At 44.7% G+C, this 143,220-nt stretch overlaps 1 protein-coding gene across 2 annotated transcripts; it reads right to left on the bottom strand.

Moving 5' to 3' along the window:
• Nucleotides 1-28,189: 28,189 nt before the first annotated feature.
• On the bottom strand, nt 28,190-103,807 carry HAPLN1 (hyaluronan and proteoglycan link protein 1). Of its 2 annotated transcripts, none has more exons than XM_062212444.1 (5): nt 103,440-103,807; nt 57,007-57,132; nt 40,143-40,514; nt 33,940-34,242; nt 28,190-32,044 (listed from the first exon to the last, which is right to left on the bottom strand). In XM_062212444.1, the coding sequence occupies exons 2-5, from the start codon at nt 57,104-57,106 to the stop codon at nt 31,755-31,757; spliced, it is 1,065 nt and encodes a 354-aa protein (XP_062068428.1). In that variant the 5' UTR covers nt 57,107-57,132; nt 103,440-103,807; the 3' UTR covers nt 28,190-31,754. The 2 variants fall into 2 exon arrangements, with proteins under 2 accessions (XP_062068428.1, XP_062068429.1); XM_062212445.1 differs by having other exon boundaries at nt 40,143-40,511.
• Between the last annotated feature and the right edge of the window lie 39,413 nt (nt 103,808-143,220).

The following is a 143,220-nucleotide window of genomic DNA, read 5'->3' as shown; positions in this document are numbered from 1 at the left end:
GCTGAGGCTGCGCTGTGGTCTGAATGTTTGTGTCTCTGAAGATTCATACAGTGAAGTGATAGTGTTAAGAGGTGGGGGTCTTTGGGGAGTGATTACGTCATGAGGGCTCGCGCTTCAGAAATGGATGAGTGCCCTCCTGAAAGATGCCCCAGGGAACTGGTGTGGCCTTGTGCCAACGTGAGGCTACAGCAACAAGGCTTCCTCTCTGAAGTAGAGAGCCCTTCCAGCCACCAGATATGTTGGCATCTCGATCTTGGACTTCGCAGACTGCAGAATCATGAGCGACTGATTCCTGTTGTTTATGCATGACTCAGACAAAGGCATTTTGTAATTGCATCCCAAATGGATGAAGACATAAATTGATACCAAGAGCAGGGTGATGGTGGAATAAATACTTAAGAATGTAAATGCAGCCTTGGAACTGGGTAATGGGTGGATGATGGAAAGATTTGGAGATGCGTGCTACAAGCAGTGTAGCACATTTGTGTAGCACATTTGTAGCACATTTGGAGATGTGCTACAAACAGTGCACAATGCTGTGTGAGGAGAACACCGAAGGCAATCCTGACAAGGGCACTGAGGAGCAGGAGGGCTGGAAGAAAGCTCCCAGCTTCCTGGGGACACCTGAGAGGGATGGACAGAATTCTGGTAGAAATGTGGATGGCGAAGTCTATGCACCAAGTCTCAGATGGAAATAGGGAGCATCTTATTGGTACCTGGTGGAGAGAGGACCCTTGCTATGAAGTGAAAAGCACTTAAATGAATGTTGTTTGTGCACCAGTGCTTGGAGGAAGGCACAAGAAATATCTAAGCAAGTGTTGGGGTGTGATGTGGCTTTTCTTGACTGAATAGTACAAAGTACAAGAGAGAGGAATGAATTCAAGATGGGTTTTATACTCAAAAAAGAACATAGCTACAGATTTAGAAAGATCTCAGCTTGACCGTGTTGTAAAGAATGAAAAACCCTGTTTGGGAGAGAAGACCAAGTGTATGGTCCAGCCGCCTTTGCCAACACAGTTGGTGTGGACAGATGAAAGTCGGATCCCTGTTCCTCAAGAACGTGCAGAAACGACCCTGAAAGGATCTTGTGCCTGCCACTCTCACCAGGGACTCAGAGTGCCAAGACCTGGGGGGAGTGATTGATGTCAAAAAGAGGGGCCTTGGCACTTGGCTGTGCTGCGTTGCCTCAAGTCTCTGCTCCACTTATTCTGGCACAGCACTGCTTGGCCTCCCTGCTGTGGCTTACGCTGGACCAAATACAACTCAGGCCGCTCTTCTAGAAGGCACAGGTGGCAAGCCTTGGCTACACCTGTACAGCATCATCTCCATGGATGTATGGAGTACATAGGCCATGAGGGCATGGCTCTGTCTACCTGGATTTCAAAGGCTATCCTGCTGGGATTTGGGGCACAGGTGGAGAATTGCCGTGGGGTGAGGCTACCACAGACACCTTCATGGAGGCAGTGCTTACTGGAGCCCTGAGGGTGGAGCCATCCTCAGAACCCAAGATCAAAAACACCACCAGGGTGTAACTCCAGCCTGGGAGAGCTGTAGGCTTGAAACTCGAACTGGTACCATGTGTGGCTCGGGCTGTACCCAGCAAAGCCATAGGAGTGGAGCCACCCAGAGGTCCCAACCTCTGCCTCAGTGTGTCCGAAAGCAGAATACGGATCAAGGAAGATTGTTCTCCGGCCTTAAGATTTAATGTTTGCCTTGTTGGATTTTGCTTAAGACCCATTACCTATTTCTTCTTTTTGAAATAGGAATGTATTGGCCCAGTATTGTGGTGTGGTAGGTAAAGCCACTGTCTGCAATGCTGGCATCCCATATGCATGCCAATTCAAGACTCAGTTGCTCCACTTCTGATCTGGCTTCCTGCCAACCTGCGAAAAACTGTGGAGGATGGCCCAAGTGCTTGGCCCCCTGCTACCCATGTGGGAGACCTGGAAGAAGCTCCTGGCTCCAGTCTTCCACCTGGCTCAGCCCTTGCTGTTGCAGCCATTTGGGAAGTGAACCAGTGGATGGAAGACCTCTCTCTCCCTCTCCCTCTCCCTCTCCCTCTCCCTCTCCCTCTCCCTCTCCCTCTCCTTCTCTATCTGTAAACCTGGCTTTCAAGTAAATAAATAAATCTTCAAAAAATGAATGAAATGGGAATGTCTGCCCTGTTCCTGCCTCGGCAGTGTACCTTAGGAGCATGTGGGTTGTTTGATTTCCAAGGCTTGTCTCCAGACAAGGTCCAGTGTGTATAAAGACCAATCTGTGACACTGACATGTTGAGAGGAAAAAGGCTGATTGTCATGGCTGACCGGCAAAGGAAACAGGAGCCATGGCTTAAATCTGGTGTCCTGATAAGAGACCTGGGAACAGATGTATGGGTTCAGTAGGAAAACCTGGTGTACAGAAGTTCTAATTGGAGGTCCTTGAACCAGGTAAACTATGGTAAAGTTCAGTAGGTGGGGCTGCAACACTGGATTCCGTTGGTCAACACACTCTTCCTTATGAACAGGCTCCAGTGTCGATGTTCTGGGGTCTTTGGTTCTGCAGGTTAGGAGCGTCCCCTTTTTCTGTACATGTCCAGGTGGCATGAGTTCCAGGATTTTGGCTTTGTGTTTCCTCTATGCCTGCACCTAAAATTTAAATAACACCACTAAGAAAATGGAAACTTTAAAAATATGGTATTGGGGTGGATATTCAGCCCAGTGGTTAAGACCAATTAAGACGTACATGTCCCATGTCTGATAACTGATCTGCTCCTTTCTTTAGCTTCCTGCTAATGCACACTCTGAAAGGCAGCCACGATGCCTCAATAATTGGGTCCCATGCAAGATGCTCGAATTGAGTTCCTGGTCCTGACTTTGGTCCAGCTCAGCCCTGGTTGTTGTTGGCATTTGGAGGATGAACCAGTAGATGGAAGTTCTGTCTCTCGCTCTCTCTCTGCCTCTAAAGCAGATAAATAAAACATAAGCAAAGCAAAGCAAAACAAAACAAAACACAAAAACATGATCAGACCCATTGTTGAATGTCAGGTGGGAAAGTCACAAGAGGTTCTACTGGTTGGGGTCATCAAGAGGAGACTGCAGAGGGAGCCGTCAGCCACCCGGCACCCAGTGAAGGGGATTGGGTCATTGAATCAATGAATTGCACCTGAGCCTCAGCCCATCTGCCTTAGATGATATTTAGATCAATCTCTGGGCTTTGCTCTTTAGAACTGATTCTGGAACAGGTTAAAAGTGTGCGAGCTGTTGTGATGAAATCAATGTCATTCAGTTTGGGGCTCAGAAAAGGATAAAGACCAGGGCTTTGCTGTGCAGTGAGGCCTTAGACCCTGCCTCGGAGTCAAGATCTCTCCTCCTAGTGTTGTCCCCACTCACCCACCAAGTGAGGAGGAGGCTCTCCCCGAAATGCCTCATCTGCCTTAGCCCAAGACCTGAGAAAGGGAACTCAACCGTCCTTCCTAAGAGACCAGGATAGGTCACCCCAATGCTGCCTCTTTGACAGGTGGGTTGTTTTGAGCTGGCTGTATTGAGAAACTGTGAGCACAGAAGTTCTGAAAAGTTGCCCTTTTGTAAGAGAAATTGATATCTATAAAGGAAACCCCTGTTTATAAGGACCCCTCTCTCCCTCTCCCTCTCTCCCTTTCTCCCTCCTTCTCTCTCTCCTTCTCTCTTATCCCCTCCCTCTCTCCCTGTCTCCTTCCATCCCTCTTTCCCTCCCTCCCTCCCTCTTTCCCCTCTCTCCCTCTCTCTTCCCCCTCCCTCTCTCTCTCTCCCCCTCCCTATTGTTTAATTGTTAGTTTAGATTTTAACGGTCCCCAAAGTCCGCGTTGAGGGTTTGGTCCCTGTTGTGCTCTGAGTAGGATGCGTTGCCCAAAAACTGATGCAGCTGTTTAAACTCTGATGGCATAATATTGACGGTCGATGGATGACAGGTGGAGGTGGGGCTTGGCGGGTAGAGCTGGTGGGAGGCCTTTCAGACACTGGGGTCGTACCCTCTAGGGTTGTTCTTACACAAGGTTGATCTTTTCTTGAGTTTAGGTTCGGCCTAAGTTCTCCCTCCCTCGCCTTCCTGGCTCACCAGGTGTTTGGGCTCTGCTCCTGCCATGAGCAGACTCCACAGACCCGGGACTGTGGGGCACCCGGTACTGAGCTGGAATCTCCCAACTGTAGGATGCAACAAAGCTTTCCTTCCTCAGAGAAGCTGCCATCCAGTGTTTGAGTTAAAGAAACCAAAAGCAAACTGACGAATTCCCTGAAGCCTATTGTTACTGGTACTAAGAAGGTGGAAACTTAACCCTATTACCGTGTTAGGAGGTAGGGCCCCTGGCAGGTGATTGGTTTGGGTCACTGGGGTGGAGCCCCCTGGTGGTTTATAAGCGATCATGTAGCGCGGAAGCTGGGTTCTCCCTCTTGTCCTGGCCAACTCCGGACGCCATCACCAGAGGCCGCACCAGTGGGGCCTGCCGGATCTTGGACGTGAACCGCACAAACCGTGAGCTCCATAGGCCTTTTCTCTTTATACATTTTGTTTTCTCTGGTATTTTGTGGTAGCAATGTAATGCTGACCAACACAGCTGGTTTTTGCAATTAAAGATAAAGACGTTGGTGAAAAGCCCAGACGAAAGGGGGCAGAGGAGAGAGGACTGAGAAAGAGAGGAGGGTTTGGGGGGGAAAGGGCCAGAGCCGTGGCAGGTTGGGAAGGAAATGGATGTGGCAGAAGTGAGATTATACGGAACCTTGGCCTAGGGAAGAATCTGTGCTTCTCTGAACTTCCTTTGGGTTTCTGGGCTCTGTGTTCTTTGCCTTAGTGGTAACAAAATCACTTTCTGGCTCCAGACTGCAGGCCCGAGTTCCGTCAGCTCCACAGCTGAAGTCTATGATGCCCCCAGGTCTTGAGGGCTCGGGACGGCCCCCTTTCATCTTTGCCGTCCCCAGCTGTTCCTCCTTGAGGAAGCCAACACTTTGGGTCCGTTGGTTTTAGCTGCAAACTTGAGTCAAACTTGCACCTGTCTCTTGGAACGGTTGTGAGCATTAAGTGAGGCACATGTAGGTAAAGTCCTCGGCTGGGTCTTCAGCACAGTGGGAGAGCTAGTAGATGGGGAAGCTTTGCTGTTGATTGGTGGCTCCATGGCAAAAATCTAGCAGTAGCCTTGGCAGTCTCTGGGGAAAATTACCTGTCCCAGGAAACTCAATGGGACCAGGAAAGACCTGTGGGGCTCGCGGAGTTAGTGATGAGATCAGAGCAGTGGTTGCTGTTGTCGGCACGCTGTGTGGTGTTTAGTTCTAACTGCTAACATGTCATTTCCCCAATATAGTGGTTTCTTAGGTTCAGCCTCTCAGAGAATGTTCACGTTTTTCTGCATCTCGTTTGCTTTCTCTTTTTCTTGTTTGCTTGCTTCTGCTCCATCCTAGTACTATTCACAGACATGAAGGATTGCAATGGCCCTGTGAATTTGAATTTAAGTGGCAACAATACCCTGAACATCCCCCAGCTCCTTCTCGAGGTCTTAACTTCTTTCCTCCTGCCCTACTCAGACCTTTCTCCCGACAACAGCTTGCTGCTCAGAATCTCCGTTCTTCCAACTTCAGAGGCGGCTCACTGAAGTCGTTGGGGAAACAGAACCAACTGTCTCCTCATCAGCTTCCTTTGGTTGTTGGCCAAGTGCACCTGAAAATTCAAACAAGTAAGCGGAATACTAGGGCCAGAGTGATCCAAGGGGATGCCACGTGTGTTTCCTATGCATTTCTTTCCAGTTCTCCTCTGCTTGCCATGTTATGGGGTCTTTTCATTTGACACCATTTCTGAAGGTCCAACGTGCAGTCTGAGAATTCTAGCACAAAAGTTACTGCCTGGAATGAATGTGTGCGTTTCAAATGCAAGGGAACCTTCAAAACTATTTTAAAGGTGTGTGTGTTCATGTGCACAAACATATTTTCTGGGAGAAGCATCGTATCTTGCGGCATAACCCCAAAGGCCGCGCACTCCAAAGGTATTTCTACTTTGTAAGACTTCCGTGGATGATATCAACCTTTAATTCCACTGTTTTTTTTTTTTTTTCCTGCTGCTCCTATTGCACTTGTATTATCTCTGCCTCTAAGGAGTTTTTATCAGTGTTATGCCTAAATGTCTCTGGCAGCAGCTGCGTGTCATATATGGGTGTGTGTGTGTTTTCATACACACCAATCCAGAGAAAAGGTACTTTGGGTACCAGTTGTCAAAATGACCCAAGGTTGTGGGAGATGGAAAGGCAGATGGTGAGCAGACAGAGACTGTGAGAGCTGAGGAGCCCAGAGCTGAACACTAGAAATGCGAGTGAAAGTGTAGGTGGGAGGCAGGAGGACCATTCCCTGAGAGGTAGAAAGGACTTGAACCTGTCAGAGGAGGAGGAAGCCAAATTTGCTGTAGATAGCATTCAATTCCACGATCATTGTAAGAGGCATCAGGAATACTGACCCTTAACCATTTCTTTTGCTAATTGAAACTGGGTGGTTTCAGCTTGTTTTATCAGGAAGTATCTTGCATTTTGTGAAGGGCATTGTACGGGGCTGACAGGCTGTAGGCCGTGCCATTATGTTCTATTGAAACGCTGTATTCACCGGTGAACATCAACTATAAAATGACTGTTTATGAAAGGGGGTCTTCCATGTGATTGATTTGCATTGTAATAGGTTGCATGGTAGTGGATGTTTAATTCTGGACTCTTCTCCAGTGGCTTGGCAAATAGGACTACATGGAATGCATGATACGGATAAACACAGTACGCATGGCAGAGCCCGAACCCATGGCTGTAAGACTAAACACTGCAGTTGTGTGTGTGTGTAACAGCTCTTCATGAAAGAACCAGATGTGTGCCTTTTGCCTAGGGCATTTGGAGGCAGTTCACTTGTCAAATAAATTGACTAAATGGATTTTTAATATACTACATATATCAAAACCTGAGGATAATGTTGCAAATATCTGCAAATTGGTTAATGGAACAAACCACATGTGGCTGTTAACAGGGCCAGTTTAGAATCATTGTTTTAATTTGCAGGACTCAAGTATTTTTAAGGAGGTCCTGAGATAATAAAATTGAATTAAATCTAGTAGTAGAGTAACCACGAAAATATTCTTGCTCTGAAAATGGGTTTTACCTAAGCCTTTTTCCATGATTAAAAAAAATTTACAACCTGGTTGTTTTGCTTTGGTTTTACTCCTAATATCTACTAGCTCTCTTCCTTGGGCATAATTATTGTTTTTCCATTGTTCCCACTGATGACTTCATTAAGCATGTAGCTGATGCATAGGCTTAAATAAAAATGAAGACAATTAAAAACCAGACTCCTTCAGGCAGGAGCAGATGTGGTCAGGTTTTACAGGATATCCCCAGGAATAGGGGCTGTTAGAAATGCAGGTGGGCTTTCAAGGGGACATCAATCTGGAAGTTGCTTTACTCCAAAACCTGCAGCAGTCTACAGGAAATGCCAGCTCGTGGGGCCACAGAGAAAAGCCCCTGCAGGAATCCTTCAGGGTACACCATGTGTGTGAACCCCTCAGTGTTGGGCTTTCGCAGGGCTCTGGGTGGACTGGATACAGACTTTTACAAGAAAACTGAACTCTGTTAGTAACGTGTCAAGAGATCTCTGCCTAGTTAGTGTGCACGCATTAGTCCTATGGCCAAGATGCGTTGTGTTCGATGAAGGCAAGCCACAGATGGGGAGAAGCAGACCATGGAGACTCCGTGGTCAGGACAGAAGCAAACCTGGGTGTAACTTTGTCCAAGCTTATCTCCTTGAAAAATCGGGGTTGTGTAAAATCTGAGGTTGCAGGATTTCAGTGGGTTTGGGTACTTTTAGGGGTAGACTGTAGATTTTGGCTTGGGTAGTAGGTTAAAGAAATTAACCACTGGAGGTGGTCTTTGTCCTAAAAGGGCAAATATCTGCTTTGGCTCAGGTATGGTCTGAGTGTCCCACAAGGCTCCCTGTGTTAAAGTTTAATCCCAATTGTGAGGTATTAAGTGTGTTGTTTGGAAGTAGGGGCTTTGAGAAATGTTAGATAACAATTGGATCCTATGATTTTGTTAACAGAGGGAGAGATTACACATACTTCACACACACATGTGTATAAACACTCACTCTTGCACGCACGCTCACTCACACACTCCCTCTGGCCAGATGATGCTCCACATTACCTTGGGACCTTGCCAGCAAGATGGTCATCAGGAGGTGGGGCCCTAAACCTTGAAATTCCTGAACCATGAGCCAACATAAACCACCATTTTTGAACGACCCTGTCTTAAGTTACAGTAAGAAAATAGATTAATACAGTGTCTGTAGGGAAATAACTTGTGAAATGGTTTGGGGAGGAAGGTAAGAGTTCGGAGACAGCTACCTAAAATCCTGTAGTAGTTGTGCCCTCAGAATAAACAGGAACTTGGGGAGAAGCGCAGCCAAGTAGAGGAGCAAGGGCGTGTGGCTGGAGAGCAGGTGCCAGAGATGTTTCAGAATAGCTTGATTAAAACTCACTCTCAAGGTCACTGCCATGGGCTCTCCATCCGGCTCACCTGGGTCAGTGCTGGCTGCTGTGTACTCCAAGGCTTTGTGAAATTGCCTGGATAGAAACAGAGATCCTCCATTCACTGGTTCATTCTCAGAGAGCTCACAGCAGTCAGGGTTGGAGCAGGCCAAAGGCAGGGCTGGGAATTCCATTCGGGTCTCTGACATTTTAGTGGGAGGGGCCCAGGTACTTGGACCATCATCTGCTGCCTCCCCGGGTGTGCATTAGTGGGAAGCTGGATAGGAAGTGGGGTAGCTGGCACTTGTCCAGAGATCTCTGATACAGGATGCAAGTGTCCCAAGTGGCGACTTTACCACTGCACCAAACACTTGACCCCATTGTCCATTCTTAACCCATTTAAGTACTTTTATACTATTAAGATTTTAGTCACAATTATTACATGCATCTGAGCTCTTCACAGGAATCAAAGTGATTATTAGAAGCTGTTTGCATCTTCACTTTGCTTTTTGAGTAATCTGCCTGAAGTCTTAGGTAGACATGGTCATTTAAAGGATTTTTACTCATTATACCCAGTTAACTTTTTTTTTTTATAAATCTTTTTTTCTTTTTTTTACAGGCGGAGTGGATAGTGAGAGAGAGAGAGAGACAGAGAGAAAGGTCTTCCTTTTTGCCGTTGGTTCACCCTCCGATGGCCGCTGCGGACGGCGCATCGCGCTGATCCGAAGCCAGGAGCCAGGTGCTTCTCCTGATCTCCCATGCGGGTGCAGGACCCAAGGACTTGGGCCATCCTCCACTGCCTTCCCGGGCCATAGCAGAGAGCTGGCCTGGAAGAGGGGCAACCGGGATAGAATCCGGCGCCCCAACCGGGACTAGAACCTGGTGTGCCGGCGCCGCAAGGCGGAGGATTAGCCTGTTAAGCCATGGCACCGGCCCCCCAGTTAACTTTTGACACTGGTGCCCTACTTTGGCTGCATTAAATTAATCAGTGACATTTGTTGCCATCAATTTCCCCAGTTAGTGTAATCTCTACAGAGGTTTCTTATGTAAGTGTGAAATCACAATTTATGCTTTTATCTAGTGATTATTTACATAGAAAGAGTTACACTTTGCTATAGATAAACTTGGTTACATAAAATTATAACATTATACACTTGGCTATATCACCATCCTCCCCTATCAAGAGAGGGAGAGAAGAGAAGGGGGTGGGAGGGTGGGTGGGTAGGAGAGAAGTGGAGAGGGAGTGGGAGAGAGGGAGAGAGATCTTCCATCTGCTGGCTCATTGCCCAGGTGGCCACATCTGGTGCGTCTGGGCCAAGCTGAAGCCAGAAGCTTGGACCTCTAGAAGGTTCTCCCCAATGAGTGCCAGGGACCATGGGACTTGGGCCATTATTTGTAGCTTTCTCAGGCACAGTAGCAGTGAGCTGAGTTGGAAGTGGGGCAGGTGGGGCTCAGTTTGGAAAGTTGATGTTGCTACACCACAACACCAGCCCCAGATGCATTCATCTCCGTGTGTATCAGGTTTTTTTTTTTTTTTTAAATGTTTCCCTTTCAGAGTAATCTTGAGTTACTTCTGCGTGTTTTTCTTTTACTTTTAGATTTAATCCCTTTGCTTTGGCATTTCCTTCAGTGGCCACCCTATAATATCAAGAAGTTGCTAAAAAAAACCCAAAGTCTTAGACTGAAATTTCAGATAGTATCCCTACTCAGAGTTTATATGTGTGAACGATTGTTTTTAAGACTGAAAATACTTACTTCTTGGTTGACTAATACTATTTCTTTAAGGAAGTTTCACCCCATGGAGCTACTTGCATAAATGCATGGTGTTAGATTTTTGTTTGAAGAGAAGGCATAAAAAATAGCTTTTAAAAATCTGTGGAAAGAATGAAATCCTGTCTTTTGCAACAAAATACATGCAACTGGAAACCATTATGCTTAGTAAAATAAGTAAGTCCCAAAAAGACAAATATGCTTTCCCTGATCTGTGTTAACAAATATGTAGAGTCCAAAAAATGTAATGTATATGAGCAAGATTGATATTTTGAGATTTGATGATGGTTCACAGCCCTTGTCTATACTCTTGAAGTGTTTTTTTTTTTTTCTTGGTTGAATTCTTAGTGGAAGGTTAATGTTAGGATTATAAGATAAATTGGAGGTATGTCATTGTAAAAATGGAAAGAAAAAGCAAGGAAGGAGAGGGAGAGTGGGAGCGTGGGCAGGACAGAGGGTAGGGTGGGGAGGGTGACTGTGCTCCTCAATCTGTATGTATAAGGTACATGAAATAAATCAGATTTCTAATGTTGAAGGCTGAGGTGCACGAGACTGGAAAGCCAGTCCTTGGACTTAGAAAAGGAGCTGGAAGGGAGTGAACTTGGGGAGGTGGGCAGTCATTAAGGGCCTCACTGCCTGGGGCTGGTTCTGCTGGGTTGAGTTGGGCAGGCTGGGTGCTGGGCTCCAGGGGCCTCCAGGAAGGATGACTAGGGGCTGCCTGACTACCAGCGCTCTGCAGAGAAATTCATGGGCTGCGGTTTTTAACTTATGGGTGGGGCCTGGTCAGAGGGTCAGGATTAGGTTAAAGTAACTTGGTGTGAGTGCCAGGGGGCTGTCTGTGCCGAGAGAAGGGGGTGTGTGTGTTTTCTGGATCTGCTCCGTGGCTGAGTGAGGGGGAACCGTGTGAGGGCTAGATGGAGCCTTCGGTCAGGGTGGCCGTGGCAGGTGGCCCAGCCCAGGCAATTAGCACGAAGGAAAAGAATCAGGGTAAGCTAGGACAGTTCTGCTTTGGGGTGTACGGTCTCCAAACCTGAATGTAGGGCTTCATGGAGATAGACATGCGCTGCTGTAGATGTGGAGCGTGATTGACAGCAAGCTGAAATGGGAGAGCCACCCAAGGATCTGTCAGCAGACGCGTGGATGAGCAGACTGGGGTGGTCACATGACAGGATGCTGTTCAATATGAAATGAAGGGAATCCTGAGCAGCGCTACTACCTGGGTGAATCTCCAGGACACAGAGCTACCCGAGATAAGCCAGCCTGCGGGTTCTTGTCACCTTCCACATTCCAGTGCCAATGCAAAGTGGCAGCAAGTGCGCCTAGTGGGAGGTGTTAGGTCAGGACCTGTGGCTGGATTGATACCACGGCAGCCAGGGCTTTGGGAAGTGAATTTGCCCGCTTCCACGCCTCTGCCCTGTGCCCCCTGGAGGATGGAGCGTTCAAGGCTCCATCTCTGGCTTCTAGCACAGACAGGGAGCGCGCTGGGGCTGTCATCTCTCACTTCCCCATCTCCAGAGCTGTGACAATAAATTTCTGTCCCCTAGACAGGACCTCACGTGGGCATTCTGTTTTAGCAGCACGAGAGACGAAGGCAGCCAGTTACAAAAAGGCAAGTACTGTAGGGTTCCTCTTAGACGCGGTTCTCATAGTCCTCAAGCCATGGGCACAGAAAGCAGGACGGTGGCCACCAGGATCCGGGTTGGGGCAGGGTGCTTTGTGGGGAGTTACTGGGTAAGGATGTTGTGTTTACAGATAGAGCTGGATGGTGACGGTGACACAACCGTGTGGATGTACTGAGTCCCGTACATGGCTCAGATGGTGAATTTTATGTTACGTATATCTTACCACAATTAAAAAAAAAAAACTTTAAAAATCTTAAACTGTATGGTTCTATTTATACAGCATTCTCAAAATGACAAAATTATAGGGTAGACAGGCTAGTGGTTGCCAGAGATGTGGGATGGCAGGAGGGGGGTGGAGGGAGGCCACAAAGGAACGACTGTTGTGTACCCTGATTTGTGGTTACCTAGATCTACACACAGGCCTATATGAAAATTCCACGTTTTCTACTGTGCTGTGAATTGTGAGATGCCAACATGGGTGGAAACTGGATGAAGGGTGTATGGATCCTCTCTATGCTTCGTAACGTCTCAGGTTTGCCATTTGAAATGGCCTTACCATTTCAAAATGAAAAATGTCAGGGAAAAAATACAAGGAGAAAAGTACAAGAATTAATAGAAATGCCCCTGAACCACGTCCATGACTATGCAACGGAGGTGCTAGCTCCCCCTGCTGGTGGAAGTGTTAGCTGCTGCAAACGCCCCTCGGAGCTCCTCACTGGGAGTCTCTGCAGAGACTTGTCCCTGGAGCCCCCCCACCCCTCCAGATGGCTCGGGGTGGGGACACACAGACCTAGCCACCTTCCCTCCATCTGGAAAACCCTGAAGACGGATCCTGGCTCTAGGGTCGCTGTAGGGTTGGCTGAAGCGCCTGCTGCCAAGGCTATGCATCCAGGTACCCCCTCTACCCCAGCCCCCTTCTCTGGCTCCCTCACAAATGCGGTGAAATGGGGTAAAATTCCACCCTGGAGAACAGGGAGGTGGTGCAGAGGACTGAGTGCAGATCTGTGGGCTTTGTTTAGAGGCTGAGACACAGGGAGACAGGTGTGCATAGGTGTTGGGTGGCCAAGCAGGTCTGCCTTACCTGTCATGGCTTGGCACCTGTGTTGGCTTTAACATTCAGCTGGTTGCCTTCCTGCCGAGTAGCGGCTGCCAGGATCTTTTTACTTTGCTGAAGCTTCCTGGCCGTGCAATTCTGCTGTGTGATTTAGGCTTCGCTGAAGACATGGTCAAGGCCAAAGTGCGGTGGAAATCATTTGCTCTGCTCTTGGGTGGTTTGTTCTGGCAAGGGCCGTTGGGAGATGCTGGGTTTTCTGCAGCTTGGTCACGGTTCCTAGTCGCTCATTTTCGCGGGGATGGAGAGACAGCTGCCGTTGGTAGCCCTGGTTTGCTGCTCCCTGAGTCGCCGCTGCCGCAGTGGCCTTGGCGACGGCACATAGGAGCTCACGCGCTCCTGGACTGACGTTGGATTTGATTGAACTTGTAAAGAAAATCCAGACCAAATGTAGTCTGTTTTTTGTTTGTTTGTTTGTTTTTTTTTTTAGTTTTTAAATTTTAATTTGTAATTCTGAACAGATTCAATGTGATTTGTGGATAAAATTCCAAGAGCATACTGCCCTTCTTCCCACCCTCTCTCTCTCTCAACCTCCTTCCTTTTCCCTTTCTTTTTCTTTAAGTTTTTGAGATAGCATTTTAAATTTACATTGCAGTAAAAAAATTTAATACTTCACCAAATAAGTTTAACAAGTGAAAAGCAAAAAGACCCTGGTTTAGTGGGAATATAGACGATGGCTATAAGCAAAAATTGATTGGAAAATGACCATTTCACCCATGTACATTAAGTTTTAATATTATCACAGATCATTAGAACTATAATAGTATAACATTCTCAACTACTGATTTGACAAATTGTAAAACAAAGTTTTGCAAAAGTTATGTTTGCAGCAATACTGATACACACAGACCTTTTGTTTTTTTGTTTTTTAAATTTTAGCTCCCACATCAAAGGGAGAACATGAGGTATTTGTCTTTCTGGGTGCACCTTATTTCACTCAACATGATATCCTACAGTTGCTTCTGTTAATACATATATTTTTAAGCATGGGAAGAAATTGTAGGAGCCTCTCTTTTGTTTTAAAAAAAATATTAATTTGATAGAGTGACATGGAAAGCGTGAGAAACATAGATCTTCCACCTCCTGGTCCAAATGGCCACAATACTAGGGCTGGACCAGGCTGGTGACAGGGACTAGGAACTCCATCCAGGTCTCCCACATGAGCGGCAGAGCTCCATACAATTGGGTCATCAGCTGCAATTCTAGATGGATCAGCAGGAAGCTAGCTTAGAAATGGAGCAGCAAGAACTTGAATCAAGCATGCTGATACGGGATGCTGGTGTGGTAAGTAATACTTAGCCCATGGCTCCACAATGCCAGCCCCTGTAGGAGCTCTTTGTAAAAGTCTGTCTTTTTAAAAATTTGTAAAAAAAGATTTACTTATTTATTTGAAAGCAAGAGAGAGACAGATCTTCCATCTGCTGATTCACTTCCCAAATGTCCACAATGGCCAGGGCTGGGCCAGGCCAAAGCCAGGAGTTTATTTCCGGTCTCCCACATAGGGGCAGGGGCCCAAGGGCCTGGGACATCTTGTTTTGCCTGTGCATCAGTGGGGGAGCTGGATTGGAAATGGAGCAGCTGAGACTTGAACAGTTATCCATATGGGATGCCAGTGTCACAGGTGATGGCTTTATTGGCAATAATGCCACAAACACTGGCCCCTAAAGCCTTTTTTTAAAATTTTTGAACAAAATTTTACTGAAAAATGTGTGTAGTTCTTTTTTTAGAAAACATTTATTTAATGAGAATAAATTTCATGAGTGCCTCTTTAGGAATAGTGATCCTTCCCACCATCCCCACCCTCCCACCCTCCCTCCCTCCCCACTTCCTCTTCCCTCTGTATTGTATTTTTTAAGGTCTCGGGTAGACATCATTTGCAGCCGATAACTGGCTCCCTCATCTCTCAGTCTTCCTTGTTGGCTGATGGTTAATAAATTTCGTTTTCTGTCTTTAAGTAACTGTGCAGGCCAAGTGAGGGGCTGGCATGGGGGAGAAGGGTAATGTATAAGCACTGGCTTGTGAGGTAGATGGGCATGAGTGACTTGGGGTGGGGCACAAAACCCTCATGGCGGGGGGGACTGAGAACCTGCTATCCACCAGGAACCACCCAGGACAGCCCACTTCGCAGTTCGATGTGTGGTTAAAGTATGCCGATAAAATGAATATCCAGCCAACCCAGAAAAGCCTAGTTTATCGTCGTGTGTCAGAGCCCAGAGAGATGCAGTTCCCAGCTGTCAATCATAAATGCTGATGGCGAGTGTCACATCACCAGGCAATGCCTCGGATGCTTTAGGAAGAAGGGTGCTGCTTGCTCTGCCCACTGGCCTGCCCCTCCTTTGCACTGTGCCGCAATGAACTTGGCTTTACTCTCGGAGCTCTCTGAAGTATAATTCACTACTCTGTAGGTGAAAAGGAATTGAGGGAGGCCAGTCACTGCAGGTGTCGGGCTAGACACTGGTCATTGTGGTTCTCGGGCAGCTTCAATTCTGTGCCGAGTCAGCATCCGAACCATTCCTGGACACAGATGGAGACGTGAAGAAGTGTCTGGTCTCCTGCCCTCCTCTCTGCCGTCCACGGGGCATTTCCCTTCTGCCTGCTCACTGCGAGCAACCTCCTGCAGGGGGCGTCTAGCTCCCTGAGCCTCCGGTTCAGCGGACGGCGCTCAGAGGGTTGCGCAGCTCAGCTTTGTCCGATGGCCTCCGCAGGGGTGGCTGCGTCTGCCCTAGAGCAGCTGGGAGAGAGGAAGCCCTTGGCTGTGAGTGGACAAGGTCAGCATTTGGGAGGAATGGCACGGATTATTGCTTTAAAATCTATACACATCATACCCCACACACTGTTCCTTGTGGGTGTGGGGACAGAAAATCAAGAGAGAACCCCTGGGATACCCAACATTGACTTCCTGGACCGATCAGAAAACACAAGAGGTCTGTTCTTTGGTTACTTTGATTTTATTTTTTAAAAAGATTTATTTCTTTGAAAGGCAGAGTTACAGAGAGGTAGAGGCAGAGAGAGCCATCCGCTGGTTCATTGCCCAAATGGCTGCAACAGCTGGAGCTTTGCCAATCCGAAGCCAGGAGCCAGAAGCTTCTTCCAGGTCTCCCACATGGGTACAAGGGTCCAAGGACTTGGGCCATTTTCCGCTGCTTTCCCAGGCCATAGCAGAGAACTGGATGGGAAGTGGAGCAGCCGGGACTCGATCAGGTGCCCATATGAGATGCTGGTACTGTAAGCAGTGGCTTTACCTGCTATGCCACAGTGCTGGTCTCTGGTTTGCATTTTTTTTTTAAAGATGTATTTATTTGAAAGTCAGAGTTACACAGAGAGAGGCGAGGCAGAGAGAAACAGGTCTTCCATCTGCTGGTTCACTCTCCAGTTGGGCACAGTGGCCGGAGCTGCACTGATCATAAACCAGGAGCCAGGAGCTTCTTCCAGGTCTCCCATGTGGGTGCAGGGGCCCAAGGACCTGGGCCATCTTCTACTGCTTTCCCAGGCCATAGCTGAGAGCTGGATCCGAAGTAAAGCAGCCAGGACTAGAACTGGCGCCCATACAGATGCCAACATTGCAGGCGGCAGCTTTACCCACTGGGCCACAGCGCTGGCCACCTGGTTTGCTTTTAAAATGCATAGGTCCCTTCAGGTTCCAGGCTCTCCTCAGGCAGGATAACTATTTTTCCTTGAGGGCTGGTGTCACGACACAGCAAGTTAGGCTGCTGCCTGTGATGCCAGCATCCCATATGGGAGTCCTGGCTGCTCCAATTCTGATCCAGCTCCCTGCTAATGTATGTGGGAAAGCAGTGGAACATGGCCCACGTGCTGGGGCCCCTGCACCCATGTGGGAGACCCGGATGGTGTTCCTGGCTTTGGCCACTACGACCATCTGGGGAGTAAGCCAGGGGATGGAAGATCTCTCTCTCTCTCCCTCTCTCTCTCTCTTTGCCTTTCAAATAAAAAACTCTTTAAAGTTTTTCCTTACAGGATTTGCTTTCCACGGGAGACTTCATGAGAAGGAGACACTTAATTACTTCAAGATAAAGAGACTGAGTGGAATTCTGCAAATTTGTCAGCCATCTGGCTGGATCGTAAACTCCCCAGGGATCTTGAACATATTTGCAACTGAAAGGAATCTGAACTTGAACGACTTTTAAATCGGGACATAAAATGTGGCCACCCAGGCTGTGCGGATACCTCTTTGGCAAGGGGTCTATTTCGAGCCTGTGCTGAATGACATTTTCTTTTCCTCCAAGAGAACTGCAAGAATGCAAACACTTGTTAGTAATTAGAGGAAAAATCTCCACCTCTTGCTCTCAAAGTTAAATCATACCTGTAAAATATAACTTAAAACGAATTCAAAAAGCCTTCTCTGAGATTAGCTGGAAAAGGGAAGAAAAAAACACCACAAAATTTCATTTCCAATACTTTTTCTATTGCCAGTGTGCAGGAAAAAATATCAGTAATTGAGTTCTGTTAGGGAAGCCCCTACAAAGGAAACCAAGGCCTTTTATAAAGGTAGAGTCTGCAAAGGAACAGCCCTGACCTTTGTTAGTGGGGCTGTTTCCATTGAGGTGTGAAGACCCCAGCTGAGCCATGGAGCTGCCGCTCAAGGAAGAAGCTGCTGGGAGCAGGGTGTGCTCCCGGCTGCAGGAACCTTTAAGGAGGGGGAAGACAGTGTTTACCTTGGTCTCAGACTTGTTGTGTCCTGTGTCAGATGTCGTGTGTCAGAATTCACGATGCACGGAGGCCGCCACAAAACACACCCAACACCAGAGTTAAGAGAAAGGTTTATTGTCGGGTGGGGGAAACCCTGACCGGCCGGCAGGGGTGGGTGAGAGAGGGATCAGGAGAGACAGAGCACGTGTGCTGGAGGCAGGTCCTGTTACACGTTTAGAGGCAGGGGGGGCACGGCAGGGATGTAGGAGCACCATAAGGGTTGGGTGGAGCTGACACCTGTGGTTGGGCCATGCGGTTAAGGACTGAAGCTTACTGTGCAAGGTGGCTGTGGGGGCCAGAGCCTTAAGATGGTGTCCCGGGCATAGATGGCACAGACAAGACTGTGCCATTTCACTAGCAATGCAGCCCATGCCAGAACATGGGTGACCTTCAGTCTGCTGGAGTTTTGCAAATCCTAATTTTAGTTGTTGTGCAAAACATGAATAAGCCCCCTCCCTGCCTGAATTACCCAAATTGCTTTTATTTCTACCAAAGGACTACAGTCTTTGCCAACACAGGCTCCAGGCTGTGTTCCAGAATTATGAAAGATACCACAAACTTTGCAAGCATGTCATCAATAGTGAAGAATTTTGAGTTAGAGACTCTAATTCTGAATCAATGGAGAAAAGCTGTCACTCACTTTAAAAGATGTGCTAAGCTGGGAAGAAAATATTTTCGGTTCAAATTGTCTTTGGTCTTGTATTTTAGGCAATTTTAACTTGTCTAGTCACCGCCAAGAATTTCCAAAGAAACATGCATTATATAAAATCCTCATTGTATTTGGCTTTGCAACTTAGTAAATAGAAAACATGTTTGTGAAGGATTTTTGTAATCAGGGTCTTTTGTAGAAGTGTGTTGCCAGGGACAGAATCAGTGTGCCTGGTGTAGGCATATGGGTACCATGTAACAAAGCCTCAAAATTTGACCACTGGTAAGAATGGTTGCGGTCTTGAGTTGTGCTTTGTCAGACTGAACAGGGGGTAACTTGTGCTGTGCAGAGAACGGTGCACAGTCACTGCCATGCAGTCATCGCAAGCTTCCAGGCTTGACTATACAGCATCACGGATCTTGTGTGATGACAAAGGAAACGCCAAATGGTGAAGCTAATCCTGATAATGGTGGTGATGGTGAGTGCTGGTGGAAGAATTTTTACTGAACACTTAAAAGGTACCAGGCACTCGTGCAAACGTGTGCACACACCCAGTTAATAAGCAAAACTTAAAACCCCCACGGTGAAGTGGCGTGATGGGACTGGTTTTCTTCTGAACCTCTAGCGTTCATCCTGCAGAGAAGCAAGAGGTAAGGGTTTGTTGAGGTAGATTCGTTCTGAGAGGAGGAGTATGGTGGGGGCAAGAGGCACAGAGTCGCCACACAGACCCTGGGAGTCCGGTGAAAGCGGGCCAGAGGCAAGCAGCCCGCAGACTCATTTATTTCAATTGGTACAGCAGCTTAAATAGCCAAGGCAGCCAATCGGGTCAAGGGGCTGTTTATGCCCTAACCAATCACAGCCTGTAGCCAGGCAGTATCTGAAGCCATCCAATCACAGCCTGTTGCTAGGCAGACTCCGCTGCCATGTGGTTTCCCAAGCCATCCAATCACAGCCGGTTGCCAGGCAGTTTCCCAGGGGGTTTCAAAGCTACTCCTGAGTAACTGCCACTGGCTTGCCAGTGGCCATCGTGGCATGGCCTTCGCATTCCACCACAAGGGTTGACTAAAATACACAGGTGCTCCCTGGAGAAGAGCAGCCTTGCTGGAGCCCCTGTGGGGTGACTGGCACAGACAGGAGCATACCCATCTGCCTCTGGTGGCAAGGACCATGGCTGTGGCCGCCTGGCAGTGTAACTTAGCTCCACGGTGAGCTGAGCATCCATTCTACTGAGCATCCACCTTGCAATACCAAGTGCAGGCTGACTGGTCTTAAAGCAAGTGCTTTCACCAATCTTGGGGATCAAGTGAAAAGTGTGGTATTGTCACTTGGAGCAGCTGGCTGACCTCGATTGCTTTTTTCAGATGACCGAGCAATAAATGGTAGTTCAGAGAGACAAAAGTAGAGACCATAAAGCAAAATACTTAGTAAAGTACATTCCGAGGGAGGGCTGGGCCAGCTGAGAGTACCGGCTGCCCATTATTCCTGCTTCGCGGCTTTTATCCCCGAAGTATGAGGGACATGGGCAGGTGATGTGGCCAAGACGCACGTGACTGGCATTTATGATTGACAGCTGGGAGTCGCATGCCTTTGCCTGTCAGCACATGAGGCTATGAGCTAGACTTCTCTCGTTTGGCTGAGCTCCAGTTTAGCAGGATACTTCAACCACAAGTTAAACTGCTAAGTGGGCTGTCTTGGGTGGCTCCCCACAGAGGGCAAGATCCTTGGTTTCTCCCCTGGGGGGGCGGGATCTTGCAGCTCTTTCCCCAAGTTGTTCATGCCTAACTATCTGCCTGACACTACGTGGTGAGTTATTCCCATACCTGGAGGGGAAAAGCCCTGGCAGTGAGCAGTTGGAGAAGTGGAGTAAAGTGATTTTATCTGAAACACTAGTACCATTCTTGAAGCGCTGAACATGGCTTGGGATTCCCTGAGTGACATTCATCTATGGTGGATTCACAGCGGTAAATCCCGAGCAAATTCTCCCAATTCTTGGGAAATTCTGTCTCTAACAACAAGGCACCAACAGTGTGGCTTGTTGCATTGTTAATTTTTGCATAATGTACTGTGCTGTGGAAACATCAGAAGGAAAAAAGGCAATTCCCATGAATATCTGAATACATTCCCGTCCTGCTATATTCTTTAATTGATTGCTCAGGAAGGCTTAAAGGCAACACGGATTTTTAATTGTCACTTTGTGTTATTTACATGAGAAGTTGGTTTCAGAGCCTCAGATGCTGTATATTTGTTGAATCTGGAGTTTCTGAAGTCTTCTTTATAGAAAGAGACATTAAATATTTATATCCCTTTAAACATTTAAAGGAGAAAGCTTTAATTATATTCTCAGTGTTTGATTTATCCTTGCATTATTCCAGCAAGATTGGAGGGAATTTCTTACATGCCAGAAGTGACTCGGGCTGGTGCCGCGGCTCACTAAGCTAATCCTTTGCCCGTGGCGCCAGTACTCCCGGTTTTAGTTCTGGTTGCTCCTCTTCCAGGCCAGCTCTCTGCTGTGGCCCGGGAAGGCAGTGGAGGATGACCCAAGAGCTTGGGCCCTGCACCTGCATGGGAGACCAGGAGGAGGCACCTGGCTCCTGGCTTCGGATCGGTGCAGTGCGCCAGCTGTGGCGGCCATTTGGCGGGGGTGAACCAAAGGAAGGAAGACCTTTCTCTCTCTCTCACTAACTCTGCCTGCTCAAAAAAAAAAAAAAAAAAAAAAAAAGGGACTCAGGCAGGTGGGTGCTGCGGTGCAGTGGGTTAAGCCGTCACTTGGAGACTCCTGCCTCCCATACCGGAATGCCAGGGATCGCATCCCTCCTCTGCCAGGGATTGCATCCCTCCTCTGCCTTCGGCTCGTCTTCCTGCTCCTGCACGTTGGCGGGTGGGGGCAGTGGTAGTCAATGATGGCCCAAGTAGTGGGTTCCTGACACGCGTTCGGAGTCCCAGAGAGAGTTTGTGGCTCCCGGCTTTGGCTTGGGGCCATATCGGGGAGGGAATCCGTGGAAGGAAGATTGCTGTCTGTCTTTCTGCTTTTCAGATAAATACATCTTAACAAACATTGTGAAGTAACGGCTTAGTAATAACACGAGGACGTTTCTGTAGACAGGTGTTCAGAGATAGCTTCCCCCATGGAATTCCGTGAGCCCTGGGCAGTAGTATCTAGTTATGTTGTTATGCTGTATACGGAGTGTTCCCAAGCATTCCGGCTATACCCTACATGGTGCTCCTGCCATGAAGTCTCAAAACTCCGGGGCTGTACTTTATTCTCTGGCTCTTTGTAGCCGGTTTTCAATGAACTTGGCACACTTCATCAGTTTATGCTGTACTTAATGTAACAACACTTAGCTGTCGTCGTATTACATGCGCCTTTCTTACCATGGCTTACACATTGCTAATCTGAAAATCTGAAATCTAAGCTGTTCCCATATCTGAAACTTTCTGAGCACGGACATGACACCTTGGATGGGAAATTCCACATCTGTGCTAGGGTGACAAGTTGTTGTCAAAATGCGGATGCACCAAAAATATTGTATACAATACCTTTAGGCTCTGTGTACAAGGTGTATGCAAAACACACATGAATTTCATGTTTGGACTGTGTCCCATCCCCAAGACATCTCACTGTGTGTATGAAAATATCCCCAAATCGGAAAAAAATACAAATCTCTATACTTCTGGTGCCAAGTATTTCAGATAAGGAATATGCACCCCATAATAGTTACCCTTTTTCATCCAAATAATTGATTTTCATCTTTTTCTTGATTCAGAGTTTCTTTCCCAGTGGGGAAGATACAAAATCGAGTCCCCACCTCGCTTGCCCAAAGCATGTTACTGCAGAACCTCCAAGGCTTCTGGTTGGCCGTCAGGGTAGGAAGGGGCGGGCCTGTCTCGTGTTGCCAGTACAGGTCCTAGACCTGTGCACTTTTGCTTTCTCCAAGAGCCTCAGAACTAAGGAACCCAGAGGGGCTGCGGGAAGTCCTTTGAGTCTCCCTCCTAGTGGGTTTCAAGTTCGTTCATTAGTGAATTGCATGATCGTATCTCTCGCCTGCACCGAGGTGAGCTGTAGCAGACATAACAGCTGTGCCTACAGGTCCGTTAGGAACATCACCACATCTTGTGATGCAGCTTATACACTCGTGTTTTCTACAGCTGACTTAATTAAGCACATGATTAGAATCTAAGGATGATCTAACTTTTTTAAAACCCATCACGTATGTATTCACAGACATGTTTTAAAGCAAAATTGAGCAAGATATTTTTCTTGGTTATTTGAATTTTGTAAGTGTTTATTTACTTATTTTATCCCATATAGGAGCTGGGTTGATTCCCGGATGCTCCATTTCTGATCCAGCTCTCTGCGGTGACCTGGGAAAGCAGTAAAGGATTGCCTAAGTTCTTGGGCCCCTGCACCCACGTGGGATATCTGGAGGAGGCTCCTGATTCTTGGCTTTGGATTGGCACAGCTCTGGCTGCTGCAGCCGATGGGGGAGTGAACCAGGAGATTGAAGACCTCTCTCTGCCTCTCCTTGTCTCTGTGTAATTCTGACATTTAAATAAATTTAAAAAAATACTATTTTTTTAGACCCATTGGGGGGCAGGGAATTTTCCTCCCGGAAGGACATCTTTGACTTTTGTCACATAAAGCTGATGAGGATGAGGCCGGTGCCGCAGCTCACTTGGCTAATCTTCCACCTGCGGCGCCAGCACCCCGGGTTCTAGTCCCGGTTGGGGCACCAGGTCTGTCCCGGTTGCCCCTCTTCCAGTCCAGCTCTCTGCTATGGCCTGGGAAGGCAGTGGAGGATGGCCCAAGTGCTTGGGCCCTGCACCTGCATGGGTAGACCAGGAGGAAGCACCTGGCTCCTGCCTTTGGATCAGTGCAGCGTGCTGGCTGTAGTGGCCATTGGGGGGGCGAACCAACAGAAAAAGGAAAACCTTTCTCTCTGTCTCTAACTCTGCCTGTCAAAAAAAAAAAAAAAAAAAAAAAAGCTGTTGAGGGTGAACTTGTCTCCTTAAATGAGTACTGGGAGGTCCTAAGGAACTCTAAGTTTCAAGGAAATCCAGTGTAGAAGCCACTGTTCTGGGATGTACACCTGTTACTGTACTGGAAAATACTGTCTCTTCTTAATTCCCTTTCCATCATTTTTTAAAAAGATTTTACTCATTTCAGAGATAGATAGAGAGAGAGAACTTCCATCCACTGGTTCACTCTCCAAATGGCCTCAATGGCCAGAGCTGTGCTGATCTGAAGCCAGGAGCCAGGAGCTGCTTCTTGGTCGCCCATGTGGATGCAGGGGTCCAAGCCTCTGGGCCATCTTCTACTCCTTTCCCAGGCCATAGTGGAGAGCTAGATTGGAAGTTGAGCTGCCAGGACTTGAACTAGGGTCCATACGGGATGCCGGCACTGCAGGTGGCGGCTTTTACCCGTTACGTCACAGCATCAGCCCCTGGATATTTGGATTATGAGTGGTCTTCTTTATTTGTTTTTTGTGCTTATCTAAAATTTTTAGCATTTTTACTGTGGATATGTTAATTTATTAATGATAGGAAAATATTTGCTAGGGCTGGCATTGTGGCTTCACTTTTTTTTTAAAAATGATTTATTTCATTTCATTTGAAAGTCAGAGTTACACAGGAAGAGGAGAGGGAGAGGGAGAAGGAAAGGGAGAGAGAGGTCTTCAATTCACTGGTTCACTCTCCAATTGGCCGCAACAGCTGGAATTGCTCTGATCTGGAGCCAGGAGCTTCTTCCTGGTCTCTCATGCAGGTGCAGGGGACCAAGCACTTAGGCCATCCTCCACTGCTTTCCCAGGGCATAGCAGAGAGCTGGACTGGAAGTGGAGCAGCCAGGATTTGAATCAGCACCCATGTGGGATGCCAGCACTACAGGCAGTGGCTTTACCCAGTACACCACAGTGCCGGCCCCAGCTGCTCCACTTCTGATCCAGGTCTCTGCTATGGCCTGAGAAAGCAGTGGAAGATGGCCCAAGCCCCTGAGCCCCTGCCACCCAATAGGAAATCCAGAGGGAGCTCCTGGCTCCTGGCTTCGGATTGGCGCAGCCCTGGCCATTGCGGCCATTTGGGGAGTGATCCAGAGGATGGAAGACTTTGTCTGCCTCTGCCTCTGCCTCTCTGTACTCTTTCAAGTATATAAATAAATCTTAAAAAATATTTGTTTTCAAACTATATCAATAGCACTATGTGAGAATTGAGGTAAGAGTCAAGGATTATTAAAACATTAGTATGTCTATGCTTTTGGAAACAGTTTTATCAGCCAAGAGTACATGCCAACTAAGCATTTAATGGTTTGATGTTCATGATTTGAATAGAAGCATGTGTTGCTTACGCATGGGATGTGTTCTGAGGAATGTGTCAGGTGATTTCTTACTGTGAAAACTCCGCAGAGTGTACTTAGAGAAACTCTGATGGCTGTAACATCACTAGGTGGTGTGATTACACAGGACTACCATGGTTTATGGATTCCGTCATTGATCAACACATCATCATTGGGTGCATGAGTGCACTAAAAACAACATATTTCAGGGCAGATACCATCGTGAATGGTAGTGTCATACTGTGAAATGGTGCCGTTTATTAAAAAGACCACCTTGTAGTGTTGATGCTATGAACCCGATTATTCAGATGAGAAAACTGAGGCTTGTTTCTTGATTTGTCCCACAAACTCCACAGACAGACTATAATAGAATAACAGCCCATACTTAGTGCTCTTTGCATGCCCAGAGCTGTTCCATGTTTTTACATGACATCAAGTCTAGCACAGGTGGCAAGGGGGAAAGTCTTTGGATCTTCTTCACTTAACCCTTTGCTTTGCCATTCTGAAGCTACATGGCCCTGGGAAAGTCATTTAACTTCACCAGGTCTTCAGGTCCCCATTTGAACCATAAAGGTAATAATAGCCATCTTTACAGGGTTCTGTGGGATACAGAAGGACTATACGTCAAATACTTGGCACAATGTGGTATATAGTGTGAGCTATTACCAGAACTCTTTCAATTGTATAACCCTATGAGGAAGACATGAATGATATCATGCAAATGAATAGCTTTGCTTTTAGATAGTGAAACCATGGCCATAGACAATAGGAGGCAGAGCTGGACTTGAACTGTGGCCTGGAGGCTCTTCTCTATGGACTTGGAACCTGGCTATCCGGCTGTGTCTGCAGATGATGAACCATCGTTATCTTTCATGTGATGAGCAAATTACTGATAAACGTGGAAAGCATGATGCCATAAAATAAATATCACGCTTTTGGAAAACAACAGGACCTTAACTGCTTCCGTATGTGCCGTTAAGAGTTTGAAAAAGTTGGCAGCTGTCAACGGATTCTACTGAATCGTACGTGCTCCCTGAGCACGAGGGGGGAAGGCTTTCTTCTCTCGGGCGTTCTCTCCATCTTCCCCAACCCCAGTGCTCTGCCTCGCTGGCGTTCTGTTGATTTCTCCATCTGAGGTCCCACAGTTGGGATGTAAAGCATTCTTTTTCTCTGAGCTCTAATTGAAATCTCAGAAGCCGTTGACCTCAATGTAGAGTTTGAATTCTTGTCCCCAAAATATTTCTGTGTAACTATTTTATAGCCTTGATGATGGTGCTTTAGATGGGACAGAAGCTGAGGGGGGACTAATGTATAAACAGTTTGAGGAGTGACAATGATGGGGCAGGCAGATGGATAACTTATTGAATACCTAGCTACTAATATGGGAATGTTCTGGGTTGAATAAGAGGAATAGATGATGATTCAAGAATTGTATCTGGGATTTTTGTTAAACAATCATATTTTGGCTGGTCTTGTCACAAAGTGACTGTGAGATAAAACATGAATCCGCTTTGCTATAGTACCTGTTATATTTACACATATCCCATAACATGCTGTAAGCCTCAAATACACATAATACAATTTATATAGACAAAGAATATTTTAATTTCAATCCAGTTGAAGCCGGTTCTGTGCTTCTTATTCTCATTGTTGGTTATAAATATTAAACTAACCATGTATCCATGGGAGGACTTTCGGTTTTCCCCTAAACATCTCCTCAATCCTGGCTGCTTATTAGAACCAGTGGCAGGGGCTTGTTTAAAAAAATCCTGATATCCAGGTTGTAGCCTTGGTTCTAACTGTAGGGTAGCGCATGCTGGTGGGGGGGGCTCCGGCCTCAGTGTCTGACTTCAGCTGCCAGGTGATTCCCAGGTGCCTGGCACGACTGTTTGACCAGCACACTGGCTGCTCACCTGCACCCTATGGAAAATTGGCTTTGATACAATATCCTTTCTATCAGAGTGGAATTCGCTTCTCGCCCCCTGGAACCTTGCCTCTCATCACAGGAGCAGGCATCTTTGGCCGAGGAAGGACGTTCAGTTTGGCAAAATTAGGGCACAGGAGGAAAGACAAGGGACTACTTAGCTTCCTCCTGGGCTTTCGGCAGCCAGCTCATAGGCACCAGTTTGTCGGAGTAATGCAAGCAAATGCAAGAGTCTCATCCTCTTCGAAGAAGGGCTTCCCATAGTCCCTGAAATGCTTGCTTGCTTCTTATCCTCTGCTTTCTGCACATAAATTTTGGCCAGCAGAATTTTCATTGATGAAAATTCTAAGGCAGAAGCATTTAAGAAACTTAACACACTCATTCACATACCCACACCCACGTAAAGAAAAAAAATCCCATAGCTATCTCATGCAAGATAAAGAGCTGGCAATTTGGCTCTTTGCCCAGAAAGAAAAATAGAAATACACAGCATTCTTAGAACTCTGTTGCCTTCCAAGAATCTTTTATTGGTTGAAAAAGCCAATCATTCCATTGTTGGGTAGTGGGGAATCGGCTTGCTCTGCAGCCTGACGATGCTCACTGAATTAACCAAACTTGGGCTGTTGTTGAAAACCAACTAAAGCAAAGATCCATCTATTGATAGCTGAGGCATGAGATACTGGACGGCCCCAGTGGACAGGAGAGCAGCAAAGATGAACTGAGAAGGGAATTTGCTTCACATCACGGAAGGCTCAGAATCATACCCTGAGCTGGCTGGCATTGTTCGAGAGAAGTGGCTGTGCAAGTGACGGAAATGTACTGGCTTGAAAGCAGCATTCAGAAAACAAGCTTTGTTTGATGCTTACTGGAGACAAACATGTGCAGTGCACTTCCCCTAGCCGGGGGAGGGGGGCTGGTGGTCTGCTGTCAACTACCTGAAAATTCCATTTACGGAGAAGCAAAGCCTGCAGAGCCACTGGAAGAGTAGCCGAGGTCCTAGACATGGAGGTAGGAGAGGAAGTGCCTTTCCTGTCCATTTCTTAATGTATCTATCACACTCCCTAACAATCCTCAGCATTTTTAACCCTCGTTGCACGTGGCCATCATGGACACAGCCCATGCTGCTCAAGAAGTTTTAGCATTCAGCCTGGTCACTTGGTAGGGAGGTTTTTCAGTATTGTAAGGTCCTTCTGTTTCAGTACCAAGCAGGTTTTGTATGTTACCAGGCTGTAATCTTATGCATAATTGCTAGTAAAACAAAGCTATCCTTTGACTAAGAATTGAAACACTGAATGATGATGGTTTACTTTGGTATCACGACTGGTATGTTTGCTCCCTCAAGGCTGTTCAGTCTTCCAAAACAGTATTGGAACGATTTTAAAGTATACTCTTCTGTTTGAATGTCAACAACCCTAAGTCATGGAAGTCAGTTTCACTGAAGTCACAGAATAAGTATTAGCTCCTAACACCCAGCTATCTGTGTTTATACATTGGGAAAATTACGAAGTTATTTTTCACATAGCAAATTCAGAGTAGGGATGGAAACAGTAGAAAATATTTTCTTACTCTTGGTATGTAAAGTGCAAGGGTAAAGGACTTTATTGTGAAAATAAAAAATTTAATACAGAGAAGTGAAGTCACAAAGGATCTTGGAGTATATTAATCTAGTCCATGCACCAGAGATTTCTGGCTTGGTTCAACAGGCGAGCACAATAAATTATGCTTTGAATAACAGACAAACAGAACAAGTCAATAGATTCTAGATAGTACCATTAGATTCTGAATGGTACCATTAGCAGTGCCATAGATGTGCTTTTTTTCTTTAACTTGGCCGAATTCTGAGAAATAGCTGCTGCCTACAGTGGAAACTCAATTGTGTCGGACAAGGAAGGATAAAATGCCTTTTTTTTTTTTTGCAATTAATGTAATTTACTAAGAGAAGTCACTAAGAATTTACAACTCAGAAAAACCAAAAGATACTGCAGTGAGACAAAATTAACCTTTAATGTTTACCACCAGTTCGTTGTATCTTACAGAAAATGAAAACATTTTTGTCATACAGATTGGTTCTTCTCCTCAAATCTGTACTCAGTATCATTAAATTCCTGTAATGCTGATTTTTTACTCAAGTAGCTTAGAGACTTCTGTATTTTTTCATTGCACACCACTGCTGTGTCTGGTAGTAGTGTACTACAACAGTTACCTTCTCAGCAAAGCATGTAAGCCATTCCCTCATCTTTGTCGATGCAGTCTGCACCAAAAATTGGCGACTGGTTTCTTTCAACCCTCTCCTACTTAGCGGTCAGTTACTCCATGAGACCACCATATTCTTTGGAGTATTGAAGTCAAGAGACCCAGTATGGCTGCCTGCAACCAAATGGGAATCTCCATTGAATCTACTTCTAATTGCCAAAATATAAGCGACAATACGATGGCATCAGATAAGCCTTTGACAGGTTCCGGCCCCCTTTCTATGAGACAGTTGATTTTTACAAATACTGTTGTTGGCTAAAAATCACTGTGATAAAAATGTGGCAGCAGTCACTCAAAGATGGTTCCAGTGTTCATGTAATCAACTCGCTTCCATGTCTACTGTCTTTGTGTGTAAAATGCTTGTCTGTTGGGGTTTTCTGATGTAAGTGAAATGTGCAGATACACTTTATCCCCCATATGGGTCACAAGGGCTAATTATGGATAGGATGATGTAAACAAGATTTCCTAAGCCAATTTCTCATCTCACTTCTCGGATATTCTTGGCACCAGTGTAAGGAGTGATTTCTGAATCTGCCAGTGTCGCACCCACTTTGTGTTAGAAAGGTTAGCTCCGTACAAGCCCTCTTTCAGACGTTGTCATTGAGGGAATGGAGTAGGAAAACAGACATTTAATGAGAAAACAGCAAAATGAGAATATTTAAAAAGACCCCTTATTCAGTCGGGAGTCCAAAAGGTATGAGGATTCTGATTCCTTTAGTTGAATCAGAAGATAAAAATTCTTGCTCACCAGTATTCATTCTGTAGAGATTTTTTTTAACAAGAATGAAAATCTGGTGTGCAATTGGTATAGATTTTAATCTGCTAACAGTCACTCCAGGAATTTTGATGAGCACCAATTCCCATACTAATAAGTATTCAAAGGTTAAGAAGTACTAGCATGCTAAGCATTATAAAGATAAAATTCTGTGATAACTGAAAATTATCTACTTGCCTCCATAGAAATTTCTTCTCACATTTTTCTTGTAATAGGTAATGAACGTTCCAGTAGAGCTCCCTCCAGTGAGCACACCTCAGTATCTGAGGCGTCAGAGTCGCCATTTTGGAGATAGTCTTCTTTTTAAAATAATACACTCATCTTATTCTAGGTCATTCGGGAAGTTACAATTATTCCGGCAATGTTGGAAGTCAACCTCACAATGTCTTTGGACTTAGAGTGTTGTACTATTTCATATCCAACCAAGCTTTAACAATGTGCATGCATACACTGTTGTCTTTTAATAAGAAAGCATCTGAAGCCTTCCAGATCAGCTTTGATGAAGGAAAGGACCTACTTTTATTTACAATAGTTTGTCTAGATAACATACAAATATCTATACGGTTTCATGGCCTTCCAATTGTTCTATACCTTCCACACACATAACTACATTGATGGAGTAAATGGATTAGAATTATGACAGCTTTAATGCAACCACAATCAATTCAAGAAACAGATTTATTTACTCATGTTTATGGGAGGAAAATCTACATAAAACATTCAGGAAAGCACACCAGCTAGGTCATACTTGGATTATTAGACTAAATCCCATTTATTAGAACTCATTGCGAAACAATGGGAAACCATGAAATGCAATCTGAATACAAATATTGGTCCCTGTGTGTCTGTGTGTGGGGGGGTCTCAACAGTCATAAAAATGTAGGAAAACAGAGCTTTATTTAGATTGGAGCTGCTAATGTGGAAAGTTGTTTTTCTGAAGCTAGATTTACCCTTTCATTGAAAGCCCTGAAGATTTTAGTGTAAACTCTTGGATGCTAGCTTCAGCATCCAAGACGTCTTTCTTTTTGGGAGAAGGTTAACAACTACACTGCTGATACGTTTTCCCAAGTTCAGGCACCAGTTGGGCTTTCTAGTGTATTTACAAATAGGAACAGCAAGAATTTTGAAACCTGGATCTTTGTTGGTTAGGCAAGAATAGAGTTATTCATTCATTTGTTTTGTAATTTAGAGCTTTTCCACGTAGCGTAAATAAGAAAAAAAACATTAAATAGTTTAAAGTTATTTTTATAGGACAATAACATTTCATAGGCTAACATGAAGTGAAGCTGCTACATTTTACAACTTTTCTGTCCAGCAGTTTCTCTATAACTGCCCTGAGTAGATGCTAAATGCTGCTTAGCAAACGGCCCTTAGAATTTAAATATAACTCTGTAAAGCTACTCAAAAGTTGAAACAATTCTCAGACGTGTGTGATTTAATTAGAACTAGGAGTGTCTCACTGATGAAACATTACCTGCTTATGGACGTCTCACACTTCCTGTACGTGGGATTAGTAAGGGGTTCTAACTGTGCTTGTCACTAGGGACTGAAGTCCATATGGATTTTCTTTTGTTTGGGTCAAAAAAGGCAGGATTTAAGAGTAAAATACTCGTGGAAACTTGGCAATAGGAACTTTTAGAAAAGTATAGATTGTTCCCCTGTGGAACAGTTGCGTGCAATTTCTCAAGACTGTTGATGTAAAGAAGCCCGTATTTCAAATCTGTTGCTCTAACTGGTTTACTGTAGTGCATTTCAAAACCGTAGAAATGTGTAAAATTTGTGCTTGTGGGAGCTGCTTCTCTGAGTAGCTTTACTTGCCTTGATTTGATTCTAGCAATTCTCAAGCTATTGCATGCCCCGTCCAGGAGAGGGTATTCTGTAGGGATGACGTAGCTTAAAAGGTTCGGCTCTAACGCCGCCTTATGTAGCATTTCCCTTAAAATTATATTAATTTATAATATATATCGAATGATAGCTTTACAAAAACAAATCAATGAATTGGTCTTTATGAAAATGACTCTTTACAGTAAGTAAAAAAAGGGTTATCACAGTTTTGGTAACTTGCATGAGTTCATATTGAAAAGAACCTTTCCCATGTTCTTCATGACTTGAACACGGGGCACCCTCAGTTGTAGGCTCGGAAGCAGTAGACACCATACAGCTTATGCTTTTTGTCTGGGAACCCCACGAAGCGCACGGCCGCCTCGGTAGGGCTGCAGCGCCTCCGGGGCCGAGAGATGGGGTAGCGCACGCTGCCATCGGCCAGCCAGCCGGCGTCGCAGCGGTCATACCCCAGCAGCTTCCAGGCGGCGAAGATCTGGCCCACTTTGGCGATCTGAGCACCGTCGTTGAGACAGGCTTGCACTGCCTCGTCGTAGGTCAGTTTGGTGGGGTGGATCAGGTAGTAAAAGCGGCCTGCGGACAGGAGGAGAGGGGGTCACTGGGCCGTCTGCCACACCGAGGAGGAGGACGCGAGACACACAAGCCCTTCTCCATGACACGGGCGGCAAGGAGCAGCACCCTTAAAGTTGTCGGAACGAGGGGCTGGCAATTAACTGGAGTCCCTAGGGCGTTCCCCGGTACATCGAGTTTTTCCCTTGCCCCCTAATATGTGGGCAGGCGTGGCCTTTGAAGGCTTTAGCGAGACGAGGGCAATGCCAGATGCGGTTTCTGTCGGCTAATTAGTGACTAAAAAGCCCTTCTGTGGCCTAGAGAAGACAGAATTCGCCCGTGAAAGCAAGAGCTATTGAAATTCTAGCCATAGCAGACTGGATCCCAGCACAAGTTTCTGGAGAGGCAGAATTTGAATGTGAAAGGATCAAAAAAAATTTCCTGCTATAAAAGTCCATTTAAGAAAAAAATCAAAAGCCCTCAAGTCCTTTTCAGCACAGGTATCAATAAGACATTATTCTCTGTCAAAGACTAGGGCGCGAAAATGCATAAAGTACAGGAAGTCACTTGCTGCGAATCCGACGGACTCGGCATGAGAATCCAGCCCGCCTGTGCTCACTAGCAGCAATGAATTTGTTGATTGTTTGCCACTTTGATCTGCTGGAGCCCTGATGCCTCACCATTTGTTGAATGCACAGGAAAGACAGGTTCGTCACAACCCCTTCCTGGACAGCGCTAATGACTGGGTTCCTTCCGTATGTGTTAAACACATGTAGAAACCCAAACCAGCTGAGTGACATCATACATACCACTCGTGATTTTCTCAGTCATCCCAGGTGCAGGTTTAAGAGAACCAGATCTCCTCTCTGACTACACACTGGGATGTGCCATCCTCTGCCTCTCCTTACGCACAGGTAATTCAAGTACAAATGAATGCTTGCCCCTTCTCTCTGGACTGAGATGTGATAACAGCCGAGGGTCAAGGGCCCTGGAACAGTGGCTGAGGGTTAGTCTGTCTTGGTTCTAGATGTCGGCAAACTGCAGCTCTGGAACCTAGCGTGGGTGTTAGCGAGATGGCCTTGAGCCCAGCCATCTGCCGGATGCCGACACCCATAACGGTGTAGAGCAGTAGAGACAGACCCTAGGGCCAGCAAAGCCTGAAACTATTTACAGTGAACGTTTGTTGACCCCGACCCTGTTCCATTTTCCCCCCAAACATGTTGGTTGGGATTGAAAAGATAAAATGATGGGACCAGGGCTTGCTTCATGGGTGTGTGACCTGTGTGTTATACAAGGTCCCACACTTTTCTACTCATTTTTGAGCAGAAAAGCCCCCTTTCCATCCTTTTCTTCTTTCCATTTTCTTCCTATTGTTGGCAGAGAGACAAAGAGGGAGAGACAGACTGGGGGTACACAAAGACTGGCCATCTGCTGGTTCACTCCCCACATGCTTGCAACAGCCAGGGCTAAGCCAGGCTACAGTCGGGTGCCATGAACTCAATTCCCATCTCCTGTGTGCCTGACAAAGGCCCAACTACTAGAGCCAACCCACTACCGCCTGCGGTGGGCAGCCCCAGGAAGCTGGAATTAAGAGCAGAACCAGGCCTCTCATATGGGGAGCAGGTATCTTAACCACTAGGCCACAGGCCCGCCCTTTTGTCATGGGGCAAATGACGAATCTGGCCCTGCGTGGAGAAGAGCTGGGAGCTGCAAGAAAGCAACAAGGCACCAGGCTGATGTAACGTTTGCCTCTGCCTGGACTTCCAGTGCTGGAATAATTTCTTAGATCTTTTCAAACGACAGCCAAGCTTCCAAGGCTTTTTTGGTCTTTATGCAAATAAGACCAAACGCGCAGTGCCATGTTACAGCTCAGATGGCAGTGTAGAGTGGGAAGGAAGGCGGGGTGGTGGACGTCTTACCGTTGAAGTTGGATGTGAAACAGAACACATCGTATCTGCTTTTGTCTTTATCCCAGAACCCGTAGTTCCTGACGCCGGGCACTGTGTTCTGGCCCCCACAGGGCTCCCTGGGCTTGGTGATGGGGTACTGCACCGAGCCGTCGCTCAGCCAGCCGGCGTTGCACCAGTCCAGCCCGCCCCGCCAGGCGTCGTAGAGCTGGTCAAAGGAGGCGATGACAGCGTCCTGCTCCAGGCAGGCCTGCTGCGCCTCGTGGAAGTTGAGGTTGTAGCGCCCCAGGCGTGGGAAGTAGGGGAATACCACACCTGTCCAGGGGAGAAGGCAAGCGGTCAGCACAGCTCCGAGCCAAGCCTAGCTGATGCCAGCAGACGAGGGGGCGATGTTTGGTCAACTTGGAACAGCTGCTCAGCTCTAAGCACCCTTCCCCATAATTAGCCCAGCGGTTTGATGACTTCAGAGTCCAAGCATCGTTAAAATTCTTCTTTCTGAAAATGAATGTTTGTCTGGAGGTGTTCGCTTCTCAACGGCTCTCCCTGAGAACTTACCTTGCTGCTTAATCTGAAACCGGATTGCGACTGAGCCCTTTCCACTTGGGAAAAGCGCAGTGTGGCCCCAGGGGCGTGGACATCAAGGATTGAGATTCTCAGCATTTCTGTAGTAATCATTCGTATGTGGTTTGTTTTATGTAGCCTTACACCTGCGCTCCTAAAAACTGGCAGATTAACTTTCACCCGGTGCCCTTTTTCTTTGGGGAAAGTCTTAATTCCTTCACATACCTAATCACAAGAACCAGACAGTTCTGGAAAGTGATGCATCCCTGCATCAATAGCACCATGGTTATTTATCCGTCTCAACTTCAAAAAAATTTTAAAGGCAGCATGACATAGAGGGAGACAGGGAGACGGAAATCTTCCACCCAGCGGTTCACTCCCCAAATGGCTGCAGTAGCTGAGACTGGGCCAGGCCAAAGCCAGGAGCCTGCAACTCCTACTGGGTCTCTCCCATGGGTGGCGGGGGCCCAAGTACATGCACTGCCTGCCCAGGATCTGCATTAGTAGGGAGCTGGATTGGAAGTGGAGCAGTTGACTCTCGAGACAGTGGTCACATGGGATGCTAGCATCAGAGGTGACAGCTGAATCCATTATGTCACAACGCCAGCCCCATCTGTTCTAACTTTTAATGCAGTTCTTAATCTTACCTTGTTTTTCACCCTGGTATAGTGCAACTAAAATAAGAGCCCTTGCTTAAAAATATATCCATTACTACTCTGGAGCTTCCATATATATATACTGCAAACTGAAATTAAGGTTTTCAAAAACATTCTTAGCACAAATAGGAAAAAAATGCTTCCCTGAACTTTCCTAACTTAATCAGCTACTAAGACATTTGTTAATTGATTATCACTGAAGAATTAACTTGTAGTGGGCAGAATTCCTTGGTAAATGTGGACAGAGCAACTTGGCAGGTGCCTTTGGGAAGATGCCATGACTTTCCAAAGCACCATTTCTGGTCGTTACAGCTTTTGGCCAAACAACCGCTTTCTCACCATGCTCTGTGCAAGTTCTTGAAAGGATGGGGGTTTGCAGATTAAAAAGCTAAGTTGTGCCACCTGCTCCACTTTGAGAAAGACCACTGTTTCTGACCCATAATGAACAGGACAAAGTTTCAAGTGAATTTTCCAGGGCTTGTTGTGGAGTTTTCGTGTCCTCTTAAAAATACTATAGCAGCTTACACACAAAAGCTTGTCCCACTGACATAGTAAACTTGGTGGGTTACATCCCAGGTGCTGTTTTATGGGCCTATAGACCCTTTACCGACAGACAATTCACTCAGAGCGTCACCTGTGCACAGGAAATATGTTCTTTGATGCATTGTCTTGGAAGACTCTAGACAAGGAAATAGCAGTAGACTCGGGTCAGCTGCATACCCTGGAAGCCTCGTTACGGCACGTTTGTCCCCCAGGGCTGTCCAGCTGGCACTGTCTGCTACAGGCAGCGAGCCAAGAAGGCTTCCTGAGCTCCTCCTGCCTTCTCAGGTTCTTGGCCGAGGGATCTGTGAGCTGAACCAGAGCCAGATAGCGGGAGGAAACGAGTCGGTTGCCACCGGCTCCTGCTGTGGTGAGGGGTGGGCATGCCTGCAGAGGGTTCTGTCTGAGAAGGGCTCTGTCCAGGCTCCCCGGGAGGAAGCCAGCCAGCAAGATTCTGCAGTGTTGCAGACCTCGTGTGCCCTTGTGCCTTGTACCCTCTCGCAGCATCCCTGAGGATGTAATGGACGAGAGCTCTATGGTTCATCCAGTAGCCATTCCTTTGCAGCTGGACCTCAACTGAAATCTCAAAGGGCCTCCAACTGATGCATGATATAAGCCATTCAGGATGAGTTCCATTTCCCAAATGGTTCAAGGTGATAGCTGCAGAGACTGTAGGCTGTTCTAATTAATAATCTGGACAATTTTCAGGTTTCAGTTCCATGTGGTATAATTTGGCGAATGCTTGTGAGCATTAAGCATCGAATTTTCTTTAGTAATTTGTCCTTCAACAGTCACTGATTGTTACTGAAACAGGATTTCGTTTCAAATCCAGGATAATCTATTTTTAGTTGCTTTTAAACACTCATACAGTAATTAAAGTCAAAGCAAAATCTTACGTTAAAATTTTAGTAATTTTCAATTGCAAAAATAAATGGTCAACTTACTATCATATCAACTCAAGGACTTCTTTAAATTTTAATTAATGCTGACGATGCGGCAAAGAACGTATTTCAAGAAACTCAAGTTCAACTTCTGTGCCTCACTCACCGAAGTTTAAAAAGCTGCACTGTATTGTGCATACCTGGTGCACACATTTCAACAATCAGGTGTTTTTCAAGCAGGGACTTCTGGAACTGCAAGCTTGTCAGTACTTTACCTATTTTACTTCCATCTAGTTAAGATTTCAACATTGCATTACAGGAACCTCCTCAGCTCTGTTGAAAAACTGATTTTTTACAATTGCATTATGGAGCAAATTGTTGCCAAATTTTATCCAGTATTAAAAAAATACCATAAACAATGAAATCCTGATTTTTGCAACAAGATGAATGTAACTGGAGACCATAAGATTAGTGAAATATGCCAGATTCCAAAAGACAAATATCATATTTTCTCTGAGTTGTGGTAGCTAACATAGAGTATAAAATATTTATTGTATGTGAATGAAACTGACATCTTGGGATGTTGTTTATAGCCCTTGTCTATATTTCTGCTGAACAGTGGTCTTTTGAGTTGTGGAACTCTTCATAGTCTTAGACTTAATATTCCACTAAATAAATTAAAACTGCATTATCACAAAAACTGCAAAAAGGAAGGGAGGAAGGTGGGGTGGTGGGAGGAGGGAAGTATCTTTTTCTTAGAATTCTATCTACCAACTACATGACAACTGTTCTCTTTGTAAAAAATTATAAAAATAAATATTCATAGGTAGAAAAGAAGGGCTTAGGATTATTTTCCATGTAATATCTGATTGATTTATCCTACATAGTTATAAATCAAAATACAACCAAGGCTCTTGCCTTTTCCCTAAAGGGTTGGTATGTGTCACAAGTGGATAGATGAGGGTGGCACATCACCTGGAAAATAATACCAAGGGGTATGGAGAGAGAGGTCAGCTGAGATATTTGGAGGACGTGTTATTTAAGGTTTGTATCATATAGCCCATTCATTTTATTTGTTGGCAAATGAATACCAATTTGTTACACTTTTCCAGAGTTTTTAAAGCCTGGTATACACAAAAGCTAATTTCAGTAACACCATAAAGTACATATTTCTAGTAACAAAAAGGCAGAAACCCTGTAGCACAAGTAATTTTGCCTTCCTTAATGCCTTTGAAGCTGTGCATTTATCTCATTTTTCTATTTCTGAAAATACTGAGATGGTTTTTATGTATCTGGCCCCATCTTAACCAGCATCAAAGTAGTACAATATAAGAGTTACAGCATAATTTTTCCCTAAAGATTGATTTGAGAAGAGTGCAAGAGAGATCTTCAGTCTGTTGGTTCATTCCCCAAATGGTAGCAATAGCTGGTGTTGGGCCAGGCCAGGACGAAGCCAGGGGCTGCATCTGGGTCTCCATGGGTGGCAGAGGCCCAAGGACTTTGGCCATCCTCTGCTGCTTTCCCAGGCTCATTAGCAGGGAGCTGGACAGGAAGTGGAGCAGCTCTTTAATCCTTAGAGTGCTTTCCCCCCCATTGCCTGCACACTTTTTGTATTTGAGAAGGTAAATGCTTGTGTGGAAAATTTGTTTGTAACTTTGGCACTAGACTCCCTACAAGAGATCATGTTTAGCAGGTACAGACACATTTGCAAATATTTACAAAACAACATGTGATTAGAGCTATCCTGGAAGTCTGTACAAGATGCTATAAGAATATCACAGTTGTGAAGGGGGGTATTGAACAGCTCTCATGGGCACACTGGTTCAGTATGACCAAAGGACAGGTGCCAAATAGTCCAAGTAACTTGGGGGCCTTTCACTTCTGAAGCTGTAAGCTGCTAAATGCTGTGCCTTTCTACAATTTCTACTCCCATCAACCCCATCAGAACTCCCTCCTGTGATCATAGTGGAGAAAAGCTTAGACTTCATCCATGGCCCTTGGTTATCACTGTGCAGGTCTAGCCACAATACCTTTTCCTTAAGTCTCAATGAAGGCAAGGTCACTGAAAAATGAGCAGAACAAGTAGTGCATATGATTATAGCAATCTGTACTCCTAGGTTACTGAATTCTGCATCATTTTGTTAAGAGTCTTAAATGAAAACAGTCTTGGAATTCTTTGTAGCTCCTGGCACCAGAGCAGCAGCTGTAGATATTGACCAACTGAATCAGTGTCTTGGAGCACACTCACTCGGCTCCTGTGCATTTCCTGTGATGGGGGAGTGGAACCTAAGCCTGGCGACCATGGTGATTCAGGATGTTAGGACACAGTTTCTTCCTACAGTTCCCTTTAGCACTTCTAACCATGCCCTGGAAGAAGCCTTGACTTGACTTCATGGTGCCTTACCCTCCACCACATGCAAAATCTGATCTTCAAACCATGGAAGAGCAGAACTGACACGCAAAGCCAGAACACCATGCAGTGGCATCCAGTGAGAATTTAGAAATCCGATTTTTCATTGTAGAATCTGTCCTGGGAGGTGAGGGGAGCTTCTGGGAAACACACACCGAAAGTCTGGTCGGATGTATGTCAGGAAGCAAAGTGCTCAATCAGTGCAGCCAACATTCATTGCTCTGCATAAAGTTAACGCCAATGTTCATGGAAAACAAGATGTATGGAGATGCATGATAAACTAAGGAGAGGTTTTTCCCGACAGGGCTGGGAAGTGTCCAGTCACTGGATTGGGTGATGCCTATGAAATCATTTGGTTTTGCCCCAAGATAACCAGAGGGGGACCCAAAATCCAATACATCTTTAGCGGGCTAATGTTTAAGTTGACCCTGTGAATGATGCTATAAATATCCAAATGTCCCTTGCAGAAAAAGTGTTCCCCTCCCCTTCTAAAGGGTGAGTGCTGGAGAGAGGCGAGGTGAGGGTGGGTGAGGACATTTTCAATTCATACAGCTTTATGCACAAATTGTTTTTGAACCTGCTGAAGAAATGCCGTACTTAAGAAACGAAATTCCCCCCAAAATGCCTTGACCATTTGGTATCCAAAGTACAAGGCACTCTGGGCCATTGGGGAAAAAGTACTCCTTTATAAGAATTTTTAAACGAATTTAGAGTTTACTTTTTAAAGTTTTTGCAGAAATTCTACGGAACACAATTACGTATATCTTAGTTAGCAGATGTCTTTTATAATACTAGCCATTGCTTTGAAACAGATAATTTTAGAAACGTAATAGAGAATCCAATCTGAATTTCTCCATAACCATATAATGGGATTTAAATTTTGAATAGCATAAGGCAGTTTCTGAAAATGACTAATTCAGTTCCAAGGCCTGTGCCTCCTAGTTGCAAATAGTTTCAATTTTGGGCAAGAGCATTGTGTGCACCTTGCAAATATGCAAGCTGGAATCACAGCGCTGACTGCAGAATACAAAAGAATCAAACGGGCTGTGGTGGTGTTCTGGTTGTCCTATCATTGCCATGGCAACCACTAGATATTCTTCATCACGAGAAAGAAAGAGCCATGATTAATGATCACGTCCAAGTTCAATACGACTAACAGATACCTACCTTGTAAGTCTAACGCTACCACAGCAGTGTCGTCTTCCAGCCCTTCAATCACCTCACACTTGTATCTCCCATAATCCTCCAGGGTGAGGTCGGTGATGACAAGGGACGCGTCGTTCTCGCTGCCGCCCTTCAGGAACACTCTGCCCTGGTAGCCTCCGTAGGTTTTCTTGTGGTATCCCATGGAAACAAAGACATCCACTTCCCTGAGGTAATCTGAAGTTAGCTTGGTCCACTTGATTCGGATTTTGTGGATTCCTGAGCCAAACGCTGTGGGGTCTCGGTAGAATTTGCACGGCAGGGTAACATTGCCACCACGGTGTGAGAACACCTTGGCCTGCTCTGCTTCCACCAGGAGACGGGGGCCGTTTTCTGCTATAATTAAAGACAGAAGAATCGTGAGGGAGCTTCGGGAGGTACTTTGTACAATGAAATGTGCTATGCTTATAGGCCATCTGGCCAAGGATAGCTTTGGATGATGGTTTACTCCACTTAGACTGGGTTGGGTCATGTAGAAAGTCTTCCCCGGTACCTAGAAGGCATACATACATAGTGTGCTCATGTCTTCCAAAGCACTGGGGGAAAATGGTGTGCACTGTAGTCACTAAAAACATTGGATACAAAATCTATTGCTACTCAAAGGTCAGTGATGTTGGCATAGATTCTGTGTCTTCCATTTTTGTGGTTATGTTGTCCTTTTATATTTGATGTCAAAAATGTAGGAACAATACCAGGAGACATGGTAGAATTCTATGAGTATTTCATCCAGATAAACCAAAAAAGTTCCAGGGTCCAGTGTGCCCTGCTGAGCCTTCTAATACGGTAAATCTTTACTACAGTTCTATAAAGAACGGGGTTTACTTTCTCTGCACTGTCCTGGCCAAAGAACTCAGGTTATCCTGTCTACACCCTTACCTGTAGTAGCCTATTCTGGAGTATTTCAAGTAACATACGTTTTATTCTCAGACACAGGCTAAACAATACAGGGATATTGTTAGTGAGTGCCTTTGAAAAATTCCAGAAGAAATACATTCCTCAAAACCTGAATGCTAAAAATGTCACCAAAACTGATTGACCCCTCCCTCCTGTCTTTACTTCCTTAAATATCCCTCCAATCCCTCTTCTTTTTCTACAAGGTCTCACCTGCAGTTATCTTATGCTTCCACCTTGTTTTGCCTCCCCCGCCCTCCCCTTTTGAGCTCCTCCCTCTTCCAAGGACTTCAGGGCCTGCCCAAGAGCAGGACAAGGATCCAAGTCTGCCCAGTCAGCAGGGTAGCAGTTTTCTAGAGAGCCAGCTCTTATTTCCAGGTCTTGGCTTGCTCTGGGATTTCCCCTGGTTAGCCCATGGTGCTTTTGACCTTGACGCATGCTCTCAAGGATGGGATATAAGAAATGGCCATGTGTACCTTCCTGTCCAAGCACAGCTTTCAAGAGCTGCAGGCGCTACATTTCTTGAGGCTCAGTGGCCCTCCTGCCTTAGTGAAAGGTATTGGAGAGTTGGCCATGAAACAGTCCAGGCACAGTAAGCCCTGGGCAGAGCACCCGCCCACCTTGAGGCAAATTCCTGTACTCGGTGATGTAACGGCATGTGTAAGATTCTGACTTCAACATAAAAGTGTCCAGAAAAGACCCAGTATGTCTATTTTGATCATGCAGCAATCAGAATTAATATTTAAAAGTGGGCATATCATTTCTGACAGTCCTCATTTTCCAAAACTGAAAGGCTTCACCATGTCATTCACGCCTTCAGTTTCAACAGATAATTAAAGCGGAGGAAACAGCTTCACTTAGCATCTACTCAACTCCAGCTCCATAAGCATTTCCTTTACAGTCCATTCTCTATTTCCCTGTTTAGACTTAGGGAAGCTCAGGAGATAAAAGCTCAACCCACCCCACTCTATCCTACGTACCATTGGCCTTCTACGACAGTCCAAGGGACTGAGCGCGAGTTCTACCTGCACACTGGCAGTGTCATCTGGGAGGAAGAGAAGGTGGCAGGTGTGACCACAGACCCAGGATGCCAGAGGGGGGAGGGGGTCTCTTGGCAGCTGAGCTTAAGCTGGTGTGGATTGACTTTAGATTGGATACGGAGCTATAAGGAGTCTGTTTCATGGTTCTTTCAAGTTGTTTAAAGTCAAAATCGATACCCACATGCACTAGGAAAGAGTATTACAGAACAGGGTTCTGATGTACAGACCTGGTTAACCTCATCTCAAATTACTAATGCTGTAGCCACTGGCAAGGTGTGCAGCCTCAAAGATCCACTTTCCTTCTATGTGAATTAGGGGTAGCTATTCCTACCACACAGAGCTGACCTAATGTACATAGAGCCCTTGGAACAGTGGCTGACCAAATAATGCCCGAGTGTCCTAGCTGCTCACTGTTGATACCACGCCGATTTTGCCCGGTATTTGAGTATGATATGGGCCAATATTGAGCCCAATTTTTGTACACACTAACCTTTATAGTCCCACTTCTCAAGTTTGGAACCATGTGCAGTAAAACACATAAAACACCATCTGTGTTACAGAGGAGACTTGGGCCGCTTGCTGTAATCAAAAGCTGTTTCACAAGGGGTACAAAGTCTATTTTATAAAGAGCTCAAGCAGACAGCTAAACTCCCAAGGACCTAAGATTGCTAATGTTTCCCCCTGTGCTTAAGTGCAAATCGAGTTGTATTTTCCAAGTGCAGGCCTCTCTTTCTCACTTCTACTCCAGCATTCTGACTACAGGATGAACTACATGGAATAATATAAAAAACTGAGCAACACCAATCCCTTGACTTCACACAAAATAGTTTTCCTAATTCCTTTCTTGGTGGTGGTAGTGGGACGAAGGGTTCTTGTTGAAGCAATAGAACTCCAGGGAGGATGTAAAACATCGAGTGACTAAGGCCCATTTCTGCATCTCACAACAGATGGACCTGGGTTTGACTGCCAGCTCCAGACCCGGACTCCAGCTTCCTGCTACTGTGCACCTTGGAAGGCAGCAGTAATGGCTCACATTGGTCCCTGCCGCCCGTATGTCAGACCTGGACTGAGTTCCTGGCTCCCGACGTCAAGCGCTGGCCTGGCACGGGCGTGGAGAAATGGACGAATAGATGAGAGCTAGCTAGCAGTCAGTCTCCCTTTCCACCCACCCCCTCCCCCCCTTAAATAAAGACTGTCATCAGGCTCCATGCCAGAGGCTGTCATTGCAAACATCAGACAGGAAGCACACTGAGCTGGAGAGGAAAGGGAGGACAAAGATGGTGGGAAGGGGAACCTGGAGCCATGCTGCCCACCTCTGCAGTCTTGCTAACAAGTCTTGAATCGGATCATTGCCCTTAAAATCCTGCATCAGCTTAAAATTAAACCCAAGTTAATAAAAACACCCTGGTCACCAGCCTCCGTACTTTTTTTCATGGAAGAATAAAACTAGGTAGCACCCTGAGTGCTTATGCTCCCTTTTCTTTCAGTGCACAACGGTGAACACAGACCCTTGCGTGTCTTGTTGAAGACCTGGCCAACTGTGTCCTGAAGTGAGGCCGTATGTCCAGGATGCATGGCTCAGGGGACCGAGTTTGCAGAACGTGCAGTTTGTAAGTAGGCAAACTCCCTGTTTGCATCTGTGCAGGTCCCTGACAGGGGCTCGCACGATTCGATGCCCTCCAGAGCCCAGAGTTGTCTCCAGGGGAAACAGCAGGGCCTGCTGGGAGCCCTGACGGCCCTCGCTGAACCTCTTGATGATATCTGCTGTGAGGTCCCGAGGACATCATTCACTTTCACCACACAACGAGAGTGATGTCCGAACTGACCCTTGCTGTGTAACTTAGACAAAGTATTTTAAATAGGAAGAGACAGTTTCAGAAAAACAATTTAAAAATATGGTATTGGACCATTGCTTATTGTTTCAGTTTTTTTTTTTTTTTTAAGGTTTTATGTTTGAAAGGCAGAGAAACAGGGAGAGAGAACTTCCACCTGCCAGAGTTGGGCCAGGCTAGTGTCACTCACTACTTTCAGCATCACCACTTGTTCAACCATCACCCCTCCCTCTTTCCAAAATTTTTTCAGCTTCCCCAACAGTAAACTAATAATTTCTTTCCAACATTCAAAACTGAGAGGCATAAACCTAATTGTCAGCTCCACGATCAATCATTTGGAAAACACTGACAAGGTTTTAAAAACATTTCCTGTTTCTGCGGCATCCGCCATCACTCTGGTAGGTTTGGATGTGCAGGACTAACACTTTGGAAGACGCTGTTTTTTCCTTATGGTAGCCAAAGCCTGCAGGGGGAAAAGGAACCAGGATGATTCTGGAAGCTTTTGCCGTGCTTACCACTGTCTGCGGACATCGATCACAGTCGTGGTTGCATGGTTTATGCAGCATCAGTACTGTACCTTTTGGCAATAAGCATGTACACCTGAAATACACCGGTGAAGAGAAGGCCTGTGCTCCCCCCGTGGCAGCGGACAGCACCGGAGCCTGCTCTACACCATATTAGAGCTGTTAACGGAGAATACTTTTTCAAAATATGAGACACAGGATTTAAGTAGAATTCATAATTTGGATGTTTTGTCTCATCGTACCTGACACATTACATTTGACTGGGATATACAATTTGGGAAAAACGTAAGTGCCTTATTCACTGAACTTTGCTATTTTCTTTCACACTGAATGAATTTAATTGTTCTTCCAACTGCGCACCCCGAGTCGGGTCACGTCCAGCCTTGGGTCATGTTTCTGATGGGTCTACTTGGTTTGCATCTAAAACCTTTCCAAGTGCCCTCCCCTTCACTGCTCTTTCATAGGGCTCGCTGCTTCCCATTGGTCAGCAAAGCTGGTGCTTGCTTCTCCAGCAGGTCTAGGATGCAAAGGATTTTGAATCTTTTCGCCAGCAGGGCGGACCCGAGAGCACAGATGGGAAACTAGCTAGTCCTTGCCTTGGGCACTCAGGTACTTGAAGCTGGAATCTTGAACTTGTGCCTGGCCCCTCTCTGCTCTCAGGAGGAGGTCAGACTTTGACCTGGAGGTATGTGAGCACCTGCGCTTCTCGCTGTTTGTGTTAACTCAGGAGTCCGGTCTGCTATAAACCGTGCCTGAGAGGTGAGGTGCAAAGGGGAAGGTGCAGGAGATGCTCACCAAGTTCTCAACCTTAATTTTATCATTCTTGGATCATGCAAATGTGTCAGCTATATGCAAACTAAACAAAAATATGAAAGTAAGTAAAAAAACAGAATGGATTGGCCAGCGCCATGGTTCACTAGGCTAATCCTCTGCCTGCGGCACCGGCACACCGGGTTCTAGACCCAGTTGGGGCGCCGGTTCTGTCCCAGTTGCTCCTCTTCCAGTCCAGCTCTCTGCTGTGGCCCGAGAAGGCAATGGAGGATGGCCCAGGTGCTTGGGCCCTGCACCCACAGGGAGACCAGGAGGAAGCTCCTGGCTCCTGGCTTCGGATCGGTGCAGCGTGCTGGCCTTAGTGGCCATTTGTGGGGAGAACCAATGGAAAAGGAAGACCTTTCTGTCTCTCTCTCACTATCCAACTCTGCCTGTCAAAAACAACAAACAACAACAACAAAAAAACCAGAATGGATTGGCAACTGTGGGCCACGTTATTGTCCAAGTTTCATTCTAAAAATAGGGTAAATACTATTGTTTCAGACCCTGATGGGGGCAGGATTTTTTCCTCCCTGAAGGACATCTTTGACCTTTGTCATATAAAGCTGATGAGGGTGAACTTCTCTCCTTAAACAAGTACTGGGAGGTCCTACGGACTCTAAGGGTCGACAGAATCCAGTGTAGAAGCCACTATTCTAGGATACACACCTGTTACTGTACTGGAAAACAGTTTCTTCTTTTAAAAAAAAAAAGACAAAGGGGATAAAGATTTTACTTAATTCAGAGATAGAGTTACAGAGAGGCAGAGACAGAGAGAGAGGTCTTCCATCTGCTGATTCACTCCCTGGACGGTCACATCAGTTGGAGCTGGGCCAATCTGAAGCCAGGATCTTCTTCTGGATCTCCCACGTTGGTGCAGGAGCCCAAGCACTTGGGCTGTCTTCTGCTTTCCCAGGCCATAGTAGTGAGCTGGATCAGAAGTGGAGCAGCCGGGACTTGAACCAGCACCTACATGGGATGCCGGCGCTGCAGGCACCAACTTAGCCTACCATGCCACAGCACTGGCCCCCCCTTAATTTTTTTCATCAAGAAAACACCAAGTGTGAGGGAGTTGAATTCTGTTCTGCTGATGAAGTACTTTAGGGACTGTTGCCTTCCCACATTAACGATCATTTCACTAGTTTTCTCAGTAGTTAGTGGGTAGTGGTTAACAAACAGACTAGGGGCTAACACTGTGGTGTAGTGGGTAAAGCCATCACCTGCAGTGCCAGCATCCCATATAGGCGTTGGTTCAAATCCCAGCTGCTCTACTTCTGATCCAGCTCTCTGCTGTGGCCTGAGAATAAAGTTAAAGATGGCCCAAGACTGTGGGCCCTTGCACCCACGTGGGAGACCCAGAGAAACCTCCTGGCTCGGGATGGGTGCAGATCCAACCATTGTAGCCCTTTGGGGGAGTGAACCAACAGATGGAAGATATTCATTCTCTCTCTCTGCTCTTCTGCAACTCTGCCTTTCAAATAAATAAATCTTAAAAAAAAATAAGAATGGACTACGCCTCTTGTGATATGTCACCTAAACTTCCTGTGCCTTGGTTTCCTCATCAGTAAAAAGTTAGGCAAGCCACCTTTTCGGGGTTCTTGCGTGGCTTGGATAAGGTAATGTATGTTTAGAATTTAGCCTAGTGCCCGGCCTACAGCAAGTGCCCAGGCAATGGTGACTCTTAATCACAAGCAGTTACTGAATGTCTTAGGCCACGTGGGAAAACTCTTCCATCTTCTGTGTTCCAAAGACAGTGCCTAGAGACTTCTGGCTCTTGAGGAATTCACCTGTCCACCACCCTGGATGACCCTCCCAATCTGGTGGAGTTTTGAAGGGCATTAGTTCACTCCCCAAAACTACTCTGCTATATGCAAACTGCACAAAAATATGAAAGTAAGTAAAAAAAAAAACAATGGATTGGCAACTGTGGGCCACATTATTGTCCAAGTTTCATTCTAAAAATAAGGGTAATTACTATTTTTTCAGACCCTGATGGGGGCGGGAATTTTTAGTGCAGAGTCGTTCTGGACTACCCTTGAGAAGCCTTAGACAAAGTTCTGTCATTGTCTGCCCCTCATCTGTCTGCCCCGCCCTCCCCCCTCCCCACTTCAGACTCCCCCCCCCCCCCCAGTCTCCCTGTGGGTCTCAGCTGATCTGCACCTGGAATAGGCATGGAAGGTGTGTGTTGCCCGCTGACACCTCACCTTACTGCGCCTCATCCTACCATTAAAAATCACCATGGTATGGGGCCAGCACTGTGGCAGAGAAAGTAAAGCTGCCGCCTCCAGTGCTGGCATCCCATACGGATGCCGGTTCGAGTCCCGGCTGCTCCTCCTCCAATTCAGCTCTCAGCTATGGCCTGGGAAAGCAGAAGATGTCCAAGTCCTTGGGCCCCTACACCCATGTGGGAGACCTGGAGGAAGCTCTTGGCTCCTGGCTTCAGATCTGTCCAGCTCCAGCCTTTTGGGGAGTGAACCAATGGCTATAAGACTTTGCCTCTCTCTCATTCTTTGCCTTTCAAATAAACAAATCTTAAAAAATAGGCAACACTCAGGTAAGGTACAGAGAGCTGCCCATGGAGGGACTCGGTGAAGAAAAAAAAAAAAAAACAAACAAAAAAATCACCATGGTGGTTTTGGGAAAACTTCTTTTCAGACCTAAGAGCAAACTTCTTTTCAAAGTGACCGATTTCTTCTGGAACATAGTGAGATACATGGACTGGAATAGGATGGGGCCATTTTTACCCAGTTCCTCACGCAAAAGGCACCAAGAGCAGGCTTAGCCAGGGGCTGTCTGGTCCCTTGTGGGTCAGGAGCTGAAGAGCAACTGCCTAAGTGCGAATGCAGATTTAGGTCCTGTGAGGGGCTTGCCTGGGCCAAGCTATGCAGCACCCCCCCCCCCCCCCCCGGTCTGCACAGGCTGCTGTTTGCCGGGTGTAGGAGCAGTTCCACACCTTAATATGAATTATTTCCCCCCGTCCTGATTCAGTTAATTCAACAACTAGAGATGATCGTAGTACTTTTGTCAACGTAGAACTGTCTACTCTGGTTAATAATGTTCAAAATTTAAATATGTTAAAGATTTATAAAGGATTACGTTCTACCTTCTTATTTTAGACTGAGAAAAAAAGTACTGTAGATTTAGGAATGCAAAAGAAAAGAAAATTAGAACATTCACAAAATATGTTGAATGACTTAAGATAAACATGCTTTCGAGGTTTGTTTCAAAGGTTATAAAGAACCAAAACATTAGCATGAGCCATTCTTCATTCCACTGTAATTATTTGTACTCCTTCCTTACCAAAAATAGGCCTTGGGGCTGGCGCTGTGGCAGAGTGGGTTAAGCCACCACCTGTGAGGCCAGCATCCCATATGGGTGCTGGTTTGAGTCTGAGCTGCTCCATGGCTGATCTAGCTCTATGCTAATGTGCCTGGGAAAGCAGTGGAGGATGGCCCAAGTGCTTGGGCCCCTGCCCCCACCCAGGAGTACCAGAGGAAGTTCCTGGCTTGGGTCTGGCCCAGCCCTAGCTGTCGTGGCCATTTAGGGAGTGAGCCAATGGATGGAAGATCTCTTTCTCCCTCTCTCTCTGTAACTGTGCATTTCAAATAAATAGAAATAGATGTTTTTAAAAAGAGGCCTTAAGGTGCTAAAGGAATGGAGCCCAAATCTCACGTCCAGGCAGTGAAGCGTAAGCTGAAGACATCTGTAAGGTGCTGAAGTGACTCTGTGGGTTGTAGCACTGCTAAGGCCAACATCTGCACCGACCGGTAGGACCTCCAGCCCCCACGCTCAGGCAGGAGCACCTGGTGCTGCAGGTTGGTTAAGCCGCTGCTTGGGATGGCCAGATCCCATGTGGGAGTGCTGGTTCAAGTCCCAGCTTTTTGGTTTCTGGTAAAGCTTCCTGCTAATGTGTCTGGGCAGCAATAGACAATGGCTCAAGTACTTAAGTCCCTGCCACCAGCATGGGAGATGGAGTTCCTGGCTACTGGCTTAGGTCTGGCCCAGCCCTGGCTGTTGCAGCCATTTGGGGAATGGACCGTAGATGGAAAATCTGTCCCTCTGCCTTTCAGATGAACGAATAAACAAATCTTAAGAAAAAAAAAAAAAAACAAAAACACAGTGTCAATCCTGGAAGCCAATGGTAATTTAAAAAATCTTTAGATTTCTGATTGTTTATCCAATAACTGAAACTATAGCTTATAAGGAGTCACATGTTAGGTTTAACGCTAGAACAAAAGGCCAGGCAACCACACATGCCCCGGCTGGGCACGGAGAGGGAAGCGAAGGGAGGGGCACCGCTGTGAGCACATGGGCGGCCTCACCCCTGTGGGCACACGCACCTGTTCTAAAAGGGTAGCAGGCACAGATTGCCATGCATGCTGCCCTGTGGGAACATTGGTCAAAAAGCAGCAGGTCTTTGGATTTTGCAAAAGAATCTAGAAGTGAAACTTTCAATGCAAAAACCTCCTACCTTGAAATGCTTGCAATTTATTTAAGGAAAAGTGGGAAAAAATTCCCGCACATCAGTGATCAGGCTTCAGGCTCTGGGGGGTAAGTGTGTGATCTTGGTATCCCCCTGCCTGTTGGGGCTGCGGGCCTCCAAGCAGTCCACAGCCACCTCCTTCCGCCTACCTGCCTGAGCCCGTCAGCCTCCCTCGGGTCTGAAAACACCACCTGCCTCCTGGCTGTTCTCACTCAGCACTGTTGTCCCCTGAAAAAAATGCTTTATTATCTACAAGGAATCTTCACAAAGTTTGTGGAAATTGTACACTGTCTTTGAATTCCATTTTCCACAAACATTTGGAAATAGCCTCAAATATGTTCATTATCTTATTCCATTATGTGTGGGAGGGCTGCTAATTATTTGTAACACAAGAGATTAGTTTAAGAATCTTGATTTAGGGGCACAATTGGGTGTAGATACATTGTTTGCAGTCTATAAACTTACATTATGCATCTTTAGAAACAAAGTATTCTGTGTACATGGAAACACCTGAATGCAGCTTTAACCATTTAATTGGCTTTTAAATATTTTAAGCTAATTAAGGACTTTTGTTGATGGGCTGGTGCTGTGGCACAGCAGGTAAAGTTGCCGCCACCTGTTCTGTCGGCATCCTATTTGGATGCAGGTTCAAGACCTGGCTGCTTCACTTCCCATCCAGCTCTCTGCTATGGCCTGAGAAAGCAGAAGATGGCCCAAGTGCTTGGGTCCCTGCACCTGTGTGGGATGACCTGGAAGAAGCTCCTGGCTTCAGATTGGCCCAGCTATGGCTTTTGCGGCCATTTGGGGAATGAACAAGTGGAGGGAAGACCTCTCTCTCTCTCTCTCTCTCTGCCTCTCTGTAAGCCTGTTTTTCAAATACATGAATCTTTAAAAAAATTACAAAGCAAAATGATGTAAAAAATCATATGCAGATTCTTAGAATAAAATGAATAATTTATCATATTTTTCAAAATAAAAATTGTCCATAACACGTAACAGCAGGGAAGAAAACTTCAAAATTTACTTCCTATATTGAAAAACAACAAAACAACACAGGCTTTCTATTTCAATTTTTTTAAACTGGTCATGTTATTAGTCATAAATAAGCCTGAAATCACTGATAAATAGTCATAACAAATTTACATTATACTATAATTTACAAGGAAACACACCTATTTTTAATTTTCCTTCCTTTGTTTTCCACCACTGGATAATTTGGATCTAAACAAGCAGGCAATTTCCAGTGCTTTCCAGGAACAAGCCAAAGCTGGCATCATCCCAGATCGAATCATCTAGAAGTAGAAACTTCCGTATTTCAAATTTTGTACATTCAATGATCTCTTTCAGTGCAAAATTCTACCAACATGTTTAAAAAGTCAGAGCTAGTGCTATTTATCACGCACTGTAGTTGGACGAGTGAAGCCAAGAGCGCATGTATTTCGTCCAACTCGATTTCCACAGTGCCTGTGCGTAGCAAGTGCTCAACGTATTTGCTGAATCCACGAGCTATCTGGAGATGTATGTATACAGTATAATTATTTTTGCATATGGTGGTATATGCTCCTGTTTTTCTTCCTTTACTCATTTCCTATGCACTTTAAAACTGGACTAGTTACTTATTTACAGGCTGAGTGACGGAGGGAGTGTCCATCCACTGGGTCACTCGCCTAGTGCCCCCAACAGCCTGACTTGGGCTGGGTTTTCAGACACAGGAGGCAAGGACCCGTGTACTCACTCTACCACCTGCTGAGAGAAAAGCTGGATTGGAGGGGCAGGTGGGACTCCATCCCAGGCTCCTGTCCTGGGATGAAAGTATCCCAAATGGTGGCTTAACCCACTGTGCCACAATGCCCACCTTGTCATTTGGTATGCTAGCATGGTGCTAACTTCATACCCTATACTAAATTGATAAATCTTTAATCTTCTGATACTGGTAACACTGCCAATTTTGATAATTCCACGGTCAACTCTAACATCTTATACCCATAATCTTCTAAACAAAATCACTAACTTTCGTAAATACTTATCTAAATGTGACTGGTAAGACCTTTCAGGATATTTTCCTTATTATTTGTGGATTTTGCCTTTTTAGGGTAACATGCTCTACCTCTAAAACACAAACATGAAACCGATTTAACTTTTCATAATAGACTCCGAGTTCAAATAGGGTTTATATGGGGGAGAGCAATTCCCGCTCGGTAACACTTACCCCGTTGTCTGAGCAGACTTTGGCTGTGCCTACGGTTTGTGATCATACATTATTAAGTGTACCCCACCCTTTGCATCCGCTCTGCAGATATTACGTAAGGAATAGGATAGCAGTGCTGTGACCGACTGCACATCCAATACCCTGCCGAGTGCATGCACACCCTGGGAGCATTGACGCATCCAGCCCCTGCAGAGTGTGGATCGGCATTCAGAGAGGCAGCCAGGCTGGGGCCAAGCAGAATTTGCTTCCCAGAGTCAAGATCTGCTTGTTTATCTGCTGCTTCTCATCCCACAACCCAGAAAGATTCCCCTGAAATGTGGAAAGAGTGGACTAGAACTTGAGCAGGAAAAATAATGAGGTCTTAGTCCTGGGTTTATTCAGCAAACAGACCTTGATTACCCACTGTGGGCCAGGACCTGGGTTCCTTCTTGGGCTCGATGGCCTTGTCTCTGCCAGGGGACACTGCTCCAGATGACCTACACTGGAGCTCTCCTAAGTTCTTCTGGGAACTTGGCGTGTGCCAATAGACGGCAGGAGAGCATCATCTAGCTCACTCAGCCCTCCCCCGTGTCTCCCCCTAAATTACCCTTTCAAATAAATCTTAAACTGTTTGATCTTGTCTGAAAGGTGACAGTAAATTTTAGTTATTAAATAGAAGGGGACAATTTTTCATTTGTAGGATATCTTCTTGTGGGGGTGGGCAATAGGGCACAGAGGGTTAAGCCACGCCTTGAGACACTTGGATCTTTTCTCCTCGGAGTGCCAGTTTGAGTCTTGGATACTTGCTTCTGATCCAGCTCCTGGCCAATGCACCCGAGAGGGCGTAGACCATGGCTCAAGTACTTGGGGCCCTGCCACCCATGTGGGCACCTGGATGGAGTTTCTGGATCTGGTTATTGTGGCCATGTGGAGGGTGAACCAGCTGGATCTGCCCTCTCCTTGTTCCTCTTCCCCCTCCCATCTCCCTGTCACTCTGCCTTTCAAATGTATGATTTTTTTCTAAAAATGTTTTTTCGCTTTTTTTTTTAAAGTTTATTATTTATTTGAAAGAGTTACACAGAGAAGGAGAGGCAGAGAGAGAGAAAGAGAGGGGAGAGAGGTCTTCCATCTGCTGGTTCACTCCCCAAATGGCCACAATGGCCAGAGCTGTGCTGATCCAAAGCCAGGAGCCAGGAGTTTCTTCTGGGTCTCCCATGCTGGGTACAGGGGCCCAAGGGCTTGGGCCATCTTCTGTTCTCCCAGGCCATAGCAGAGAGTGGGATTGGACTCGAACTGGCACTCACATGGGATGGCAGCACTGCAGGTGGCATTTTTACCCACTATGCCACAGTGCCGGCCCCTCTCATTTTTCTTTACAGAAATGTCAAGTAGCTTATCTGTAGTCACACAGTGAATTTATTCAGAGAAACATTACTTCAGTTTGGAAAGTTTCGGTTACTCTAAGTGAAAGTGATCAGATGATCTTTAATACCATTGAAAATATCTTAACACAATTAAGGAGGGCCCAGGAGGCAATTTCTATGTACCTTATTAGAACTGGAGGAATGATCTGGTTCACTTAACACATTTTGAAATGCATGAACTTTTTTCACCAGTATTTGTAGTCACTTTTAATTTAAAAGTCAAGAGTATACTGTGGGGCTGGCATTGTGGTATAGTAGGTTAAGCCTCCACCTGCAGCACTGGCATCCCATATGGGTGCCAGTTCGAATCCTGGCTGCTCCACTTCTGATCCAGCTCTCTGTTAATGAGCCTAGGAAAACAACAGATGATGGCCCAGGTAATTGGGCCCCTGCACCCATCTGGGACACCCAGGGGAAGCTCTGTGCCAGGCTTTGTCCTGGCTTGGCCCTAGCCATGTGTGGCCATTTGGGGAATGAACCAGCAGATGGAAAATTCTCTTTTTCTCCCTCTCCTTCTCTGTAACTCTTTCAAATAAAAAACATTTTTTTATACAAAAGCATATTGAATGTCAGGCCCTGTATTAAGCATTTCTATATATTATCTCATTTAATCCTCAGAAAGCTCTATGAACAGTGATTGGGCCCAGTTTACAGGTAACTCCGATTTGTAGAGATTTAGTTAATTTCCCCACCTCTGAGCTAGTAAGTAGCACTAGAGAAAAACTGGAGCTTGGCATCAGAAGACCCGTGCCCGACGCAGGAGACGCGGACCCTCGGGGTTGTGAGAAGGCCGCACGGGTACTTGGTCAGCATCATAACCATGAATAGGCAGAGAAATGGTCAAAAGTTTCTATGCTGTCTGCAAATGTCTTTGAAAATTCTCATTTTCTAAAGAACATTCCTCATTTCTGAAATCCTGCTGCTTGTTTAAAGTCTACACAAAAATGTTCGGGCCTGATAAGTGCTTTAAATACTGTCTTCGGCAACTGGGTGCTCCATACAAAGCCCTCCCTAGTGGTGCCAAGTTTCAGGGGATTTGAGTCATTTCACGGGGAGCATAATCCACTGTCGAGAGCATTCGAGAGATGGCACCACGGAGGGTGGAGGCAAACACCCAACCTCACACCTCCACCATTCACCTCCGGCAGCTTCTGTGGACAACCCTGACTTTCTTGTGCAACCAGATTAACTCAACAGAAACTTACAGGGAATACATTTATGCAGTGCAATGTCACTCACGGTCTGTCTCCATGAGAAAGGTGTCGCGTTGTAAGAAACCACCAGAAGAGGGCTTGACGCGGGAACTGCTTTGCACAGTGGTCAAATGGACCTATTTCCCTTTTTTTTTGTAAAGCCAGGCCAACATTTTTTCATGCTTGGATTTGCATTGACTGTCCCCTAAGCAAACTGGGAGGAGGGGTCAGCAAGGACCCAAGCGACCCCACACAGGAGGCTCAGACGCACTGGGAGCCTCTGCCAGGAAGCCCGCTGGCCACGCGAGCACCAACGGCCGCACTCTGCTGCGACTCAGGCCTGGGATGAGGGCAGACACAGGAGAGAGGACACCCAGGTTCTCAGCCACGTGCGTTCTGAACCATTTTCTACCATGGAGAGAGGCTCCCACTGCTTTTCAATGCTATTCAGGAACTTGAGTCTCAGACCAGAAGGTCAACTATCACTCTACAGTCTTGCAAAATTGTTGAGGGGTATTAGCTCTCTAAATTCCTTCTGGCCATGTTTGTTAAATAAAAGTATTTAATAGGAGAAAATAACCACTGAATGGTTCAAGTAAGTCACGAGGGGACCTCTGCTTTACCAGTTCTCTGCTGTGCTACATGGTGTAGTTCTGCACAGAAAACTGAAATTAGTGCCGCCACCTGGAGGTGGTTTCCCTGATGCACTCAGGAATTTGAAAACTCCATCTGAATGCTATCACCAAGGGAAAAAAAATGGGAAAAAAATGAGAATAGGCATTTGGCGTAATCGAATAAATCCCGAGTTGCAGATGTAACATCATAATCCCATGACCAAATCCCATCTCAGTATTAATATCTACACACCAGCTCTAGGCCTGTAGCTCTATTACTTGAAAGCGCTGTGCCTCTCTTCAAAGCAAGCCTACACTTTCGAAGAATATGAATTTACAATTAAAATGAAGTGCACTATCAAGGTACTTAAAGAAGTTGGACAATCTAAGCTCACTGCAGTGGATCCAAGACTCATTCTCGCCCCTTGCAGGGAAGCCCTCTGCCCGCATCTGCAGAGTAGATGGGGCAGGATTTTCCTCGCTGACATGGCTTGAATTGGACTTAGCAGAGTAATTCCTGTTTTCACAATATCACTCCCCTGCATCTGTGTGCTAATGATGCCCACAGCCCAAGTTCATTTTACACTGGACTGAACACTGGTATTGTGCCCAATGACCAGGTGTTACCATTTTGGCTGAACTGAATGTTGTGCCTAGAAGGTAAAAGAAAGCAATTGCTCATTAGAAATCTCTAAATATCAGCTTTGAGAAGCAGCTTTGCTTCTTCTAAATACATTAAAGCAGCAGCTGAGTCAGCAGCTTACAAGTACTATTTATGATTATGTAATTTTTTTCCTGGTTCAGCAGTGAAAAAAAAAAAATAAAGCTGTTGGGAGCAAAAGAAATTGAAAGATGTACCTAAAATAGCTAGCCAGACACATTGAAAATTCCCTTTCAGTAGTCATAGTACATACAGGACACTTTGAGCTAGTTTTACACTATAATTTGCCTTTCGTAAGTCAGACTCCAACAGCAAATGCTGTTTTCTGAGACTACACTTTTGACCTTGAAGATAGAACTTTGTGTTTTATGTCTCTTGCAAACTTAACCATGCCTCTGGTCCCCAAACTGAGTTCATCCCAAAGTACTATCATCCCATGGTTATTAAATTCTGTACTTTTCATCTGAATCATTCAGCAAACAAGGCCAAGAGGACAAGACACAGCTCCCTGAGAACTGTCTTTTCTTGTTGCATAAGTCTCCCGGCTGTCTCCATGCAGGGTGTCCCTCTGAAGCCGGGGTGCAGGAAACAGCTGCATTGCACTGCAGCTCCGATCTGGCTACTGCACTCGGCTCGGGACTCAGCTGAGCCGGAATAGGCAGGTGCAAGACAGCTTCCTCTGTGGGAACTAGAGTTTCACCAGAAGAGATCCTAGCAGGGTAAGTTACTTTTCCTGGACCATCCTCGTTTGATTTTTCACTCTAGTTGCATCATGAATGATTATTAAGTTATTCTACCAAAATGACCTCAACATTCAAAGTTTCACTTCCTATTTTTTCCCTCCGTCTTGCATTTAAATGAACACTGTGCCTTCCATTCTACTCAAAGACAGCAACTGCACTAGAAAAAAAAAAAATCCTTGAACTTGGCTGTATCGATTCACTGCAGTCAGACACCCCTAAGACTTTCCACTTTCATCGTCCCCAAGCCTGAAGCCGACGGTCACGCAATGGCATTCACAAGTCAGGGAGCAGGTTCACCACTGAGCAGAAGGGCAAAGAAAAAGTCAATGCAGCAGCATCCCAACGAAGAAACACTAACCTAGCATCTCACCTCTGAGACACATGCAGTGAACTTGACTTTCCCAAGAGAGGCCGTGTTCTCTTACCTTGGATGTGAATCACTCTGTCATGGCCCAGGGTGTAGTTGTCCGACTGATGATCAGCCCAGCAGATGGAAATCAGCACCAGAAACAGTAAACTCTTCATCCTCGGAGCCCCAAGAATCTTCCTCACTGGGAGAGCATCACAGAGAGAGGCGTGTGAGACCTGCAGCCCTCGGGAGTGTTGCACTGCACAACTTATTACCGCCTCATCATCAGAGAATGGTCTGTAAAAATATTTAACCCGATCTGTCCAGAAAGTTACTGTAGCTGTCTGCGAGAGATGAGGACGGCAGCTTTCTACAATTCCGGTTCCCCTTCTGTAGCCAGAGTCCAAACAGTGTTTAACTCTATCTTTGCAGAACTGAAGACCCGAAAATTTAAAGCACTGTGGTCTCACTAATACAGAGTGGCAGCAAGTTCCAAAGAGAGGTGGCCAGGACATGGCTTCACTTAAACTCTGACTTCAAGTTAATAAAAGAGCAGTTTGCTATTTCTAGTTAGAAATACTTATCACCCAAATTCGGAACTGAATCTTATACCAGGGCAAATAAAGAACCTTTGCATGAACGCTGACATCATTTATTTTACATGTGGCTTCTCTAAGCAGGCATGTGTTTGCACACGCACGCACACACACACACACACACTCAGCTAAGCCAAAGCAGCCGGTTGTCGGACCCACTTACCATCTTACACACTGCGTGGCTTGGTGAGTAGTTGAACATTAGGGACAAACCAGGTTAGACTTGTGCGTGCAGCCTCTGCAGTCATGCTGATTGATTTTTCATTCATTGTCACCCAGAATGCTGACACACCAGCCCTGCGTGCCAGGTAGGGTCTCTGCAGTCAGCAGCGCCCTGGCTGCAGGGGCTGCGCTTGCCAGCCTCACAGGGCAATTACCAAATGCAGAGCTGCGACCCAGGGACAAGGAGGAGCGGCTCCGGTCCCCAGGGAAGGAGGCAGAGGCATCCCTTGCTTGTCCTTGACTGCAGGCCAGCTTGGGAGGACACAGCTCTACCCCAAAAACTTGGTCGTTTGCTGCATCTCCCTGGCAGGAACCCGAGCGTGGCACCTCATGGAAGCCAAGGCGCTTCTCCCGGGCACACGGCAGCCTTACCAGCACCGGCTATTTTTAAAACTGAAGTTGCACAGGGCTGCCTTCTCACACTCATTTGTCTTTTCCAGGAAAGCCTGACCCCCTGCAGTGCTGATTGCTGAGCACCCAGTGTTCCTGGAGGTTCTCCCAGGCAGGAAGCCTCTGCACCAATGTTCCCCAAGTCTTTCCTGGGACAAAAGCACCCTTCAGCAAGTTCCCCTTGGAAACCTGCATTGCTGTGCTGCTTCGGGCTTTAACCTTTATATACATAAAGACTTATTTTGTTTATTTGCAAGGCAGAATTACAGAGAGGAGAAGCAGGGAGAAAGGGATCTTTGATTTTCTGGTTCGCTCCCCAAGTGGCCTCTGGCTTCCTTGTGGTCTTCCACATGGGTGCAGGGCCCACGCCCGTGGGCCTTCTGCCGCTTTTCCAGGCACATTAGCTGGATGCGAAGCGGAGAGCGAGGACTTTAACTGGCGCTCATAAGCGACACGGGCACTACAGATACTGATTGAACCCACTGCACCACAGTGCTGGCCCCAGGGCTGCAGCTTTTCATATCGGCTTTTCTACCTTTTTGTTTTCTTCAATATGTCACAGAAAGATAATGGTGGGTTAGCAAATTGTGAAACTGAGATGTCCAGGAACCAGGAGTGTGACCTCCACAGTTCTGCTGGATTCACTAATCCTATTTTCACAAGTTTACCTTCTTGTTTCTCTGAGATTTTTTTTTTAAATGATTAGTATTTTGTAGTCCTGGTCATTTGCTCCTAGGATTACAGTTAACTCATATTACCTATTTTTGGCCCAGAACTTGGCTTGGGGTGAACACATCTAAGGAAGGTGACCTTCCAGAATTTGGAATATAGCCTAGCTAATTGCATGAATACACAAACATGGAAAAATAGAGAAACAGCTACAGAGATGTGACATGCTCTGTTTGCCAGGAATTGGAGAGGAGGCAGAATGCTGAGAATGAAGATTATAATGACCTGACATAGAGGCAGGTGACATTCTAGATGGATGGCCAAGATGAGCAATGGCAGAGAACGCACTGGGTTAACTTTCATGTTACTGTGGCCATCTAGGGAGTTGGGCTCACACGTACACACACACACAAGCAGAAGGTTGTGTAGTGCAGATACAGGGAGTTGTATAGACACCCACATAGGTGTCACACATACATACACACACATACAGTTATAGAGTTGTGTATTTTACTGTAGCAGTCTCCTTGACCATCACTCTTTTTACCTATGTTGCACACATACCTGAGTAACCCTTTAACTCCATATCATAGCATTCAAAATTACACCACCAAGGTATAATTCCAAAGGTATCAACTGTCCAACAGCTCAGATTTAAAATGCACATGTCTTGAGTGTGGATGCATCGGAGGGGTTGATAATGACAATGGCAGCCATTCCATCAAGCCGAAGGCCTGGCAGGTGCCGAGTGTTTGGCCCACCTGCAGTTCACGCCAGGGTATGATTTGCCTTCAGGCAAGAGCAGAATCTGCTTTAAGTTGCACTTATTTCTCCGATAAATTTGTTATTTGTTTTGTTACCTTTAATTCAGTTTCTTTACCATAAAACTTTGAGTTGAGGAGAACATTTATGTCTACATAAATGAGAAGCCAGCACTTCTTTCTTAAACATGACTGTGCCAGGCCATTGATAATACCATCCCAGTGCCATGAACACAGACAGCCTTGGTGGTGCCCATGTATGCACACGTATAGACACGTACACAACAGGTCTTCAAACTCTTCAAGGAAAATGCATATTATAAAAAAACTACATATTCATTTAAAAAGTTGCACCAACATCTTTTAGTTTCATTTACCATACTTTTCAAAGGTCCCTTATATCTGTATAAGTCAAGGCTTTTGCAGACCCGAGTGGCACATGAATAGAACCTAGAGAGGTATCTGAATGCCTCCGCGTATCACACACTGGACTTAATGCAGTCCAGGCAGTGCGAATGAGGTCGCTAAGATCTTTACCTAAGCTCTAAGATTGTGCCCACAGTGGGGCACAATGCAGAATGGCTGGAAATGCGCCCCCTTGTGGGGACCCTGCATACTGCAACTGGCCATTGTGCAACAGCATTGGCTGCCCAGCCTTGGCTGCTCTCACCATGGGGCCCCTCACCTGTGGCCGTGGTCAGCCTACTGCTGCCTCGACCTTGACATGGCCCTTTTTGGCAGACTGAGAAACTGGGAAAAGCTGAGACCAGAAGGAAGAACATGAAAGTTCTACTCCAGGTCTCCTGGCAAACACACCAAGTCTCATTCCTCACCTACAAACAAGGAATAATGACACATTCTCCCGAGTTGGGAGCTGTTCTTGAAAAAGGATTAAAAACTACACAGACTAAGGCACTGCTACTAACTTGGTACAGTGTCCCTCATTGGTAAAGAGTGGCCAATGGGACAGAATGGAGCAGAAAACATCAGGCTGCACCTGCTTCCAGTTAACAGAAGAAGAAAAGGGTGCTCAAAATTAAGGATAGGGCCAATACAACAAATAAGTAGCAGTAGAGGAGTATTACACGGTAAATACTTGGCACACAGTCTCCGGGTTTCACGAAATAAAATGGCACAACCAAATGAATAACCAAATGAATACCCAACGACAATTCTCAGATCCAAGAGTGGCTCCTCTGAGAACAGAAGCATTGAACAGGTGGACATCAGGATTTCCTTGCAAAGGTCAAGAGCAAGATGGAGGAAGAGGAGCCAGTAGCAGAAACGGAAGCAAGGCATCCACGGATTCCAGTTCTGAAACTGTAAGCAACATATTCCAACACAGGGGAGCAATCCAAGGACTCACATCTCAGCTGAACGTTTATTGCACTTGTCAGTGCCTACAGCTTCTGCTCGACTGAGGTCCAAGTACACTTAGCCACTTAGATACAAACTGCTCAGATTTAGAGCAAATCACTTAAAAATGACTGCTTTTTCAATGTCCCTTAATTGGAGTCGTTTCCACAACTGGCTCGTGGTTTCCTTCCTAACTAAAGCTCTCAGAAGTCTCTGTGTTCACACAGCACATACCCCTGACTCACGAACACCAGAGGGTGAACCTAGGATGTCTGTGCCTCTCAGGAACTCGTATTTGGGAATTCTGTAATCATTTTTCTTGTACTTTCCTATTTCCATCTCCCCCTCCCCCCGAATTTCTATCCTCTTTCCATCTTTTGTCATGTTTTCGTTTTAGTGCCATTTTCCATTCATCACCTCCACTTCTTACTTCATATCTCCTCTTGTCTTTTCCTGACATTTTGTTCTATTCACTACATCATTTGAGATGATTATCATCCAGACAGGGAATAAAAGAAAGATTTCTAGCTATATGGGGAGAAACAGTAACACCAAATCAGGGCTATTTTAGGGAGAAGAGGATATAGTGTTATGCATACAGTGAAGGAAAGGCAAAGCTGCAAGATTTGAACAAGTCAACTGCTTCCGGGTCAAGTTTTTATCAGCCAGTGGAGATAGTGGATGTCAAAGGTCAAAGTCTTCCACCAGTTGTTATACTTTTTTTTTCTTTTTCCTAACTAGGGATATCAGGCCCTCAAATGCACTGATACTGCATTTTAAGACTATTCTACTTCCAAGGAGTCTAACACGTGCGCGAGCCGGGGGCTCGCACGAAAGCCGCTACCCACCCAACCCATCTTGAAACACGGGCCAAGAGTATGCTACTCAGCAAAAAAATAGTTGAGGGTTTTGTAAGGGATGGCATCAGCAATGCTTGTTTAGGGAGCAAGTCAGTTCATTGCTATTTTGGTGGCTCTTTGCTGGCTCTTTCTTGGAGAACATGGACAGGGTTTGGGACAAATTCAGCAATAATTCACTCCTCCAAAGTGCATTTGCTTCTGCTGCTCAGTGGCCCAACTAAAATGGCTGGATTTGAAATATGGCCTTGATTTCTCCAAAACCAGCGTTTTGAATGGCTTCTGTAATGGTTTTGTTTACTGGTTTTCTAAGACAAAAAACTCACATCTGAGTAAATATACAAGTTGTATCTGGCGTTTCTAATGTTCGTCTCCAGCTTTTTATTGCAGATCTATGATAGGTAGTAGTACACATACTAGGAATCATCAACAGAAAACGCATGAGAAAACTATGCATGAATTTCAGTATTTTTTGCAAAAATAAACACCTTTTAATTCTACCTCCCTTGAATACTTGACAATTTGATGTATGTTGGTGGATGCTAATAAGCACAGGAAACATGCTTTCTTATTGGTGAGCAACTAGAAGTCTGGAGCTGCTAAACACATGGATGAGCGAAGCGCACAGCATGGATCTGATGCACAGGTAATGAACTACGTGAAAACCTTTGTCTAAAGTAAGTCTTGTTTTTTTTTTTTTTTTAAGCATTTATTTGAAGGCAGAGTGAAAGAGGGGGATGGAGAGAGAGAGAGACAGAAAGACATTGATTCTCCATCAGCTGATTCACTCCCCAAATGCCCACAATGGGCCAAAGTCAGGAGCTCAGAACTCCATCCAGGTCTCCCATATGGGTGGCAGGAGCCCAAAGACTTTAGCCATCATCTGTTTCTTTCCTCACACTATTAGCAGGGAGCTGGATTGGAAACAGAGCAGCTGAGACTTGAACTGGTGCTTTGATATGGGATGTCAGTATCATAAGTGTCAGTTTAACTAGCTGTGCCACGTGAGTCCCTGCAGTGAGTCTAAAAAGTTTGGAACAGGGGCTGGTTCTTGTAGCTGCCGACCATCTTCCCATTGGATCCCTGCTAACACACCTAGAAAGCAGCAGAAGATGCCATAAGTACTTGTGGCCTTGCTACCCACGTGGGAGACCTGGATAGGATGCTGGGGTCCAGGATTTGGCCTGTCCCAGGCTGTTGTAGCCATGTGAGGAGTGAACCAGCCGATGCAAATTCTCTCTCCCCATCTCTCCCACTCCGCTTCACTTTGCTTTCAAATAAATAGTGGATAATGTTTAAAGGTTGACATTTCATTCAGTTTATTTATATCCAACATCCTCAGTCGGAATTGTACCCTCTAGCCCAGTCTGTCTTGTACTAGGGGGTAGGATTTACAGATGTAAACAGCATTGGATATTTACTTCACAGCTTATGTGGGTCTTTTCCTCACTATGAAGGGAGTCGGGAGAGTCACCTCTCCAAACTGCAGCGTGTTCTTTCAAGTGGGATTCCTTCCAAATGGAATACTAACATTGGACAGCTGATTACCAAAACCCACCCACATGAAAGGAAGGAAAGAATAACGTAGAGTGGACTTGGACTGTCACTGCGTGTTGTGACTGACATATCATGCATCTCGTCACACGTGGGATGGCATGTTTGACATGTCATCATGCAGTCATCACATGTGGGATGGCATGACTGCACAGAAGCGCCAGCTCGCTCGGACACAGAAATCTGACCTTCTTTTCCCCTACCCATTTACATGGGCCGTCAGCAAGCGTCTCCCCCCAGGTCCTGCACAGGAAGTGATCAAACTCCAGCCCTGGCATCTAAGAAGTTGCTGCAGTAGCTTCCGCAGAGGTGGGTGAGCTCCTGCTGAACACTGGCAGGTGTTGTACTGCCCAGACATTTTCAGCTATAGGAGACTGAGGTTTTCACAGGGTCCTGTCTTCCAGAACTAATAGCCCACTTCTCAACCAGAGGGTAGTTAGTAAGGAAACTTCAAACACAGAAACTAAGCTGCTGACATTGAAGGGAAATAAACATATCATCCCCTTTATTGGGGGAAACATTGTAATTTTACATATCCAAAATCAATTTTCCCATAGAACATTAAAAACTAGATAGCAACCAATATGATTATTACCTTAACAGGCTGTTAAAAATACACCGGTCATAGATTGCAGAGGAAATCATGTTTTATTTCCCACAAATGATCAAAAATCAAATCACTCATGAACAATTCTTGACAGATGATGCAATCTGTCAGAGCAGAAATTAGCCTCGCTCCCACTTCTCAGGCTGACTACTAATTTCTTTGTAGTTTATTATGCTAAATGCTGACATGAGCTCTTGGCATTGTAACCACCACCAAGCCCACGTGCAGGAGCCAAGTTTGACTAAAATGAAAATTTCACTTACATTTTCTTTGTTTCTGAAATAATTTCCTCAAGCAAACAAGAAAAGCAAGTGCATGTGTTAGCATTATTCTAAAACCAAAAACTCTTAACAAGTGTGTGAGCATATAGTATAGACAGTCTGCTCGTTACAAGGCTCTCTTGCGTGGAAGCAACAGCATGTCACACTCACACACTCTCAACTCCATAATCAAACACACCAGCATCACCAGTGACCAAGCACCATACTGAATAGCAACTAGACTTGAAATGTTTTTCTTAACGCCTAACATCAAGTAAGTGATTGTTATCAGCAGTAATAGTAAATGATTCTTGAACACAGAGAAGGAATTTGGCACTGAGAACTCTTCAAAGGCAGATATGACTTATCCATAGTGATTTGCACTATATATAGATGTATATTTATTCACATATATACACATACATATAAATGTGTATTTTGTACACACACACAAACTTGCACGGTGAGGTCTTAAACAGTTTAGAAGGTCTTTTTTGGGGGCTGGTGGTACGGTGTGGTGGGCACTGGTTCAAGTCCTTGCTGTTCTACTTTCGATCTACTCTCTGCTATGGCCTGGGAAAGCTGAAGATGGCCCGATTCCTTGGGCCCCTGCACCTGCATGGGAGACCCAGAAGCAGCTCCTGGCTTCAGATTGGTGCAACTCCAGCCATTGTGGCCATTTGGGGAGTGAACCAGTGGATGGAAGACCTCTCCCTCCCCCTCTCTCTCTCCTTCTGCCTCTCTGTAACTCTGCCTTTCAATAAATAAATAAATCTTTACAAAACAAAGTCTCATTTGACTAATAAACAGTCTATGATTTTTGTTTCTGAAACACTCTAAAGGAATGTTCTAGGAATTATGAAGAGTTTGGATTGTCATCTCATTGTTTCCTAGCCATCATATACAGCCCTCAGTAAGAACAGGAGAAAATAAGTCATCTTTCATTTTAAATTACTCTTTTACCTCATTTTAAAAGCATGGAAAGAACTCATGTTATTTGTAAATGTGAATAAAATTACAAGCTTTAGGACAGGTTTCAAGTAACATAAAATGAGCTTAAAATGCACCCAACTAAATGAATGCAATTTCTTTAGTTGAAGGTTTTATAATTGAAACAAAAGGCTTTAAAAATGAAATTTTAGAAGTAGGGTTTATATGGATAGAAAATTGATCCTAACATCACAACTAAATTACTTTTGAAAGTGTTTCTAATTGAGCTAGCAAAACAATATTTTAAAACTCCATTTCACTTAAAATTTTAACAGCTCTTTAAAAGTCGAAGATTTCAACAGCTGTCAGTTAAACATTACTTTACCACTGGCTCTAAAAATACAGTTGCAAATCATCTACTAGATAGTCTTGGTGCCACTGCAGAGGGGAAGCCACAGGCTTCCTACACAGCACAAAATCCAAGACAAAGCTCACCACTACACTGCACAGGTAATGCAAACCAGAATAAGCAATCCCTATACTTTAGAGGGTGATCAGGTTCTGAGAGGGTATAGAATGATTTAAATATAGGTCAACTCTGATTTTTTATAATATACAACTAGGTTTTATGATGAATGATTTACTGAGGTATCTGATCATCCTAAGACATTATGAAAACAAACATCAATGTATTAAAGTAAATATCTTTAGCAGAAGGAACTTCTCTCTCCTCTCCAGTTCATAGTGTCCCCACGGTTTCTGTGTAACTTTTTTTAAAGATTTATTTATTTATTTGCAAGTCAGAGTTACACAGAGAAGAAGCAGAGATAGAGAAAGAGGTCTTCCATTCAATGGTTCACTCCCCAGTTGGCCGCAACGGCGCCGATCCGAAGCCAGGAACCAGGAGCTTCTTCAGGGTCTCCCACATGGGTGCAGGGGCCCAAAGACTTGGACCATCCTCCACTGCTTTTGCAGGCCAAAGCAGAGAGCTGGATTGGAAATGGAGCAGCCAGCCAGGTCTCGAACCGGCACCCATATGGGATGCCGGCACTTCAGGCTAGGGCATTAACCCACTGCATCACAGCGCTGGCCCCTCTGAGTCACTTTTGAAGACATCTTCAAAGACTCTAAAGCAGGTTTACTGTTGGTCTACATCCTATACCAAACAGAACCTCAGCACAATTCACTTCCCTATTTATGAGTCACAAAGCCTTTTCTAGCCCCAAAGGCAGTGTCTGCGCAGCACAAAAGGGAAAAATGCAATGTACTCTACTTGGCAAATACTGACAAGTAAGCCCATGAAGTTTTCAAATTGGTTTTGTGATGCAAGATCAAAATCCAAGAATTCATCTTAATAAATTCTTACACTGTAATGATCTCTGGTCTTTAAACTTTTAAAACTAAGTAATTCTAACTTACAACATTTTTACATAAGGAACCTATTCATTCCGAAATCAAAATCATTCAACCAATTTCTTTTTGGGAACTAAGCATAGTGAGAACCAAATACTTTAGATTCCAAAAAGTTTCCATAATTAAAATTTTCTTTTATAAAGAACAGTGACATCTGACACCTTTATAAACACAGTAAGCTCACCACTGAGTCACAGCTGAATAACCACATGTGATGACAATGCACACACATGTGAGTGTATTATCCCAAGAGGTAGACACACCCAGATCTCCAAGCTTTTTCCACGTCCTGGATCCTACAAAATTACCAGTCCATCGCTAGATCCGCATGCTCACATGCTACCAAATTCCGACAAAGTTACCAATATATGTTTCCCAAAGTTCTATTTCACATTCGACCATGGATTTGTGAAATACTATGGAGCCACTACGAGACGACTCAAACTCATACAGGAGTTTAGTAAAGTTGCAGGATGTAAAATCAACACACAAAAATCAACAGCCTCTGTATACACAGACAATGCCAGGGCTGAGAAAGAACTTCCAAGATCAATCCCATTCACAATAACTACAAAAAAAATTAAATACCTTGGAATAAATTTAACCAACGATGACAAAGATCTCTACGATGACGATTATAAAAAACTAAGTAAAGAAATAGAAGATACAAAAAATGGAAAACTCTTCATGGATTGGAAGAATCAGTATCATCAAAATGTCCATTCTTCCAAAAGCAATTTACAGATTCAATGTGATACCAATCAAAATACCAAAGACATTCTTATCTTCTCAGATCTAGAAAAAATGCTGAAATTCATATGTAAACACAGGAGACCCTGAACAGCTAAAGTAATCTCATACAACAAAAATAAAGTCAGAGGCATCACAACACCAGATTACAAGACATACTACAGGGTAGTCATCACCCAAACAGTCTGGTACTGGTACAAAAACAAATGGACAGGCCAATGGAACAGAATAGAAATGCCAGAAATCCATGCATCTACAACCAACTTATCTTTGACAAAGGAGATAAAAATCAAGCCCTGGAGCAAGGACAGTCTCTTCAACGCATGGGGCTGGGAAAAGTGGATCTGCACATGCAGAAGCATGAAGCAAGACCCATTACGCTAAACCTTACACGTTATGCACAAATCCACTCAAAATGGATTAAAGATCTAAATCTATGATCCAATACCATCAAATTATTAAAGAACATTGGGGGGCTGGCGCCGCACTTCACTAGGCTAATCCTCCGCTTGCGGTGCTGGCCACACCGGGTTCTAGTCCCGGTTGGGGCGCCGGATTCTGTCCCAGTTGCTCCTCTTCCAGGCCAGCTCTCTGCTGTGGCCAGGGAGTGCAGTGGAGGATGGCCCAAGTGCTTGGGCCCTGCACCCGCATGGGATACTAGGAGAAGCACCTGGCTCCTGGCTTCAGATCAGCGTGGTGCGCTGGCTGCAGTGCACCGGCCGCGGAGGCCATTGGAGGGTGAACCAATGGCAAAGGAAGACCTTTCTCTCCCTCTCTCTCTCACTGTCCACTCTGCCTGTCAGAAAAAAAACAAAACAAAACAAAAAAACAAAAAACAAACCATTGGGGAAACCTTACAAGACCCTGGGATAGACAAAAAGTTCTTGGAAAAAACCTCAGAGGCACAGACAATCAAAGCCAAAGTTGACAAATGGGATTATATCAAATTGAGAAGCTTCTGTGCTGCAAAAAAAAGCACTCAGCAAAGTGAAGAAGCAACCAACAGAATGGGAAAAAATACCTGCAAACTATGGAACTGATAAAGGATTAATATCCAGAATCTATCCAGAGCTCAAGAAACTCCACAACAACAAAACAATCCAGTTGAGAAATGGACAGAGGACTTCAACGGCATTTTTCAAAGGATGACATTCAAATGGCCAACGGACACATGAAAGAATGCTCAGGATCACTAGCCATCATGGAAACTACAGTGAGGTTTCACCTCATTCCAGTCAGAATTACTCTCATACAGAAATCAAAAATAATAAATATTGGCATGTATGTGGGGAAAAGGTACCCTAATCCACTGTTGGTGGTAATGTCAACTGGTGCAGCCATTGTGGAAGACAGCATGGAGATTCCTCTGAGATCTGAAAATAGATCTACCGATGACCCAGCCATTCCCACTCCTGGGAATTACCCAGTGGATACGAAATCAGCATCTGAAAGATTCATCTGTACCCCCATGTTTATTGCACTCAATTCACAATAGTTAAGATATGGAATCAACCCACATGCCCATCAACTCATGATGAATAATGAAATTGTGATACACACACACACACACACTATGGAGTATTATCAGACAAAAATGGAAGGAAATCCTGTTCTTTGCAACAAAATGGATGCCACTGGAAACCATGATATTAGTGAAATGAGCTAACACCAAAAATGTCAAATACCATTTCCCCTGATCCATGGTAGCTAACAGAGTACAAAAATTGTAATGTATATTAGCAAAATTGACATTTTGAGAATTGATTATTGTTTACAGCCCTTGTTGCTACTGTTGTAGAACAGTATTTTTTTCCCCTACTTTTTAAAAAATTTCTTAGTGTAGTGTCAGTCTTATGATTATAAAATAAGCTGCAAGTCTGTCATTGTGAAAAATTAGAAGAATAAGGAAGGAAGGAGGGAGGGAGGGTAGGGTGGGAAGTATCACAATGCTCCTAAATCTGTATATATGAAATACATGAGATTTGCTCACCTTATGTAAATGAAATGTGTTAAAAAATAAAAGTACTAAATAAGAAAAAAATTTAGAAAATTAAAAATATGTGCTGTTGGTAGGCAGTTGTTGCAAAAGCAAATTCCCTATCGCTGAGAAGCAAGCAGAAAATAAGAGAACCCGGAGGAGGAGGAGAAAAAGTCATGTCTCTTCCCAGTGCTAATGGGACTCAAGGAAGGGACCAGCAGAGCGGCTGTTGGAAATGGGAGAGATGCCTTGAAGGTTAGATGTTGCACTGGAGCACAACCCACCAGATGGGTTAAATCAACAATTCGGGCAGATCCAGGAGGGGAACTCGAGCCATACTATCTCTGGGGATCCTTAATACATACAGGGCCATATGAAGATTTCATTCAAATAATGATCTATTACACAACCATTTTATGCCAGGCAAGTTGAAATAAGGCTTAGCTTTGAATCCAGAAGCAGCCACTCTCAAGAGAGGTTACAAAACAGTGTAACAGGACAGGATGGAGGGTTAGCCAATTAGAGCAACAGGAAGGGCTCTCTGGTGTGCAAGGGGAATGGCACCTCCTACAGTTGTGCACAGCAGGAGCCTTGGCAGGGACCTTAGTCTCTCAGGGGACAGGAACAGTTTCCAAAGAAACTGCTGAACTAGACCTGGAGGTCAGGAAAGGAGAGAGAGAAGAAGGAAGTGGGTATTGCAGCCTACGACACTGTCATGGCAGTGAAAGAGCTTGGCCTGCGTGAGCGACTGCAGGGAGCTCAGAGGGCCTGGAGACGGCTGAGCCCATACACTGGCATGGTGAGGCTGGGCAGACATCCAAGGGCAGGGCACTCAGCTCTGGCACCTCAGGCTCCTTTGAGCTTCCCCTGATGGTGGTGGGGACCCTAAACTAAGTGTCACCACCACTGTAGGCTTCTTGACTTATCCTTACATCTCTCTCTCACAAGACGACTCTGCAAACGTGACTGTGCTCAAGCATAGCACAGAGAGGCACTTTCTTTATCATGTCAGATTCACTCTGTTCATGGAGGAAGATGCGGGTCTGACGTGTTTTAAAAAGATTTATTTATTTGAAAGGCAGAGTTAGAGAGAGGCTGAGAGAGACAGAGACAGAGAGAGAGGGAGGGAGGGATGGAGGGAAGGAGGGAGGGAGGGGGAGAGAGAATGTTTTTTATCCACTGGTTCTCTCCCCAAATGGCCACAATAGATGGGGCTGCACCAGTCAGAGGCCAGGAGCTTCTTCCTGGTCTACCTGGGCCATCTTCTACTGCCTTCCCAGGCCATAGCAGAGAGCTGGATCAGAAGAGGAGCAGCCGGGTCTCGAACAGGCACCCATATGAGATACTGGCACTGCAGGCTGTGGCTTTACCCGCTACACCACAGCGCTGGCCCTGAAGACACACTTTTTAAAAAAAAGATTGTTGCATATGGTGAGAGGCAGGGATAAACTCAAGTTTGGTCAAAGGCTTCAATTTAATACAGGAGACTATGAAATTTCAGGAAGAAACTGGGAGAAACATTTCATGACACTAGTGTCGTTGATGAGTTTTTGGCTAAGACCCCCAAAGCACAGTAAACAAAAACAAAACTAGACAAATAGGATTATATCAGAGTCAGAAGCTTCAGCCAAGCAAAGGAAACCAACAGAATAGGGAAAATATTTTTAAGCTATGAAAGCAACAGAGGATTAACATCCAGAATATATCAGCAACTCACACAACTCAAAAAGAAAACAACCAATCCAGTAAAGAAATGTGCAAAGGATCTTTACAGCTGTCAAAAGAAGAACAAATACATGAAAAAATGTTCAACATCAGTAGCCATCAGGGAAATGCAAATCAAAATCGGAATCAAATATCACCTCACCACTCAAAATGACTATTATTCAAAAGACAGTAACCACAGATATAGAATTATAGTTGGACAGGAAGAAGATTTCCTGGCGCACAATAGGTTTACTGTTCCTCAATCTAATATACCATGTAGTTCAAAAAAGCTGGGAGAAAAGATCGATTCTGAATGTTTTCACTGCAGAGGAATGATTAATATTTGAGGATGTACACATTTTTATCCGATTTGAACATTACTCAGTCTCAGTGTATACATTTATGGAAACATCACCTAACACCCTAGAAATATATACAATTTTCTGTTTCAATTTCATAAACATAGCTATTCACAAATTCAATGATCAGTGCAATCATACAATACACAGAGACGTCAATGAGTCTTCCTACTAGGTTATATAAAAAGACCTGCTGTGGTGCAGTGGGTAAAGCCGCCGCCTGCAGTGCCTGCATCCATGTGGGTGGCTGGTTTGAGTCCCAGCTGCTCTACTTCCGATCCAGCTCTCTGCTATGGCCTGGGAAAGCAGTCGAAGATGACCCAAGTCCCTGGGCCCCTGCACCCAGCTGCTGGCTCCTGGCCTCGGATCAGCTCAACTCTGGCCGTTGAGGGCGTTTGGGGGAGTGAACCAGTGGATAAAGGACCTCTCTCTGGCTCTACCTTTCTCTGTAACTCTTTCAAATAAATAAAATAAATCTTTTTTTTTTTTTAAAAGACAACAAGTACATACTTTCATGTGGTTGCACCAATGTATTATGGCATTTGACAGGAGAATCTTGTCATTACCGACATGTAACTACTAGAATGGGTGCTTGGGGAAGGCAGAAATTGTGATGACCACACACTCTGGCTGCACAGTAAGAGCTCCGTGGTGCCAGCGGTGGCTCTGCACTGCCCACTACAGGAAGGATGGCAGTCCCCAGAGCTACATGGTATACAACCTGAACAACCAACGCCGTTGCCTACTAGCCATTGGCTGTACCACAAACACATAGCTTACTGATTACCACATTCTATTCAAATGTGGAAAACAATCTTAACTTTCAAACTATCCATGAAACACCTAGAACTGTCTAGCTCAATGCCAATGTCACAGAAGTATAAACTCCCCGAGGCAAATGAACACATTTCATTAGTCTTATCCCAGGCATCCGGTGAGTGTTCAGTGAATGAATAAAGCATTTTGGCATTTCTGTAGTGTAAGCACAGCTGGATCTGAGGGCAAACTAGAATCAGTAACAGTTGTTTCTAGATTCACTCAGTCATTGCTTGTTTTGTGGTTATTGGTAGGGTCCTTTGTTAAAATATGGAGAGGCAGAGGCAGGGGGACATTTGTGGGTGTGCACATACGCACACGCGCACACAGCACTCCCAATCACTGGTTCACTCTGCAAGCGCTCACACCAAAATGGGTCAGGGCCAAAGCCAGGAGCCAGGAACTCAATCCAGGTCCCTCATATGGGTGACAGGAGCCTGGTTACTCGAGTCTTGATTGCTGCCTCCCAAGGTGTGCATTAATAAGAACCTGGGGCCAGGAGCCAGGAGCCAGGAATTGACCTAGGAATTCTGGTGTGGCATGGGGCACTGTAACTGCTAGGCTAAACTGCTGCTCCCTGGAATGATCCTTTGTGGCCTGCCAATATCAGGACCTCAGTCTGCCATGGGCCAATCTTCCAAGGTTTGCTGCCTATCTGAGGACACCGCTCTGTACATCATAGACAAGGACCATTTGGGGCATATGATAACCTACACTTTCCTGCAAGTATTCCCACACAAGTTCACCTGTAGGAGGAAATAATGCACTGTAACTTGAACAGCATTTCCATGGGCTCCTGCCGCCGACCACCACTTCCTCGCACCTATTGCCCATCAACCGCCTCATCCTGCCAATGTCAACTAAAAATATATCCAGTTCATTTCAAACTCAATCATCCCCCACATTCCCACACTCTAGATGCTCACCCCCTGCCTGCCATTCTGAAGACAGCAGGTGCACTTGAGAAAGCTCTTGGAATCTACACTGCTGGCCAAGGGGCAGGAGCAGATTCTAAGGCAGGTGGGCTGCAAAGTGACAAGAAGCAAAACAAGGTCATTTAAACTTCAGGGAGTTCAAGAGCAGGATAAAGTCTATTTCCTTCACATCTGGAAGGGTGTGTTGTTTTGTTCATTCCTAAATTTCAAGGGAAGAATTCCATTTTAAAAATGCCCTTAATAATAAGAAAAAAAGAAGTAATAGGTGAAATTGGCTGTTTGAAAGTAAGGTGACAGGGAATTTGGACTAGAAAACAAAAGAAATTGTATGGTAAAATTACGAAACGTGTACAACAAAACTGGTACAAAAGAGAGCAACTATTGCAAAAACAACACACGAGGAAAAGACAAAAAACAAATGATCTCATCTGAATAATTAACATCAATGCTGCTCTAGTCAAAATCAATTTTTAAAAACTGCACAAAATGGCCAATCTGCTCTCAGATGGCAGTGCATGGCCTAAGGATACATCTGCTGTTCCTGTCCCAGCGAAGAATAACACAGCCCTCAGTCAGGGACCTCTAGACTACAATTTGCATTTTCTAGTGATCTTTTAGGAAGCCCTTTTCAAAACAACCTCTCAGCAGGGGCGCACATTTCTGTTTAGCCATATGCATAATCAGAATAAATAGTTATTTGCTGGCAACTATCCAAAAGATTCATTCAACACTGTTTTAGGAGCAAGTCTATGAAATGCAATCCACGTCCCCAAATCTCTCTCGAGATATGGAATCCAAACCAGAAACGACATCTGAATCTCAGTGGTCTGCATGTTGTGTGATGGTAATAGGATTAGAAACTAGAATGCAACTATTTGATCACAGACATGTCTACCTTGTGTTATTTCTCCTTGCATTTTAAGCATGTAGGCTGTACACATATCTAATGATTATTTTGCAAGATATATCTGTCTACTGTAGTGTTTCGGCATAGCCTATTCCTTTATGTAACAGAAAAAAGGTAGAAAGCATCAAGAAGAAATATCTTTGCTCTGTGATATTCTGTGATAGAATATTTAAATTCTGAAAACGAATATTCCAGGTCTTGTTCTTCTACTGAAACAAAGACTATTTGGACCTCTTTGGTTTTTCTTGAGGTACAGATATTTGATAGACAAGAATGTCTTAAGTGACAAAGACGACCAAATGAGACGACATACATTTGATTTCCTATTTGCCCATTCCTTCGTGTCTATCTTTTATCTTTAGATACTCCGGTGTCTGGGACAGTCCAGCAATTCAAGCATGTACTGCCAGACCCTCTCCTCCACCTGCTTTCCCTCTCCCATTGAAACCAACCCTTCCTTTATCTTTAGTCTTCTGAGCACGTTTTCTCTAGTACTGGTTTTTGATTTAAAGGTTTATCTTCTACAGTGAAGTTTATGCAGCGGCAGAAGTACTTTGACTGAGGGGTCATTCCAATGATCACCGAATCCCACGTCCCCCCTGCCCGTCTCTTAGGATGCACCAGGCTACACTTGTCCCCACACAGCAGCACAGTTCCTGCCTTTCTCTATTTAGTTCTCTTCACAGATGGAGCTTTTCAATGCCCACAAAAGATCTGGCTTAAGCTCACTGGCACCATTCCGGCTTGAAGAAGTTCTCATTCTCCATTGCAAAGTGAGGCTGGTTCAAAACGCGAGCGCACTTGCCAAACCAAATTCTCTCCAAGAATTAAGTACACACGAAAAGCAAATGGATGTTGACCTCTTTTGTCGGCGGCCCCGATGGTGGATAATTTCTTGGGCAAACGTTTGTCAAATGCAGCTTGAGGTCTATTTTTTTCCTTTACTTTGGAGAGTGGGTATTTGAGGAAAGCTTATTTTAGTGGGAAACGCCGTTACAGACGGATGAGTCCAACACATTCAGGAGTCGTGCATTAGGGCAACGGTGAACACAAGAAGGAAACCCCTTCCTTGACCCTCTGCATATTTACAAGGAGAAAAAGCTGCCAGTACTTCCATTCACGAAGCAGAGAAAACTAAGCTGAAGGCCATCAAAGTACGATTTTGCCACTCAGCGCCCACTGGCACAGATCTGATGAAGCCGAGTAGCACCATGGTGGGGGGGGGGGGGACTGAAATCCAAGGGTCAGTGTCAGACTTACGTACAATTCTTAGTACAGGGATTATATGTACCCAGCACCCAAATGCTATGTAGAATGATCTTGTCTGGGGGATATGCAAAGTCTGCAATACTCAGAGTTTTGCCCTGTTTAGATTTGCTGTGTCGTGGCCAATCATTCCAGTTTCAGGGCCTTTGTTTGTAGGAGGTTGGTTCTCTCATCACAAAGCTAAATGGACTCTGGTTCCTACTTGGGACGGGAGGGCTGGGGCTCAGGGGATTTTGCCAAGATCCGGTTGAACATCGTGAGCACCTCACTGGATTCTGTGTTCATTGTCAGAGGATTGCACACACACAGCCCGTGCAGTGATGGAAATCAATGTAAGGGGCATTGGAGGGAAGAGCCCTCACATTGCCAGCTTGTCTGCCGTCCTGGACTGAACACCTGCACAGGCACTTTTCAGGGCAAAAAAAGCCTCACAACAGAAATACAGTTTTTGTTTTTTTTTTTTTTTCCCACCACCCAGACAAGAGCAAGAGGAGAAAAGGAGTCTGTAAGAAGGGAATGGAGTGCTCATAAAACCAACTTCAACGACTCTGGCATCCTGCCTGGGGCAGGCTGGAGTGAGGTGATCATAGCCACACAGCACAGCAGGTGGATTTCAGACCTGCCAGTGAAGTCCAATGTGCAGACCAGGCTAGGAGTGGCCAGTTCTTCTCAGAAACTGAGACTTTTTGTATTTACTACATGTCCACAGATATTTTAAATGTGTTATATGATGAATTTAAAAAGTACCATCTGTATAGTTACCTATTTATCTCTAAAAGTAAACAGATCAAGTGGTACACACACACACACACACGTTAAACTCTGCTGATTCTAAGCCAAATACAAAGATACACCAAAGAGTTCATGGAAAAAATAGAATTCAAAGATAGTATTTCTTTGAGGCAAAAAAAAAATAACTGACAAAATTCAGTCAGGTTTTTCATGATACACATTGTCAGGAGTTTCTTAAAGACTCCTCGTATGCCTGGATTTCAAAAATTTTGTACCAAAATGAACATCTTTTAATTCAATCTTTTTCCAAAACTTTTCAAATACACTCACATGTGCACTACATACATTTAAATCTTTTTCACATTGGACTTTAAGAATTTTCTTCTTCTTAAAATCAGAGATAGGAATTCTTTATGAATAAACAAAAATGCTAAGTTGCCATCCATTCTCTCGTAGCCTCAACGCTAACAGCTAATGTCACCTTACATCTATGGTATTATTAGCTCACTGATTTCTTCAAAGAGTTTCAAAGACCACCCAGGAGTTTCATGTAGTTGAGGCAGCCATCTTGAGCTTACCCCAACAGCCAGAGTGCTGGGTGCATGTCTCCCATCAGTTACCGCCCTGTCATATCGGTGCTTCATCCAACATGAAGGATCATCTTAGATTCTGACAATACTCTGATCTTTGCTTTTTGCCCCTATAAGAACCAGAGCAAAAAATAAAAAAGTCAGGAATCTTCAATACCTTTTTCAGAAATTGTTTCATAATCTGAGGCTTAGAAACTTCAGGAAAACATGAGCCACCCAAGGAGATCAGAAAAGCCCAAGTCACAGATGGAGAGAGAACTCTGAATGCCGTAACGGTTTCTGAGTACGGAGAAAGTGAGAAACAGTTTTCAGAGCGGGGCATCTGAACCACGGAATTCTCATTAGCTGTTTGGCCATGGGAAAAACATCTGTAAATGATAACAAAAAGGTTTTGCGAAGAAAAGAATTCTTGAGGAACATGTTGGAATCCAGAGTAACAAAGAGTTGAGGTAATTTGTATGTAGAGCCATATTAATGTTATTTTTAGAGCTTTCATTGGAATATCTTTGGGTTTATTAATACTCGGTGTTAAATATTGAAACAGTTACATGGTGTTCTTTTCAAAAGAGGGCTATTTTTATCTTCTATATTATCAAATTGGGGGTCTGATTTTTTTCTCCTGCTCATGAGATTATTTGATGTAATCTGCGTATTGATACAGAAGTTGAAAGACATTTATGTAATTTTCACTAGACCTGCAGGCATGTTCATACAATTAATTACTACATTACTACATACAGTCCTTTAATACTATCCTATTAAAATAAGTTATATTTTTATTATCACAAGTTTTACATGTATATATATATATATATATATATGCAATTTTAAGAGAAGCTAGGAAAATGAAAAAACTAAAAATATTAAAATGAAATGATCCAGGATTTTGGCTTCTCATCAAGATGGAATAATAAAGTCAGAATTTAACTTCCTAATACAACTAAAAAGGCAAATTGACAAAATCAAGGAAAAAAACACCTCAAGGTATTGGCCATTAGGCAAAGAAGGAGAGTAGCTTTAATGAACAAGACACAACGAGATGAGGAAGATGGCAGAATAGGGAGGGAGGTTACTGCTCTCAAGAGGGGAAGATAGTTTTGAAAAAAGTGGAAAGAGCGCAGTCTCAGGGAAGAGTCTGGTAGAAAATGGCAGAGAAAACTCCATGCAATTTAGAGGGACACTGCAGACCTACATGGGGGGATGTGCACAATCCAGGACCCCAGCGGCCAAAAACCTCAGCACTGGCTTTGGAGAGTGAGGTGAGACTAGACGGCAGCAGCCCAAGCCACTGGTGATAAGGCTGCTGGAAGAGCCTGGCGTAAGTATGACTTGGAGCTCTTCTAGGGGATAGTGCACCTGCCAACCTAGAGGGAAAAAAAAAACGGAGGGGTATCTTTCTCTTTCCTTGATCACCCGGCACCAGTGTCCTATAGCAAGCTAGCCAAGAGAAGGCAGGAGCCATTTTGGACATATGTAACAGTATCCATGCACCCAGAAACCAGCCAAGTGGAGACACTGAAGTCTGGCTGGGTGCTTGTGACTGTGGGAGCTTTGTGTGCTGTGACTGTGCAAACACTATGGCTGTTTGTGAGGGTGCATGGTGTGGCTGGGTCTCTGGGCAGTCACTGTGGGCAGCTCCACACCTCCCTGATTCCCTGGTGAGGGTCACTGCTGTGGGATCTGTGCACAGATCCTTTGTGTAGTTCTTGTGGCAGTGTGAATATCATACCCACTGGGACTAGTGCCCAGGCATTGGTCTCCTTGGAGGAGAGGAAGTGAACATGAGACTATGCCAACAGAGCAGATTAATCCTCTCTGATTTAACAAAAAATGCCATCTTACTTGTTCAAATGATCAGTTTAAGTTCATAATTGATCAGAAAGATAGGATTAAGTGTCAAAGGGATCACATAAATAAGACCAGTGTCTGCTAATAATAATTGATAGAATTAAAAAGGAGAGAATTACGCAACATGGGAAGTGGGATACACAGCAGACACATAGAATGGCAAATTCCCTAAATAGCACTCTGGCCTCAGAATCAGCTCTTAAGACATTTGATCTGGCTGAAAATCCCATGAGAGTTTCTCAGGCATGCAAAGCCAAGACACTGTGGCAAAAAATGACCTAAATGAAAGATCTCTGTGAGATCCCAGTGGAAAGAACAGGCCATCAAAGGAGGAGGTTCCTTTCTCTGAAGGGAGAACTTCCACTTTGACTATGGCCTTGTCTAAATAAGGTCGGAGTTGGTGAACTCAAGAGGCTTCTATAGCCTTGGAAGCTCATGACAAGAGCCTAGGGTGATTACTGACACCATAAACAAGAGTGTCAATTGTTAAGTCAACAACAGGAGTCATTGCGCACTTCCTCCCCATGTAGGATCTCTGTCCTTAATGTGTTGTACTATGCGAATTAACAGTAAAACTAGTATTCAAACAGTATTCTATACTTTGTGTGGATGCAATCTGTTGAAATCTTTACTTAATATATACTAAGTTAATTTTCTGTATATAAAGATAATTGAAAATGAATCTCGAAGAGTGGGATGGAGAGGGAGTAAGACATGGGATGGTTTGTGGCTTGGAGGGTGGCTATGGGGGGAAAAAACTGCTATAATCCAAAAGTTGTATTTTTGAAATTTATATTTATTGTATTTCTTTAAAAAAAAATTCACCAAGCCTAATTTCGGTGTCACCTTGGCATCCCCCTCACCCTGGAGCAGTTAACAGAGCTCCCTGGCCACACCTGGCACACACCTCTGGGTGTTCACTGAAAGAGTAGACACTCCACTAAGCCACAGAGGCGCAGGCCAAAGACCAAAGCCATCACAGGGAAACAGATAAACTAAGTATCTCCACAAATGCCCAAAAATAACTCAAGAAACAAGAATAAGGAAGACAACATGATGCCCTAAAGGAACACAACACTTCAATACTAGAATGTGAAGAAGAAGAGATTGAGGAATGCTGGAAACAGACTTCAAAACACTGATCATAGGATTACTTAGAAGTGATCAGAAGCAAATCCTGGAATTAACAAAATCCACATATGACATGAATGAACATTTTCCCCATGAAATTGAGATTTTAGAGAAATCAAAATGAAATATTGAAAATGAAGATTAGATGAAATAAAAATGTGATGGAAAGCCACAACAACAGACTCAGTGAGGCAGAAGAAAGAATATCAGAGTTAGAAGACAAATCTCTGGGAATTTTACAGTCAGACCAAAAAAGAGAAGACATTAGAGAACTAGAAACAGTGTTGGAGATTATATGGGATACTATGGAACAACTCAGCATACCGGTCTTAGGAGTTCCTGAAGGTATGAAATAGAAAATGGATTAGAAGGCCTTTTTAGTGAAATAACTACAGAAAACTTTCCTAATTTAGAGAAAGGATGTCCAAGTACAGGAAGCACTTACAAAAGATGCTTGAGGATGTGCTACACACCAACACTATGAAGGCAGGTGAAGGCAGAAAATCTCCCAGTAAAAACAGAAAGGAAATCCAAAGTAGACAATAGGAATATTTAGTTCCTTAATTTTCAAAATATCTTGTTATTGGGAATCCAGCCAGATATTAAAGCAATCTGGTTTTTTTCCTTCTCTTATTATATACCATTCATATGATTACAGTTTTAAGTCTTAGTTCTTATGTATTTAGGCAGAAGATTGTATTCGTTATTTTAAATGAATTTTTTTTCCTATCTTTGAAGCTCAGTCCATAAATTTGTTTCCACAAAAGAAAATACTTGGGTTTGCATTACTTGAATACTTGAAAACTGAAATTGATAAGATATATTAGGTAATCAATTAGGTTTTTATTTCTGGATAAAATTAGAAATGAAATAAAGATTTGCACTACTTAAAGGATGAAAATAATGATAGTGCTTATAAGCACTGTGAACCCTCTTGTGTTTGAGGCATTAAAGATTCAAGTGTTACTACATTTTTCTCTTGAAATCCTGCTCTTCTATTTCATGCATTTACTCCTAATACTGATGTTGCAGAACAGCAGGGTTAAAGTGTGATTATATCTGTGTTCATTATGAATCTCATAGCTTTTTTAGTTAGGAAATAACAGTCCCAAAAACAATCTCACTTTTTGGATAACATTTTACCCAGCAATGGTATTTTAGATACCTTTAATCATTTTAATAAAATGTCTGTAAAAATTAAAATATTGCATATTGCATTTGAACTAGTTAGTGAAGAGTAAGGGGAAAAAAAACTAGCTTATTGAGACTGTGGATGTTCCCTTAAATTTCAAAAAAATTTTTTCTATGATTTATTTATTTACTTGTAAGTCAGAGTTACACAGAGATAGGACAGCCGGGGGGTTGGAGAGAGAGAGAGAGAGAGAGAGAGAGAGGTCTTCCATCTGCTGGTTCACTCCCCAGATGGCTACAATGGTTGGAGCTGTGCCGATCTGAAGCCAGGAGCCAGAAGCTTCCTTCGGCTCTCCCATGTGAGCGCAGGGGCTCAAGGACTTGGGCCATCTTCCACTACTTTCCTAGGCCATAGCAGAGAGCTGGATTGGAAGTGGAGCAGCCAGGACTCGAACCGGCACCCATATGGGATGCTGGAAGTGCAGGAGGTGGCTTTACCTGCTACACCACAGCGCAGGCTCCAAATTTCAAATTTTAATAAAGGAACTTTCAGAGATAGGTTGCGATGCAACAGTATCCATTCAGCTAGCTCCTGTGACATGGAAAGGAACCCCGGGAGCAGTGGAGGACTGTGAGGGCAGTTATTTACCATGGTTGTGGTTGTGCTGTGCTTGTACTTACATGCAGGTACTGACACACTGACATTCTTGTTGCCCAGTAATCTGGAGTAGTGTCCTTCATGTATCTGTACTAAAATAACTATACATTAATGGAACCTATAAGGAAACTTTCTGACTGTATTGTATTTGGGAGCCTTTGTACAGCTAGGTAAAGTTTCCATTATATAAAGTATTTGGATTTAAGGGCCAACACTGTGGCACAGTAGGTTAATCCTCCACCTGCACAGGCATCCTATTTGGGAGCTGGTTCTGGGACTGGCTGCTCCTCTTCGATCCAGCTCTCTATGGCCGGGGAAAGCAGTGGAAGATGGCCCAAGTGCTTGGGCCCTGCACCCATGTGGAAGCCAGAAGAAGCTCCTGGCTCCTGGCTTCGGACAGGTGCAGCTCCGACCGTTGCAGCCATCTGGGGAGTGAACCAATGGAACGAAGACCTCTCTCTGTCGCTCCCTCTCACTGTAGCTCTACCTCTCAAATAAAATCTTTAAAAAGAAAATTTACTAAAGGAAGAAAACATGACATTATTCATCTGCTTAAATGATAACTTGCTTATTGAGTTTCAGAAGAACAATATGAGATGAGTAATTGTCACTGCTATGATGTGAAATTGGCAAGCTGTAGCATAACGTTTAAACCCATGCTTCTCAAATGTGAACCATAGTAGTCTAATGCTGCTTTGTATATCCTGCAGGTGCCACAAATAGTCTCAGCACTGAGCATGTATTGACGCCTCTCAAATGAATGCAACGTCCATGTGGGTGTTTTGATAAGCCTCAGAAAGTATCTGAGTATCTGCAAATTTGTTAATCTGTTTGATAATGGAGATACTTCCTGTTCATTTTCTGCTGTTGTTTCATATTTTCATGTTTAAATTTGAATTTTCACATTTTTACTACTGTTAATTTAAGTAAAATGTATTCAATGGTTAAAATGGAGTTGTCAGTGAAGAAACTTAAACAGCCTCATTCATGTAACTGCTTGAGTAAAAACTACATTTTGTGTTCTATATTCATATGCTTTTAATGACCTGCACCTCTGTTTAAATTTAAGTGATGATGTCCAGGCTTTGTTCCTGTTTAATAAGGCTCCTTGCCATTGAGGAGATGAAGGAATGTATCTTTTTGAAGAGATTTACATTCTGTAAAAATTGGTTGAAACAAGCAAAGACACAATGAGGCAAGGCATGAGCCTGTGTCAGCCTGTGGAAGGCTTCTATACTGTGCAGAAGGGGGAATCAGCGAGAGCCTGCAGGGCAACTTGATCTGAGGAGATGCGGCCAGGGTTCCTGGAAATCCGAGGATGCCAGCATCATAGGAAGATCTTCCGAAGCAGCTCCACACAGTGTCAAGAGAAAAGGAACACCTAACTGGGTACAGCTCTGGCCCACCTAACAGACTTACAAGAATGACCTGAAAGAACCAAGTCCTCTCTGCTTCTAGCGTACCTCTCAGCAATGCACAACAATAGTTGTGGGAAGAAAACGTATTTGGTAATAAACAGGCTCCAATTAAAGTTACGGCATCTGCTACAAGGCGTGCAAAGAGAGAGGGGAAGACAGAGAGAAGGGGAGCGAGAGAATGAGAGAGGGAGGGAAAGAGAGGGAGGTAGAGAGAGAAAGGGAGGTAGGGAAAGGGAGGGGGAGAGCAGAGAGGAGGTAGGGAGGGAGAGGAAGGAGAGGCAGAGGAGCGAGGGAGGGAGAGAGGGAAGAGAGAGAAGGGAGGAGGGGGGGAGAGGGAGGAGGGGGAGGGGTAGAAGAGGGGGAGGGAGGGGTAGGGAGGAGAGGGAGGGAGGGGGAGAGAGGAGGGAGGGGGAGAGAGGAGGGGGAGAGAGAGGAGGGGGAGAGAGAGAGGAGGGGGAGAGGAGGGAGGAGGGGGAGAGGAGGGAGGAGGGAAAGGAAGGAAGGGAGGGGAGGGAGAGAGGGGAGAGAGGGGAGGGAGAGGGGAAGAGAGACAAGGACTGACCCAGAAATGATACAGATGATAAAAGTAGGAGATAAGGATGATGCAAACAGTAGATAGAATAGCATTTTGATGTTCTTATCTCTATTCCAAATGTTCAAGAAACTAGAATTGACATGTTAAATAGATGCATGGAAAGACATTTTAAAAGATCCACATAAAACATTTACAGTGTCTGTAGTGAAAATTTTACTCAGTGAGATTAATGGCAGGTTAACAATTCAGAATAAAAGATAAGTGAAGTTAAAGATATTGCCATTGAGGTTTTCCAACATGAAATATACACATAAAAAGACTAAAAATTAAAGGAAACAGCATCACTGAACTTTGGGACAACTTAATTGGCGAAATCAATATGTAATTGGAGATTCCCAAAGGAAAGAGGGAAAGAATGGATTAAAAAATTGAAGAAATATTGACTTTAATCTTTCATATTTTATGAAAACTCTACATTCATACCTAAGAAGCTTATCAAACTCCAATTAATAGAAACATGAAGAAAATGAAACCAAGGCACCAAATGGTCAAATTGTTCAAAACTAATGTTAAGAAAATCTGAAAAAGAAGGGAAAAAGATACAGAAGATAAAAGTAAAGATGAAGGAATATTTCTGAGATAAAACAAAAAGACATCGGAGCAAGATTTTAAAGCACAGAAAAAAATTCTATCAACCTAGAATTCTTTACTCTGCAAAAATAAGCAAAGATACTATCAAACATACAAAAGCTAAAGTAATTCACCAGTAGCCTATACTATATTAAGTAGCTTATCACCTGAAGGTAGACTGGGATAAAGTAACACAAATACTAAAAACATGGTAATAGCCAGTAAGCTATCAAAAAGCCATAGCTAAGAAGGTAACAAAACAGAATTTAAAAAAAAAAATACTCAAATTACTCGAAAAAGAAGGAGAGAGAAGGTTAATGGAAAAAACAAAAAGATATGTAGGAATTAGCAAGAGGATACATTCAGAACCAACCATATTAATATTAATCTTAAGTATAAATTGCACAAACACATCATTTAAAAGGCAAAGATTGTCAGAATTGATTTAAAAGGATGACCAAACTACGTATTTTCTAAATGGCATACAACTCAAGAAAACAAACATGTGAATAGGGACTGGCAATGTGGTGTAGTGGGTAAAGCCGCCACCTGCAATGCTGGCATCCCACATGGGTGACAGTTTGAATCCCAGCTGCTCTACTTCTGATGCAGCTCCCTGCTGATGTGCCTGGGAAAGCAGTGGAGGATGGCCCACGTGCTTGGCCCCGGCACCCACGTGGGAAACTTGAATAAAGTTACTGGCTCCTGGCTTTGGCCTGGCACAATTCTGGCCATTGTGGTCACTTGGGGAGTGAACCAGCAGATGAAAGAACAATGTCTAATTCTGACCTTCCAACAAACAGTATTTTTAAAAAAGTTATGAATATACGACAAAAAGAATGGAAAATATGCTAACACTAATCAAAGTCAGCTGGAGAGTCTATCTAGAAATATATGTAATATGTAAACTTAAATAAAATGAGACAAACTAGATTTCGGAACAAAAATCACCAACAAAGACTACTTCATGATGAGAAAGGGTCAGATCACCAAAAGAACCGAATTACAGCCTTAAAAACGTGTTCTCCAAAAAGTGGTGCAAACAGCATGAAGCAAAAATTGATAGAACTCTAGGAGAGATTAGAAGACCTCTTTATCAATAACTGACAACGAGTAGATATGAAAATCAGTAAGTGTGCAGAAGCCCTGACTATTAACAATCTCTCCAAACAGGTGTTTATACAACATTCGACTCAACAAGAACCAAATACACATTCTTCTGAAATGTATACCAACCATTTACTATATTCTGAGCAAGAAAGCAATTATTTTAAAAGATTTATTTTATTTATTTGAAAGGCAGAGTTACGGGGCTGGAGGCGGGGTGTGAACAGAGAGATCCTCCATCCACTGGTTCACGCTCCAACAGCCGCAACAGCCAGGGCTGGGCCAGGCCAAAGCCAGGAACCAGGAGCTTCGTCCTGGTCTCCTACGTGGATGCAGGAGCCCAAGGAGTTTGGCCATCCTTCGATGTTTTCCCAGGAGCATTAGCAGGGAGCTGGAACAGAAGTGGAGCAGGCAGGACTCTAACTGGAACCCATTTGAGATGCCAACACTGCAGGTACATATTTAACCAGTTATGCCACAACACTGGTTTCCATAAAGCATTTTCAATAAATGTAAAATTTCTCAAGCCACGCACAATTCTGGCTACAGAATTGTCAGAAATCAATGAAAATATGTGGTATCTCCCTACATGGCTGGAAACTAAACGAAAAGATTCCAAATAATCCAAGGATCAAAGAAGAAACCAAAAGTGTCATTAAAACTAATTTTGAACTGTATGAAAATGAAGACACATTGAAATTTCTGGGGTGCAGTAAAGCAGTACTTAGTGGAAAGGTACAGCCCTGGGGCTCAGCACGTTGAGTCACTGTTTCCAAAGCTCGAATCCCGTACTGGCCTGGTTCTTGGGCCCCTGCTGTCCACGTGGGAGACGTAGATGGAGTTTCGGCCTGGCCCAGCCCTGGCTGTTGAGATTGGGAGTGAGTCAGCAGATGGAAGATCTCTCTGTCTCACTTCCAATCTGTCACACTTCCTTTCAGATAGCTTTTTTTTTTTTTTTAAGAATTATAATCTTGGAGTCTTGAAATATGGATATGACAGAGTGATTACGATGCTGGTGGGGGGCCTGGTGCTGTGACGCAATGGGTAAAGCCACCACCTGCAGTACCAGCATCCCATATGGGCGCTGGTTTGAGTCCTAGCTGCTCCACTTCTGATCCAGCTCTCTGCTGTGGCCTGGTAAGGTAGAAGATGGCCCAGGGCCTTGGACCCCTGCATCACCATGGGGCACCTGGAAGAAGCTCCTGGTTTTGGATTGGCACAGCTCTGGCCATTGCGGCCAAATGAGGAGTGAACCAGTGGAAGGAAGCCCTCTCTCTGCCTCTCCTTCTCTATGTAACTCTGACTTTTAAAGAAGATAAATAAATGTTTAAGAAAAAAAGTACCATCACTATAGGAACATTTACTCATTAAAAAAAAAAAAAAAAAGATGCTGGTTGGGATGCCATAACGCTTTTCCTATCCATCAGCTTGTGGAGACGGTTACCTGCTCAGCCTCTGATCCAGCTCCCTACTACCATGCACCCTGGGAGGCAGCAGGTGATGGCGCAAGTACTGGAGTCTGTGATACTCGTCTGGGAGGCCTAGTTTGAGTTTCTTGCTCCTGGCTTTGGCTTGGCCCAATCCTGGCTGTTATAAAAATTTACCTCCAATTCCCCTGAGTATTTTATGGAGATAATAACATATTAACAAAGTTTTCAATGGTTGTGTTTTAAATATATTTGGATAGTCTCAAAGCTACAGACACTATGAGACCTCTATGAATAATTCTATTGAATCACAAGTAAAGAAACTTGGGATTTAAGTGAATTGTTGAAAGCACACAAATGGTACATGGTAAAAACCTCCATTGGGACTTAAACTTAGGTCCTGCCTGGCCAATAGTTCAAGCTCTAAAATAAGTGAAATAAATTTGAACTTTATGAACATGGATACAATAGGTTTCTGCAAGACTCTTCAGATATAGCACTTTATACATGATGTTGATTTCTATTTAAAAAAAGTAGATTAAGTATAAATACATTTTTTGATTAAGTAGAAATGTATTTTTAGAATAGAATATGGTATTACAAACTTTAGAATTTTGTTGAACAAGTTTTCAATTCCTACGTACTATATTTGATATGAAAAATCAAATTTACTCCTGTGCATAAATTCTCCACCAGAGCTGGGCAAGTACTAAGTTAGTAAAATGTAAGTTCTATGATTTAAAGAGTATACACAATAAAGAGGTTTTGAAAAATCATAAAGTAGCCAAACAATTACAAACCAGTCAACAGAATTGAAGGAGATTGCTTTTAAAGCACGTTCCTCAATGTCTGGTTTAGTCTATGTAACTCTTAGAACAATTAGGGCAACCTACATACAGCTGGATCTGAGGGACCCATCTTAGGGGTCCGTAAGGAACGAATGTGTAGCTCGGATTGCAAGTGACGACGGTCCAGGAGGTGCAGCAGAATTTCCATGTCTGATTAGAGAGTTGTTCTGCATCAGAGATTAAAGGCCTGCAAGCATTAGAGAGCACAAAGCCCATCCATTACAACCTCAGCCTGCACACAGTTCTGTGCGACGTTCTACGTGTGCTTTGCTGGTTTTCAATTGTGTATCAGGGCAAAGAAAAATGCCTTTACTGTCCTTTCCAACTGAAGTTTCCTGTCCTGTTCACCCATACAGCGCAGGAATGTTGTGTCACATAAACCCAACAGGCAAAGAAAGAACTGATTTTTACTATATTTAATACTAAATCCACCCTGTCCCATAGTTTTGAATAATAGGCTGAATTAGCCACCAACTAAAATGTTGATAATAGGTCCCATGAGCCAAAGTAGATGTTTGGTTTAAGAGCAGGATACTGAAATGCCTCCTTCTTGTAGGTTGGAACAAATGCTTTATTTACGATTACACAGATCTATAAATGAACTGCAAAGAAATTCAGATTTTCAAAGAACAGACACCCTGGCATTCCTGTAGAGCGGATGCCTCATCCTTGGGGGACCTTCTTCCCCATCCGCTGGAGGGGACAGTCACAGATTTGTAACCATGCCGTCACCATTAGGATTAAGATAGTTTGATGCCGGAGCCATATACTGTCTGCCTCCCATCCCATTGTGGTGCACGCATTTGCCAACAATGTATAGTAAGGTTAGGGTTAGCATCACATCTTGCTTTATACCAGTTGCAATAAATTGATACTTCTGTTTAAGGTTCATAGCTCAAGCTATTTTGTTTTACTCTGGGGTTGCTAATACATTGCCACTCACGGTAACTGTTACACCAAGCTAGATTTCCATTTTTGCTACGACTTGTCACTCTGAAGATGCAGATATTGAATGGTGGTGCGATTCTCACTCTGCTCTCTGAAGATTAACATGGCATAGTAATGTGTCATGAAATACGGTAGTAATAATATATAATAATAATAATGAAATACGGGCAACGGAGAGTAGAGCTGATCAGTGCCTTCTGTTCTCTAAACAAACGCTTCAATTCTGCACTGAGAGTTATCTTCCAGTTCTCTGCAGTACCAGCTATCTGTTTAGTAAAAGGAGGCCTTTCCGATGACAAGACATTGTCTTATTCACTTCTATAATTCCGTTAGCATAATCAGCCAAGAAGTTTGCTCTCAAGCAATGCTAATACAAATGAGCATCTTGTTTTCAGTCTCAGAGTTTCAAAGCTGAAAGCCTTTAATAGGGATATAAAGCTAATACCAAGAGTAATTACAGTGTGGCTTGCAAGCAAGAAGAAATAAAATGATCTACAGTATTTGGAGGGATGAGTTGAAGATGACAAGATTTTATGCAAAGAAATAACATTTCCACCCAAACATTGCCCAAATATAGTGAAAAATCTTAAATTTATTCCGTATATCATCTCTGGGCAGAACTGCAAATGGATAGAGGCTAAGAAAGTTGATTTTGCACAAAGACAGGAAAAAAAAACTTCCTAATAAGTCATCTAAAAGTGAAAATCATTTCATTGTTTGGAATACATGGTGCTCACCGCCACAGCAGGTGTTACAGCGGCTCCACAGCCATCTGCCCATGTATCTCACGAGGGATTTGTACAGTGGGTGGGATGTTGGAACAGACTGGGTCCTTTCAACTCTTGATTCCAAACCTAACCTTTCAACTCAGAACCCTGAGGCTCTGAAGAGAGATTTTAAAACCCTATGAACAGAGACTCCATAAATTAGTAAAAGACATTTCAATAATTAATCGTAATACAAGACATACGAAAGGGTGTGAAGTAATGATGGAATAAGTACAATATTAAAGAACAGAGAAAGATGTGACAAATTTGAGCTAGAGAGACAATGGGAGTGAAGCTGGAGCCAGTGTTTTATTAATGTCCTGGTATGAGCCATGTTTCCCGGGCGGAAGGAGGAAGTGGAAATCCTGCCTGAGCAAAGAACCAGTGTGCAGAATTAGAGGAGCAGACTCGTGGGCATGTCTGGGAAGAGATTTAAGTTATTATAGTCATTGTGATAAATTAGTATCTACTTTGGTTACCAAGACCTGCTTTTCAGTGACTTATATAGCTGTAACATTGCCAAATACCCTACAATAATCAAATCTCTCAATGATCCATTTCTTCTTTGTAATTTATAATAATATTAAATGTGGATAATGGTGGATATAAACTGACCACACTGCTTCTGGAATGTTCTCTGGATGGCCCAGGGCCCATACCACATCTGAAAACAGATTACAGGCACTGAGTCACCACGAATGTGTGTCCCCTGCCAGGGCCTCCAGGGAGCTGGGCACAACGGCAATCTCTCCAGGCTCCAAGTCTGCAGTCAGAGAAAGCCTGCCGAGTAGATAAGGGCTGCCCAGCACACAGACAAGCTAATTCGCCGATTCCCGGCATTCCCTACAGCGGAGAGAAAAGCAGATTTTCCAACTTGTTATTGTGGTTCTTGTTGGTCTATCTCTTGTCTCTGGAAGCTTTTAATTTTCTGTTTTTGTCAGCAGTTTTCCAACGCCATGGCCTGGGTAGGAGGTTTTTTTTTTTTTTTCCCCTTTGGATATTTATCCTGTTGGGGAATTGTAGTGCTTTCTGAATTGGTGACTTACTGGGCAGTCACAAGCCATCATTTTTTTTTTTTTTTGACAGGCAGAGTTAGACAGTGAGAGAGAGAGAGACAGAGAAAGGTCTTCCTTTCCATTGGTTACCCCCCAAATGGCCACTACGGCTGGTGCGCTGCGGCCGGCGTGCTGCACCAATCCAAAGCCAGGAGCCAGGTGCTTCCTCCTGGTCTCCCATGTGGGTGCAGGGCCCAAGGACTTGGGCCATCCTCCACTGCACTCCCGGGCCACAGCAGAGAGCTGGACTGGAAGAGGAGCAACCGGGACAGAATCTGGCACCCTGACCGGGACTAGAACCCGGTGTGCCGACGCCACAGGCTGAGGATTAGCCTAGTGAACCACGGTGCCGGCCACAAGCCATCATTTTTAAGATGGTTTCTGTTTTTTCCTCTAAGACCCCAGTGTCTCTATCCTATGCCTTATCACACCCCCATCATTCCCATATCTTGCATTTTTTCAAGTTTCAGTCTGATTAATTTTTCAGACCTATTTTCCATTTACTAACCATCTCTTCAGTATATTTAAACTTTGCCAAACTCATATTTTGAATTCTTTTTAATTCATTACGTTTTCTTTTTCAGTTCTAGAATTTCTGTTTTAATCATTTCCTGCAACTTCCACTTCTGTATCTTGGGAGCCGGCGCTGTGGTGTAATAGGTTAAGCATCTGTCTGCAGTGCCAGCATCCCATATGGCCACTGGTTCGAGTCTCGGCTGCACCTTAGATTCAGCTCTTTGCTATGGCCTGGGAAAGCAGTAGAAGAGGGCTCAAGTGCTTGGGCCCCTGCACTGCATGGGAGACCTGGAAGAAGCTCCTGGCTCCTTCGGATCAGCCCAGCTCTGGCCATTTCAGCTATCTGGAGAGTGAACCGGCAGATAGAAGACCTCTCTCTAGTCTCTCCCTCGGCCTATCTCTGCCTCTCAAGTAAGTAAATAAATGTTTTTAAAAAGAATTCTGTATCTTGGTATATAATTCCTGAAGCAGGAGTCATATACAGCCTAGATCTGACATCTAATCCTTAGAATTCCTGTTGACCTATTTCCATTGTCTGTGTTATGACCTTGACTTTTGGGGTCACTTAGTCCTGGAATGTTGGGCGATTTCTGATGATGCTGGACAGTTGAGCTAGAGTCAGGTCGCTGAGGACTGCAAACCATGGAAAGCACTGCAGAGCTATAAGCTCTTACTCTCAACAAAGATTACTCTAGCTTCAGTGTGAGCGAACGCCTTAGACAGGAACAAGGCTGCAGACACAGAGACCCATGGGTAAGGTCTGCAGGAATCCAGGCAAGAGAAGTTGATGTGGAGCAGTAGGATTCACGCTCCTGGGGATAGAAAAGAGGGAATAGCCATTTATGGGACAGAATCCACAGGGCGATTCTCATGTTTCCATTTTTGGAAACTAAGTGGAGAAAAAACGGTACCATTTACTAACTAGATAAAACACGGGGAGGTTCAGATTTAGGAGAAAGAACAAGAGTTCCTTTGTGACTCATGGAATTTGAAATGCTTGTGACACCTGCTAGCAGAGGTGGCTTGGCCCCTCTGGGCAAAGTCTGGGTTGATGAGCAGGTCTGGGAGCTGAGAGCACACTGGAGGGGGTGGTCCATGAGGGCAGGTGGACGTGCACAGGGCGAGGCTGAGCTCAGGGCAGAGCGTCTCGGGCAGAAGCCATCGGAGTTCAGATGGCCAAGTGGCAGGTGGGCTTCTGCTGAGCTGGAGTAACCCACAACTCCGCAGTTCAGGGAATGTGATGTCACCAAGCCAAGGGTACAGACCACTGTGCAGGAAACAAGGTCCCCGAGATTAAATGCCACTGAGAAAACAGAAAACAAGGCTTGGATGACGCTGGCAGCCAGCACTGCCATGCAGATGGAGGGGGAAGCGCATTTCAGGGAGCAGAGGGCGAAATGAGGCGAGGGTGCAAGGGCAGACGGTGAACTTGGGCAAGGACAAAGGCTGGAGGTGGAGTGTGTGTGAGATCAGGTAAAGTTTCATATGTTAAGGCGAAAGCGCTGTGACCATAACCGAGAGCCAGCAGGAAGACAGAACCAGAGCAGCAGGGTTGAAGATGAAGAGGGAGGAGACCTAACCAGTAGGTATTTCCCCATGAAGACTGGAAAAGAGGGGATGTACAGCTCAGAGGACGAACTCAATCTCACACTCTTGAGGGCAAGGAGAGTCTACAAAATTCTCTATGGCTAGGATAAGAGAGACTGTGTGGTGCAGGCCAGGGCACAATGTGACAGGAGGCTCCTCTTTTGGTATGGGTTAGGGAGGCTTGGAACACAGCATTAAAGGTCCTGCTGATCTGAGACTGGGTCACCTAGTTTGTCCCACTGCGGAGGGTGACAGGAGTTTCTCCCAGCAGTCCCCAGCAGCCCCAGCAGGTGGAGCAAGTGCACAGGAACTGGATAGTCTGATTCCTCATGAAAAGCATCTTGTTTAGTGGTTCCCTTGGCAGGCAACAGGACAGGGACATTGAAGATGTTGGAAGCATGAAGGGCAACGGAGCGAGAAGTGAAAAGGAAAGAAAACAAACAGCCAGGAGGAGGGTAGGAAGCCCAAGACACAGACAAGCGAGTTCCACGGGCAAGGAGTTGAGAACGCCAAGCTTCCGAGTTTGAGGATCCTGAACTTTGTAAGTGACCAGTTTGCCCAAGACAGTCTTGTGTATAGCCATTCCGCTGTCGTCATCACCAAGGCACTCCTATTCATGTCAAATGACTTGGAAGTGGAAAATTTTAAGTTTTTTCTAAGATGTACATGACTAATATTTACGATAAACTTAAAAAATGATCACCAATATAAATGAATGGAATTGGAAGACTTCCAAATCTGTGCCCTGGTTTGAAAGGTAAATCCTATTATCTTGGTATTCAGAGAAAGAGAACACGGGTCACTCTTAGTTGAGGGAAAATAAAGTTGAATTTTGGAAACACCGAGCTCACAAAGCTTATGGGGAGTTCAGGCTGAAGGGTCACATTACCCAAACAGGCATGCAAACAGAACTGCATTCACTCACAGAGCAGGAATTCACGGAGCACTCAACGACTTCTACTTCAGTGGTTCTCTCAGGAATGGCGCGCTCATTTGCAGACAAATGCAGGAAATGCTTGCATTTCATACTTGACACTATTTTCTTGGTACTAGCATATATAGCCTTTTTTCTTTCTTTCTTTTTTTTTTTTTTTTTGGAAAAATGAAAAGAACTAATTTGTGTGAAGAGTCATTTTAACATTGGCAGAATGGTCATATGGTCTGTTATTTGGGGTAATATCTCAAAATGCTCACAAGGTGGCAGCACAATCATAACATAACACAACAGGGGGAAAAAACCTTTTTTTGGGTATTTTGCTGTTAAAATATTTGAATTTTTGCCCGCTGTACAATACTTAAATTTTGTTTCTGAATGTATAGCCCTTCACTGAAAGATAGTCATCTTTGTTTTATAATTGATGACTTGAAAATGGAAAAAATTGAAATGCTTAATTTTCAACACTGTACATTATTTTAAAATATTTTGGACAAAGTACAAACTAGATTAGCAACATACATTGCTGGAATTCTTCACACCTCTATTACAACGTAGGGCTCTAGTTGTAAATGGTCTATCAGTTTACATCTTAATTAGGATATTTTAGTTAGACAATGATATTTAGAGCATTTTTCAGATACAATTATCTCACTAGTGAAAATAAATGCAGCAACTTCACTCACTGGTTTTTAACAGAACAACATTGGGAATTCTCATGGAAATTCTCATGCAGTATATTCAATTTACGGTAACTTCAAGTAGGGAAAAGGCCTGGCAGATTCAGTCAACAAAAAATACAGAACACTCAGTTACACTTGAACTTTGCATAAAAAGAACTTTTTTTTCATTAGTCACAAACATGTCCCTTGCCATGTTGGGCATATAGTTAACTAACACATTATTCAACTATTTTTTGCATTTTGTCTGGCAATCCAGAGTAGAGAGAATTACAGAAAAGCAAGTTTCCGACCTGGCTAGGCAAAGCCAGAATTAGGGGCTCCAAATTGGATCAAACGTTTGGAAGTCTTGAGATCCCAGAACTAGGAAGAGAGCTGGAAACAGACGAGCCAGTCTGCATTCTCTGGGGGGGGGACGGGGGGGGGACTCACTTCTATGTTAACCTAAACAACATGGGCTAAGGTTAATCAAGCAGTCTGAATTACCACCTACCCCACACACGAATTACTGATGTTTCAACCACAAACTACAACAGCATATATTTAAAGTCAGTTCACTATTGGGCCAAATTAAATCAATAACTGCAATTCAGACATTCTGGGGACTTACCCAGGGTTATCATTGTCAAGATCTGTCATTAGGACATCAAGGCTCGGAAATGCCATTTTAATTTCACTTAACTCAACAAACATGCCTGGTATCTTCTCCATGTAAGGGACTAGGAGATACAGGACTCACTGAACATCGCCATTACCCAACCCAGTGGACATTTATGGTTGATAAAGTAGAGGTTCAGAATCATACATAAGTAACCAAACACAGTCTTGCCTTTTTAACCCCTGGTTTCAGTTCTCAGTCACAGCTTTGTGCTATGATTGGCTGGGGGGCTGATCACTTCCCCTGGGCCAAGCATCTCCCATCACCGACCTCACGTTAGAGACGCCTGCATCTCTACTTTCGGCCGCGATTCCTCCCCTGCACTTGAGATTTGCACGCGCATTCTCTACGGGTTCTCCCATGTGTGCTTCCTACACGAGGTCACCACTTTGTCCCAGAGTCGCGTCTTCTCTCTGCATTCACAACCTGAGCCCATCGCCTCCGTCTCAGAGCAATCATCACCCTTGAGACAGTCACCCTTTCCCAGTCCCCCCCGTCCACTACTGCACCCCCACCGGATCCTGCCTATGGTGCTGCCACGGCCTCTACATGGGTTCTGGACTAGTCTTGCTTTCTTTACTGAAACGATCCATTATATTTCCCTTATCGATTTTATACTATACTGATGACGACTGAGATCTGAGAATAGCCTATGAATTCGACATGGATGGATGGGAGAGGACTCCAAGGAACCATAGAGACAATGAGGGGCCCGGGAGCATGCAGACATCTGAAACACAGGCGCTCGGGGTGGACGACCCGGGCACCCCTGCTGTCCTGCGTTCGGTGCTGTCCTGGGCACTGACCGCAGCAGTCAGCAATTATAGAGCACCAACTGAAATCCAGCCCCTCCACAGCGGTAACATCAGGCCCAGCTCCCTCCCTTAGCTGAGGGTCTCCTAGCCCTGCCTTTTGGACAGCAAGTCAGTCAGTGACAAACATTGACTCACTGAACTGAACGAGTGCACGGCCAGGCTTTGAACTACCAGGTCCATGGGTTCATTCGCTTTTCCAGGAGATCACACCCTTATGGCCTTTCTTTTTGAGGTGGGGGCATTTAGGTCCATAGGACAAAGTGACTACCACCTGCACGTAGCCCGCAGACTGACTGAAGCCCACTTGGCCATCAAAAAAAAATCCCCTAAAATACACAGCATGGCTGGCCAATCGGAGCAGGGCCACGAGCACCGCTGTCCAATGAGGAACCTGGATGTGTGCTGAACACGCTCCTCTCATCCCGAGTTCGTCCATCAGAACCTTCACCCCATGCCCCCAGGAAGGCCAAGAAGTCAGTGTTAGCTGCCCGGCTCCTTGCTCTAAGCATTCCAATCAACAATCCTTCCCCCTGCCACCCCCATATCGGCGATCGGCTCTGTGCACCAGGCTAGCAGACTCAGTTTTGAGGTCAGAGCAGCTCTTCCGACCAGTGTTGGGGTCGATCATTGCCACACTGAATGTCCAGCATTCATACCCTCCAGCTTGGTGACAAGTGCCAGAAAGGCAAGGAAGGCAACCAGCCTTAAATCAGAGGCAAAGATCCCAGCAATTTAGCAGGTGGTAGACACACCCTTGTTTTTTGTTTTTTTTTTTTTTTTTTGACAGGCAGAGTTAGACAGTGAGAGAGAGGGAGACAGAGAGAAAGGTCTTCCTTCTGTTGGTTCATCCCCCAAATGGCCACTACCACCAGCGCACTGTGCCGAAACGAAGCCAGGAGCCAGGTGCTTCCTCCTGGTCTCATATGGGGTGCAGGGCCCAAGCACTTGGGCCATCCTCCACTGCACTCCTGGGCCACAACAGAGAGCTGGCCTGGAAGAGGAGCAACCAGGACAGAATCCGGCGCCCCGACCGGGACTAGAACCCAGTGTGCCGGCGCCACAGGCGGAGGATTAGCCAAGTGAGCCACGGCACTGGCCCATCCTTGGGTTCTAAGACCAGCAGAGTAACTTGCAGAAGCTTCGAACATGGGGCCCTGATCTAGTGGGGTGTAATAAAAATACATGAATTAATTTGAAACTTCTGATAGAACATGACTATGATCCCATTTGTTAATTCAACATAAAACATGAGAAATTTCAGCCCTGATTCTGATTAGTGTTTCTTTCATAAAGCCACAATAGAACTTCCCCATTTCTCTCTCCCTGCGAAGTTAGTTTTCCAGAATCTGTCTTCAGCACCAAGGCCACACATTCTCCGAAACCAAGTGTGCTTACGTAACAGGGCACATCTATAAGGGGCGTGGGTTTTGACCTGCGTTTTCAGTACGGTGGCCAGGTCCTCTGCTTCGGCTCCCAACGCCTGTCTTCCTCCATCAGCTGGAGTTCCTGGACCAAACAAGTGGATTCTCACTGCTCCTGCCTGCTAGACTTGGATGTCTGATGTGGCCTCAGAGCTCAGGACAGCAGAACCTGAGCAGCCACCGAGGCGCTACCTGCCCAAGGGCAGCAACAAAGCCCTGGGGTGACAGGCTGGACGGATCTTCAGTAGTCTGTGAACAGCAAGGCTGCATCAGGACAGGCTAAAGCACAGAGGGAGGCGGGAAGAAGGATTTGCCAGAAGGAGCCCAGAGTGAACAGGACCCATGGGACTTCAAGTTTCTGGAATCAGGCCTTGAGGGCATCCCCCTGTCCTCACCCATGCAGCGGGGACCACTCTTGGGTTTAACCCTGCAAAGCTCCCAGGCTGTTTCACATTCTTTTGTGCAGAAAACAAAACTCTCACTTTCAAGAGATCAAGGACTTCAAATGCAAGCATATGTGGGAGTGAAACTCATTCACAATTAAGTGTAGTTATTAAGAAACCGATAAACCAGAGCAGGCTCAGGTCCCCTGGGGTGCGGGTGGTGAGCAGGCATCTGTGTGTGGGCAGAGGGGCTGGAAGGTTCAGCCCCGTGCAAAGGAAGGAGGCCTAGGGAAGGAGAAAGCAAGCCCCACCTACTCGGCAGGTTTTCCTTGTCACTCAAGCCACTGTACATCTGTCGCCATCACTAGCTTGTGAATTCCTACAGCAAGTTATTATGCAACACCTAGCATGGTGCCTGCCCGGTGCAAATGGGAAGCACTACATCAATCTTGCCCAGTCTGAATTTTAGGTGCAAACTGGTCGACAACTGTGTGCAAATGTCTTTTTGCTTTCCCTGTCCATTGAACTTGGGGGCTCCCAGGGTGCTGCAACAGAGCTGCCTTTCCAGCCCTTCTGTGTCCCCACACAAAAAAGCTCTTAGCCACTCCACCAGAGGTGGCAGCGAATAAGGAGAAACGATTCTAAAAGATACATGCTCAAGATTTCCTTAAAACCCAAGTACAAGACAAGAACATCTTCACTGTTTCTGCTATACAAAGGGTAATTTGGGAGCTTGCAGTATTTTATGTTCATTATCAGTTTTGACTTTCTTGTTGCCGTTAATTGATTTTCATAATATGAAGAACAGGACCAGCACAATATGTCCAGTGTTTGATGATAAATTTTTGTTGAATGAACAAGTGATCGACTGAGGCGATTCCACCAATATTCAAAATAATAGTTCAAAGGAGAAAAATTCACCAAGATATCATCCATAAAACTTGGCAAAACAGAACCAAGATATCATCCATAAAACTTGGCAAAATGTTTAAGAAAACGCAGATCTCAGAAACAAAGAATTTGATATAGTTTAATGGGCTCTTATGTCCTCGGAACTTAATAACTAGTAAGGTAAGTTGTGTTCTCTCTGGGTTGTTAGATTGGACAGAGGGCACAAGTCTAAAAATCAGGCCTTGAACTTTAATCAATTTTCTAAGCTGGTTTTACTCAGTGGATTTGTGCTCTTTTTATAGAAATAGCCCCATCTCAGCTATCACCCTGGTTAAGCTCTGTAGCAACGGATGGAGGATCACAACGGTCCAGCAATACGTGATGTTGCAAACAAGTCCCGGATCTCTGGGGGACAGTCCTCAGCGGTGCTTCTAACAGCAACCTTCTCCCAGTTTCCACCAGCGGCCAAGCCGCCATGGGTAGCCAGGAGCCCATCACCAACCCCAGGAGCACCTGATCGTTTCATAGAGGCTGGTTGCTGCTATGTTGTACAGCCTGTTCTTCCCAGGGTCATTAAGTCACACGAGGTCTTTAAGCTCTTGAACACTGTTTTCCATAGGTGACTAAACTCTCCATACAAGGCCTCTAACTCCCGGGCAAGCTCTCACCAGGCCTCTCGCTCGAATGAATGCGGGATTTATTCTAAGCCACAGCGATAATCAGCTACCAGTTTTAATAGAAACTTCTTTCCTATTAGATAGGAGGATTAAGGTAACAGGTCCCTGGGCTGGTGTTGTGGCATGGTGCTTGTGACCATTCGTGTCCCAGCTGCCCACTTCTGATCCAGCTCCCTGCTAATAGCCTGGGAAAAGCACCAGCAGATGGCTCAAGTGTTCGGGATCCTGCCACTCAAGCAGGACACCCAGATGAAGCTCCTGGTTCCTGGCTTCAGCCTGGCCCAGTGCCAGCCGTCGTGGCCATCTGGGGAGTGAACTAGCAAATGGAAGAGTTCTCTCCCGGTGACTCTCCCTCTCATCTCTAACTGTGGCTTTCAAAATCAATCAATGTATCTTTAAAAAAAGATAACATGATTTATTTTACATGACTTAAAAGTTGATTATGGCCAGCGCCGCGGCTCACTAGGCTAATCCTCCGCCTTGCGGCACCGGCACACCGGGTTCTAGTCCCGGTCGGGGCACCGATCCTGTCCCGGTTGCCCCTCTTCCAGGCCAGCTCTCTGCTGTGGCCAGGGAGTGCAGTGGAGGATGGCCCAAGTGCTTGGGCCCTGCACCCCATGGGAGACCAGGAGAAGCACCTGGCTCCTGCCATCGGATCAGCGCGGTGCGCCGGCCGCAACACGCTACCGCGGCGGCCATTGGAGGGTGAACCAACGGCAAAAGGAAGACCTTTCTCTCTGTCTCTCTCTCACTGTCCACTCTGCCTGTCACAAAAAAAAAAAAAAAAAAAAAAAGTTGATTACAAGGGCTGTCATTGTGGAGAAGTGGGTAAAGCCGCCTCCTGCAAAGCTGGCATTCCATACGGATGCCAATTTGAGTCCTGGCTGCTTCACTTCCAATCCAGCTCTGCTGTGGCCTGGGAAAGCAGTGGGAAGATAGCCCAATGCTTGGGCCCCAGCACCCATGTGGGAGACCCAGAAGAAGCTCTTGGCTTCGGTCTGGCCCAGCCCTAGCTGTTGAGGCCATTTGGGGAGTAAACCAGCAGATGGAAGATGTATCTCACCCCCTCAACCCTGTAACTCTGCCTTTTAAACGAATAAAATAAATCTTAAAAAAAAAATTGACTTCAGCCATCATCTGAAAAATTCTGTGGCATGAATGAGAAAGGGTTTAATGGCCAGCTCTCCTATTGTCACTGTGTAATCTCAGAGCCCTGCAAAGTACCCAAGTGCCCTAAACTGGAAACTTCCATCCCACAACAGTAGGGCTACCCAATTGCGTACTACACCTTCGAGCTCAGCTAGTAACAAATTCATTTCCCGCTACAGAGCATTTTAGCTTTCCATCCAAGCTTCACAGCTTGTCTGGATTAATGCTGATGTGCTAAACTCTGCCTGCGCTAAGTCATACATCTTGCAAAGAACCAATTCGAGTAATGACTCGCAGTTCTCCGAGAGAAAGTTTTTTAAACACTCCACTATACTTGGAGGACTTCATCCACGATATCCAACTGCCTCTTTCAAATGATAGTTTTCTAGGTAGCTGTCCTGTCTAGAACTTTCTCCCTAACAAAAGCCAATTTCCAGCTTCACAGATACACTGGAACACAGGTACCGATGAAGCTGCTCCACATGCGAGTTAGACTGTTTCAGAGTGATGGTATAAAATCGACTTCACTACTCCAATTTTCACTATCCTTTTCCATCTAAGCAAAAAATCTAAATTAGGAGCCACAGCCATGGTGTAGCAGGCTAAGCCTCCACCTGCAGTGCTGGCATCCCATATGGGCACTGGTTCAGGTCCCAGCTGCTCCACTTGCGATCCAGCTCTCTGCTATGACCTAGAAAAGCAGTGGAAGATGGCCCAAGTCCTTGGGCCTCTGCACCACGTGGGAGACCTGGAAGAATCTTCTGGCTCCTGGCTTTAGATCAGCCCAGCTCTGGCCATTGCAACCATTTGAGGAATGAACCCAGTAATGGAAGACCTTTCTCTCTCTCTCTGCCTCTCCTTCTGTCTGTAACTCTACTTCTCAAAGAAATTAATTGTAAAAAAAAATTTTTTTAAAAAGCTACAGGGTCACCTTTCTCCCATTTCGTGATGGCTATCTTTAAAAAAAATCTAAATTATATGTAACAAACTGGGTTAGTGCATGCATGATAAACTTTAGTGTTTACTCAACTAAACTGCGAAGTATTTCCTTTTGACGAACAGTAATTCAATACTCCCCTTTCTAATTCTGTCATGACATCTCTGTAGAAACCAAATCCTGTATCAGAGCCGAGCTGTGGTCATTAGACCAAATGCTCGTGCAGCAGAGTCGATGATAAATCGCCCAATAGGAACTGAAGCGACTTTAAATGCAACCACCATGAACTTCATAAATTGCTAAGTGGCTCCTTGATTTTTACATTATATAACAGTCACCTGCTGTATTTTCTGCCCCGAGCACCTACCCTAACGTCTGACACTTAGTTAATATTCTTCCGCAAATGTCAACCAAATGAAAGCCTCAGAATTTTCCAAGGTGGGAGAGCCACCTTGGACTCCGCCACCAGGTGGCGCACAGGGACCGTGCCTTCCACATGTACCGCCACAGACCCTCCCATTCATAGCGTAAATAAAGAGCTGCATTATTAATTTATACTGGGGCGTCCTCTCTATACTTAATATTTGTTTAACCAGCTGTTTCCTATAATCCTCCTTAAACACCATGGATTAATACCCAAGTATATGCAGGACTCCATTCCTCTCTACTTGTTCCCAACCTTCTGTTACCTGTAAATGACAGGCTAAGTACACTTAAATGACACAAACTAAACACTATGGTTACTAATAATGACCGCAGGATGTCGGAAAATTAATTAGGTGCAACCGAAGTCTGTAATATCAACCTTATTACAAGTTTTCCTTGCATTTCGTTGGAATTCCAAGTGGTGGGATATCATTATCTCAAAAAACGTTATCTGGAACACAGAATAGGCACGGGGCAAAAGGAAATGACAAGAAAGCGAGCGTTTTCGGAGGCCAAGGTCACCCCATTGTTCATCCCTTTCGCCATGCGGTACCACCTTGAGATTCAAAAGATTTCTGCAAGCGCTCGGCAAATGCCACTATTGCACACCCACGATGCTGCAAGGCCAGGCTGTTCAGAATCTCGTTGCACGCGCTCCGTGTATTTATCCTGGATGTGCCACTTGCTCCCGGACGAAGGAGAAGGAAATGAAGCCACTAGGATATAATGAATTGATTCTTCTCTCTGAAAGTCTCTTCAGTACTGCTAAATTACAGTGTCAGTCATTCCGCAGAGACACGAGGGCCTTTGCTGCAAATAAATGGCTCACTTCAGAAGAACACGGTGTCCCCCCTTTTGCGTTTCCAGAGGGTCCCTGGGCCACTGGGCCCCTTGTGGGAAACTGGCCACTGGGTGCATTCCTCCTGTGGCCCACCCATCCCGCGCTTGTTGGTTTTTCCTGCTCATCTAATTAGCTTGAAGCCAGATAGCTTCTTATCCAATTTCCTATTGTAAGCTGTTTCCAATTTAGTGAGAGGTGACCAACAAAATATAAACTCTTCATTGCAAATGTGGAGAAAAATGTAGAACAGTGAGTGAAGACTGAAGCCGAAATGCTCACTGGTCTTTGGGCACACATTCCATTCTACTGAAAGGAAAAAGCCCTTCCATTCATATAAATAAATGGAACCAAAGTTCCGACTAAGAAGTATTACAAAAGTTCTCCAACACAACTACCATCGTGCGTTTTCTGTAGAGCAATATTCCTACTTCATGATTCCGCCTAAGGATGGAAGTCACCGAAGTGCGTTAACATTCAGGAAAATTTAGTGCACTGAAATAATCAAAGATAAATGGCTATCAGAAACTGCATTTGTCATGAATAAAATGTCCCCTTCACTTAGGAACTAATCCACAGCTTTCCTTTCTTAAGAACCGTTCGCTTCTAAGGAGAGAGCCAGTGTGTTTGATTTTATGACCTCACGCTGGAAACTTGTACAGGGACGGTCTCCACCCTAACACTCCCCAGACGTACTGAGCACCTAGGTGTGTTTTTTTTTCCAGTGATAAATGAAAGTAAGACAACCAACCTTCAAAAGAATAAGCCACCTTAGTTTGAACACAATCATCACAGTCAGGGGAAGGAAACAAGTTAACCCAAGCCAAGGAGGCCTGGCGTTGGCTTTGGGCGACTAACAGTCCCCAACCAACACACAGCCCCTGAAGCAACTTTCAGAAGTAACCCTAACTCCTGGAGCACTGGTCCCTTTCAGAACATTCAAAGATCGGCCGACATCATCCCTACATAGGAAAGGATTCCAGCACCCTGCCCTCAAGATGGTACCACGTCCAAGAGTCTTAACCTTAACAGGTATTCCCGATGGCGACAACACTGCGCTTCTCCACACAAGTCTAATAGTCCCTGAAATCAAACAAAACTCAGACAGCTGGGAGAGACAGCCCCAAGCCCTCAGCCCCTGCTTCGGCCTCTACAATCCTTTATACATCTCAGGTGCTATAAACGTGCCCGTTGGAACGCAGATGAAGAAGTCACCGCTTGGGAACCACGCACGCACAGCTTGATAGCAGCAGTAGCAAAATCTAGGGCAAGTTAAGAGTTTGTGGTTGAGGTGTCATGTGAAAGACTAAAGACGAAGAAAAAGCGTTTAATGCGCCCGTACAGGACCCAGTGTGGCTCCCTGAAACCTTACAGGCACTAAGCTATGGCCAAAATAGGGCTGAGTGTGGGGAGAGGGGGGAGGTAGGTGCAAGTGTTACCTCGTCCTGGGATCCAGAAGTTCAGATACTCTGAGTCCTGCTGAGGCTGGCAGCTGGAGGTGAGTGAAGCGACGGCTCTTCCTCTTCACCTTAAGTTTGGGTCTGGGCGAGCGTGTGCGTGCGTGTGCGCGCCCGCCCGGGTGCGCGCAGAGAGTCTTTGTGGCGCTGGGTGGCAGAGGTCCCGCACCTGGGAAGAAGGAAGGTACTTTCTCACCGAGAGCCGAAGCGGCGCGCAGCGTCCCCTGGAACTCTCTCCTCCCAGCAGATCCCCTAATTACAGCCTGACGCGCGCTTCGTGCAAACTTCACGGGGAGGGGCCGCCCGGTGCGCAGACCGCGCCAAACAGCGGCCTCTTAGACGGCCTTGGCCGGCTCGGATCCGGCGCCCGCAAGCCCCCACCCACCCCGCACCCGGGTCCGCCCAGGGGGACGGGGCAAGGGGCCTGGGGACGGCCTGGGGGCGGCGCACCTCCGCCTGGTTTTTGCAGGCTCTGCTGTTAAGGGAAGCCCAGGGGTGGGGTGGGGTGGGGGCGTCGCCTTCCCGCCTTCCCCTCGCCAAAGTGAATCCAGGATAACGCACGGTTGGGGCAGCAGCGCGCAGAGCTCCCCAAACTCGAGGTGCCCTTTCACCCCCAGCGCCAGGAGCCCGGTTTGCGGTTCACTAGCTCTGCATTGGAATTGGGCTTAAATCCCCGCCAACAAACAACAAGCTATTGTATCCCCGGATGACAGAACTCAAACAACCTGGGTTTATTTATAGAGCGAGGAATGCGAGCGGGAGACGGATGGGTGGGGCCGGGCTCGGGGCCATCCGCGGATTAGAACCAGATGGGCGCGGGGCGCGCGCGCCCGTGGAATTCGCACGGGGGAAGATGCTGGGACGCGCGGGAAGCCGCCTCCCGAACAAATACACGCTTATTTATAACTCCGGAGCGCGTCTCATAGGCCCATTGATGGCCGCCTTGAGTAACCAAGGGTTTTGGAGAGGAAATGCTTCATATTTCATAACAGAGCCACCTTTGATGGAGCCCAGCAAGGGGAATAAAAAAAAAAAAACACGCAGGAAGCAAACGGCTGTGGAGGCGGCAGGGAGAAGGAGTGGCTGGCCAGGCACCGACGACGAGCAAACAAGCCCAGGGGCCCGCGGCCAGGGCAGGCGCAGGGCGCACGGGGCTCCGATGGCCTCTGCGCGCTGCTCGCCGCCGCCCACAGGGCCTGGGAGCGCCCGGGACAGGGGTCCCAGTGGGGGGCCCGTGGGGCACACGAGCTGGACAGGCGCGGGCCACGGAAACCGGCGGGGCAGGTGACGCGGGCGACAGACGAGCCCCGCCGTGGCCAGGGCGCGCGGCCACCGTCGCCCCGTGGCAGCGAGCGGCGCTATTGTCTTAGAGATCCGGCCCGAGCCGGTACCGCTGCCTCCTGGGCTCTGGGAGAGGCGGGAAAGAGATTCCCAGGGTGGAGAAAAAGAAAACCAAAGGGGCTTCTTCCCGCCTCCTCTGATGAATTTCCTCCGTTCTTGCGCCAGGCTCTTGCTCGCCATTCGGTCTTTGGTAAATGAACGTGCGTCTTGGAACGATTTTTTTTCCCCCGTAAAGTCAGACCGAACACAAGCTTCCCTAAATGCTGACAGTTCTATGCGAAATGAAATAATTAAAAATGAGTCCTTCAACAGGCAGTTCAACACCTCTCTTAGAATGCCCAAAACTGAGCCAGCATCCTTTCTTCCATTTCTTTGTGCGTCTCCACAGAGGGGGCAGGCTAAAGGTTTTGCAATTTTATGTCGTTAATTTAGTGGCTATTGAGACAGCTGTTATGTACGATTCCATAGTAACAGCCAATAAAAATAAGGCACATCTCTGCTTCTCAACTATGAAAAGAGTTTTTATGCTGTTTCTTCTAAGTGTTCAGAGTGATGTGTAGTTTCAGGAGCATAAAGGCATGAGACTACAAAACAAATATTCTACAATTTTCACGTTAAAGTCTTACACGTGGTGAGGCGGGTGGTATGCGGCGATGAAATCATATAAAGACGGTTTAATCATTGGTCTGGCTCCCGGCGTTAAAAGGCTGAGTTCCTCGGGCTTGCCTGGGGGTAAGTGAGACCAGCTGGCCGGTGGGAGCCACTTGTTGCGTTATTCCATGGTTTGCTGTCTACACACGCTGCAACAAAAGTATTAAGAGAAATTAATCCGTTCTTTTCAAAAATGGCCTGGGAGCCAGGCAAGACAATTTACCTGGTAACTTAGTCACACCACGGGTGGTGAGTTATCTTTGGATTTCAGGTAGGACCCCAACAAGGGAGATTGGCTTCTACACTGAATGACAGCTGCTTAGCTCCAGCTGCTCCAGAGCTGGCCTGTCAATCAATCATTCCCACCCCCTCCAACCTCGCCTCCCTGTTGCCTGTTTAGCAGTCTGTGTTAAAAAGACCCCCATTCTTTACACGTGTGTATTTAGCATGTGCCCTCGGTGTTATGCAGGCTGAATTCAATTGCCATGACATGCTTTCTCAATCATCTTTGGTTTGATGTGGTTCACTCATTGTTTATTGGAGTTAGCATTAAGAGTCTTTCAAAACCACTTTTTGTGTTTAGTTAATTAATGTTCAGCTACATAGCACTTTATAAAAGCGCTTTATAAAAGTGAGCTGTTGTCGTGGCTCACTAGGCTAATCCCCCCACCTGTGGTGCTGGCATGCCGGGGGTTCTAGTCCCGGTTGCTCCTCTTTCAGTCCAGCTCTCTGCTGTGGCCTGGGAGTGCAGTGGAGGATGGCCCAGGTCCTTGGGCCCTGCACCCGCGTAGGAGACCAGGAGGAAGCGCCTGGCTCCTGGCTTCAGATTGGCGCAGCACCGGCCATAGCGGCCACTTGGGGGGTGAACCAATGGAAAAGGAAGACCGTTCTCTCTGTCTCTCTCTCTCTCTCTCACTGTCCAAAGTGCCTGTCAAAAAAATCATATATTACTTTGATTTATCATTATAATTTCACAGCAGGGCATGGGATTTATTATTATATGGTTAAAGAAATGAGGAAAATTTGGCCGGCGCCGTGGCTCACTAGGCTAATCCTCCGCCTTGCGGCGCCGGCACACCGGGTTTTAGTCCCGGTTGGGGCGCCGGATTCTATCCCAGTTGCCCCTCTTCCAGGCCAGCTCTCTGCTATGGCCTGGGAAGGCAGTGGAGGATGGCCCAAGTGCTTGGGCCCTGCACCCGCATGGGAGACCAGGGAAGCATCTGGCTCCTGGCTTCAGATTAGCGAGATGCGCTGGCCGCAGCGGCCATTGGAGGGTGAACCAATGGCAAAAAGGAAGACCTTTGTCTCTGTCTCTCTCTCTCACTGTCCACTCTGCCTGTCAAAAAAAAAAAAAAAAGAAAAGAAATACACATCTTTTTTCATGACACTAAACATCTTACAAAGGTGCAAGTTGCTAAAACAATTAGAAGACCTAAACAACTTTTCAAGGAAAATTGTACTGGGAGAGGCTTCTGGACTTCGAGGTTTCCTGTACTGAATACCAACAGTAATTCTCCTTCCTTGCCTTTGTGTTGTTTATGTTGTTTTTCATTTGGAGAAGCCAGCCAGGCCAGCTTTTTTAAGTTTCAAGACAAAACCAAAGATTGTTTCTTCTTCCCCCTCCCCCTCCCCCTCTGCTCCCCCCCCCTCCTCTTTTTCTTCTTCTTCTTCTCTCTCTCTTTTTAATTTGTATTGAAGATATTTTAATTGTTATTCAAGAAAATGGAAACTGCAGATTTGAACTTCAGTATAAGTATTTTATCTCTAGAGTGAAACTTTTTTTCCCCCAGAAACCTTTTATTTAAGGTATACAAACTTAGGGCATTTCATAAATGTAAATTTAGGAACATTTTTAAAACAATTCATGTGCTTAGAATTCACGTTGGGTTCTACCTTAAATCAGTTGACTAGTACTAGAGACACAGAGCCCTGAAAATCAAGGTTGAAAACCAGGCTCAGTTGAAAACCAGAGCCACATTCAGAGGTGATGGTATATGCTGTGTACACCCGTGTATACCTGTGTGTACCATGATGGTTGTATGTGTGTATACCCGTGCTCGTGAAGCCTTCAAACACTTTGGGGAAAGTAGATATGATTGCAAAAACAAATGCATACATTTAAAAAATTTTGCACCAAAATTAACGTCTCTTTTTTAAAAGATAATTGTTTATTTGAGAAGCAGACAGCCAGAAAGACAGGGACAGAGGAACAGAGAAAGGGCGCCCATCCTCAACTTCCTGACATGGCTGGGCTGAGGCCAAGGCTCAGTCCAGGTCCCCAGCGTGGGTGGCGGGAGCCCAGAGTTGGCAGCCAGCACCACTGCCTCCCAGGCTCCACGTTTGCAGGAAGCTGGAGTCAAGAGCCAGGGCTGGGAATCCACCCAAGGGGCTCCGACACCTTAACTGCGGGGCTAAATGCCCACTCCCAAACTTGCCTTTTTATTCCATTTCTGTGAACTTTTTGAAGTCTCTCGGTACATGTCGCAATCAGCACATTGTGAAAAGCTCTTGGTTAGCATAATACAGACGTACTTTTTTAGAATGAAATACAGGTCAAAATGGTGTGAAATGTAACTTTGCTTTCTTTTGTTCATTGTGGGGCCATTTGAGTAGTTAGGTTGAATTAGGTAAAATGGAACATTAACCATTTAACCTAGCAAAAAACAATTTCATTTGATTGTACTTTATGTAACTCTGAATATGTACATAATATAAACCAAGCAGGAAAACTTTCAACATTAAAAAAAAATTGATCTAAAATATCCTGCATCTTTAATGTGTAATAAATTCCCACACAGAAATCCTTGGGCACTCCCAATGAAATGCCAATCATGTGCAGATGGCGATTATCTAAATTCATCTGCAAACCCAGAAAGAGGCTGCTCTATTACCCCCTGAATTCCAGAGAATCCCTGTGAGCTCTTGTTTCCTGGAATTTTTGCCTCAGGCTAGTATTATACCTGGGTGAACATCTGCCATGATAAAGGTGCAGCCACGTGTGCTTTGAGGTAGCAAGGGGGAGCAAAGCCGTTTGACCTTTCCTGTCTGAGGTCCTGGAACTTGGCTAAAGCACCCTTGGGATTACCGCATTGCCGTGAGAAAGACATCGTTTGTAATTAAGTCCTTCCCACTGGCTATCTTCCTCTTGAACTCCATGATTAAAATACAAATTCAATATTCTAAATGGTCACAAAGCATTTGAATAAAAGGTTACTTTGCTGCCCAGCCGGTGGAGAGGCTGACTTTCCAAGGACGCACGGCAGACAGATTCTTTCAAAGGGCACACTAAATAATTAGGCAATAAATTGCTCAGATGTTAAGAGCAGGGCTGTCCCAGACGCTAGGGAGGCCAAACGGACACCATGCGGAGTGGTCACCGCCCCCAGCTTCCGAGGACAGCCCATGTGGCCCAGGCATGTCTGTTGGGCTGGTTTGGGTTTCACTGCCCTGCCCAGTGCTTTTCTCACTCTTATTTCCTCAGCGTAAATCTTTGTTCCAGAATTCCTTTGTTTTCTCGAGAATTCGCGTGTATTTCATTATTAACTAGATGAAATCGCCAGTTCAGGGCCATCTCCTTTGATGCGCTGTGTTTGGTTGTCCTAATCCTGAGAATCTGCGTCCTCCCTCTCAGTTCCTCATCCAGGCAAGAGCTTGTGTTTTCTGCTTTTAGAAGCCTTGTGTTTTCATTCGTGTTTTTCTGCACTTAGTTCTTTCAGGAGACACCAGAAACCCTCTGAGGGCGAGTATGGTACCTCTGTTTCTTCTGTTTCTAGCAGGCAGCCTTGCTGTTAGAGATTATCAAAAAGTGAATTATTTTTTGCTATTGTTAAAGATGTTGATGAGATTCTTTAGAATCAGGAGAGAAAATAAAAAGCAAATGAGGAAAAGTAGGAACTGAATGAACTAATTCTGAGTGTTTTGCATCTAATAGCCAATGGCATAAATAATCATCAAAAGTTGGTTAGTAGTTTTATCATGGTTATTGATTTCAAAGAATTAAAAGAAGCGTAATACATATTTTTCTCCCATGCTTGGCTGATGCCCTATTGTGTAAATGATAACCAATGAAGGCAAAATGTTTTAGTCTTTTAAGAAACATGGTTGAAGCTAGTGACAAAATAGGGTTATTGTCTTAGAATTACAATTTCAGGCACTTGAATATTGATTTCTTTCACTTGCATTTCTATAGTTCCTTTAAGTTTAAACCAATTACAACTATCAGGAGATGTATTCCTCATTATATTTTTTTCTTGCTCTCTTTTTTCTTATAACCTTCAGAGAAAAGGTTGTCAAGTCTAATTGGGTTGGAGTGATTTATGTCCAGACTTCTTAGGGTAAAATGGGTGAATTAGCTAATGCATCAAGGTTGGCAGAGGGCAAGGCTACTCAAGAAAACCTGAAGTGTGGGCTTCGATTATTTGGAAGTGAAGAAAAATAGTCCAGAGCTGTCAGAAAGATAGAAAGACAGGAATATTTGCTCTGAGAAGCCCTTGAAGATAGGTTTCAAAACAGAGAGCTTACTCACGGTGTACTATAAGAGAATATTCACATCATGCCTCTTCGAAAATGTTGATTGAAGTAGCTTAGAAGAAACATCAGAGTGGTTTTGAAATTTTGCAAATGTCTATGCTAAGCTTGATAGGTAAAATCTAATTTTCCTGACATCTCCATAAATACAGAATTAGTTCTTTGCTTACATCCACCTTTTAGGCCAGGACTGGGTAATTTTTAAAAGAACGGCTACAGGGCTGGTGTTGCAGTGTACTGGGTTACCTGCTGCCTGAGTGCCAGCATCCCATGGGAGTGATGGTTGAGTCTTGGCTGTTCCACTTCCGATCCAGCGTCGTGCTAATGACCTCAGAAAAAGGCAGCGGGGGATGGCCCAAGTGCCTGGGACCCTGCCACCCACGTGGGAGCCTGGATGAAGCTCCAGGCTGCTGCTTTCTGCCTGGTCCAGCCATAGTCATTGTGGCCTTCTGGGAAATGAGCCAGCAGAGACAATGTTCTCTCTCTCACTCTCTCCCTCTCTCTCCTTCACTCTCTCTCTCTCCCTTTCTCTAACTCTGCCTTTCAAATACATAAATATTTTTTTAAAAGGAAGAGCTAAGTGTCCTGTTTATATTTACATGTGTGTAATATCTATGTACATACTATATGTATCCTTTTTTGCTTTAAAGCAATGAGAAGACTCACTTGTGATTTATTATAAGGTCTGACAAAGTCAAAGTATTTTGGAAGGGGTCTTTGCATAGTACATGGATTTATCTTGAGTACTTGCTTTCACTGCCCAGCCCAGCCCAGCCAATGAATTCTCCTGTCAATAGGAAATGTGTGGTTCTTCCCTAATCACAATCTGGCTGTTTCAACATATAGCTAAATCAAATCATCACAGGCTAACCCGGAGGGAAGACAAGGCAAAGATATATTTCTCCACTTGTCCCTAGTTACTGCCAGCCTCCTTGCTGAACGCACAGTAATTCTTCCATAATACTGGCCTGGAGGTCAACTAGAGAATGCGTCGGGTCCAGAGGCCTGCTGCTGGGTTCCTTATAAGCATGAAGGCAGGCAATTTGGGAACATGATGAACACTGACATGGTGCCACGTTGGAGTGACTGTTTCGCCGTTGTGCATGAAAGCAATGAGCTGTCAGTCACTTCACAAGCCAGTCAGTCCTGTGTAGTTCTTCCTTGCTAATGTCCTTGACTCTAAGCGCTCGTTTCCTTTCCAACCATACTCAGCAAGTGTGACTTTTTTTAAGAACTAAAAAATTTGGCTAAATGATCTAACCAAATACTTTACTATTTTTTTTTTTTTTTTTAAGATAAGGAGACTGAATTGGAAAAGATTGAAGAATTGTCCCAGAGTCCCTCTGGTATCCTGACGGCTCTGTGAACTTTCCCAGCCACCTAGTTCTGTGTCTCGGGGTACTTAGGATGCAGTTGTAATGAGTGCATTTGTTCTAGAACACAGCTAGGAGTTAATTTCTTCTGCCTCTGTCTATTTGTCTCCTCATACCACGAGCACATGGCTTGTTCATGTCTAATTCATTCTTAAATCTTGCAGTGTCTCCTCTCACCCTCTCCCCAAGCAGAGTGCCACACACACGTGGGAGTGAAGCCTGGTGGAGCTGTGCAGTGAGTGTGTGAGCAGGAAGAGATGGGACAGTGACTGGAGTTAGTGCTTCCAGGTTTGCTTCTACATGCGATAGCAGCATGTTTTCCCCTGACACATTTTATGGCTTCCGGTTCCTCCCCAGTCCCTGGTAGGTGTCTTGTTGGCATCTTAACTCTTCACGAAGCAAATGCCCGGTCTTTCCTCTGCCTTGGAAATGACCGCGTCAGGGTTCCGTGTGTAGAAGGAAGTCTGCAGAGTTTCTCACGTCTGCTCCTCTTCGTCTTGCACATCCTGTTTTTATTAGAGCCCTCCTCCTTTGTGGAGGCATCCTGATGGCTCACTGGCTCCTTCCTTTTCGAGAGGGAGTCTACGTCTACCCACCCGGGAGTCTACGTCTACCCACCCGGGACTCTGTGTCTACCCACCCAGGACTCTGCGTCTACCCACCCGGGACTCTGCGTCTACCTACCCGGGACTCTGCGTCTACCCACCCGGGAGTCTGCCTCTACCCACCCGGGACTCTGCGTCTACCTACCCGGGAGTCTGCGTCTACCCACCCGGGTACATCTACCCACCCGGGAGTCTACGTCTACCCACCCGTGATGTTGCATTCTCCTCCAGCACTGAACATTGCGTCTCTTGCATTAAAAACCTTTCTGACAAGGCTTCCAGAGAACTGAGCTCACACACCCTGACGTGTGTATTTGGTTTTGTGACCTGGATGTGAAGGTGGACTCTGCATTACAATTCGTGGTCTGCGAGTGGCATTCCTTACTCTTTGAATTAAGTTGTCTGCAGGCAGCAGAAACTAACTTTGGACTGAGTTGATTGAACACAGTTGTTCGAAATTCCTAAAATATCTTTTTTGAGTACCTAAGTTACTACGTGGGACTTTGTTAAATAAATAGGTCTCTGCCGAATGGAAACTTTGTATTCCAATTTCATACATTCCTGGGTATCCAGACTGTAAAACAATAGGCACATATCAGGAGATCAAAAAATATATTTGAGACACCAGAGTTGTGGCGTAGCAGGTAAAGCCACCACCTGTGACACCAGCATCCCTTATGGGCACTGCTTTATGTCCCGGCTGCTCTACTTCTTATCTGCCTGGGAAAGTACTGGAAGCTGGCCCATCTCCTGGGCCCCTGCCACCCATGTGGGAGACCCAGATGAGGCTTTTGGCTCATGGCTTCAGCCATTGTGCCCACTGGGGAGTGAACCAGCAGAGGGAAGGTTTCTTTGAGTCTCTCCCCGCCCCCCCCCCCCCCCCATAGCTCTGTTTCAAAAAAAAAAAACTAAATCTTTTATATATGTGTATATCTCTATATATGTGAAACTTTTGTGTCATGGCTTCATCACTGTGGATTTTCTTGGGGTCGTTATGTTTAGTTCTATTTCAGAGCTTCTTATGATTTGAGTACTATTTTAGGAGCATGTACACAGAGTTCAGAGCCACATCTCCAACTGCAGTCTCTTTGAACCCAAAATGTGTCCATTGCCTTACTGAGCTTCTATTTTTAATGCTGCCAGATAATTTAAGAAGCTAGCAGTAAACATCTGTGAGATTTCATCTCAATGGAACACTTATAGTCCTAGCAACCACTTAGAAAACACAAAAAGGCACAAATTTGGAAGCTTCGAAACATGTTATTTAGTTCAAAATATGTTCTAATGTGTTTGCTAGCTTCTGTGTAGTTCAGCAGAAAGAGATGGGATAAATAAAAGTTTTGAAGAAAAAAATCATTCAGTGTGTGTGTGTGGCAGGGTAGGGGGGTGCACACTCTGGTTCTTTGCTGGATGGCAGCTCTGTTTCTGCCCAGAAGACTGTCACATAGGTCGCCCATTGCAAAGTAACCAGCCTTTTCATCTTGGCTTGTGATAGGATTATTTTCTCTCTTGTAAGTTGGCTATTAAAACTGTGAATTATTTAAGGCACTTTTGAAGTTCATGGTGTTATTTTCATTTCAGTGTAATATATGTGTGTCATATTGTGATAACCTTTCTAAAAGTTAACTGTAAAAATGACTTCTCACCACCATTTTTTTTTTTAAATAATTGAGTTTGAAGTATATTTTGTCACACATATTCTTCAAAGTTCTGGCTGTCAAAAGATCTTTTTTCCTTAGGGTTTAGTGAGAGAGAAGCCTTTTAAATAATAAAATACATAATTTTAAGGCCTGTAATTTTTCTGTGCAGTAATTTTATCAGAGTAATTTCATTTCTTTTCTTTACTTGACTTTTAGAGATAGTGATTTGATGCAGTTGCTGTTTGTCTCTTTAATGATATGATTATTTTGATTGTGTTGTTTGCATTTCAAAATGTGAACAAATTTTACCCCACATCATGGATTGGGAAGTTACAATCGACATCATGGATTGGGAAGTTACAATACAAAATAACAATCTCTTCTTAATACCTGAAGTCCAGTGGTGTTACTGTGTCAAATTATGCCTCAACAGTTACGGAGTTGTTTTCTTCGCCTTGACTTGGAGATGATGTGAATAAGTGGACTAGCCAAGTCTTGGTGTGATTGCGTGTACTGGTGAGGTTCCTCTGTAGAGGGCTCTCAGTCCTCCTGTTGAATGGAACACATGTCCTTTCAAGGCACGGTTTCTACCAGGGAGTCCTTGATGGTTGGCAAAGCTAAAATAGAGCAGCAATTTTAGAATCCAGTTGCCTTGCCAGGTAAATTTTTGTTGGCTTTCTCAGAGCCATCATTTGATTTTCTCCTCCTGAGAAGTGTTTCCCAGCATATCAGCAACAGGAGCTATAATAAATGCTGTTTTTATTTGTTCTTAAGGAATAGTATTTGGGAGAAAAAAAGAACCCACTCACTTTCCCAGTTTGTCAAGATACTGAAAAATTTTTGCTTATGCTGTCTTTGAATTTCAGCCCTTATGAAATTATGCTTTAAACTGGATTAAGCTGTTTTTGTTTTTTTGGTAATAGATGAGATTATTATTTACCAAGTGCTAAACTTTTTAAAGTTTTATTTGTTTATTTCAAAGGCAGAGAGTTACAGAGAGGAAGGGGTGTGTGTGGGGGGGTCTTCCATCTGATGGTTCACTCCCCTGGTGGACACAGTGGCCAGAGCTGGGTTGATCGGAACCAGGAGCCAGGAGCTTTTTTTCATTCTCCCATGTGAGTGCAGGGGCCCAAGGACTTGGGCCAACTTCTACTGCTTTCCCAGGCCATAGCAAGGAGCTGGATTAGAGATGGAGCAACCAGGACTCGAACCGGTGCCCACATGGGATGCCAGCACTGCAGGTGTAGTCTTTACCTGCTATGCCACAGTACTGGCCCCAGTGCTAATTGTTTTTGGTAATTATGAGTGTGGTTACAGATAAACATATATCAGCAAAGACCGTCAATTACACTCTTCCTCACTAGCACTTATTTTCTGATGCTATTTTTCATATGAGGAATTATAAACTGTGGATACTATAATAGATTCAGAAGATAATGGCATCTAAATTTTCCATGTTAACAGACACAGTGTCAGTTTCTCTGTCATATGCTCCCTAAGTGCCCAGAACTTCTTTATATGGTATTTTTAGTATTTGGTATCTGTCTTCCTTGGTGAATATTAAGCCAAGGTAGGACAGGAACTAAATACAGTTTATTTATTGCTTTGTCTTTAATGCCTGCTGTGTGGCAAGTCCCCACAAAACCTTGCATTTTTAAAAATAAATTTTATTTTAAAAAGAAAAACTAGGGATTGTGGGTCAAGCTGCCCCTTAAGGATGTCAGCATTCCATTTGAGTGCTGGGTTTGAGTCCAAGCTGCTCCCCTTCCAATCCAGCTCCCTGCTAATGGGCCTGGGAAGGCAATGGAAGATGACCTTATTTCTTGGGCCCCTGCCACCTATGTAGGAGATCTGGATTGGGTTCCAGGCCTACACCGACCGGTGTGGCCACTTGGAGAATGAACCAGCGGATAGAAGATTCTCTCTCTGTCTCTCTGTAACTCTGCTGTTCAAATAAATAAACTAAATCTTAAAAAAATTAAAACTAAGAGCAAAATCCCCATGACTAGAATCGGGTTTCATGTCCAGGTTGCCCTTTAATTGAAACTTTGAATGGCATTGACACTTGAGGAAATGCTTCCCCGTCCTGCCTTATACATCCCTTCTCAGGAGTCGTCTTCCAGATCTACTGATGAGAAAGGGAACTGGGCTGAGCTGGGGTGATCCCACTGTAAGAGTGAAAGGCGACATCTAACTAGAAGCGAAGGATGTGAGGGGCCCGTTTAGAATTAGCCCCACCTGGCTGCCAGTGATGGAAGGGCCTGTCATTGCAAATGTTCTGTTGTTAGGCAGAGGTTTTTAACCTGGAAATTTCAGAGGAAAAGATGTAAAACCCTCTACAGAGATCTGTTAAGCTTCCTATGGGAATTAGAGGTATGCCCCTAAAGAGGATAAGAGGGCAGGATATCCAACAACGTCAGCTATCAGAACAAACGAGCGAGGTCTAAGAACAAATTGAAGTTTCCTGAATGCAGGAAGCATGGAAGTGGGGATTCAGGGCACCATTTATGGGACGAGTAGGCTGAGTAGGATGACAGCCAGACTGAGGAGAACTTTTGTGTGGGACAGACATGGAGTGATATGGAGGGTTGCTTAGCAACCAAAGGCCATCAAAGCAAGGAGACCTCATGTCAAGGGATACCTTGGCATGCACCTGCCAACTCACCTAAGCCAGGAAGCCAGGGAGGGTGGAGTTGGAGGGGGAGGTGTGGTGGTACTGGTTTCCCTAGTTTCATCATTTTACTTAAGGCCGACTTCCTGATTTGACTTCACACTTAGTATTTCCTGCTTTCTCTTTGGTAAATGTGATACAGGTTGGGACCCCCTTATCCAAAATGTGAGTGAACAGAGAGTTTCCAGTTTTAGATTTTGGAATGTCGGCAGGTACATCCTGGGGATGGGACCCAGGTCAAAATGTGAAATACATTTATAGTTCAAATACGCCTTACATATGTTGTCTGAAGGCAATTCTATAGACCATTTTAAATAATTTTGTACATGAAGCAGAATTTCATGGTGAGGAGCTTCCTATCATTTTCATGCTTAAGAGGTTTTGATTTTGGAGTCTTGGAGATTTCAGATTAGGGATGCTCAGCCTGGGGCTGCAGTGGTGGGGCAGTGCGTTAGTTACAACCCACCATGCTGGCATCCCGTGTTAGAGTGCTGGTTCGAGTCCCGGCAGCTCCATTTCCAATCCATCTCCAAGCTAATGCAACTGGGAGGCTGCAGGTAATGATCTAAATGCTTGGGCTCCTATCACTCCCTGGGAGACCCAGATGGAATGCCTGGCTCCTGGCTTTGGCCTGGTGCAGCCCTGGCCATTGCAGTCATTTGGGGAATGAACCAGTGGATGAAAGATTCTCTCTCTCTGTCCATATATATATACACACACACACAAACACACATAAGCACACACACACATATACACACGTACATATATACACACATATATTTGTATATACACACACATACATATGGTATATGGTTGTCTTCTATATATGTGTGTGCATGTGTGTGTGTGTCTTCCTCTCTTTTTCACTCTGTATTTCAAATAAAATCAACAAATATTTAATATGCTCAACCTGTAATGTATTCCGCAATGGCTAGAAGGGAAACTCAGGAAAAAAAGGAAAATGATAGACTTGAATCATTCCCATAAATAGGTATTCAGTCTTCTGATTCATTAAGAATCGAGTCACTTTCTAATATATGTTTTATGAAGATCTAATTAATCGCAGTGGATTTTAAGTCTATGATCCAGCGTTGTCAGTAAGAGGCACCATGCCTTACGGGGAATCTCTCCAGACCTTAACTTATCTTGCATAACCGGAAGTCTGTACCCTTTGACCGGCACTATCTACTGGCTTTCTGAACCAAACATTTCCTTTATCAAATGTATGAGTGCCGGGCCTGTGGAGCAGAATCCAGAGTAAACAAACCTTGGGGCATGAGCTGTGACTCTGCCCCTCCTCCCCTGCCAGTGCCTCGGCGGCTGGAACGTGCAGATAATCACGGGTCCCGACTGCTGGGTTCCATGGGTTACAGGAGCCAAAGCACAGACAGAGCACAGCCCAAACCAGGCTGACAAACTGCTCAGCGGATGTGACTGGTGTTCCTCAGGGGAACAGCCCCAAGCCTCCAGGCTGCAATGATCTTGGAGTTAAAAGTGGTGCAGCAATTCTTGAGAGTACTGGTTTTGACACCCTTCTAGGTGTTAAAATATGGGTAATTATACAATAGCAAAACCCCCTGAGGGCTTTGAATTGCAACGGGAGATATCTGTCTCACCCTACAAGTGAGCTGGGAAAGGGAACCTTTGATCTCTGACAAAAGTGATATTTCATTGAGCCTGTTTTCTTGCAGGAAGATTTGAATCATAGTTGGTCTCATGAAGCGAATGCTGACCAAGTTATTAGAGGAGCGCTTTGAACCACAACCGTGGAGAATTTTAAGTACTACTACATGCTACATAATTTGCTTTACAGACAAACTGTGAGCAGACTAATTAAACACCTTTTGAACTTCCTTCTGGCACAGTAGGATGGAACTTCTGCTTTTTTTTTTTTTTTTTTTTTGTCTAAACTCTCGCCATTTCGAGAAATTTGCTCTAGAATCTTTTTATAGTAGCTTCTCTCCTTCAGCAATGGTGTTGTTAAATGTTCAAGCGCTGTCCTCACCTGCTTCACTCTTGGCGCTAGGGGTGCGAATGACATGTGCGGTATGATACTGTATCTAGGGGTGCGAATGATGTGTGCGGTATGATACTGTGTCGTTGACCTACCTCCCTGAGGGAGAGTAGAGACAGGAAGTGTGACCTCAGATTCCAGGACACGATCCAGTCCACATCCGTGCTTCTGATCGTGTTCTTTTTAAAATTTTTATTTAAGGTATATATAAGTTCCATGTATTTCCTATGTACAGATTCAGGAACGTAGCAATTCTTCCAACCCTACTTCCCACCCCCCCTTCCCCGCCATGTTCCCACTCTTCCTCCTCCTCCCTCTCTATTCCCACTCTTAATTTTTACAAAAATCTGTAAATAAAATTAACTCTATACTAAGGAGTTCAACAAACAGTATGAAGGAAAACACACTGTTGCTCAACAGTAGAAACAAGGGCTCTAAGCAATCATCGAATCTCAAAATGTCAGTCTCACTCCTGTACAGTACATTCATTTTAGGAACGCTATTAGTTACCATGGATCAGGGAGAACATATGGTATATGACCGTCTTCTCTATGTTATGTATTTAAAAAATGTTTATTCTCTTAGCTTTGGTGATATTTTCTTCTTGTTCTCAAAAATCTCTGACTACTGCTTCTTCGTCCATTTTATGGGTTTTCTTCTGCTGTCCCTATAATGCCTTCCAATGCTCAATCTGTGCTCCTCTGCTCTTTTCAAAATACATATTCTGGCCGGCGCCACAGCTCACTAGGCTAATCCTCCACCTGCGGCGCCAGCACCCCGGGTTCTAGTCACAGTTGGGGCGCCGGATTTTGTCCCGGTTGCCTCTCTTCCAGTCCAGCTCTCTGCTGTGGCCTGGGAGTGCAGTGGAGGATGGCCCAAGTGCTTGGGCCCTGCACCTGCATGGGAGACCAGGAAAAGCACCTGGCTCCTGGCTTCAGATCAGCGCGGTGCGCCGGCCATAGCACGCCGGCCATTGAAGGGTGAACCAATGGCAAAGGAAGACCTTTCTCTCTCACTGTCCACTCTGCCTGTCAAAAATTAAAAAACAAACACATATTCTTCTTCCACAATCTCGTTTTAATCTACAGTCTACATGGCAGCCATCCATCAATCTGTGTCTTTCACACCAGGCTATTTTCAGGCATATGTGCGATCATATGTCCACGAGGGACTTCTCCACCCAGAACAGCCCATGGCAAACTTCATCTGGATTTTATACTTTGGGTCTTTTTTTATTGGTCATTCTAGCTTAAAATTTATCCATTTTGCTGATCTTTTCTAAGAATCAATCTCCAGTTTTGCTGATTTCCTTTAATGTATTCTATTCTGTATTTCATTCATTTCCATTTCTATTGATTTTCTTCCTGTTTATTTTGGATTTAGATTACATTTCTTTTTGTAATTTCTTAAAGTGGAAGTTATTAATTTGAGAGATCACTTGATGTTTTAATGTATGTTTACAGCATTGAATTTCCATTTATGCATTGTTTTCAGTGCCTAAATTTTAGTATGTTTTTGTTGATATCAGCTCTCATAAAAAGTCCTAGTGATTCCATCTTTGGCCTGCTAGTATTGTGTTTTTTTCATATTTCCATATATTTTTTAAATTTTCTAAATGTAATTGGGGTATTGATTTCTAAGTTACTTATATTAAAGTTAAAGAATATAGGCGCCGTGGCTCAATAGGCTAATCCTCCGCCTTGCGGCGCCAGCACACCAGGTTCTAGTCCCGGTCGGGGCACCGGATTCTGTCCCAGTTGCCCCTCTTCCAGGCCAGCTCTCTGCTATGGCCCAGGAAGGCAGTGGAGGATGGCCCAAGTGCTTGGGCCCTGCACCCCATGGGAGACCGGGGGAAGCACCTGGCTCCTGCCTTCGGATCAGCGCAGTGCGCCAGCTGCAGCGCGCCAGCCGCGGCTGCCATTGGAGGGTGAACCAACGGCAAAGGAAGACCTTTGTCTCTGTCTCTCTCTCTCACTGTCCACTCTGCCTGTCAAAAAAATAAAAAAAATAAAAAAAGTTAAAGAATATAGTTTTAAAAATTTCAATCCTTGCAAACACGTTGAGGTTTGCTTCATGGTCCAGTGTATGGTCTATCCTGGAGGATGCTGCATGTGTCCCTACGAAGAATGTGTTGTTTGGGGAAATGTTTTATAGCTCTCTATTCGGTCTAGTTTGCTAATGGTTGTTAAAATTTTTGTTTCCCTGTTGATTTTCTATGTTATTCCATGAGCTGAAGATGACATATTGAAGTCTGCATCAGTTACTGTTTCCTTGTCAATTTTCTCCTTCAATTCTGTCAGTGTGTTTATCTGTTTTGGGACACTATTTTTACTGTGTATATTTAGTGTGTATATTTAAAGCATTTATGTTTGCTTAATAGATCCACTCTTTAATATTATAAAATATTCTTCTTTGTGTCTGGTAACAATTTTCATCTTGAAACCTTTTTTGTCTGATATTCTTATTGCCACATCAGGTTTTTTTTTTTGGTTAACATATAAAATTTGGTATATATTTTTCCATCCTTCTACTCGAATCTATTTGTGTTCATAAAAATAAAGTGTGTTTCTACTGGATTGCACATAGGTGAAACATATATCCATTCTTCCCACCTGTCTTTTGATGAGGGTGTATAATCTATTTATGTGTGATATAAAGTGGAATTTATTTTGATTATTTTGCTATTTGCTTTTGATGTCTTATTTTTGTTTCTCTGTTTCTTTGTTTCTTGATTTTTCTGTATTGAATAAACATTGTCTAGTGTGGTGTTGTTTTAGTTATTTTCTTAGTGATTATACCAAAACTTACAAATTTATATCTTAACTTAAATCTACTTTTAAAATGATACAAATTTAATTTTAATAATATTAAAACTGTGCTCTAATACAGTTCTATCTCCTAATTAATCCTTTTTGTTATTCTTGTTACAGTAATTGCATCCTTACACAATATTAGCCCATCCATACAGAAGGCTAATTCAAAAAGTCTGCTGCAAATGGAATGCATAGAATTTCTCATAATACTCATTTTCCTTTAAAATTTTTTTGCACCCACCAAAACAAATTTCTCTTTTAATTCTATTTGCATGAACTTTTTGAAGTACCTTCGTCATCATGAAATTATTGCTTTATGCAATGTTTTTGTTTAAGTCATATAGGAGAGAGTTAAAACAGTATCTATATTTACTTTTGTAGTTACTTTCACTAGAGCTTTTTCTTTTTTAAAAATTTATTTTTAAAATAAATATGTTTCACTTTGTGTTTCTATGTGGGTGCAAACTGTTGAAATCTTTACTTAATATATACTAAATTGATCTTCTGTATATAAAGAGAATTGAAAATGAATCTTGATGCGAATGGAAGGGGAGAGGGAGCGGGAGATGGGAGGGTTGTGGGTGGGAGGGAATTTATGGGAGGGGGAAGCCATTATAATCCATAAGCTGTACTTTGGAAATTTATATTCATTAAATAAAAGTTAAAAAAAAAGAAAATAAAAAAAATTATTTTATTTGTCTGAAAGGTAGAGTTACAGAGAGAAAGAGAGAGAGAGAGAGAGAGAAAGAGAGATATCATTTATCTAATGGTTCTCAGGCTGAAGCCAGGAGCCAGGAGCTTCATCTGTGTCTCCCACATTGGTGCTATGGCCCAAGAACATGGGTCATCTTCTGCTTTCCCAGGTGCATTAGGAGGGAGCTGGATTGAAAGTGGAGCAGCCAGGCCTAGAATCAGCACTCATAAGGGATGCTGGCATTGCAGGCAGCTTTACCTACTATACCACAGCACAGACCATTTTTCACTTCTTCATAAGTTTTTTGTTATGTATTCACATACTTATCTTTTAACTGACATGTAACAATTGTGTAAGTACTATCTACAGGGTAGAGTGTGATATTTTGATGTATGGATAATTGTATGAGAATGAAATCAGGGCTTTCACCTCACATTGATACAAATTTAATTATCTCATCTCGTCCATGTATCATTTCATTGTGGTGAGAACATTTAAACCTTTTCCTGTAGCTCTTTTGAAATGTCCAGTACAATGTTGTCAGCCGTGGCCATCCTACTGTGCCTTAGAGTACTGGAACCTGTGGCTCCTATCTAACTGTAACTTTGTACCTGTTGGCCAGTTTCTCCCTGCTCTTTCCACCTGGTGAGTTCATGGATTTGAGTTACTATTTGGCATCCTTTTCATTGCAACCTGAAGGACTCACTTTTATTATTATTTTATAAGACAGGTTTGTTGGTATCAATTCTCCCTGTTTTGTTTATCTGGGAATGTCTCAATTTCTATGTCACTTGTAAGGGATATGGAATTCTTTTTTTGTTTGTTTGTTTTAAGATTTATTTATTTATTTGAAAGTCAGAGTTACACAGTGAGAAAAGGAGAGAAATAAAGAGAAAGTGACATCTTCCATTCGTTGCTTCACTCCCCAATTGCCCGCAACAGCCAGAGCTGCACCATTCCATAACCAGGAGCCAGGAGCCTCCTCTGGGTCTCCCACTCGTGTGCAGGGTCCCAAGGACTTGGGCCATCTTCCACTACTTTCCCAGGCCATAGCAGAGAGGGAGATCAGAAGTGGAGCAGCTGGGACTTGAACCGACACCTATATGGGTTGCCGGCACTGTAGGCGGTAGCTTTAGCTGCTAAGCCACAGCACAGCACGGGCCCCTGGGATATGGAATTCTTGAGTGATAATTTTTTTTTCTTCCAGCACTTTGAATATGTCATCTCACTTCCTTCTTAGCTCCAGGGTTTCTGATGGGAAGCCAGTTATAATACTTATTTTAAATCCCCAGGAGGTAATGCATCACATTTTTCTTGTTACCATCAACATTGTCTTATCTTAGGTTTTTGACAGTTTGATTGCTATGTGTGAACATTTTGGAGTTTATCCTACTTGAGATTGTTCATCTCTTTGAATGTTTTGACTAATGTTTTTCATCTGGTGTGTAGTATAGTCTAAAATGTGCCTGTAAAATTTTGGACCACTTCTTCAAGCATTTTTTTCTTCCTCTTTCTCTTTCCTCCTGGACTACCATTGTTGGGTATGTAGCTGGATGTTTCACAAATCTCTTAGGCTGTATTCATTTTGTGCATCTTTTTCTTTCTGTTCCTCAGAGTAGGTACTCCCGATTCACCTATATTTGGGATCACTGATACTTCCTGCTGCCATTGTTCAATCTAATATTGAGTCCCTCTGTTATCAGGGAGCATATTTTAAAATTCAAATTTCAGATTTATATCTCAAGGTTGGAGAGGGATTCTAAACTTAGACATATACAAGACAGGCAACATGGTAAAACTCAGAATTTATTTGAGGAAGTGAGAGAAATACAGAGGAGCATGAGGGCTTTATTTAAGGGAGAGGGCGGTCAGCTAGATGAACTGGGAGTTCCATATCAGGCAATGGGCAGATCAAGGGCCTGGAGCCATACAGAGAAGTTGCATAGGCAGGAATGGCCTCAACTATGGGCAGGACTTGAACGAACAGGGTGGTAAGTGGTCAAATGGCTGTGTGCCCAAGAGGCACATGGGAGAGCAGGGGCAGGCTCTGGGCACTCCACACCTCTTATTTACTTCCAAAAGGGGAGTGGTTACGTAGTCTGATTGGCAAGTGGGCGTATACAGGTGAGATCAGATAGGGGCGTGGGGTGTGGTCTGCAGCTCATGAATTTAATCAATCTAATTCTCTGCCTGCCCATATCACCTCTAGGGAACTTTTCACTTCAGTTACTATATTTTCAATTCCAGAATTCCTCACTGGTCCTTTTTCATAATTACTATTTCTATGTTGACATTCTCTTTTTGGTGAGATGTTTTTCTCAGTCTTTCAGTTCTTTAGATATGGTTTTATATATATTTATAATAGCTGATTTAAAGCTGATTAGTAAATCTATTAAAATATGGACAATTCTTATTGGCTGCTTTCTCTCAATGTATGGGCTATACTTTCCCATTTCTTTGTGGTTTCTGTGATTTTTGCTGGACAATGGACCTTTACAATAATATCATTTGGCATCTCTGGAAAAAAGATTCGTCACACACTTCAAGGATCGTTGCTGCCATTGGCTGTTTTTGTTCTTAATTTGTTTGATGCCTTTGTTGGACTTGTTCTCTGTCAAGCGCAGCCCCTGAAGTTTCAGCTAGGTTAGCTTCATGCTCAGCTGGTAAATGTACATGAATTACCTTTATTGTTTCTCACCAGTGAGTCCCCACTGTTGGGTGAGGGGTTTAAGGTGCAGTGAGGCACAGTTTCAGCACTGTGGCAGTTTCCAGCTCATTCTCAGTGTTTACTTTCTTCTTGTTCAGGGCCTCAAGGTCAGCCAGAGGTCAGCAATGGGGCTTCTCTGTATCTTTCCCGTGATGCACCTCTGCCTGCCATGCCCGTGGCATTCCAGATCCCCGGGGAATCCACCAAAGCCTCTCACAGCTCCCTGTCCATGTCGGATTCCTCAGCTCCTCCTTTTAAGTTTTGGGGACTTTATCTCCTTTGCTCCAGCTGGGATCACTTCAAGCAGTTGCGCTGTGAGCTGTTCTGGCTAATTATTTTTGAAGCAGACTGTGTGGACAGGAGTTTGCCTACCGAGGGAGTTTTGAGGCAAGTCAAATAAAGGCGCCCTCTGGATGGAGATGTTTTCGGGAGCTGGCAGTCAGGAAAATAGTGACAGTTCTTTAGAGATGAGGCTTTTTAAGGAGCTCCAAACCCTCTCTGCTTCCTCCAGTGCTGCCAGGCTGCTGTTTATCGCAGTTGCCATGGTTATAATGCTGCCGACTTTCCCGGCTACTGTAGAGTTAAGGAGGGCAGAATGGGGATTGGGCAAGCGAGAACACCACAAAAACTTGCTGTGTCTTACCAAAATGTAGACACATGCCCTAAACAAACACCCTTTGAATTCTTGCAAGCTTTTAGTTACTTTCCAGAGTTTTGAAAAAGCTGATGATTTGTCAGCGTTTTCCTTACTTTTATAAAGGAGTGGATTTTGGGGGGTCTTCACCCACCATCTCAGATGTCTGCTTCCTGGACAATCTCTTGATGTTCTCTACTCTTCCTTACCTTGAGCACTGCTTAGGCTGCCTGCATCCCGCATCAGAGCGCCTGGTTAACGTCCCAGCTGATCTGTTTCCAGTTCAGCTTCCTGCTTATGCACCCAAGAGGCAGTGAATGATGGCATACATCTCTGGGTTCCTGCCTCCCAGTTGGGAGGCCCAGAAGGAGTTCCTGGGTCCTGGGTTTGTCCTGGTCTAGACCCAGATGTTGTGGGCCACTTGGAGAGTGGATCAGGACATGGAATATCTCTTTCTCTACTCCCTCCTCCTCTGCTTCCTCTCCCTCCTCCTCCTCCTCCTTCTTCTCTCTCTCTCTCTTTTTCCCTCTCTCTCTCTCTTGCTGCCACTCTGTTTTTCAAATAAATAAGCCTTAAAATAAAACAAAATAAAGTCTTCCAGCCACAATTTCCTCATCTGTAAAATGAAAATATATGTATGGATCGCAGGGCTGTTGTGAATATTAGATGGGAAACGACCGAGAAGAGACAGGCAGTTAAGAGAGCTCATTTTTCCGTACCCTTTTTGGGTTTCAGTTCATTGTACGCCACTTAAATCTTCTCAAAGTCTAGCTTAAAATCAGCAGTGATTGTTCATATGTGGCAGTCTCCTTCTTTATATATCTGTCAGTGTCTTCTAAAAATATAACCTGGCTCTCCTTTGCATGTGTCATCTTCCCTATAGGCTGGCATTAATGCCTGCATTCAGCCTGTTGCTTCATTCGCTTTTTCTTGACTTGCACGATGATGTATGGTTTTGTTTCCAGGTATTTATCTGTTTCTTTCATGAATTAATCTTCCCTTTGTCCCGGCTATTTTATTGGTACTTTGCAGACTTTTCCCCCTTCCAGCCCAAACCAGAGCAGAGTCAAAGAATCAAAGAATCAAGATTTTTATTTTATTTTTTTTACTTTAGTGAAAGGCAGAAGTATTTGGTTCTTGAAATAGCGGAGTTATTTCTGGGTCCCACACCTCTTAATTAAACAGCCTTCAAACTTTTCTGTCCTTTTAAGACTTCAACTCCCAACTCCCTGTTAAACTCCTCCTTCATACCCAGTTTGAAGCTCTATTTCTGCTGGCAAGTGCAGTCAATTCACTTAATTCTTTTGTCTTTCAGTCTCTTTAGTTGCTCTGACCAATGTGTTAGCTCACCTTTTATATCAGTATTTAAGTACAAGGTTACCTTGGGTTGAATTACAGACATCAGGAGAAAACAGAATGTTAGAAGATTTGAGTATACAAATAAGCAGTATTTCAGAGAGGGACTAATAAAAGGAGTTTTCATGAAGTTTTTTTCCCAGCATAATTTTGCCCATGGCTTCTAAAATAAAAGTGAAATATATTTTAAGCAATACCACTCAAAAAACCCTTTCACTTTAGGCAATATTTATTAAATCCTGCTGTAAAACATTGGAAGGCCAACACACAGAACTTTTTCCACTTCTCATCAACCAACTTAGCATTGTTTTTGTGAAGTATATGACTAGTTTTTATGTTTTCAATGTTTATAATATATCCATTCTTAAACCGAGCTTTTAAACTGAATAGTAAAATATCTACATTTCCTTTAAGATGAGAAATACATTTGTAGCATCTCTTTGATGGACATCTAGTTTATTTCAGTGCATGGCTGTACCCTAATTTTTGTAAACTAGGCCCTAGTCTAAGGCCAGGACAATATTTTCTGTCTTCCATATATAAGCAGGTCTCCGATGATCATCCTTACAGCTAAATTTTTGTTCACAGACTTAATTTTTCTTCAACCTTTCTTCTTCTTCCAGTGAGTTTTGAAGAAGAGAAGACTGACAATTTTTTTTTTTAATTGAGTTTGGGTAATCCTGGGTTAGCGTGTTGAGCAAGCATACAGGAATTTCAATTAATGTAGATTGAACTTACTGTAGTTCCCCTGCAAAATTAAAATGTAATCCTCCCCCCACCAGGGTTTGGAAAGTTGCATTTATATAACATCGGAGAAAGACCTGCTGCCAAGCCATGCAGTATATTCCTAACTGCATTGTTGAGGCAGCTTTATGAGACCACTGCCACCACAACAGGCCTTTTATGCTTTATTGCCTTTGGACATAAATGACTGCTCACAAAAACTGAAAACCCTGTGAAAATGTCAGAACAGTGCTGGGTGCTCCACATCTCTGGCTTTATAGACTACGGTGGATCCCGAGCTTTCAAAGCATGCTATCATTAGGCATTCTTAATGCATACCTTTTTGGAACAATGAATGATAATGGCTTTTCCAAAGATGTCATTTATTGACGATTATCATTTAAGTTATAAACCTAGACATTAACTATGCAGATGATTGTTACCAACCATAATTGCAGTACCATCCCACAAGCTGTAATGTTTGTGTACTTAAGGAAAAAAAAATACTGTCAGAGATTCTGCAGATTCATTGTAAATATAGGTGTGAGAATAATCACCGTTGGCTAGTTAGCTAGTACCTTTCATAATATTTCCAAATAATGTACTGAAATACGAGACTTCATAAAATGGGTTAAGGTGGGAAGAGTTTATTTTTAAGAATCTACCTGAAAATGTGCTTAGGTTAAAGGAGAAGCAGTGTGCATAAATAATCCCAAATGCTACGCTTATACCTGCCTAATTAAAAAAGGGGCTCTTCACAGCATCTGTCAAGTGGAGTGCCTGCAGGTCTCCGCACCATTCATTCTCCTCTGCTCTTTAGAAGTGTTTAAGAAAGAATCAACGGCTATTGTACACATGCCATGGATCCTGCCATCTTTGGGGAATCCTACTGGGTAGAGGATGCTATGATAGGTGCCAGGGGCCCTAAGCTCAATGTACTGGGATCTCTGTCCTTGATGAACTGACAGCTCAGGGGGAGAAGACGACGACAGAAGAGGTCATTTCAAGATCGTAGTTTGACATTAGCATTAGGGCAGAAGAACTCCAGGTTTTGAGAGGACAGAGGACTGAGCCAGTGTGGTGATGTGCTAGCTGAGCCCTCAGAGATGAGAGGGAGCAGCCTCACGGAGGGTCGTCCAGGCAGCTGGGAAGTCTCAGACAGCGTGGCTGGGAAGCTGGGCACAGACGTTCAGCCTAGGCGCTCGCACAGCCTTCTGCAATTTCTCTATTGAGAGTCACCTTTGCCTGCTTGGGCCCCGGCACCCACTTGGGAGACCTGGAAGAAGCTCCTGGCTTTGCATTGGCCCCGCTCCAGTTGTTGTGGCCATTTGGGGAAGTGAACCAGCAGATGGAAGACCTCTTCCTCTCTCTCTCAAACTCTCTCGAATAAGTAAATAAAATCCTTTAAGAAAAGAACTGAAATAAGCAAAGAGTTCAGAGCACGTATTAACCCTGTTGATAATAAAGGTTTAAACATTTGTGGCCTACATTCCTGAGTTGGGGAGGTCCCAGAGTATTTTCAAAAGCCTTTACGTTTTTTGGTGGGTATTTCTGAGGAGCTCTGGGGAAACGGTTGCAACTTGGAACCATGGTCTTGCACAGAGGTTCTGTTAGAATTCAGGGAAGTCACAACCCAGCAAAGCCCTGCTTCTGTGTAGAAGTTGGACTCAACCCTTGATCCCTATTCATAAACACCTGCATGTTCAGCAGCTATCGACTGGCGGCTCAAATGTTCAGCTGAGGGCTGGGTATCATGGCCCAGTGCATTAAGCCACTGCTGAGGTTGTCCACATTCCATACCAGAGTGCCTGGGATAGAGTCCATATATGGACAAGCCTCCATTTCTGGTAGAGCTTGTTGCTGATGGGCACTCTAAGAGGCCACAGATGGTAGCTCCAGTACTTAGGTTCCTGCAACCCGTGCAGGAGACCTGGATGGAGCTCTTGGCTCTTGGATTCAGCCTGGCCCAACAGTGACTGATGTGGGCATTTCTAGAGGAAACCATCAGATAGAGGATCTCTCCCTCTCTCTCTCTCTCTCTCTCTCTCCCTCCCTCTCTCTGTGTGTCTCAGTGTCTCATTGCCTTTTAAGTGAATGGATGTAGGTCAATACATATAAAAAATCACTTCAGAGAGGAAACATGCTGGCATAGCATTATCTGTAGAAGTTGGAGGATGAGGGGAGGGAGTTATCCATCACCCTTGAAGAATCCTGGATGCATAGAGCACTATGTGTTGTGCACAGTGCTGAGAGGCAGCCACGTGGGAGGTGATGTTAGGAGGCTACAGATGTAGACATGAGGATGTGCGAGTTCCAGGTGTGCATAAAACTCTTCATGGGAGAACAGCAGAAGTAAATTGCTGCCGCAGGCTAAGAATATCTACCAAGTCAGCACACTGTTCATTTGAGATTTTCATCCTTTTTATTTTTAAATTTCTGTAGTTGTACATGGAATGCACTGGCTATGAACAGGTGAGGAGGAAGTGTGGCAACATCTGATATTCTTGTAGCCTGTCATAAATATGGATAAGGAGGTTGTACTGAATATGATGGTGTTATGATAAGTGCTTAGCTTAACCTCTTGTGTTTTGGGAAATAGCTCTGATTTGTAGAATTTGCTGATTTACATAATATGAAATACTTCTACATTGGTTAATTTCAATCTTCCAATGGTTCAACAGTTGGCTAGAAGAGTTCCTAACAATATTACTATAACAATTCTTGTGAATGAACACTAATAATCTTTATAAATTTTTTTCAATATTTATTTATTTGAAGGGCAGAACTACACATAGAAGGAGAGACAGAGAGAGAGAGAGAGAGGTCTTCCATCTGCTGGTTCACTCCCCAGATGGCCACAATGGCCAGAGCTGGGCTGATCCAAAGACAGGGGCCAGGAGCTTCTTCTGGGTTTCCCATGCAGGTTCAGGGGCCCAAGGACTTGGGCCATCTTCTATTGGTTTCCCAGGCCATAGTAGAAAGCTGAATCAGAAGTGGAGCAGCCAGATCTTGAACTGGTGCCCATATGGGATGTCAGCATTGCAGGCAGTGGCTTTACCTGCTATGCCACCGTGTCGGCCCACTTCATCAATTCTATAGACAAGGGAATTCTAAGAACTGTGGGAAAATAGAATGAGAAGATAGGCTTATTTTGGTGCAAAAAGTATTAAAATCTGTGTCTATGAGAGGCCTTCAAAAAAGAATACAAAATGTGTATTTTGAAAGCATTATGCATGGATCTCACAAATTTTTGCACCAAGACAAAAATCTTTTGGTTTTATTTTCCTTGAATGTTTTGGAATACTCTTGTGTACACTGTTACATTTCTACTCATTTTCTCAAAGTTAGCTTTGTAACTCACTTGCTGTATCGAGCTGTATAAACCCCAGTAGTGTTCATTTGTCCATGTGTTTACCCTTTTGTTACTCTTCATGAATCTTATAATTTTCATGTGCTAATATAACCAGTGCATGTTTATTTCAAACGGTTAGCTGGAATCATACACCCTTAATGTGATGTGAAAACCCACAAAGAGACCTTATACTAGAAATAGAAAATGAATAATAACCACGGTGTGAGAAAAGTTAGTTATTTTGCAAAGGTATTTCTAAAACTAAATGGCATCATTCTATCAGACAGCACTTGAGTTGTTTTTCCTAAACTTTCTCTTTGGCAAAATGTTTGATTTATAGACTTTCAGAATAGGGATGGGCCTGGGTCAGTTGCTAGAAATCTACACACACCTGTGCTCGATCCTCACTGAGGGGTACCGGCCGACGAGTGCCAGCTGCTGGTGGGTCTGGCAGTGAACTCTTTGTTGTGCAATTTTCTGAAAAGAGAGGGGGAAATGCATGGAAGAAGTCTGAGGTAGGGGGATTCAACAATGCTCAGTGATGCCCGTAAGTGACTTATCAGAACCAGAGGCTGCAGCGTGAGAAGAAGACAAGCTCGCTGGAGAAAGCTCCTTAGGGTGATTTTGATTTAATTTGGGGGAACCATCCCTGAGCTGCTGCCCTTGCACCCGCCTCTGCCTGTCTCACCCTCTTTTGACAAGCACTCTGGTAAAATATCATAACTACATTAATTAAATTATTTAATTATTCATTGCCTCATGGATTTTGGATTTTGCTTGAAAACACTGTTTTCAGAGGAAGTTAGGAAATTAATTTTTCAAAGTGTCATCAACTTGTTCTGGTAATTCATCTAGACTAATGTAGGCTAATTGGTGGGAGGGATATTGTGGTGACATTGATTAAAACTGCTAAACATCTGGATTATATATTGTTACGGACTGACTTGTGTTCCCCTAAGGCTCAGCTGAAGAAGGGGTGCCAGGTCCTCACATGGTAGAAGGAGTGGAAGGCCAAGAGGGAGCCGACTTCCTCTGTGGCCCCGTTTCTCATGGCATCCATTCTGTCGTAGGGTGCATTATCTTAACACCTTCCCAAACACCACATCTCCCTATACTTGCATTGGAGATGAAGTCTCCAACACATGGATTTTGGGGGACACGTTCAGGCCATAGAATCATTCATGCATATTATTTACAAGGGGATGGAGGAGAGAAGGGTAATATTAGAATTACATCTTTGCTAATTTTTTTTAAACTTATTTATTTATTTGAGAGGTAGAGTTACAGACAGAGAGAGGGAGACAGAGGAAGGTCTTCCATCTGTTGGTTCACTCCCCAAATGGCCGCAATGGCCAGAGCTGAGCCAACCTGAAGCCAGGAGCCAGGAGCTTCTTCCAGGTATCCCACATGGGTGCAGGGGCCCAAGCACTTGGGCTATCTTCTACTGGTTTCCCAGGCCATTGCAGAGAGCTGGATCGGAAGAGGAGCAGCCAGGACTTGAACTGGCACTAATATGGGATGCTGGTTCCGCAGGTGGCAGCTTTACCTGCTACATCACATTGCCGGCCCCACCTTTGCTCTTCAAAATCCACCCCTTCTGACCTCATCCCTTGTTGAGCCACAATGAATCTCTTACTGATAGGAACATTGCTTATGCAGACACAGTGAGAGAATGTTTGAGAGCCACTGGATCGCTAATTGGAACTGCAACCTCCAAGTTCTTCTTCCTCACTGATAAATGCAGCGCAGTCCGCAGAGACATCATTACTTGAATAATGCAGAACGTTTTTCAAAACATTAATTTTCTTTATTTGAAAGGCATAGTTATGGAGATCTTCCATTTGCTGGTGCACTCCCCAAATAGCCACTACTGCTAGGACTGGGGAGGCCAAAGTCAGGAGCCTGGAACTCTATCTAGGTCTCCCACAGGAGTGACAGGAGCCCAAGTACGTGGGCCATCTGCTGCCCTCCCAGGTTGCATTAGTAGGGAGCTGGGTTATAAGTGGGGCGATGACGGCCGGCGCCTCGGCTCGCTTGGTTAATCCTCCACCCGCAGCACTGGCACTCCAGGTTCTAGTCCCAGTTGGGGCGCTGGTCCTGTCCTGGTTGCTCCCCTTCCAGTCCAGCTCTCTGCTGTGGCCCAGGAGGGCAGTGGAGGATGGCCCAAGTGCTTGGGCCCTGCACCCCATGGGAAACCAGGAGAAGCACCTGGCTTCTGGCTTCGGATCAGCGCAGTGCACCGGCCGTAGCGGCCACCTGAGGGGTGGACCAACAGAAAAAGGAAGACCTTTCTCTGTCTCTCTCTCTCTCACTGTCTAACTCTGCCTGTCAAAAAAAAAAAAAAAATAAGTGGGGCGATGAGGACTTGACCTAGTGCTCAGATAGGATGCTGCTGTTGGAGACAGCACCTTAACCCGCTGTGCTACAAGATCATGTCAGAATTTTTTTATTTTTGCTGATGAATTAAGCCATCATTTTTATTAGATAATTTTAATGCAACAATAACAATGATAGTCATTTTGCTTCTGTCTAACAAGGTCCAGCATTCCCAGGCAGTATGAGTGACCCACGAAAAGCGCATCAAAACCTGTCTCCTTTGCATTTCCATTGTAGTTAATGGGAAAATTCTAATATACCTTGAAGAAAAGTTAAATTTTAAAGTAAAATAAAATTTCAGTTTTGAGATGGAAATAATTAAAGGCAATTACATTGGTTAGCTATGTTGTTTCATATTGAATATGCATATTTATATATAAGTATCAATATTCTTTCAAAAAGAAGACAAGGTGGATTTTATAGTAAACACGTAGGCCACTGCAACAGGTGCTCAGATGTTTAGGAGAAAAATTGGAGATGGAAGTGGTAAAGGGAAGGTAGTTCTTCTTTCCGCCAGGGATGGGGTGGTTGGTAAAAGAACACATGAAACTGGCTCTGAGAGTTTGTGCACTTCAGAGCAACAGTAAGAGGGTACAGGGATGTCCTGCCATTGATCACTTTATCCCCTTTGCAGCGCGTTTCATTGTTCAAAGCCTGAGTACTCTGTTGTGGTGCACAGCTGACTTCTTGGAGGGGACGGCTTGCTGCAGTGTCATCATCCTAGTCCTGGGGGTTTGCCCTGTGCCCCTCCCTCTGCCTGCAGGTGCAGGAATGCCCCCCCCCCCCCCCCCCGGCCGTAGGAAGTCTCTAAAAGGCGGAAGGAAGCTCAGGCTCCCTTGCTCTCTCCTTCTGTGTGTCTGCTTCCTTCCTGGTTAAAACAAAGGGGGGCTTTGGGTCAAAGGAGAGCTTCCTGTGTCTGCTCTCTTTGGCCTCCTCCCATTTTGTTTATCTGGGTCCTCAGCTCCCACTGCCACCCTGACCTTTGAATCTTCTCTTTTCTGAGAGCCACATCCTCGTCCCTGACAGTGGAAGATTTCTGGTGTCTTTGAAGACTTGACTTTTCCTTTTCTCTTCTTTCCACACATCCCCTCCATCACTGCCCAAACTATCCAAGGGTTTATTTTTGGTTTCGATAATTAGAATTCAATTTAACAAAATTACAAGACCAAAAAACTCAGTTCTTCCTTAGAACTAAGTTCTTATTTTATTATTTTAAAAATTTATTTGAAAGGAAGAATTAGAGATAGAGAGAGAGAGCTTCCATCCGCTGGTTCATTCCCCAAATGACCGCGGCGCCGGCCCAAGTTCTTATTTATTTATTTATTTTTAATTTTTTTTTTATTTTTGACAGGCAGAGTGGACAGTGAGAGACAGTGAGAGAGAGACAGAGAGAAAGGTCTTCCTTTTGCTGTTGGTTCACCCTCCAATGGCCGCCGCAGTAGCGCGCTGCGGCCGGCGCACCGCGCTGATCCGATGGCAGGAGCCTAACCCGTACCAACTTTTAATCAACATTTTAAAGACTTTTGGAATATTTGGCACCATTTCGTATTTAGTTACTTAGTAAAATACTCCCCAAATGGCTGCCACAGCTGGGGCTGGGCCAGGCTGAAGCCAGGAGCCAGGAGCCAGGAGCTCCATCCAGGTCTCCCACATGGGTGGCAGGGACCCAAGCACGTGGGCCAGCTTGCACTGCCTTCCAAGATGTATTAGCAGGGGAGTAGATGGGAAGAGGAACAGCTGAGACTCAGCGAATGGCAGCTCGACCCATTATGCCGCAACACTGCCCTCCCCTCGCCCTCCTTTTCTTGCTATTGACACAAAAGGGTCCTATTTTACTTGAGCTTTGTCCTGTGACACCTGCTCCCCAGGCATGTGGTCAGCTCCAGAGTCTGCTGCTGTGCCACGGGAGGTAGCCAAACATGGGGATCTCCCAGCGCCGTACCCTTGCTCAGTTTCTGCCAGCTTTGGGTTCTTCTCCTCTCCCTCAGAGAGTTGTGTTTTGATAATTCATCCCAAGCTTCTAGTCGTTTTCTGAGGTCTGGTGGCAGTGACTTCACTGGGGGTCAGAGAAAACAAGAGGTGTGTGTTGATGGTCTCAATGACGGTGGGGTGAAGGCTGGGGACAGCAAACTGTCACAGATAAACACACCACAGCAAATGGTGTCCTTGCTCACGGGCCAAGCTGGGGTCTCTACATGCAGAGCTCACTGTTGGGTGTCGTGCTGGTGAAGTGCAGGGTCTGAGAGCTCCGGCTGCTGGCAAAGCCCTTGGCTCCCCCTGGGGCACCCGAGTTAGCACCTATGGGGGAGGCTGCTTGCCTCCCTCTATGTAGACAGCTGTGCTCTGGTTCGTTTTTCAAATCTGTGCTCCAGAATGGATGTGTTTTATTCTTCCCCCGCTGTGGCCCAGCCAGGCGATAAGTAGTAGAGTATTGGCCTTTCTCACTTCAAAGAATTCACATATGTGTCTTTAGCACGTGATGGCGTGTATGCATTTTCAGCAACTGTAAGCTTTGTGAGTTGCAACCTATGGGATGTTTGTCCCGACTCCACTTGAAACTTAAATTCAGTGAAAATGCCTCAGTGAACGTTATGCAGAAAAAGTAGGCAGAGAAGACAGAGGAGGATGGCAGAGGAGAAGATGGTTATCAACACAACACTGTTCATAAAGGAATCTGAGAACAAGGAAAGAGGGATGGTGGAGGATGGGACATCAGCCCCTGTGTGAACTGAGCTAAGCCCATTTGGCTGTCCAGAGTGCTGGGCATTGCAGGTGCGTAGGGAAAGGAGGGGTGACATGTTCCCTTCCCGCCTTCCTGCTACCAGTGATGTTTTATTATGATGGAAGTCTTGGGGTCAGTGTTGTGGCCCAGTAGGCTAAGCCACCGCCTGCGATGCTGGCATCCCATATGGACACCGATTTGAGTCCTGGCTGCTCTTCTTCCTATCCAGCTCCCTGCTAATGCACCTGGGAAAGCAACAAAAGGTGGCCCAAGTCCTTGGGCCCCTGCACCCATGTAGAAGACCTGGAGGATGCTCCTGGCTCCTGGCTTCAGCTTGGCTCGGCTCTGACCATTGTGGCCATTTGGGAAGTGAACCGATGCATGGAAGATTTCTCTCTCTCTCTCAAACTGTGCCTTGCAAATAAGTAAATAGCGCTTTTTTTTTAATTTTAGTTTTTTCACAGCCAGACCAGGTTTATTCAGAGAATAAGCCCGGGAGAGGCCAACTCCCAGTGAATGCATGGCAGAGTGCACCTTCCCTTACAAAATGCACAAAGCAGTTGGGAAGGGTTTGGGGGTCTGGGCTAAGGCTGGGCTGCTGAGAGAGTGGGGAGACCTGGGGGAGGAGTGCCCTGGGAGGGGGTGGAGAGCTCAGGCTGATGGCCGGACTCTTCAGAGATGGTGATGTGTCCAGCAGTGGAGGCGGGGCAGGGCGGAGCCAGCAGGACAAACGCAGGGAAACCAGGACTGCTTGCCGTCACACAGGTGAGAGCCAGGGTGGGTCCAGGGCTTTCATCCTTGCTCCATCACTCCTGACTCTGAGTGCAGGGGAGAAGAGGCACTGGTTTCTTTCTGGTACTGCTTCCTGCTGACCCGGGGTGGTTTTGTGGGACAAGGTGTCTGTACTCTGGACTGGACTGATTATCGTGTTTCTGAGTGATGACACAGGACACAGCGCTTACCTGTTCCTGTAGGATATGTTAACTATACATGTTAGGAACAAAAGCACTGTGGCTATGAGGAGGAATGGGGAGAGTGGAGACATCCACCATGGTGCCAGAGATGGTCACGGCCAAAATGATGAGCTGGAGCTACTGTGGGAATGGATTTCGCTAGCTTGCTTCGATTTCTTTTTTTAAAGATTTATTTTATTTTTTTATTTTAATGTCAGAGTTCCACAGAGAGAAAGAGAAAAATGGGGAAATGTCTTCCATCTACTGGTTTACTCCACCGAGCAAGGAGCTTCTGTGTCTCCCACATAGGTGCAGGGGCCCATGTGCTTGGGCCATCTTCCGCTGCCTTCCCAGGCCATTAGCAGGGAGCTGGGTTGGAAGAGGGGCTGCTGGGACATAGACTGGCACCCGTATGGGGTGCTGGCACTGCAGGCAGAAACATAGCTTAGTGCAGCCCCTAGCTCGCTGTTTTATACATTCTGTCCCCTCTCTTACCACACCTGACTTGGTGTGCAGGCATCACTCTGCACCCAGAAACAGGACAGTCCTTTCTCGGCAGGGAGGAGGTTTAATCCTAAGTGGGTGTTTTTTTTTTTTAATTTATTGTTATGATTTTATTTAAGGTCTACAAATTTTATGCATTTCATATATGCAGATTTAGGAACATAGTGATTGTTCCGCCCCTCCCCTCCCTCCTGCCCGCACTCACATCCTTCTTCCTCCTCTCTTGGCTGTTTTTGAAGGCCCACTGCTGCCAAGGAACCCATGGTCTTGGAGCTCAGACAGCTGCTATGCTAGGTTGTATATGTTTTCCTTGAGCGAGCGAAATTCTGTCCTCAATCGTGTTTGCTTTGCCTGCCGAGATTGCTAGACCCAGATTCTGTGTGATGTGCATTTATAAGCAAACAGGGACAAAAACACACATCACTGCAGAACCTCATTGAATCCAGAATGCCCATTTCTGTGCTCTGCCCCTCTGGATGGATCCTCCATGGATGATTCACCCTGATGCTGATGCAAGAATGTTTTAGTGGCAAAGGTGGCCGCCAGTAGCTGGGCCACATGATGGGCAGACTTGAAACAGAGAAGTGGCCCAGGGCCTCCGGCACCTGGATTGTTGAGTGACTCCTAGTCTGAGTTGGCTGACTTTTTATTCCTTCCTCATTTATATTTAGATCTTCCTTCTAGCCATGCATGTATGTCAGACATTGTTCATGTAAGCCATGGAAATTTATTCCTAAAGTGTATTACGTGATTCAAGAAAACAACAGAAATGGTAATAAAATACTTGAGGTGCTTTTAATCTATTTCTCAAGTGTGGATCCCTCTGTAATTGTTTTCAAATGCTGGGAGATGCCTGCTTTGAGCATTCAAGTCATAGTACACTTGTATACCATGACTTCCCGAGGGGTTTTAGGAGCAATTCCTTACACAGATAATGTAATACTCCCATTCCAATCCGTTTTGTCTAGAGTCTCTTAGCCCAAATGAATAGGCCTGAATCACGTTCTTGCACAGAGGATAGACATTGCCAATGGACAAATAACTGCTTCTCTTATAAGGAGGAGAAATATCTTTTCCTTCTACCCTTTTGGGTTCTTCTTGGGGGCTTATAATAAAAGATTAATAACAAAAAGCTATGACTTTATTTAATGTAAATTTACATGACATGGAGGCCTTCATAAGGAAATGAAGACCCAAAGAGTAGGTTCAACCCGGGGCTGGTGTGGCACAGAGGGTTAAGCTGTGACCCGCGTCACCAGGATCCCGTGTAGGAAGGTTGCTTCAAGTCCCAGCTGCTCCACTTCTGTTCTAGCTCACTGCTAGTGTACCTGGGGAGGCCACAGAGGATGGCCCAAGTCATTTAAGCTCTTCCACTCATGTAGTAGACCCAGATGGAGTTCCCGACTCCTGGTTTCAGCGGCCCAGCCTTGCCTGTCAAGGCCATTTGGGGAGTGAACCAGCTGATGGAAGATTCTCATTCTCTCTCTCTCTCTCTTTCTCTCTCTCTCTTACTCTCCCCTCTCTCTCTGTCACCCTGCCTTCCAAATAAATAAAAAAAAATAAAAATGTTGTTAAACCCGCAGATTTCTGCCAGGTTTGATGAAGAGTGGAGAGTTTGGAGAAAATGGGGTAGGCCCAGGAGATAGGGGCTCAGGGCAGCTAGTTGGGGCGGCTAGGCCAGGGCTGCCTATTCAGATCCTTGGGTCCCTTTGCCTTTGGAGATGACGATGTTCCTTTTCTCCAGGTCCAAGGAGGTGGTCTCTCACCTGAAGGCCTTGCAGCCTTCTTCAGGGAAAGACACAAATCCCACCTGCTTCACACACTCCACATGCCGTGTTTGGATGCAGCCAGTCCTGAACGCTGCCATTGTTGGCATTAAATATAGATTCACTTCCTCATCAGCAGTCAGAAGTCAGCCTAGCAATAGCTTCTCAGCCTACAGCACTTTAATATCAAGCACGCATTTTATTTAAGCACCGATGGAATGATAAACACTGTCCATTTCAGACTCTAAGCAGCAGCCTGAGAATATGCATTTGACATGTGCTGTCATGGAGCATTTGTGTCTTTCTTTCCTAATGGAGATGAATAAAGTGGGAAGTAACTCAGTCCTGAGCATCACAGCTTTAAGAGAAGTCAGAGTTGGAGATGATTGCTAAGGAGCTGCTGCGGCGAAGAGCCCACCTAGGAGGAAAATAGAGATGATGATAAGCGGCAATCGGAGCTGTTAACACAGTGCTCAAAACACACCACCAGCATGGAGACACAGAAGCAGGTGCGTCGGTGTGCGGCCCTCCCCAGGGAGTCCAGCAGGCTGATGGACAAACCCAATGCTGACGATGAGGATGGAAGAGGTCAGAATGAAGGCCCCTGGCTCACCCGGCATCATGAGACATTGGAAGTCCTTTCAGAATCAACACTCGAAAGCTTAACTTATTTTGCACAAGAAATCTAGTATCTAAAGGTTACATAGCAATCAAGTCTGCAGATTCTCTTACCATACTTTAATATTTCCTATAGATGGCACTTGAGTCATTATGTGTATTTTCCTCAGCTGCATCAAGAATCACTTTTCACTGCAGATACTGTGCTCTGAATCCTATGATCCCAAATCCATCTAGGAAACACTTCATTGCTCCCAGGCGAGGACCTATCGCTTTCAGAACCCAAGAGTGAAATTATGTTGGACGTTTCTCCAGAAAAATAACTATGACTCGTTGAAGAGCATTTGTTTTTTAGAGACATTTGTTCACTTCAATTTTTTGTGGGGGCATATTTAACATTGAAATTGTTTACCAAATATCCTTTTCCCTTTAATTTCTTTTGCATTAACATGTCACCAAGCCCACAGGATAACTAACCACCATGACAAATCGAGTAATACAAAAAACCATGCTTAAAAATAGGAATTTCTTCAATCCAATAGACTGATTCAAATTCCAGTGAAATCACATATGATTTCAACAAACATACCTCCTCCGACTACTTGAAAGTAACCAGCACAATCAGAATATGTTAAAATTCATAAACAAGGTAGAGCAAGGCAGAATTGTCATAGCCTCTTCTCTTTCTATTTCAAATTTGCATCTCCTAATAACATGAAATACATGCATTCAAAATGTGAATTGGCCCAGACAAAGGTGTTCTGTTTTTGGTACAGTGTTGGTATAATATGCATCTATGGAAGAATATTGAAGAACTTAGCTTTAGCTTGCAGTGAATGTGAGTCATCTGGTCCGGAGTGAGAGTAGCCTCAGACACACATTTGAGAGACAAAAATCATAGGGATTCCTGGCAGCTTGGCTATCAAAGAGCTTGCAGGGGAATGCAGTGAGCTCAGGCTCCTATCCTAAGTGAGGACAGAAGCAAATAACAAGTGTTCAGGTCTGCATGACTTGGGGAGGCGAGGGATGTTAAGAGAATCCATAATTTTTCTTGCAGAACAAATATGAGTCCAGTTGGAAAAAAAAAATGACGATTTTTCTTAAGAAGTCTGAAAAATAAGTATTTTTCAAAAAAAAAAAACCCTTTTAATTCTTTTTTTCTAACTCTGACTTACCACCTACTAATGGGATCTTAGTAGAGGGTTTAATTTTGCCAAGTGCTTGGACGTGTGCCACGTGTGAGCTGACAACAGCAGGGCATACTGATTTCGTATCTTCCCCTACCCCATCTTCTCTCTGTCAGTCACTCAACAAATTAAGGCACTTTCGACTATCTCCAAAAATAATAGAGTATTCTACATAGAAAGTGTGCTAAGTTTTCAAAGCACGGTCACATACAATGTTTGGCTTGATCTAAAGCCTAATCTTGAAAGTAGAAAGGGAGGTCACTGTGGTTATTACTGTGACACTAAAGACATCTCAGATTTCTGGAGCGTTTGATGTCAAGTGGAAGGTTTTCACGTGATTTGCTCATTTCGGCTTCAACATCTCATCAGAGTATCGGGACAATTTGCAGCAGAATAAACATGAGTGGTTAGTATTCACAGAGTTGTTCAAGGTCATTTGCAATAAAAGAGATAGAAATTAAAACAACCAAGAAAACGCTTTTACCTATCGAATGGTTGAGAGAATCATACGCTCAATTTCATTCGGGGCATGAGTTGGCCAAGAGGGTCCTGCTGTGGGCTGCTGGTGAAAGTTACAATTTGCTACACGCTTTCTGAATGACACTGTGCCACTGGGAGTTCATTCTGAAGAAAAATGGGAGCTATAAACAAAGGGGTACACGTCAATGAATTCATCAGTTATTTATAATGTGGAATATTAGGAACCCCATTGCTTTGGGCAATTGTAATTTGATACAGTCATCTTGGAGCATGAGGTGACCTTGGAAACGCAGACCCTGTCGGGAGAAACAAGAATGACTGAATTCTGGATCAAAGCTGCTATTATCTACACCACACTCTCCTGGGGTTTTATTTGCGGCAGGTGGCAGGGAAGGGGCTATTCCAAAAACTCACGGAAAATGGATTTGGGAGGTACATTAATTTTGACGCTAAAGTTTTTTTTTTTTTTTTTGAAATCCATGTGTATTTTTTTTTCCAAATAATGCATTTTCCTTGAACTTTTGGAAGTCCCATATGTGCTTGGATTTCAAAGCTTTTTGCAGCCAAATAAATTTGTCATGTAATTTTGTTTTTCACAAACTTTTTGAAGTAGAAGAAAAATAAAATGGTTGGGTACGATAGGATGGGAAGGGGGACCCTGCTGTTGCAGTCAAACCTGATTCTAACAGGCATTGTTGAATGTGTTTGTTTCTGTACGAATGCATTTACTTAAGGTTTCAAAATTGTGTTTTAGGAAGCCTCTCAGCATCTTTATTTTGAGCATAGAAACTGTTATTAAGACAATGATAGGAATGAGCATACATCGTCACCACTGATTTGATAGCTTATCTGAAAGCCAGTAGATATTGAGAACCTGAAGTTATTTTTAAAACCACTGAAATGTATGCATCTGTTTAAACTGGCTTAGCCAGTATCCTTTATTCTAAGGCTCGATGATTCTGAGATTTCTTTGAGCTTTATGAGTCTACGGTTAATTTAACAGCCACATTTATTATTTGAAGAAAGTAGGAAAGCTGCTGTTAAATGTTCCTCAAAGAGAAACTGGAGTTTTAATTATCGCAGGACATATGGGGGAAGAGACTGAAGGGTTCAATTCTGTGCCGAAGAACTTTTCAGTGGTTTTTTTTTAAAGATTTATTTTATTTATTTGAAAGACAGAGTTATAGAGAGAGGTAGAGGCAGAGAGAGAGGTCTTCCACCTGCTGATTTGCTCCCCAGAAGGCCACAACGGCCAGGACTGTGCCGATCTGAAGTCAGGAGCTTCTTCTGGTGCACGTGGGTGCAGGGGCCCAAGGACTTGGGCCATCCTCCACTGCCATAGCAGAGAGCTGGATTGGAAGAGGAGCAGCCGGGACTAGAACCAGCGCCCATATGGGATGCCGGTGCTTCAGGCCAGGGCTTTAACCCACTGCCCCACAGTGCTGGCCCCTCAGTGGATATTTAAACTTGCAGTCATGTTCCTGTTCAGCGAGGGTGTTGCTGGAGCTTTGAGCTGGGCCGAGATGTGTCCACTCAAGTTATTGGAGTACCCGCAAATCAACAGAGGGAAAAACTGGTAAACACTGACTGATGCTCCCTTAAGTTCTCTTAAAGAAATCTGATGCTACCAGCAATGCATGACACTGGCCACTACTTATTATAGATGTGCATTTGGGGGCATAGATTAAAAGCCACCATTGCAATAGACGAAACCGGTAAAGTCAAACTCAGCGCATTGGGTCCTAGGCAATGCTCAGATTTCTTCCCTTTCTGAGTTATTATGGGCAGGGGGAGATGGCCAACTCTGCAAGGATTAACACAAGCTCCTCCTTCCTCATCTGATCTTTCAGCCTCTCTGGAAGAAGAGGGCTCCCTTTCTTTTCCAACCACGCCCGAGCTGTTTGATCTCTCTGGAGCACCCTAGATCATTCACTGCTCTCTGCTCTCCTGCCCCTTTGTTCTTTCTTTCCTTTTGTCCCTTCTGTTTTGCAGAGCAAAATCTTGGTGCTGCTAAGGAAAAGGCTAATGGAGACTGTGACATTCTTTGAGCTACTCC

Source organism: Lepus europaeus, chromosome 15, assembly GCF_033115175.1.
Source record: "Lepus europaeus isolate LE1 chromosome 15, mLepTim1.pri, whole genome shotgun sequence".
Taxonomy (NCBI): Eukaryota; Metazoa; Chordata; class Mammalia; order Lagomorpha; family Leporidae; genus Lepus; species Lepus europaeus.
The sequence above is the reverse complement of the archived record's forward strand: the minus strand, read 5'-3'. Positions and strand labels throughout refer to the sequence as shown.

Coding starts and splice junctions, on each gene's coding strand:
- HAPLN1 (XM_062212444.1), bottom strand. CDS start 57,106: ATGAAGAGTTTACTGTTTCTGGTGCTGATTTCCATCTGCTGGGCTGAT. Junction 40,515..57,006: donor CAGAGTGATTCACATCCAAG/GTAAGAGAACAC, acceptor CTTTAATTATAG/CAGAAAACGGCCCCCGTCTC. Junction 34,243..40,142: donor GGTAGCGTTAGACTTACAAG/GTAGGTATCTGT, acceptor TCCCCTGGACAG/GTGTGGTATTCCCCTACTTC.